Genomic DNA, 144,179 nt, shown 5'->3' with positions numbered 1-144,179 from the left:
CACTGCCGAGATGGAATATACTCTTGGAGCACTTAATGAATTACCAAAAAAAGCCATCTCGCTATCCATTCTATAACGCTCAATGTTATAACCGGAAGCGATTGATTTCTACCACTTCAGGTTTTAGTAGAAAGATTAGAGTCGAGATAGAACATATTCTTAGGACACTTAATTGATTACAGAAAACAGCTTATTTCTAGTTAATTTCTAATCTATAGCAATCAATACTAAAACCGGAAGTAGTTGGGTTTTGCTACTTCCGGTTCGATTAGAAGTTTAATAGAGATGATACCTGTTCCTACAACGCTAAATTACTTTCCAAAAAAAGTTTGTATAACTTATAGTTTTTGCACTATATAGATTAAATTGAAACCGTAAGTTATAGGTAATTTCTGCCACATCTTTTTCACTAAGGTGTTAATTATGAAGAAGAAAGTTATTCTTGAAACTATTTATCGATTGCCGAAAACTACCTCTCACTATCTATTACCCTTTTCTCTCTATAGTGATCAACGTAAAAACCGGAAATGGTTCATTTGTACCAGTTCATGTTTTGCTAGAGTGTTAAGGGTGAAGACGTAGATTAACATTGAAACGCCTTTTCGATTGTCCATTCTCTATGGCTCATTCGTACCTCTTCCGGTTTTATTAGACTATTAAGAATGAAGATGGGAGTTGGCTATGAAACGTGTAATCGATTGGCAAGAACCGCTTTTCCCTATCTATTAGCGTCTTTGTTCTATAATGATCAACATTAAAACCGGAAATGACGTATTTCTACCACTTCCGGTTGTTGAATGTTCTCTATTAAAGAGCTCCCTCGAGATAATCATCGTATCTTTCTATTGCAAAAACAATTTAAAAATTCGCATCCGTCCAAATGTCATCGTACGGAGTAACGGACGGACGTATGTACAAACATTACGATGTTACAAGTTTCACTACGTAGGAATAATCCTAATAATAAAAACAGTAAAACGTAATATTTTCTCAATTGATTTGGACACCAGAAGTTGTAGTATTTTTTTTTTCAATTCCTAGTTGAGTAGAGTGATTACTGTTGAGATGGAAAACACTCTTGGGCACTTAATAAATTTTCCATTCTATTCCCTTCTCGCTATATATTCTATAACACTCAATTCATAAACTGGAAGTGATTGATTTCTGTCACTTCCGGTTTAAGTAGAAAGATTAAAGTCGAATTAGAAAATTCTTGGAACACTTAATTGATTACTGAAAACCGCTTCTCGCTATTTATTACTTTTTTTAATCTATTGTGACCAAAACTAAAACCGGAAGTAGTTGGGTTTTGCCACTCCCTGTTTATTTAGAAGTTTAAGAGAGGAGACGATACGTATTCCCACAACGCTAAACTGATTCCCCAAAACAGCTTCTCCCTATCTCCCTATATAGGTTAATTTGAAGTCGGAAATTATAGTTAATTTCTACTGCTTCCGGTTTTACTAGGATGTTAATGATGAAGATGAAAGTTGTCCTTGACATGCTTTATCGATTACCGAAAATTGCTTCTTACTATCTTTTACCGCTTTTGCTGTATAGTGATCAACAATAAAACCGGAAATGTCTCATTTATACCACTTCCAGTTTTACAATAGTGTTAAGAATGAATATGGGAGTTGTCCTTGAAATGTTTAATCGACTGCCGAAAACCGTTTGTACCTATCTATTACAGTATGTGCTCTACTGTAATCAACGTTGAAACCGGAAATGGCTCATTTGCACCGTAAACGAACTCCCTCGAGATAATTGCATTATTTATCTATTTCAAAAAATGAATTTAAAAATTCGCATTCGTTCAAAAGTTATCGTGCGGAAAGTTACAGTAAGTTACACTAAGTGATCATAATAAATACTTCATACCCCCGACCCCGCCACACACACACACTAACTTATGTACACACGAAAGTATATCTGGTAGTTCCCATATGCCTATGGCGGTAGCTGGAAACAGAAAGAGAGAGGGAGAGAGAGAAAATCTTATTGCACCTTTACACAGAACGCTCAATTACTCAGAACATTAATTAAAAAAAGAAAAAAAGAATAGTTGTAAATGAAACTTTCCAAGATTGGTACCACTGCTGCAACATACACATGCAATTCTTCCATAATGATTGATTCATAAGATGATGTATATGGGTTTCTTAATGACAGTGTAATAAAATGCCTTTCAAATTGACCACAAAATAAAAAGTTAAATTTCTCTCAAATTTTATAAAATCGAAGTCGATGGTCATTATGGGAACAGTCTACAATAACAATATATGCAAACAAATATTAATATACTCCAAGCTTTCCACTGGATGCCAGAAAGCTTCGGATCATATTTGATGTCACAAGCATAAGCAGATGTATATATATATATATATATATATATATATATATATATATATATATATATATGTGTGTGTGTGTGTGTGTGTGTGTATTTTAGGAGACTTCCGGGCTTGATCCCCCGAAATATTATGTTTATTCAAATAAAATATTGTAAAGTGAATGAAATATCATATAATGTTCACATTCCCAAGAATGAAGTTAGCAAAGCCCCTGAAATATATATATATGAATAATTTTCATGTTGGACGTGTGGTTTTAGGTATTCAACTGTGTTCACATTTCTCATTTTGGCGTTTTCGTTTATGAATTATGGACATGGCGGACTAGTAAATGTCACAGGGATTTTAATAGTGACAGTTCGTCGGATAATGAGTTTCCAATCACTTCAAAGGGGAAATTTATATTTTTTAAAAATAAAGTTCTCATATGTTTAAAAACAAGGAAGAAAAACTAACTTTCCGCAAGGATGCTCGAACCGTCGCCCTTCGTTTCAGAAATGTCACTAGTAGTACTAAACCCGCTCGACCTCAGACGCAACTTACAAGAGATTGTATTATATTGATAATAGATAGCAATATTGATTATAGAATCGCTCCAAGCACAGGTTCCTACTTGGACGTTTAAATGTATCCTCGTCGCCATAAGTGCCTTTACATCGCAGTGACGGGTATGTGACCGCGCAGTACTCCAAGGAAGGGATGGTTGTATAAGAATTTTTGATTAATTTTGAAGAGTTTTTATTTTGACTAGGGAATTAACATAGGTATAGGGAGTAAAGACACGGATTTGAAGCATCAGTGCACGAAAAGATTCCTATTCTCAGTTTTTCTATTTATTGCTTTATATGTTAAGTTAAACACCACAATATGTATCACTGATATCGCAGATCGAATTATTTTGTAAAATCGTGTCTGTAACCTATTGTCAAAACATTCATCTCAAGACATGATGTAAAGAAAAGAGAAAGAGATAAGACATCTGTAATATATGTATAATTACTCAATAAGTAATTATAAGTAAATTAGACTCAATAAGTAATTGTAGAAATTAGTTCAAGGACACGTAAGAGAGCGAAAAGGAGGTCTAGAAGTCTGAACTTTTTAGAAACGTCCTAGATAGATGAAAATATAGTTAAAAATTGCAAAAGGTATCATGTAATTTATCTTTCTTTTCTTATATCCTAGTATACTTTTTTCTTTCACATCCAAACATCTCTATTCAGAATTACGAGATAAAGATGAAGAGAGAAACATTTCAATCTCAAGAATTATATCAGAAAAAAATTTTTGACTTAGGCTAGATTCGAACTCGTAACCCTTGAATCCATAAGTCTGCGCTCTACCGATTGAGCTAACAACTGCTGTTGCAAAAGCCTGATTTCTACAATTACCGGTTGCTGAAAGGTGTGTATTAACGAAATTGGCCGAGATAATTGCTTCATATAGCTATTGCAATAATAATAATAATAATAATAATAATAATAATAATAATAATAATAATAATAATAATAATAATAATAATAATAAAGAAGATGATGAACAGAATTTAAAAAGTCGCATTGTTAAAAGTTTGGTGTGCGAAGTTAGTCCTAATATGAGATTTTATTAATTATATATAATAAATGTAAGTGTGGTTTATTCGTGCGTGCTACTCAAACTGCGCAAGTCATAAGGGTTGTACGCGTATGGTACAGTAGCCTTGCGTCCTCCAACCGTGAAGAAAGATTCGGTTTGAACCTATGCGTGTCCTAAGAGGAAGGAGGAGATTCAAAGAAAGAGAAGTGGTTTAGAAATTATGCAAAAATAGAATATCTCACGATTTGAGGTGATATAGAGTTCAGCGTGTCTTTCAGCTGTGACTCTATACAAGATATGAATCTACGACGTAACGTGGAACCCGAACCAGACGACTCCTGCCGGTAATCGAAACCCATATCACCTCTAGCTCTATCATGGGAGACACAGGGACATTAAAAATAATCGAAAATAATCGATATTAATGTTAAATCCATAGCTTTTGAGGTCCTAAAAATTCCTAATTGAAAGATATGAGTGTCTATTCAATAGTTTTCGGGGTCGCTGAAGTGAATAATGACACTCCCGATACCATAAAAGCCCAAGTTTTTATTCTTCGTTAGCGGCAAGTTAATTCATTTGGTCCTGCTGGAAATGGATTCGTACTATTTCATTCCGATTCAAATATGTATTCTACTGGGAAAACTAATCTCAAATATATCTTTGAAATATAAACCTATTCTTCCCGTGCAACGCCGGGTATTTCAATTAGTAAATAAATAATTTAAGAAACAATGAGTTAATTTAATGGAAACAGACATATGTATTTTTGAATGTTGTATATGAATTGCTAATTCATACTTTATCTAGTAGAAAATCGTGCATCCATTATATACTCTGAAGCAATAGGGAGAACTATTGGAGGTGTTTTTTATTTATCTACTGTCGAATTTAGTGTGGAATAGTTTCAAATAATTTATATCGAAACTATCGAGACGAGACTGAGATCGCTATTTGTCGGTTGAAAGGAGACTAATACTGTAAATAGTCTCGTATTGTCTCGTTTTGATAGCAGTCCTACTTCGGGCTTTGTTCTCTAGTAACTGGTTGCGTAGTGCATCTACAGTATATAAGACGTCGTATATTTAAATGTTTGAGAACTTACCCCACATCCACTTGACGGATCGTTCTAACTAAAACTACCAGACCGTTTTTGTAATTTTGTGTTTAAGTACAGGTCCTATCCTTGTCAATTATTTTCTTGCAACAGAGAATGAAAAATGTAACAGTTATAATGTTGATCGCACATAATCCTGTATAGATAAAAGGCACTTTATAGAACGTCCGTGAACTTGGCCCCCCCACTTTGAGCACTAACGATAAAATTAGTGTCAATCGTTAGTGCATCGTTAGTGCTTCTTAGTGCACCAACCCCTAACGTTAGTGCTTAATTAGTGTAGGAGCTACAAGCAAAAAACCTTTGGGGGGGCCAAGTTCACGCTGCCCCCCCCACTTCAAGCACTAACGAAATAACTAGTGCCATTCGTTAGTGCATCGTTAGTGCTTCCTAGTGCACCAACCGTGACGTTAGTGCTTCATTAGTGTAGGCTCTAGAGCCAAAACAATGGTACACGCTGGCCCCCCCACTTCAAGCAATAAGGAAAGGAATAGTGCCGTTCGTTAGTGCATCGTTAGTAATTCAAGAAAATACTAAAAGTTTCGTTAGTGCTTCACTATTAGTGTAGATATAGCCAATTATATGTCACGAAACTCCCATAAGAAATGCACGGGGAATTTTTCATTGCGTCAAATTACCGCCAAATTCCAAAGCACTATTGACCTCTTCTAGTGCAATCGTTAGTGCATCGTTAGCGCTTCTTACTGCAAAAACCGCTAACGTTAGTGCTTCATTAGTGTAGGAGTTATAAAGAAAAAACCTTTGGGGGGGCCAAGTTCACGCTGCCCCCCACTTCAAGCATTAACGATAAAATTAGTACCATTCTTTAGTGCATCGTTAGTGCTTCTAGAAAACACTTATAGTTTCGTTAGTGCTTAAATATTAGTGTGGTTATGACTTATTACATGTCACGAAACTCCCATAAGAAATACATGGGGAATTTTTCATTGCGTCGAATTACCGCCGAATACAAAAGCACTAATGATCTCTTTTAGTGCAATCGTTAGTCCATCGTTAGTACTTCTTAGTGCACCAACCCTAACGTTAGTGCTTCATTAGTGTAGGAACTACAAGTGAAAAACCCTTTGGGCCTAGCGTGAACTTGGCCGCCCCACTTTGAGCACTAACGAAAACATTAGTGCCATTCGTTAGTATATCGTTAGTGCTTCCAGAAAATACTAATAGTTTCGTTAGTGCTTCATTATTAGTGTAGATATAGCCAATTGTAAGTCACGAAACTCCCATAAGAAATGCATGGGGAATTTTTCATTGCGTTAAATTACCGCCGAATACAAAAGCACTAATGAATTCTTGTAGTGCAATCGTTAGTGCATCGTTAGTACTTCTTAGTGCACCAACCCTAACGTTAGTGCTTCATTAGTGTAGGAAACACAAGTGAAAAACCCTTTGGGCCTAGCGTGAACTTGGCCCCCCCACTTTGAGCACTAACGAAAACATTAGTGCCATTCGTTAGTATATCGTTAGTGCTTCCAGAAAATACTAATAGTTTCGTTAGTGCTTCATTATTAGTGTAGATATAGCCAATTGTAAGTCACGAAACTCCCATAAGAAATGCATGGGGAATTTTTCATTGCGTTAAATTACCGCCAAATTCAAAAGCACTAATGATCTCTTTTAGTGCAATCGTTAGGGCATCGTTAGTACTTCTTAGTGCACCAACCCTAACGTTAGTGCTTCATTAGTGTAGGAACTACAAGTGAAAACCCCTTTGGGCCTACCGTGAACTTGAACCCCCCACTTTGAGCACTAACGAAAAGATTGGTGCCATTCGTTAGTATATCGTTAGTGCTTCCAGAAAATACTAATAGTTTCGTTAGTGCTTCACTATTAGTGTAGATATAGCCAATTGTAAGTCACGAAACTCCCAGAGGAATTTTTCATTGCGTTAAATTACCGCCAAATTCGAAAGCACTAATGACTTCTTGTAGTGCAATCGTTAGTGCTTATTAGTGCACCAACAATAACATTAGTGCTTCATTAGTGTAGGAACTTCAAGTAAAAACCCTGTGATCCTAGCGTGAACTTGGCCCCCAGCTTGAGCACTAACGAAAATATTAGTGCTATTCGTTATTACATTGTTAATGCTTATGGAAAATACTAATAGTTTCGTTAGTGCTTCACTATTAGTGTAGATATAGGCAATTGTAAGTCAGGAAACTCTCATAAGAAGAACATGGGGATTTTTTCATTAGGTCAAATTCTCACGAAATTCAAATGCAGTAGTTGTCTCTTCTAGTGGCATCGTTAGTGTTTCATTATTGCTTGCTAGTGCACCAAGACCGAACATTAAAGCTTCTCATCGTGAATGCTTTTATTGGCTAGCGTATAGTTAGCTCCCCTTAAGTTTTATTTTCTACCGTCCATACTGTTGATGCACTAATGTTTGGAGTTCTGGAATAAGAGGTACTAACACTACACTATACTATAACCATTACACTATATGTGGTTATTAGTGCTTTTAAATATGCGGGAAATGTACAAAATGAAAAATGCTGTGTCTAAATTTAGCCCCGCACGATTCTCAAGTGCTAGTAAAACTATTTACATGGTTAGTGCTAAGTAATTTCACATTAGTGCACTAAACAGTAACGATAGCACTATCATACTTTAGTAGTTATTAATGAATAACTCGTTTGGGGCTAACTTTAGATTTTTCAACTTTTACACATTTTTTTTAGTAATTGTGCCACAAAAGTGGGACTAACACCAGTGGGTAGTGCATTAATAGAGCCCTATTAAACACTGATTGCTGTCATAGTTTAGGAGTTATAAGTGAATAACACATTCCGGGCTAAATTTAAATTTATCGAAGTTTACAATAATTGTCTCACAAAGGTGGAATAATCGTCAAAGGTTAGTACTGCGTTAATACTCCAAAAATATCTAACGTTAGTGAAATTGTAGTTTGGGAATTATTAATGAATAACTCGGACGAGACTGAGTTTAAAAGTATCGAAAAACACTAATTTTCTCACAAAGGTAGGACAAACTTTAAAGGATAGCATCCTTAACGCTTCAAAAAATAATAAGTACTAACGTTAGTGCTATCATATTTTTGGACTTATTAATGAAAACTCAACCCGGCCTAACTTTAGGTTTTTCAACTTAAACAGTTTTACACTAATTGTAACAAAAAAGTAGGACAAACACAAGCGCTTACTGCATTGCTAGAGCTATAAAACATTAAGAATTCTCGTTAGTGCTTTCATGAATAGTCCGGATAGGATTGAATTTAAATTTTCGAACTTCACACTAATTGTCCCACAAAGGTAAGATAACCGCCGAAGGTTAGTGACTGTTAGTGCTTCATGAAACACTAATCACTTAACGGCAGTGCCGTCACAGTTTAGGAGTTTTACCAAATAACTCGAGCGGGGCTAACTTCAGGTTTTTCAATTTTTACACAATTATTGTAAAATTCGATAAATTTTAATTGAGTTCCGTCCGAGTGATTCACTGATAACTTTTAAACTGTGATAGCACTATCGTCAATGCTTAGTATTTTTGAAGCACTAAAAAGCACGATCCTTTAGCGATTATCCTACCTTTTGATTGACAATTATTGTAAAATTCGACAAATTTGAATTTAGGTTCGTGCGTGTTATTCGTTAATAACACTTAAATTATGATAACACTAGCATTAGTGCTTATTCAACGGAGGACTAAACGCTGGTTTGGTCCATTTTTGTCAGACAATTAGCGTAAAATTGTACAAAATTTAAAGATCTAAAGTAGCCCTCCACCCCCCGAGTTATTCATTTTTAACCCCTAAACTAAGATAGCAGTAACATTAATGCTTAGTGTCTTTCGGAGCTCTAACGATGTACTCATCTTTGACGTTTATTCAACCTTTGTGAGGCAATTATTGTAAAATTTGCTAAAATTAAATTTAGCACAGAGTGAGTTATTCACTTATAACTCTTAAACTATAATCGCGCTAACACTAATGCTTCGTGTTTCGGGAAGCAATAAGGATGCACTAACTTTTGACGTCTATCTCACCTTTGTAGGACAATAATTGTACAATTAGAAAAATTTCAATTTAGTCTTGCAAATAATGTTCACTAATATAGAATTGAATCAAAGCACTAACGTTAGAGTTTAGTGTACTAATGGATACTAACGATGCACTAAACATGTCAAACGTATCTTTAGTATTTGAGATGCGTGCGGGGTTAAATTTAGACGTAGCATTTTACACTCTCTAAAATTCTTCCACCAAATTTAAAAGCACTAATAACAATAGATTAGTGTAATGATTACTATTACGTTCGGGAATTTAACACAATGAAAAATACCCCATGTATTTCTTAAGGGAGCTTCGTGACTTATAATTGGCTATATCTACACTAATAATGAAGCACTAACGAAACTATAAGTATTTTTTACAAGCACTAACGATGCACTATCGAATGGTAATAACCTTTTCGTTAGTGCTCAAACTGGGGGCCAAGTTCATGTTAGGCTCAAAGGTTTTTTTACTTGTAGTTCCTACACTAATGAAGCACTAACGTTAGGGTTGGTGGACTAAAAAGCACTAACGATGCACTAAGGATTGCACAAAAACAAATCATTAGTGCTTTTGAATTTGGCAGTAATTTAACGCAATGAAAAATTCCCCATGCATTTCTTCTGGGAGTTTCGTGACTTACAATTGGCTATATCTATACTAATAAGGAAGCACTAACAAAACTATTAGTATTTTTTGGAAGCACTAACGATATGCTAACGAATGGCACTAATCTTTTCGTTAGTGCTCAAAGTGGGAGGTTAAGTTCACGCTAGGCTCAAAGGGTGGTTATTTGTAGTTCCTACACTAATGAAGCACTAACGTTAGGGTTGGTGCACTAAGAAGTACTAACGATGCACTAACGATTGCACAAAAACAGATCATTAGTGCTTTTGTATTCGGCGGTAATTTAACGCAATGAAAAATTCCCCATGCATTTCTTATGGGAGTTTCGTGACTTACAATTGGCTATATCTACACTAATAATGAAGCACTAACGAAACTATTAGTATTTTCTGGAAGCACTAACGATATACTAACGAATGGCACTAATCTTTTCGTTAGTGCTCAAAGTGGGGGGGGGCAAGTTCACGCTAGGCCCAAACGGTTTCTCACTTGTAGTTCCTACACTAATGAAGCACTAACGTTAGGGTTGGTGCACTAAGAAGTACTAACGATGCACTAACGATTGCACAAAAACAGATCATTAGTGCTTTTGTATTCGGCGGTAATTTAACGCAATGAAAAATTCCCCATGCATTTCTTATGGGAGTTTCGTGACTTACAATTGGCTATATCTACACTAATAATGAAGCATTAACGAAACTATTAGTATTTTCTGGAAGCACTAACGATATACTAACGAATGGCACTAATGTTTTCGTTAGTGCTCAAAGTGGGGGGGGGGCAAGTTCACGCTAGGCCCAAAGGGTTTTTCACTTGTAGTTCCTACACTAATGATGCACTAACGTTAGGGTTGGTGCACTAAGAAGTACTAACGATGGACTAACGATTGCACTACAAGAATTCATTAGTGCTTTTGAATTTAGCGGTAATTTAATGCAATGAAAAATTCTCCATGCATTTCTTATGGGAGTTTCGTGACTTACAATTGGCTATATCTACACTAATAATGAAGCACTAACGAAACTATTAGTATTTTCTGGAAGCACTAACGATATACTAACGAATGGCACCAATCTTTTCGTTAGTGCTCAAAGTGGGGGGGCCAAGTTCACGCTAGGCCCAAAGGGTTTTTCACTTGTAGTTCCTACACTAATGATGCACTAACGTTAGGGTTGGTGCACTAAGAAGTACTAACGATGCACTAACGATTGCACTAAAAGAGATCATTAGTGCTTTTGAATTTAGTGGTAATTTAACGCAATGAAAAATTCCCCATGCATTTCTTATGGGAGTTTCGTGACTTACAATTGGCTATATCTACACTAATAATGAAGCACTAACGAAACTATTAGTATTTTCTGGAAGCACTAACGATATACTAACGAATGGCACTAATCTTTTCGTTAGTGCCCAAAGTGGGGCGGCCAAGTTCACGCTAGGCCCAAAGTGTTTTTTGCTTGTAGTTCCTGTACTAATGAAGCACTAATGTTAGGGTTGGTGCACTAAGAAGTACTAACGATGCACTAAGGATTACACTACAGGAATTCATTAGTGCTTTTGTATTCGGCGGTAATTCGACGCAATGAAAAATTCCCCATGTATTTCTTATGGGAGTTTCGTGACATGTAATAAGTCATAACCACACTAATATTTAAGCACTAACGAAACTATAAGTGTTTTCTAGAAGCACTAACGATGCACTAACGAATGGTACTAATTTTATTGTTAATGCTTGAAGTGGGGGGGCAGCGTGAACTTTGCCCCCCAAATGTTTTTTCTTTATAACTCCTACACTAATGAAGCACTAACGTTAGCGGTTTTTGCAGTAAGAAGCTCTAACGATGCACTAACGATTGCACTAGAAGAGGTCAATAGTGCTTTGGAATTTGGCGGTAATTTGACGCAATGAAAAATTCCCCATGCATTTCTTATGGGAGTTTCGTGACATATAATTGGCTATATCTACACTAATAGTGAAGCACTAACGAAACTTTTAGTATTTTCTTGAAGCACTAACGATGCACTAACGATCGGCACTATTCCTTTCCTTATTGCTTGAAGTGGGGGGGCCAGCGTGTACCATTGTTTTGGCTCTAGAGCCTACACTAATGGAGCACTAACGTCACGGGTTGGTGCACTAGGAAGCACTAACGATGCACTAACGAATGGCACTAGTTATTTCGTTAGTGCTTGAAGTGGGGGGCAGCGTGAACTTGGCCCCCCCAAAGGTTTTTTGCTTGTAGCTCCTACACTAATTAAGCACTAACGTTAGGGGTTGGTGCACTAAGAAGCACTAACGATGCACTAACCATTGACACTAATTTTATCGTTAGTGCTCAAAGTGGGGGGGCCAAGTTCACGGACCTCTTTATAGAGTGTCGGACTCCGTTGTGTAAATACAGTAGTTACTGGCTTGGTAAGTTCATCACTGAACGTGTTTCCGTCATATCTTGCAATGACGTCACCTTTGAAACATGCTCGGGACAGGACCACAGGAGGAGTAACGCTGTTGTTTGCTTACTCGGTGCTGTTTATTCTCTTTGGAACCTGATGTCAAATTACTGCTTTATCCTTACTTTCAGCTGTTTTTGCTATTTCTAATTTAGATGTCTATTATATTAGTGGAATTTTATTCCATCATGGAAATATATTTTATTTCTTTTTAAATGTAAATAAAAAGAAAAGTCTATTTGGACAAGTTTCCCCACAACTCTAGAGGTATTGTCTTGGGTGCGCTTTTCTTTTCTTTTCCTTTAGGGCCGCGGTGGCTCAATGGCAGAGCTTTCACCTCTAGTGCTTGGGGCCTCGGGTTCGATCCCAACCCCCGCCAGTTGAACTTTGTGGCGGACGAACACCGTGTGCGTCGGTTTCCACGGGGTTCTCCCACTCTCTTCATTTCATTCATTACTCATCATCACCGTCTCCTTTAGCCTAACCGGCACAACCGTGGGACGTAAAACTTAAAGATTTCATTTCATTTCTTCAACACAAATGCAATTAAAACCTGATTCTGAGAGCGCAACAATGTTATCTTGTTCGAAGGGTCAGTGATTTTGTGTCGAAGGTAATGCCACGCGAAGAGACAGGCTGCGCATGGGCTACCTTGTTTTACGTTTGGCAACATTGCTCTTGGTCAAGTGGCCTATTGCTTATGCCTTTAGGTATTTGCCCTAAAGCCATAAAGCGAGCTGTGTGCGTTCTGTTACTCGCTCCCTGCCCCTCGCGGTGTTTGCGAAAATATTATTTGCTTTTCATGCATTAGGATAAGCGGCAAGACATACTTTCGGACAATGGAAGGGAGTAACATATAAAATGATCGAAAACGACAACCGATGTTAATGTAGAGTTCATAGTTTCGAGGTCGCTGAGATGATTAGGCGTAAAGCTATCAGCTATTTTCTGTTAGTGGTTTCTTCATATACGTCTACCAACTTAACGAACCTAGACTTATCCGCGTACAGTAGTTGGTTAGTGTGTCCTCGATGGCTATTTTTACTTTTTCCATCATCATCCCATACCATACAGTATTTTTTTTATGTTTTGAAAAAGCTTGATTTTATCAATTCGTTAAAAAAACAATGTTTCTTTTTTTCTAACCATTTTCTTAGTATTATCCTCTCCATTCTAACTAATTTAAATATTTTCAATAATTCAGAATTTTGACTAAAAAATGTTACAATGATCAAGATTTGTATAAGAAGAGGAGCCTTCATTTCTAATCATTGTCATAAACGGAAGGGAAAACTTATAAAAAGTTGAAATAACTTATTAGACGTAGAAAATCGATAGAAATAATGAACATCAACTATTAGTTGACTGTTAGAAGTATAGTAGATATAGTTCTCAACCCAAGTAGAAGATGCACTCTTTGCTTCATCAAAATAATAAACATTTTTGAAAAATAATTACAGAAAAGTAACTTGAAGACATTTACTGAGCGAACGAAGGTTACTGGTTAGTGTTGACGCTTCGTAATTGAGAGTCTCCCGGTTCAAATTTCCATACGAGGCATCCTGACTAGTGATTTTGCAGTACCACTGGGCGAATACCAGGATACCTTTAATACTTAAGCTTTGGCAAATTTTCTTGAAATCTTTGTTCTTATGTTGTTAGTGTTTCAGTGTGAAATGGCATTTTGCTGCATGGAAAATATTTTTAGTAAACAAAATATAGTAAATGAATGGTTAGTGTAAAGAACTCCTACTTGTATTGCTTAGGTTCAAATCCCGACTGTTCTTATTGATTTTTTCTTTTAGCTACGCTCATATGTTGCACTCCAGAAGTCCAATTTTGAATTAAATGTAGTCGCAGCTAGTTTAAACTGAAATTATTTTCAAAACTATTTGCTATTATATGTTTTTATTTTACTTGCGATGTTTCAACTTTGATATTAGATCTTAGAACCCTAATGTAACTCATTTCCCTACGTCATATCATGATGAATGTTTTCACAACAACGATAGTCGGGCGGTAATACAGAATTTCATTGTTACTGCAGGGCCGGATCTTGAAGCCTGCGAACTACGCGTTCGCAGGAGGCGCCAGGTGAACAGGGAGCCAAATTAGAAAATGAATTTTGTTTTAAATGTAAATATTTATTTTAAAAAAATGTTATGATGAAAACTTTTCCTCATATAGCTTCAAATAAATATTGTACAGACAGAGATACAGATAAAATACATCAAAAGGACAATAAAGTCGAATCTTTGCGTGGTTGGCTGTAAAACACCCTTTAGAAATGATATGGACTCGTACATCAATTGATGCCAATACCACACACACAAGTGATGCTAGTTTGAGGAAAATTTCCACGGAACAGGATAGACCTTTTTAAAGAGGGAAAAGGGATATTTTACGAATATGAGATAAAATGAAGGTAAATTTAGCTTTCCAATAGATGTTGTGTTAAGCACTATGACCGTAGAGCTAAAGATAGTGGTATTCTTTCCACAATCCCACCATATGCACAAAATACAAATATAACAGACTCTTCATTCCTTCCTCAGCAATCCTTCCGACACCTTGCTAGAGAATATCATTGCCAAATACCGTATTTACTCGCGTAATGTTCGCACTTTTTTAGACCAAAAAAGTTGTTTTGAAACAAGGGTGCGTAAATTATGCGGGGAAAAAATTAACCACATCAGTGAACATCATCTAAGTTTTTTCCGCAGTCAAAATAACACGAAAATACCGGTACACATTTTCTTTGTAGCAAGAATTGACAACAAACAACTAATTCTTAGGGTGGCGAGCACCAACCAAGAGTAAGTGAAACTAAAGTAGTAACTTACTAAGAGAGAAGGAAATCGGCGACTTCCAGTCAAGAGTATTGAACTAAGGAGTAAATTACTACAGAAGTAAAATTTTCATTTACTACTGTAGTAAATTTATTTACTCCACAAGTGGTGGAGAGCACCATCAAAGAGTACACTACTACATTAGTAGCTTTAGGAGTAAATAAGGTTCAAATTTACTCCTAAGCAGTAGTAGGATTAAAGTTAGAGAGTAAGATGAGTTCTTTGGTTTCTGCGTGTTAAATATCAAATTCTATTGATTACCTGGTTTACGAAGAATATAAGGAGATGGCAGAAGAGGTACACATCCCAAGAATGAGGCTTTTAATGGAGAGAAGAGATCCATTTGCGATGTATAGCGAAAAGATTTCAAAGAGCGGTTTGGGTTTCGTAAGGAATCTTTCGAGTCGCTGTTTGGTATGCTGGAGCCGTAAATGTAGCATAATTCTGACAGGAACCATGCTTTGTCTCCTAGCTGCAACTTCTTTTGTGGCTTGCAAATATTTCGCACTGGTATATACTTATCAAATATTAGCAGGAAATCTCATTAACTGCTGGAAGAGCTTTTAACAGAGTGATAGACAGTTTTATTGCCTTAAAGCTACTGTATGTATCCATGCCACAGAACCAAAAAAATATATCAATGAACAAAAGGGAATTCTATCGAATTGGTGGATTGCCGAATGTCATAAGGGTCATAGCTTATGTATATATATACCCATACTTTGTCCTTCTGGAGCACAAGCAGAACTATATAGAAATAGCAAAAATTTCTTTTCTATCAATACACAAATCATTTGTGATTCCAATATGAAATTTTTGAACATGGTAAGCCGTTAGCTAGGATCCACATAATGGTTGGCATGATGCACGCATTTGGGACAATAGTAAAGTTGCTGTAGAATTTAATAATGGACAATATGATGGGTTGATTGTTAAGAAGACAATGGACATGCTCTCTCCAAACATTTTATGACTTCTGTATTTCTAGTGTTGGGCACATAAACCGGTTTTTCGGTTTTCAGAAAAACCGAAACAGGTTTTTGAATTTTTAAAAACACCGGTTTCGGTTTTTGGCCGAAACCGGTTATTGGTTTTTCACCGGATCCGGTTTCGGTTTACTTCAAAACCAGTTTCCGCTTTTTCCAAAATTTGTTCTATTTCTGACCAGAATAGTGTTTCGTTATTCTCCAGAAACCGAATCTGTTTCCACAGAAATAGATGTGTGTCTTCCAAAAGTTTTCACCGAAACAGATTTCGGTGAAAACCGAACCAATTTTTAAGAAAACCTAAGTCGGTTTTGGAGAAAACCGAAACTGGTTTTGGTGAAAATCCGAACCGGTTTTTGGAGAAAACCGAAACTTGTTTCGGTGGAAAACGAACCGGTTTTGGAGAAAACCGAAATCGGTTTCCGTGAAAAACCGAGCCGGTTTTGGAAAAAACCAAAATGTCGGTTTTTCGGGTTTCGAATTTTTCTAGAAACCGGTATCCTCTTCTTATAAAAACCGGTTTTGCCTTATTTATATTTTCCCCACATAGAAACCGAAGGGTGCTAGACTAGAGCCCGTATTGCTACAAGATGTGTAATAGAACATAAATTCGGTGTTGAAAGAAACGTTTCCAAATTCTTGCTAAAACAATGCGATATAAACAGAACACGTGTGGGAATGTTATTGTGGCTGCTGCAGTTCTACACTACTTTGGAATAGAACTGAAGGCGTGTTTCACCTTAATGTTATGGATGCGAATGACATCAACCAATATACATTTCATACAGAAGCAGGTACTGCAAGGCAATCTGTCAGAAGGTCTATTATACTTAATTATTTTTAATTAAAATTTTACCTAATTTTCTAGTAAAATAACAAGTTAGTGTAAAGACTTTTCGTTTTTAAATGAATAAATAAGGCACTTCATTTATTTACGTATAACTTTATAGTTACGTTTCTCTCTTTTTCTTTTCTTTTTTTCTTTTTTGCAATTAGGGAATTAATATTTTCATTTTATTTTTTACTTCAGTACACAAAGTTATACAATAAAGGTGTTTTGATAATTTGTAAGAAAAACAAGATGTCTACTTTTATAATTTTGCTAACACAAACTACTATTAGAATGTGGTAATTAGAAAAATTAAATGTACTAATCCTGAAATAATATACAGAAATATTATGTCATGTGGAAAACAAAAAAACATAAACCACTAAAAAATATAAAGCAAATGAAATATGTATTATACATATCAAATATATTTATATTTTGTGAACAGGTCTTCTCGGGCTAACAGCCTGGTAAATATTTACCTGGCTGCTAGCCCGAGAAGACCTGTTCACAATACGTCGCCAGGAAAGCTTCAATAGATATTTATATTTATTTACAAAAGCAAACTTCTCGAACATATTGCCTAAAGAACCGGAACCTGAAGTTTGCTCCGTTTCATTCTTGAACTTTCCATTTTAAGGTTATGCTCCTCTTCCTGTCTTTCAATTAACAACCTTCTTCGTTATATTCCTCTCGTATTAAACGCATTTTTAACGAATGAAGCTCGTTTGCTTCTTCCAACAACTTCCTGCTCTTCACTACAACCCATATTCTCTGCCTTTCTTCATAGGCGCATCTTCCGATAAGCTTCAGCTCCCAATAGGAAACGAAATGCACATGCCAGCAGTGTGCAGAAATGCCTTACTTATTTAGTAAAAAGGCGTTACTACTTTAGTTAGAACTAAAGAAGAAAATAGAAATTGAGCTCTCCAACAGTTACTAAAAGAGTATATTGCTACGGAAGTAATTTACTAAAGTAGTCCAAACTAAAGAAGTAAGAGTTACTACAAGAGTAATTTGCACTAGTTTGGTGCTCGCCACCCTTAATTTGTAGAAAAATAACATTAAAAAATTGATTAAGAAGTCTTTTGGTTTCTTATCTTACAACAATGGCTTTGCTGCGTTGCCAATTGTTCATTAGCTACCGTAATTGATTCCTGGAAAAATGCTGTTTCACAAAAAGTTTCCGCGTGCGCAAATTACGCGAGGAAAATAAAATACACAGAAAATGCCCTTCAAAATTGGGATGCGAAAATTATGCGAGGGCGAAAATTACGGTATGTCTTTACGGTATGTATTTACGGTATGTCTTTAAAATCCGAATCGATCAACAAACGAAAGGAATTCAACCGCAAGTATTGTTTATGGATTGGGTGGCATTACCACAGTAGAAAGAAATGTCTCCAAGGGTGCTCCTCCATCTTGTCTTAAACAGTGTCTTCGCATAGTACTTTGGTTTAATGACCTCAGTTAAGGGTTGAGAAAGATCACCGTAAATGAAATTCACATTATCAAAGTTGAAGCAAGCATGGGCGCCAAAAGGGGACGAGGGGGCCGGGCCCCACCTGGCTTACGACAAGTATAATATATATGTATAATTTCTTAAGATTTTCGTAATATAAATATAAATACCAAACGTAATATACCAACCAGGAAGATGACCCCTCTAAAAAATTTTTCGGGACCCCATGCAAGCAAGTAGCCTTTTCTTGTCCATTCGCCCAGGGAGTGGAGCGAATACTAAGAAAAGACGGGCGGTACAAATGGATTTTTTAAAAATCATTTCTGAGGGAAATTTTAACTTAAGTTCCTAATGACTCAAATCGCTGTCCACTGCTTAATGCTCACTTTGTTTAATATCTATTAGTTCATTTGTCGTTCGTCAAGATTTTCATTTCTATCCTAAGTAATTTCGTTTTTGTTTTATTTTTTAAATTTATAATGATGTGTGCTCTCACTTTTTACTAGTACTTTGTTTTTCATGTAATAATAATGAGCAACGATATAAACCAAAGTGAGCATTTTATCGAAAAAAAAGCTACAAAACATGAAAGAAGATAAGAGGCAACCGAAGGCTCTAGAAGGTTTCTTTCGCGTTCTGGACATAATAATACAAATGTTGAGGTGGGGAGTTGTCAATACCAGTCACTGTTAACGAAGCATTTGCAGGTCGACATTGTTTTGAAACTGTAAGGTTATTTTACCTGATTGCAGTAATTTAATTGTTGAATTAAAATGGGATGATACGGTCATTTCTGTTACGGTTCTGAATTAAATTTCATGTATTTCAAAATATGTTTGATTACAATTAGTTTTCAGGCTGCATATAAGTATATAACTTGAAAGGATATAATCGAAAGCGATGAAAGGTCATTTGGATGACAAGTAGTTTTTTTTTCAGTACTCTCACTTTCAATCACAGCAGCATATACAGATGCTTGTTTTATTATAGCAGTATAACAATAATTATTAATCCATTCTCTGTTATTAAATTTAGATGGAGCGATATTTTAAATTAGTAATAATTCTAATGCAAAGTAGAGTTTTGATTATTAGTTACTTGTATTCAGGGATGCACCGACATAGGTGCTAGGGATGCGCACGAGACGAATCGAGACAGATTTTCCAGACAAAATTCGAGGCGAGACACGGTTCTTCCAATAGAGAAATATACATTTTTCGAGTCGAGACATCACTTTTACAACACATTTTCGAGACGAGACAGCTACACATCTTGTCTCGTGGGCATCCCTAATAGGTGCAGTGTTCCTTTAAGAAAAAAATCTTCCCCGGGGGGTACACTTAGTATTCAGAGGGCCACTGCTGCTACTCTTTTATTTATTATTATATTACAGACGTATTATTTTGATCTCCTCCAGTGGGAAAGTGGCCCCCTAAAAATATGTGTGAACGAAATACTGCACAGGTAGTCTGAGAGTCTGGATCCTTCAATTAGCACAATTTCAGGGGCAGGTACACAAAATTATTTACATTTGTAGGCTATTCCGAAAAATCTTCGAACCCGAAAGAAAAATCTTGAGTGCATCTTTGCTTGTGTTTACACTGTGTTACTGCCTGATTTCGTACGTTTATGTTGGAAAGAAACATGAAAGAATTGAATTGTTCTATAGGCCTAAAGGGCCCTGAAAAGAATTTTTGCGAAGGAACCTGATTTTAAAGTGCTGCCACTGGATCGAGGACAAATTAAATATCAATTAAGACACACACTTTTGTCATTTGTTGTGTATTGAACTAGTTTAACTAAAATTAATAAAAAATTATTTGAAATCAAGTATATCTCAAGAACGATTAAATGGACTAGCTTTGATGGCCATTGCAAATTACATTCTGAATGAAATTGATATTGATGCAATAATAAGAGATTTTGCCAAATTGAAAGCCAGAAAAGTGTCTTTATAACATGAACTTTACAGTAACAAAGAAAACGAGAAATTAAGCTAACTACCATATTTGTATCACTGGAAAACACTACTTAAATATGCTTTTAATGAAGTGTAAGAGCATATCTCTTTGTCAAAATCAAACCTGTGATAATGTTAAACTTAAAACTCATTAGTTTTATTCTGTTTCGACTTTTATGTTTCAACAGTATTTGTCAAAATACATCTTAGGAATACATTTTAGTTGTTTCCTGTGCTTATTTAATAAAAAAAATATATAAATTATTAAAACTGGAACTTTGGTCATGATTCATCCACAGTTAATTAGGTTTAATTTCGCCATTTTCGTTTAATACTCACAGGAAGACTGAATTATTATATATTGAAGAAATTTGTAATTGTAACAATTATCTGAAGAATTTTTGTCCATTACAGCATTCTATTCTTTCATTATCATTTAGGCGGGGGCGACTAAATATTGTTTATTTACACTTACAAAATGTCTACAACCGATCCTGTTACTGTTTTATATATATATATATATATATATATATATATATATATATATATATAAAGAGAGAGAGAGAGAGAGAAAGTTTTGATTCAGAAAAAAAGTACAGTTGAACGTACTATGCAACATGGGCTCCTGGAGGGATTTCAAACAAATTTAGTATACGTATACATTACCATCTGAACAATTTAACCCTAAAACTGCTTTCGATCACTGAAATAAATTCCTGCCTACGCTCCTGTAAAGCAGTAAGAATTTTAGGGACTGATCATGGGGTAATGCCTCCCTGGAGCAACGACAGTTTCCCAGAAATCATACCTCTGATAAGTCCGGATGTGACGCCAGTATTTGTGTATTACCACTCCTCACTCTAAGTGTATTGAAACTTAAGTCAAAGGAACTGTTCTGAAATCTTCACCGGTTCTCTCCTCTGAAACCGCATGCGAATGGGGCCAACCATGGTCATATACCACATCTGGAATATTACCGTTTATGTCAGAGATCCCGAAAAATATATATTCGACACAAATAAAGGATGCATTCGATTTTATTTTATTTTATTTATTTATTTATTTGCCTGTCACCCTCCCACTCTGACCTCCATGCCAACCAAGGCTTAACTTGAACTTAAGCAACATCGCAAGCGTCACTATTCATCTGCGACCACGAAAACTAATACCATAACGATTTCGATATTAATATTGTTCATATTGAGTACTTTTACATGCCACTTGCCCCCTTATTACGGATGGCTTCAGTGTCTCTCCCCCACAACTATGGAGCAATTTCAACAAACTTACGTATAGCTATAAACCACCATCTGTAAAATAAATGTGCGGGTGACCTTTTTCGGGGAGGAATTCATTAGCTACTTTTCCAATATCAATGTGGTGGCTTTTTTCTCTTTCCATGCTAAAGATTGCCGAAGAGCTCAACTGCATTTGCACCACTGTCCTATGAATATAGATTTTAATGGCATTTACTTTACTGAGTGCTTGCTTAGGTGTTACTCTCGTCACAGGAAAAGTGAGATTCTGTTATAAATGAGTAGGGGTATAAACAAATACGGAAAACTATTAGCAATAACACTACTCAAAATGAGTTTTCGCAATATAATGGAACAGTATTTTATTCGAATGTGAAGGAAATCATTGCGTAAATTGTCCCTTCCCCTCCTTAGAAGTCTAAGCTACAATACGTATCTAATAATTTTGAATTAGAAATATATGCATCGAGTTTCATATTCTTAACTTTAAGGTCTCCTGAGTTAAGTAAATGAATAACCTTCCTGCTAACGAAAGAGTAAAGCTTTGGGCTTTAATGGTATCTGGAGTTTAATTATTAATTTCAGCAACCCCGAAAACTATTGAATAGACACTCATATCTTTCAATTAAGAATTATTAAATTTTCACCCCTCCCATTATACCTCCATGCCGATAATGCTAAACTTTGATGTGAACGATATAGAAGGTTTCATAATTCATGTACTCAAAAGCTATGGATTTAACATTAATATCGTTTATTTTCGATTATTTTTGCATGTCCCTGTGTCTCCAGAGGCGCCCATTAAGGGAGTAAGAAGGGGCGATTGCCCCCTCTAGAGGAAATTATACTTTACAAGATCAAAAACCCAAAAATTGTTTGAATATTTACCCCAAAATTTGGAACTATATTTGAAATGTCGCTTATACTTACCCCCTTTGAAAACCACAATATGGGCGCCCTTGTGTGTCTCTCATGATAGAGCTAGAGATGATATGGGTTAATAAAATCTCATATTAGGACTAACTTCGCACACCAAACTTTTAACAATGCGACTTTTTAAATTCTGTTCATCATCTTCTTTATTATTATTATTATTATTATTATTATTATTATTATTATTATTATTATTATTATTATTATTATTATTATTATTATTATTATTATTATTATTATTATTATTATTATTATTATTATTATTATTATTATTGCAATAGCTATATGAAGCAATTATCTCGGCCAATTTCGTTAATACACACCTTTCAGCAACCGGTAGTTGTAGAAATCAGGCTTTTGCAACAGCAGTTGTTAGCTCAATCGGTAGAGCGCAGACTTATGGATTCAAGGGTTACGAGTTCGAATCTAGCCTAAGTCAAAAATTTTTTTCTGATATAATTCTTGAGATTGAAATGTTTCTCTCTTCATCTTTATCTCGTAATTCTGAATAGAGATGTTTGGATGTGAAAGAAAAAAGTATACTAGGATATAAGAAAAGAAAGATAAATTACATGATACCTTTTGCAATTTTTAACTATATTTTCATCTATCTAGGACGTTTCTAAAAAGTTCAGACTTCTAGACCTCCTTTTCGCTCTCTTACGTGTCCTTCAACTAATTTCTACAATTACTTATTGAGTCTAATTTACTTATAATTACTTATTGAGTAATTATACATATATTACAAATGTCTTATCTCTTTCTCTTTTCTTTACATCATGTCTTGAGATGAATGTTTTGACAATAGGTTACAGACACGATTTTACAAAATAATTCGATCTGCGATATCAGTGATACATATTGTGGTGTTTAACTTAACATATAAAGCAATAAATAGAAAAACTGAGAATAGGAATCTTTTCGTGCACTGGTGCTTCAAATCTGTGTCTTTACTCCCTATACCTATGTTAATTCCCTAGTCAAAATAAAAACTCTTCAAAATTAATCAAAAATTCTTATACAACCATCCCTTCCTTGGAGTACTGCGCGGTCACATACCCGTCACTGCGATGTAAAGGCACTTATGGCGACGAGGATACATTTTCTGTCATTTTCAGCAATTTCTACTTAAGATAAGGGTTGATTTTGAATATTGGAACTGTGCATGACGTGTGCAATTAATATTAATCTCAGAAATAATTAGTTTGATTTGGTTTTTACATTTTCACATTGTTCGAATGACAGTACGGTTTGCAGCTAGTGTCTATATAAAGAATGACGGGAACATGCAACTCCCTGTGTATAGACCTGAGGGGATTGTGACGGATCTAGGCTCAATTTTTCGTACTTAGATTCTGAACGAGTTTCCAGCTCTTTGTGAACAAGTGTATACAAGAAATAGAACACCTAAATTTATTATTTTGTTTATTGGAATGGTCCAAAAGGTACATTATTTCTGATATAGTTACAATGGTCCTTTTCCGCTTTTTCTGGTTAGTACAAATATATTTCTTTGTTTTCTTAAATATTACAAAATGCTAAAAAAATACTCAGCTAGCTGAAATGACACTTCTGGTTTTTACTAAATTAAATAAGTCGCTCAAATTTACCCCTTCGTTTGTTTAAATAGTACGAAATGGTTAAAATACGCAGCAATATAAAATCGCATTATTTTGCTTACCCCGTTTGGTACAAAAGTTAATACTACACCCACATTTATTAATTCTTCACTTTTTTGTGCTTGGTACAAAACCGAATAGGTCATAGAAATTTATCCGTAGCTCCGTTTACAAATTATTTACGTTGAAATATTTGAACTTTGACCTCAAGTTTACTACGTTTGGGACATGATGTACTTTATGACTTATTAATAAATGTGGAAAACTTCCTCAATATGTGGCTCCGTTTGCGAGCTAATCGGGTTTAAATAGTTGAACTTGACCTCAATAGTACTACTTTTGGACATATAGTAGTTGACAACCTGTTTCTAAATGTGGAAACAGCTTCTCAATACCTTGCTCCCTTTACGAGTTATTTGAGTTTGATATTAGACTTTTGATCTCGATGGTCAGTACATTTGGGAGATGCAGTACTAGATGAATGCATGTGTAACTTCTTCTGCTACATAGGAGTTGATGAAAGGGGACGAGTAGATTCCTTCTATATGGTTCATATTGGCTGCTTTATTAAATAGGGGTGTTAATCTGTGCTATGTTAAATAGTTTTTAAAAATAGGGGTTGCGAAAATAGGAGTTCGTAGTCTCTGTGGAATTTCTGATTGGATTATGTGTTATAATCTTATGTAATTTCTCCTCTGCTGAAAAAGTGGTTTGGGGTTTAAAAAAGTGGTCATAAAACAGAACGAATACAACTCCATCATTCTCTTTTATCTTAGTAGTCTTTGATCTGCTATATAGAAGTGTTCGTAGTCTCTGTGCTCATAGTCTTAAGTAATTTTTGCTGTGATAAAATAGGGTGAAAAAATAAGTCAAACTCTTTTATTAGGTCTGCTATGCTACATAGTCTAAAGTAATTTCTGCAATGCTACTTTAGGGTTGGAAAATGTGTCCATAGTCGTTTATCAGCTCTGCTATGTTCGTAGTATCTGTGTAATTCATTTTTGTTAAAATAGTCCCGCCCTTATTGCGAAGCGTGGACTTTGATTCTTTTCACTTGTGACGTCATAGGTCAAAGGTCAATGCCCTTGGCCCGGGGTCAATAACCTTGGGTTACTTAGATTCATCTCTTCTACTCTTTTGGCAGAGGTAGACCCCCTTACCTTTTGGCTTACCCCTTAAATTTTGGCACGGCTACTAAGGTCCATCCCCTCAATTTTTGAGAGTTGTCAAATCTAAAAATTGGGCATTGTAGCCTAGGACCAGGTATTACTTCTACTAGTATTGGCGGTCAACCTCGTTCCCCTTCATGGGTAAAAAATTGACAGAAATTTAAATTTCGGATGTTTTGATCTCATTTATCCCCTTTAAAGAGGTCTTATTACCTACATAGTTATATGGGCGTATACAGGGTCCATTACCTTTCATAAAAATCGGGAACATTGATTAACCCCTTTAAAGTTTTGGGAGGGGTACATTGGCACACCCCTTTAGTTTTGGAAATTGCTCAATTTAAACATATGGTATCATAGAACCGCACCTCAATATATATCACTATAAATTTAGGTGGCACACTTTGTTCCCTTTTAGGGGTAAAAATAGAAAAAAATTATAAACATAAGGAATACGTTGTACACTTCGCATCAAAAACATGACAACTAACGCCACCCAATATACACCTTCTTATCCCATAATCGTGTCAGGTAAAGAGACTCCCCTCTCTCTCCTCCTTTCTTCGCTACTATACTAAAATTAGCTAACAACATGAGCGCAATTCTTATTTCAAACTACACACGTATTAGTTTCTATAAAATGAAATAACAAAACAGAGACGAAAGTTGATGTAGGGAGAAACTGAAACACACACAATGAAACATTGTAACCAATGGATATCTATTACACATAGATTCAGAAATGAGGTAGACAGCGAGAAGAAGAGAAGGAAAATGGAGAACAGATAAATCTGTGGAATTTTATGCCTGAGCCTGAGTAGAACGTTTGGTACAATGCAATGTAAAGATTCTCTTCAAAGTTGGGTTGCAATGTTTTTGAAGGTACAGCTTTTCCAATCACGTACAATGTAAAGAAATTATAGTTTAGATGTTGAAATGCAAATGGATTGCTAGTAATAGTTCCACTGTATGCTTCATTCGATTTCAATCCTACAATAATACGATTTGGCAATGTTCCAACAAACAGGTTATCAATAGTTTTGGATTGTATATCTTTAGGTATTTTAAATGATTTCACTTACTTTGCCGGTGTAAATTTTAAAATTTTATTCTGTGGCAATTTGATACTAGGGCTAATGCTCACATTTTTGAATTGCAACGATGCACCTAGAATATTGATTTTTGCACCGACACAACTTTCACTGGCCATGACACAAAAAGTTGGTTTTGCAGGAATAAGTTTCACACGTAATTACGTTTTTAATTCCACTTAATGAATTAAAAATTTGTTGTGATTAAAAATGTCGCAATGAAGATGTCGAATTATATCGAATTTCATACTTTGCCAATTATAGCGTTGTTGAAATTCTTTGTTTTTACTGGTGGTTGCGTTCATATGACCAGCCGTATATTTAAACCAAATTGTTGTTTGTAAATGTGCATTTTAGCTCCATCAATTTTTCCAGGTACGAACGACGTGGATGATTATGTGACGGAAAGGAAATCATTTAATTTTTCAAGTAGATTTAGACTTCACTAAGGATGTCATTTAGAAAAGCATTGACAGGTGCAATTATTGGTTTATCCGTTCCGGTGAAGCAGGAACCATCTGATTTCACAATCTGTGCATCGATGTACAATAAGGTTTGTAGCCCATCAATATATTCATATCTGCTACCACTCAATACAAATTATATTGAGGAATTTTCAGCTTTTAAACTAATTGGTTTGTAGCCAATAATACAATTGCCCAGAACACTAGTTTGCGTGGGTAACGTTGAAAAAATGTCCAATTCACTTTTTGCACATTCACAGGATTGACGATGTAAGAAAGCCATCGTTGTATTATCAAAAATATCTGGTGACAATGTCAATGATGACTTCTTTTTTATGTGATAATTTACGTCTCTTTGTAGGATTAGTGGTGTTGTTGATCGTAGGAAGGTCAACCTCAAACTGCGAGCAGTCATCCCACTTTCGTTTATGATATCCACTTCCAAGTATAGTTTTCAACTTATTTTTAGCTTTTTCTTGCAAATTTGATTTCGTCTCTTGCATCTGTTGATGAAACGATTCTTCCAGCGGTTGATTCGAGATCACAACATCATTAATCATATTGACACCTGATTTTAATAATTTTTTTCCCCACAGTTTTAGCTCCTTGCTTCACAAGTTGTACCACTGAACGAAATAAGCCACCAAGGAAACTTCTAATGCCATCTGCTGCTTGATAGGGACTTCCCACATAGACGATTCCGATACCGGATAATGCTTGTTTTTGGTAGTATTGCAAATACGGATCAGTCATGAAGACGACGACGGAAATGTAGTTTTGTATACACTGTTCCGAAGGTGTATGTCATGCGATGACCTGTAGTTTCCCACATATCGATTTGTATTTGCTCAAAATTCATTTTTTCCATCGGAACATAATGTGCAGGATTAAATTTTTGTACTGCATGACTTCTAAAGGTATAATTCACAGGATACATGTTGACAATTCGTAGCAAAGCTACCATTATATATGTAACAATGACAGATTCAATAATGTAACAGTAGACATACATTTGTAATGGTAAGCCTAATCGTACATCAGGTATATATTGTCCCTTTTGCATATCTTTTAAATCACTCTTCTGTTCAAATCCAAGCATTAAACTAACCCTTGATGAAAATTGTACACACGTATGGATTTCCTTATTAGGATGTCTTGTGAGGCATATATTGTTAGTTGCGTCGTGAAATATAAATAAGTTGGTTTCTTTATAATGGGTATTAATTTGAAGAATAAGATCACGTATATTATTATAATAGCCTACAGAGATCGTTACAACCTTCCACGGTTCCTGGTCACTACTACTTGATGGTTTTTAATATATTTTATTGTTTTCATTGTTCGTGTTCAGAAAAGAATGTTGGTAATGGATCTCTACAATTGCCGGATCCAACATCTGGCGAAACTCTACATGTCGTTATAATTTTGTAATGTGTGAAGTCAATATCTATAAAATAATCCAATGAACTATTACTGGGAAGTGTAACGTAAAAATCTTTATCAGATTCCATTCTTCTTCTTCTTTAATGAACTTGCAGGGATCCACGAATTGAATGAGGTAGGATTTGCGACCTTTTGTTCTTGTACGTAATATTTTGTCGATGAGGAACTTCGAACGGTGCGGTACTGGTTGTAATTCTTCTCTGTAGAAAACACCATCGATGTGTTGATGATTTAAATTTTCTAGTCGATACACTGCAGGATTTATTGGTACAATGGCTTTTACTCTAAATATTTCCCAAGTCCAGTTCTCGAGGTAACCTTTGTCAAAGATACGTTTTGGTTTATTAATACGAACTTTATCACCAACAGATAAATCCGTATCTTGTTTTGAACATTGTAGCCCTTTGTCGAATACGTTATGCCACACCTCCAGTAAATTGTCTTGAGAAACATTTGCATGTGCCATTTTAATACTGGAATATCGAGTTTCATTGTGTGCTTTTACAATTAAAGGTAATACTTTTATATAATAGAACGTTTGACATTTGGTAAAGTATTTCCACATACGATTTTTCAATATCTGATTAAATCTTTCTGCGACGCTGGCTTTAATATCTGGATCATTTGTTATAACATGTTGCAGGTTGTGTTTCCTGAGAAACTTTTGTACTGTCTTGTTGGCAAATTCGGTTCCTTGATCACTACGTAACACAATTGGTTTCCTGCCCTGAAAAATCGTTTGAAATGCATTCACTATATTCTCAGCACTTTTTAATGTTAGTGGTACAGCCCATCCGTACCGACTAAACACTTCAGTCACTGTAAGAATATAAGAGTAGTTGTCATTATAGTTTTGAAGTGATTGTAAATAATTTAAATTACATTCCCATTGATTATCAATATTGTTGGCAAGATAAAAATCTCTACGACGTACAGGACGATATAAGATTTAGGTAGGTTGTTTGTTTAACTAAAGATTTATATTTATAGATTTGGCTTCCCATAATTTCTTTGTAGTAGAAAATGATGCAGGATGTGCTGGATCATAATAAATTGATTTCAACTTCTTGTTCATTGTTTGTACTTTGATCATTGGGGAATGAAACGTTTTCTTTGCGGTCGGTCTTCTAAAACATCATCATCATCTTTTTCTTCTTATTCTTCTTCGGAAGAAAATAATTCTGGTACAGGTTTCGATTTTGCTGATCCCTCAGATGCTGTTGGACTATTATGCTTGAAAATATAGCTCAATCTTCGTGGATTACAAATCAGTTCTTGAATTTTGTTTGACAGTGCAAGGTAGTTGCAAATCAATTCTCGGGTGTTTGTGCAGAGGGTGTTAAGTCAAAAAATACACTTTTTGGGAAAATTGATTTGAAAGTTTAAAAAATCGTGCTAAATCGGGATGACGAGTAAACACTATTTTAATATAAGATTTATGAAGAGACATATGTGTACAAACAGTGTGTATTATATCGCTAATGTCATGTAATACGTTTTATGCTTATAAGAGAACAAAAATGTACCATTTGAAAAATTCTTACTTATCCCGTTTTGCACTTTTGAAAATCAGACTTACCCCTACACCATGTTATACAGACACGCACTTTCTATCTGCCTTACACACATACATTTTTGTATCAAACTAAAAAAAATTGAAGTTACAGTTCTTCAGGCTCTGAAACGTTCCCCATTGTGTCCGGCAAGACATTACGTGCAGTTTTCGCTGTTGTCAGAGATTTGTAAAAAATCGTGAAATACATTTGACACAAATGGCAGAAGATCAAGAAGATCTTTCTTATTTTCGGTGGTTATGGGTACTGGCCCATCATATATAAAAGTTGGAGTCAGAGTAGAGCTCCTTCCTCTTTTCCTGAAACTAACTTGCTTGAAGTCTTCCTCTTCATTTAAGTTAGTTTTATAATACATTATTCCCAAATTCTTCTTTTCGTAATGAAGCACTTCATATCCCGCCACGTTATCTTGCAACCACTTTCATCAACTGTACGGAGTTGGAGGGGGCCCTTAAGAAGAGAAGAGAAGTTCAAAAATTCTTCGTGGGACATTTCTTTCACAACAAACTGCTTACTCTTTCCAGCCTGTCTGATAAGTTGCGCCCAATCATGAGGGTGGTCAGTACTACCGTTGAATTTCTTCTTTTTCTTTTCTATTAAGCTGTGATCCATGTCGCTCTCCATATGAATATGTCCTGGTAGGAGAAACTTATGGTCGATAACTTCTAAATGGGGAGAATTTTGCAAAGCAGTCATGCACATTACTGCTACATGGCTGTTCCTGTTTTGTCCACTGCAGGTGTCGGAATACATTGTGACATGTCTGACATCCGGGTTCAAGTAGTGAAGAAGAAATTGGTACAAGCAGGAACCGACATCATTTGCCCCCTACCAGCTAAACCTTCATGCCATATGAAACAGTAACCTTGGCCATCATCACAATCGTGCACTGTTAGGTTAAAAGTCCATAGTTGCCTCTTATAGAATGCTATTGAATTTTTAACCAAAGGTGTCGGTAGGCATTGTTGCATGTCAAAAGTTACGGTTTTCTTTCCTGGATTGTGTTTGGATAGTTCCTTGTCTCTAGCTTTAGCCTGGTAGGCCAGCTCAGCTTGCCTATGATGTTCATTTAGTTGTGTTTTTGAATCTTCATCACCGGTTGCTTTTATCTGCAATGACAACCTATCGCACAATTGACATGTATCCATATGTGGTTTCTTGATTTTTAAATTCATTTTGCGAAACTCTTTTTCATAAAGGGTCCGACTCACAGGAGATCCCTTGCAGGTTCTTTTGTACTTGTCATAAAGCTCCGAAATGGTGAGATATGATGGCAAGTATCTTCTGTCTGAATCTTTCCGTGAGTAATGGCTCTCATATTTAGGAACAGCTTGTAGATGTTTACGAACTTCCTCCACTTCCTCTTCAGATTTTGCATTAGCAGGCTTGTGGACATCCCTTGCATCCAGAGCAACTATGTCCGAAATACTGGATCGTTTCTTTTGAATTACGGTTTCAATAAACTTCTTTGTTTCGCCAAACATATTCATAAAGCAGCCTTTACAAACCTCTTTTCTTTCTCATTTACATCGACAAGATATGAAACTGTAATTTGACGGAAATGTTGCTTCTCCGTATCCAACTGTCCAATCCTTGTTGTTTTATTATCTCCAATGTCCATTAAACTAGCTAGATAAGCAACTCTTCTATTAAAATATTCCAATATTTCCAATATTCCAGTAGTTTTCAAACAATACTTTGCAGAATTCAAGAGAACAAAAGGAACGACAGTTTTTTCTACAAACACCCAATGGCTCACATTTTCGAGCTGCAATCAGCTTGCCTGCTGATGAAATGTATTCCTTCCTTGTGTTCCTACCAATTTTTCTCTCTTCCCGCAGTTTCCTGGTATCACCTTTCATTCGACGCATTGGTGAATACTCGTGCATTTGTAAACAGTTAAATCTAATAACAATTTACATAAACTTTAGTATAACTTTTATTCTATAATTTCATAGTTTTTAACTAATTAATTCTGAAGATCAGGCTCAAAAAAAAATAATTATGTAGACTGATCAGAAGGTGTGATATAGGTAGTACCATCTGTTGGTCAGCAGCAGCGTCACTATTAAAAAAGGCATAATGTTTACGCCCGTGTGACTTACCCAATTCCGCACACAAAAAGGATTCTGCTTAGGGAAAAGGGGGTTAAGTCAATTTACATGTGACTTAGCCCACTTTGCACACACACATTTGAGACAAACTGTGAGGGTAAAGAGTGCTAAGTCAGTTCAAACTTGACTTACAACTCTTTGCACAACCGTATTCGAAATTTATTGAACTACCTCATAAAACACAAGTTACTAACTTCGGTACATATTCGAATTTGACTTAGCCTCTTATACACATGTGTAGAGAAAAAAATCGCTTTCCAGTGATAGTAAAAACTCAAAAATGGAATTTTGTGACTTAACACCCTCTGCACAAACACCCGAGAATTCTCAGCTTTGGGTATTGATATGTTTCCTTGGTCGAGTCAAATCCCACATTAAATCTCAATATTGGATCCATGTAGTTTATTATCGTTAATGTACACTGTTCCTTTATGATCCCACGTAGTTGCGTCATCTTGTTTTAAACGATGAAATAGTAATTCGGCTTTCTTACGATACATTTGTGGTATTGTGGCTAAAATTTCTTGCTTTGTGATATCATCAACATTCGGAACGTCGCCATCAGGTTTCATTGATGTAATTGTAAGTGGTATTGGTTCTTATTCTGTAATATTGTATTTACTGATTCCAGTTTCCTTCAACACTTGGATACGATGTATTCAATATAGTATGCATTTCACGATCAAGATTTGATTCTCGTTTTTCACTCACACTGGATGATGATGCATGCATTCGTTGAAGCATTTCTGGTGGCACTAAAACCATCGTCTTGCTATGTTCCATGATGTTTATTGTTTATACAAAATACTGGATAACAGTTCCTAGAATAGGTGCAAGTAGTTGAGGTAAGAATCCTCCTTGTTGTACGGCTAAACGTTTCTTACTTTTATCCAGTGATTTTGTATTGTCCACGAGGTAGCCGAGCGTTCTCTTGTAACGCTTTAATCTTGCCTTCTGTGCACTTGTCAGTGGAACATAGCCTTTTAACTCATTATAACAACATTCACAGATACTATGAATTAATGAAGCGTCTGCATTTGCAAAAATCGCTTTACGCAATCTCGGTTTAGCTTTGTGCACAGCACGTAGCAGATCAGCGTGTTTCACTGAAGGGGACATCGTGTTAGACTAAATCACCCTTTCACATGCACAATAATTTAAATGTTTTGTTTGTACGTAAACGTAATGATGTAAATCGTCGGGAAAAATATTTGTAGGGAATCGCATTTCATTATGTGTACCTTGTTCCACATCCATCAGTAAATAGCCATGTGCATTTCTTGTTGCATCTGCATAACTTTCTTGAAGAAACAATGGAAGGTCAGGCACGACTTGATAACTCATATGCTTGATTTCTGAGTTATCACGTGGATTTTTAAACAACACCAAGTAAGAACAGTTTAAGCTCATATCTCTATTTGCTTTACTTTGAGGAAATACATTTTGTTCTATAAGAATCACTAATATTTCGTTGATGTGATCCTTTTGTGAACAAATCGACAATGTTACTATTCACTTCTCGCATATGATCATCAATAATAGTTCATATTGAGGCTGAAAATCTTTCATTCGTGGGAGTCCTTCGTGAAATTCCACCGGAGTCGGCATTGTTGCATACACGTCTTGCCATTCAGCATAATATGAGTATATCTTACGAAATTTCTTGTTGATCATGCTTGGGAGATGTCAGGGTAGTAGCTTCACAAAATATGTTTCGCCACACCCATTAGGTCTTGCGAGAGTACATGTAACTTGATGTTTCCACTGCGCATCCATGATGAACACTGACACCTTGTTTCAAATATGAATCGTATTTGCAGTGACTTAAATTTTTTGGTTAGAAAATTTTGTTTTAGTTTGTAAATTCTTGCCTTTACTGGTAAATGTTGGCGAGAAACATAAAATCGTATATCTGTTAATCATTAGTTGAACACCGTTTACTTGCTAATCGAATAGTAGAAAATCGTTTAATTGTTAATGGAATAATTATAAACCGGATAAATTTTAACTGTTAACCGTGAAATTTTATCACTGCTTGATCTTAAATTCTCTTTATAATTCTATTCGCTTTAAAAATGTTTGTTTGATTTTTCATTTCGAAAAATTTTGCTTCCAAATTTTTTGAAATTTTGTTTCAAAATTTTTATTTTAAATTTTGTTTGAAATTTTTGTTTTAAAAATTTTACTTTGAAATTTCTTTGCAAATTTTTAGGATATTTCTTTCTTTGATTTTTTTATTTCAAATTTTTAGTTTGAAAAATTTTTCGTTTCAAAATCTTTTGATTTTTTTTTGTTTTGAAAATTTTGTGTTGAAATCTTTTTTAGTTTGAAAAAGCCTTTTTAAAAGTTTTAATTTAATTTTCTTTGGTTTGAAAATTTTTATTTGATTTTTTTAAATTTGAAAGTTGCAAATTTTATAAACTCCACTAATCTTTTTCAAAATTTCTACCTAACTCATAGAGAACACTGGCCAGGTATCCGTTGTGGTATCAAAGACTCACGCATCGAAAACCTAATAATCAATCACGAGACCGTACTAACGACTGACACCCTAAGGGTCCTACAAAATTGAAAGTTCCGCAACTTATGACCCTATATGATTTCATCAAAGAGGATAAATTGAGTCAATAACCGAACACATGGTTCTACTAAACTTTGACATTTTTTTACAAATGAAAAGAAACGAGTTGGACCACCCAAATTTATCATGACACATATTGAGGTTCTGTACTAAGATACCGAATGCTTAAATTAGATGATTACCAAAACTGAAGGAGTGGGTCAATGTACCCCTTCCAACATTTTAAAGGTGTTCACCAATGTATGTGTGTCTTATGATAGAAAATGGACCCTATACATTACCATGTAACCATATAAGGTAATACGACCTAATCAAAGGGGATAAATTGGGTCAGAAAACGAAACAGTTGGTACAACGTATTGCTTACTTTTATTGTTTGGCAAGTTTTTACTCCTAAAGGGGAAGGAAGTGGACCACCTAAATTTATAGTGATATGTATTGAGGTAGTGATATATGATACCAAATGGTACCCCTCCGAAAACTTTAAAGGGGTGCATCAATGTACCTGAGTCTTATGAAAAGGAATGGACCCCTGTATACGCGCATATAACTATATAGGGTAATAAGACCTCATCAAAGGGGATACATTTTTTGGCATTTTTTACCCATGAAAGGGAAAGAGGTGGACCCCCAATTCTAATAGAGGCACATACCCTGGTCCTAGGCTACAATGTCCAATTTCTAGATTTTGCAATTTCCAAAATTTAAGGGGGTGGTCCTATATACCCCTACCAAAATCTAGAGGAGGTGGTCCTAAGTACCACTAGGTTATTAACCCCTAGCCAAGGGCATTGACCTTAGAACTATGATGTCAAAAGTGCTCAGGATTCAAACTTCGTCATATGGACGGGATTACTACTGTTAAAATAGGGGTTGGAAAAGTTGTAGTAAAAGAGAACGAATACACCCCATTAGTGTGTGTTATGTTAGTAGCCTTTATTATGTTTCATAGGGTTGGAAAATGTGTTCATAGTCCTTTATTTGATCTGTTATGTTCGTAGTCTCAGTGTAATATCTGATTGGATTATGTGTTCATTGTATTAAATAACCTCTGCTATGTTATATAAGGGTTGACAAAAGTGCTCATAAAATGAATCGAATCCAACCTTAAAACGGGGTCGTAAAAGGATGTATGTGGGTCATGGCGTATCGTACTACACTGGACTCTTGAGTACTTCGGATCAAGCAGGACATGGACTGAGCTAGTATGCGCCTGATCGGTAATTCTTCTCTACTCAATGCAACTGTAAAACTTCTTCTGGCCCCCAGCAAATGGTTACTGAGTTTAAAACTATACAATATTGGGAGCTCCGCCATTCATCTTAGTAACCCCTAAACCCCATCTAAGAATTCGAAACTAATATTGACCATTTTTGATTATATTTTATGGACATATAAACCATTCACATTGATGCCCTGAAATAAATCCATCATGAGTTGTACCATTCATCACAGTGAACCCGCAAACTATGGATTTCACACGAATATTGGTCATTTTAGATTATATTTACAGGTCCATGTCAACCTCAATTTACACGCGCATATAGCTATATAGGGTAATAAACCTCATCAAAGGGGATAAATTAGGTCAAAAACATCCGAAATTTAAATTTTTGGCATTTTATTACTCATGAAAAAGAACGAGGTGAACGCCAAACACTAATAGAAGTACATACCCTAGAACACACAAAATTTCGAGATTTTGCAATTTTCAGAATTTAAGGATGGCGGTCCTATATAACCCTGCCAAAATTTACGGGTGAGGCAAAATACCCCTGCCAATGTCTAGAGAAGGTGGTCCTAAGTACCCCTAGGTTATTGACCCCGGGGTAAAGGCATTGACCTTAGAACTATGACGTCACAAGTGCCAGGGGTCAAACTTAGTCATACGGCGGGAATACTACTGTTAAAATAGGGGTTTGGAAAGTGGTAATAAAAGAGACCGAATACACTCCATTATTGTCTGTTATGTTAGTAGCCTTTACTACGTTACATAGTGTTGGAAAAAGTGTTCATAGTATTTTATTTTCAGTCTTTTATTTGGACGTATAAGTTACGCTCAGTTATGAAAACAAATATAAGCAATCTCGTAGTATTACAGAAGAGTGAATTTTATACAGAAGGAAAACAAAAGGCTACGATATATATATATTAGGCTGTCCTTTATTTTGCGTAATTTCGTGTTGCGATACACACTAACCCCAAATGTAATCTGTGTGACCATAAACATGCATTGGTGAAATAGCAGCTCTCTACGAGAACGTTAACCCGTGCCGACTTAATAACAAAATCATGAAATTACGTTTCCCCATTGTAATATAATTTAGAACTTCCAGCCGTTATAACGGAGAAACTAAAGGAGACAGAGAAACGAAACTTCGTACGAAGCAACTAAAGAAAGGGCGACATCTGTTCGTGTATTGAGAAACGGCATCAGATGAACAGTGTCTACAATTCCAAGAGAAAGTTGTGTTTCTGTAAATGGAATGAAATAAATTGAATATAATCATTGGAAACAGGAATAAAAATAAAGACAAAAGAGATTTTAAAAGCAGATCAGTGTTGCAAACTTCTAGATAAATAACGGGTAATATGTATTGGAGAACACAGTAAGTGAGGTACTAACCTTTTGTACACCTTAAATCAGATATTGACAAGAACCCTTTGCGTTGACTTTAAGTCTAGAAGGATCCGCTGAACAGTGTTGCCATCAAGAGAAGAGAAAATTGAGTTTGGAAACCATACAATAACTCGGAAAGTTACTAATCCTATATGCTTGAAAACCGATAATGGAAAACGATAGTGCATGAGAGGTATAACCGTGGTTATGCCAAATGCCAAGTGCCAATGATTGCAGTAATTAAAATGTTAATACGGATTCCTAATTAAAGCGCTTTACAGTAAGTGATATTCTCACTTTATATCATTTATAATATTACAGGAAGAAACAATTTTGTATTTTCTTGATCATCCAACAGTATGACAAATTGATATGCAATATATAGTTCTTAAAATATAATTTTCGTTATATACTTACATTTCATGCTCGATTTGTGTTCTCGTTTCTCGTTGAGAGACACAGATAATTATGTAAGTTTTATTTCAAAATATTATGTGTATTGTTTCCTAATTAACTCTGCGCAAGGTGGTTTATGTCTATTGAGAATACTTCAAAGCTATTGAAATATGAAAGTATATTTCATAACACATTTTTTTGCCTCTGCAAAGATTTTTACACTCTTACACGAATGTTTTAGATCTGAGAAAGCGAAACATCATATCGAGCTATGGAGGTTGTAATATCAATAGCAAAAAAAGGAAAAGTTTTGTGGATTAAAATGCTAAAGAAACAAAACCATGAAAGTGCATTATTTCAAGAAAATACCTTTTTGTTTTCTCATTACTTTAGCAGTTTCTTACGAGGACCTTGGAAGTCAGTTCACATGACAGCTAGCTGGCTATGTTCTGTATTTCTTTCCGGTAGCTTTCGGGCTGAATATACATGTTATCTGCGTTTTACTTATTTCAAGGAAATGGGGCATTTCACAAAGTTGGACATCTGTAAGAACAGACCCGGAAGAAATTAAGGACATAGAATTAATTCTACATTTTGTGCGGTATATCACATTTCTTCGAGTTACACCTCTTAAGAGGATGTAACTCGGCTTTCAATCTTGGAGCTTCTAAGGCACAGTGGTTGGATCTGTTTCGTTTTGAGAAATCTCAGAATCACCAATTCTTACTTTTTTAATACAACTCTCAGTTAATTTAAGCAACAGAATCTCTGCTCTTATTCGAAGATTTGCTGATAGCCCGTTCAAATCAGCAGAAGGTTCAGCATTACCGTCGTTACACCCAATACTTAGGGCTTTAGTTTTAGGGGGATCTGAGTATGGTTACAATCCAAAATACACCCAAATACTTTCTCTTCATTTAAAATGAATAAAATGTGATCAATAGTTAAACTATCTCAAATTCTATCTCAAATTAATCATAAAAGTGATATATTAAATTTACAATTAAAAGTTAAAGCATTAGTAAAACGAATCGAAGTCAGTAGAGTAATAAAAGATCAAGAGAAGCATATAGAAGTACGTCTATCTCCCGAACTAGCCAGAGTACTAGGCTTTGATCACATACAACAAGAAGATATTGCAGTTGTGCATCATGCTCGTTATCCACCTGATTTTAAAAAAATCGCTACCTACACTTATGTATATTTACAGTGATAATGCAGAACCACAAATGGTGGGTGACACCATAGCTCCATTGTTACGTATTATAAATACAAATATTACAGAGTATGGTATTAATAATGTACATATTTTTGACAATCCTCACTATGTCCCCGTGCAACGTAAAGAATTTGATCAAATTATAATTGATTTAAGAGATAGTACAGGTAATCCACTTCCTTTCCAACATGGCAGTGTATGTGTAAAATTACATTTTCGCAAACGTAATACGGCATTATAAATTTTACCATGTGTGAATATTAATAGTAAGAAAAATGCAGTGTGAGTGTATGAAATCAGAATTAGATTTATTTGCTGGTTTACCCACTCAAACCAGTATTATAGGTAATAAAATAGTTCCATATAAGTCTGTGGCTTCGATAGCTGATAATGCACCAATAGAATTTGTTGTCCCCGGCCATGGGGATGACTTACCGCACACAATGTTTTATATTAAAGGTAAAATTACTAAATCAGATGGTTCTAATTTAACTTCTGCCGATAAGAAAATCGGGCCTGTAAATGATTTTCTCAATGCAATGTTCAGTGAAGTGCAATTATATTTAAATAATCAACTTATTTCCTACTCTTCACATACATATTCATATCGATCGTATATTGAAAAACTACTAAATTATAATGCTGAAGCTAAATCAACGCATCTTCAAACATCAATGTGGTTTAAAGATACTGCAGGGCATATGGACAGTGTGGCAGATAGTAATGTAGGATTTAAACAACGTTTTCTTCTCACTACTTTAAGTCAATCATTTGAATTATTCGGTTATATTCATGCTGATATATTTAATCAGGAGAAATTTTTACTGAATGGTGTACAACTCCGTATTAAACTAATTCCAGCTAAACCTACATTTTGTCTAATGGGTGACGCAGATGCTGATGGAAAAGTTGTAATTACAGATGCAACATTGCTTGTGAAAAAGATTGATGTGTCACAAGACGTTAAAATAGCACAAAATAAAGTATTACAAAATCCTAAATTTAGAATAAAATATCCTATAACAAAAGTGCAGGTGAAGACAGAAACTCTACCACAAGGAATTGTGGATAGTACACTTCCAAATCTGTTTTCAGACATAGTGCCTAAACGTATTATTATCGGATTTGTTAGTAATACTGCTTTTAATGGTACTTATAAGACAAATCCTTTCAATTTGAAAGATTTTAATATGTCATTTTTTACATTGTATGTTGATGGAATGTCTGTGCCATCCAAACCACTACAACCTGATTTTGATAATAATCTATATATATACAAGCATATGCCACGTTATTTACAGGTTCAGGTATTTATTATTCTAATCAAGGTAATAATATTTCACTCGCCGAATATTCTAATGGTTATACTCTACTGGTGTTTGATTTAACTCCCGATTCTAGTGCTAGTGCTGCATTTCATACTAGTCCACAACGGCAAGGAAGTGTACGCCTAGAGGTTCATTTTAAAGAAGCATTGCCATCTCCTGTAACAGCGATTATTTACGGTGAATTCTCCTCAGAATTAGAAATTGATTTCCAGAGAAAAATATATAATAATTAAAAAATGTTAAATACACTTAAACTTTATGATGCGCTACAACAAAATCTGCCTAAAAACCATTTTATTGGAGTATATGCTGCAGATGAGCTACCGCTGTTTATTCATACATTTCCAGCAGCCATAATTATAAATGCACATTCTAGTGATAATTCTGTCGAACATTGGGTTGCTCTTTATATAACTAATATGTGTGTGGGGGAGTATTTCGATAGCTATGGTATTCCACCTTATATACCTCATCATATAAGGTTTTTAAAACGAAACTGTCTGTATTATACATGGAATAATAGACGAATTCAAGGTGATTTCTCTCAATTTTGTGGACATTATTGTTTTTTACATCTAGCATGCCGTGCGTTTGGTTATTCACTACGCAATTTCTTAAACAAATTCTCATTTACCACTATTGATGCTAATGATATTATGCTTTATTCATTTATGAGATGGTCACTGGCGGGAGATTAAGTTCTCCGTAAACCATGTGTGTGTGTGATAGTCCCTGGCGCGAGATCAAGTTCTCCGTAAACCATGGTCACTGGCGCGAGATTAAGTTCTCCGTAAACCGTGCATGTATGATGGTCACTGGCGCGAGATTAAGTTCTCCGTAAACCATGTATGTGTGATGGTGGTTGACATGATATTATATGTTTGTGTATGTGAATAACCAGACGTCGTTATTTTTTTAAACTCTGCTAAAATGTCTACAAAATGAATAACCTAACCTTTTAACTCCGCCATTGCCAGTCCCAAGCCCGGGATGAGAAAGAAGGAGATTTGGGGGTAGCTACCACCGTAAATAAAGGAAAGGTTCTGCTAAATTATATAGGGGTTGAAAAAAGTGCTCATAAAAGAGAACGAATACACCCTTCCTATGTTGCGTATTCTTATGTTCTGCTGTGTGTTCATAGTCTCAGTGTAATTTCTGCTATGTTAAAATAGGGGTTGGAAAATATGCTCATAAAAGAGAATGAATACACCCCTTCTATGTTTCATATTTTTATCTGTTATCTGATCTTCTATGTGTTACGTAGTCTTATGTATTATCTGCTATGCTATGTGTTCGTAATCTTATATGTTAAAATAGGGGTTGAAACGAGTACACCCTTGTTATGTTACGCTCTTATGTGTTATTTGCTCTGCTGTGTGTTACGTAATCTTATGTGTTATCTGCTCTTCTGTGTGATCGTATGGGTTGGAAAATATGCTCATAAAAGGGAACGAGTTCACCCCTTAAAATGTGCTCATAAAAGAGAACGCATACACCCCCTAAAATTGCTCATAAAAGAGAATGAATACACCCCTAACGTGGAGGTCGTAAAAGATCGTGGGTTGACGGTGCGTGGGTCATAGCGTATCGTGAGACACTGAAGAATTGAGTCCTTGCTCTGAGGAGACCCTGGAAAAAAAGGCGATTTGTCAGCTACCGGGTGTCTGGTGCCGCCACTCTACTGAGGTCGGTTGCCTTGAACAAGTATTTTTGCAATAGCTTTTCTAAGGTTTTGACTCCCTCTCTGTACCTAAGATCCAATCTATTTGTGCGCACTGGCTGACTACAATTACTATGTCACGTGATGAATAAATTCAGTAATTTCCTCAATATTCTCTCGTTGTTCTTCTGACTCAGATATCAGTACAATTTTTTGCTATAACGCAGCGCACTCAATTGCCCACCCTTTGTCTTTGTTCTTTAGTAGATTTTTCTCGGAAGGTGCCTTTCCTAATCTCTTGTTTGTTGGGAATATCATACGCATCTTTAAAACCGGAGATAGAAAACAAGTTCCATCCTTCAGAATATCTCTCTTTTCTGTATTGATAGTTTGTGAGAAAATATTTAAAGATAGAGTATACAGCATTGTCAAACCTTCTTAGGTAGTTCTCAGTATGATTTAGCACCTGAATCGTCATGTCTTACAATTTGTGAATGTTAGTAATTCATGCTGCCTAAGCATTCATGAAGTTTCATGTAGTTTATGTTGACATATCAAAAGCTGTTGACACCCTAAACACCAAGTTGCTTCTTTACAAACTCTTTATTAGACATAACATTCATGGCAAGATGTTTTGCTTGCTAGATTTTTATCTCTTTCCGGATCCATGTCACTGTGTAGTCCCACCGTATTTGAAGCGCCTCAAGTGAACGCGTTGGGGAAACTTTTGTTCTTACTGTATCTTTACAACCTAAATAACATCTTCTCGACCTCTTCATCAAATATATTTATTTCTCCTAATACCTGTAAACTCTCCAATGTCCTTTAAACTGTAGACTATGCTTCTTCACTGTAAGCTGAAGTAGATATAGTATGTCATTTGCGCTCTACATGGTATCTCTCTCTAAAGCCTTATATATGTACTAATGTCTCTATTTTCTTAAAACAGAATGTTCTTTGTTATATAAAGGTCAACAATATACCTATCAATGTTCTTATCTCAAGGAGAGTTAGGTGTTGTCTTTCATGAAAAAGTGTCTTTTGCGGATCATAACTGACGAAACTCATCCCGAACTATGAAACTAATTTTTATACTCTTTACATTTCTGGAAATACAAAATTCCCCTCCACTTACAATATTTCATAAGACTGTTATCTTCACTAATATTGAATTATGTTAACTTTTATGAATTATTCAACACCTATTAATATATGTATTTCACATTGACTCTGTATTAAACTTCAATCTTGCACTGTTTGATGCAGAAGTTCGCAATTACGTAAAAACGCGAAACAAGAAGTAATATCTTTAATGAAATTATGTGGTCCCGACAAATGACGCCGCGGAACTGCTTTATTTTACCTGTATAAGATCATCAATGACAGAATTGATTGTGAATTTTCACTATTGCAGATTAACGTTCTTGTTCCTTAACGGCGAACGCGCTATCTTAACTTTCTAACATACGAGACATTTATTTTATCTATTGTAAAGCGTTCTTTCTCGTACAGACTAACACACGATAACAATACATTGTTAGATGTTTCATTTTTACTTTAAGAGAAACATTATAACGCAACTGGTGAGAGCTGTATATATTGATAGGTGAACGTTTTCTTTGTATTTTATATTTTTTTTTCTGTTTTTATGTCGTACAGTTTCAGCTAGTTGGGCTAGTGCTGTGTGGAAGATGGTGAATAAAATAAGTTAAAATGAATGGTTGGTGTTTTTCTTAAAAACGTATATACTTCGCTGACTCCCTACTAGTGTCGGAACAATAATGGAAGTCAAAACTTTTATAAAGGTTTTATTTAATAACAGCAAAATAAGTATTTGCGAATATAAGACCATATATGTGAAAACGTGTTGTTGATTGCCCGTGTTAGATAAATAGCCATAACAGTAATAGTAAAAGAACGCACCTATTTAAAAGTATTATTACTTCCCTTTACAGTCTGAATATTTTCCGAATAACACAAAACCCAAAGCCTAATTCAGAAGTTGTCTTAGGAAATGCTACACAGTAAGTATCGACTCATACCAAAAATATATTGCACACCTCGAAGCATTATTTGTATTTTCCATGGAAGCTTTTGAAATTCACGTCGGCATTTGCCAGTAGTGGGGAGAAATGGATTCAAGTAATAGCATGCTCATTATTATCACGTACTATGTTAGTTAGCACAATATTTTGGGAACGGTTAACAATTGATCTTGGTACATTATATAGTAATCGCCCATTTATTAGATATGGCTACTTCACTAAAGAAAGTGCTTCTTATATCATGCATATCTCATTTTGAGTCTTATTAAATAACATTCTACCATAACTACTTAATGTTCAAAAATGTTATTGCACTTACTAATTTTCTTTTCTGAAAAAGAAAAAATCTCTCAGAAATAAGAATTGCTAAACTAAATTATATGTTGTACAAGTTTTATTTTATTAGATGTTCGAAATATTTATTAGATATTCTGGAAGAAAAGATTAATGCACTGGACAATCAACACTATAAATATATATAACTTACAGAATATGATGCTGTTCCGTTTGTTGATAAGTGCTAGCCTGCGAATATTCACAAATCAATATGAAAATGACAAGAATATTATGCCACATAAGACTATTTTCTATTTTATTGCGCCACTGGTTGTTGTTGCTCAGATATATACCATGTGTCCAAAACGATTTTATTAAATATTCTTATTTCAGAAATATATGGGTAACAACAAATGTTGTCTATAAGTTAACTTTAAGACAAGACTTAGAAATTTTTATCAGAGTAAAATACAATTTATTTTGTTGTATAATTCTAATATGTTTGTATTACCCAACAGGACGGTAGCCAGCGCAAAAATGTAAGAGGGGCTCGGTAGAAGTAAGGGGGCCCGATCCAACCATATTATATTTGATCACCATATTAAAGTTAATTGGAAAGCGTATTGCGAAAGGTTTAAGGAGGTAACAAAAATTTACGGGGGCCATGTCCCCTAGAACCCTCGTGGATACTTGCGTCTTCCCCAATAACGTAAACGTCACCAACATCTATTGGCAGACTTGACGATAAATGTCGATCGTGGATATAGCGATACGTCGAAGGTATTCGTCAAGTACCACTACTACGAGGATCTCGTCGAGTAAAAACAGATATCTATAGTTGGGCTTTTGAAGTTACTACAGTATAAGAGCAAAAATTTTATTTTGGCCCGCGTTACTTCGAGCGCAAAAACGAAAAAGTATCGGCAATCATGTGCATCTGGTTATTATATATATATATATATATATATATATATATATATATATATATATATATATTTCTCTGACGTATTGTTCCTAAATTGAGCTCCGGAATACAAGGGTAACTCCTCTTTCTACATCATGAAGTGAAAAAGCTTTAGATGAACATGTACAGCGGGGGACACTTCTAAATGGTACAGCCATATGGAGATTTACGGCAAGAGTGCTCCACCAGTTGAGTCCAAAGTATTTGCTGAAAGTATTGCAACCGAATTAACTTTAAAAGAAGGCGGGTGGCATAATCGCCAGGCAATGAAAATTCCCGTACACTTGGGTGAAATTCCCACTACCGTCTACAGCATCATTTCTCCAAAATAAAATGAATCTTATACGTGTAGTTCTTATGCCAAATATACTATTTGATATTCGTCCTATTCGTGAAGATAAAGTGCAACAACAAATAAAAGCCCAATCCTGTTGCTGTTGGAATGAACTCTCTTTAAGTCGTTTGATCTGAAATGACTTTACAGAACCTAAATAAATATTCTGTCACTTCAGGAGGGGGGTAGGAAGAGCAAAAGCTCCTCTCCTACAGTATGAAAACATATACTTTTAATCAAATGCTTAGCGAGAGTGAACCCATTGGTATAGCGCTTATGATTTGAAATCTTGCTCCCAAACCATCTTTTGTCATAACTGACAACATAGGAGAACGGGAGATGCAAATATGATGAAGGAGAAATACACTCACATGTGCAAATTCAGAATTGGAGACAAAATGATCGGATAGCATCCATATTTTGTCGAAAATTTTGATTTTGTAAGTAGACATGTAAAAGCTCACCCAAACCTGAGAGCATCCCACTACCAATTGTTGAATTCAAGTGAAGAACTCAGTTGAGAGCATCAGATGATTACGGAGGGGGAGAAACATCTTCAGATATGGGAAACAAATAATGAAAAAAATGGACTGCTCTGAGCAGGACTCGAACCAGGAACCTTCTGATTACTAAGCAACGACTCTACTCACTTATCCACGGAGCCTCACTGAGCGCTGGGCAGTCATACGACAGAAACAGAACGTTTGTTACTTACAAAACGTTTTTGTAAGGGGGAAAGCTAGGTCGACCGCGAGGGTGAATCAGTGGTCGCGATGATGAGCAACCGAGTTTGTTTTTCGAAGTCCGAAAAAGTGAGCCTAGATCCGTCAAAATTCCCGCAGATCTATACACAGGGAATTGCATGTTCCCGCCGTTCTTTATATAGACACTAGCTACAAATCGTACTGTCATCCGAGCGATGTGAAAATGTAAAAACAAAATCAAACTTTTTTTTTAGATTAATATTGATTGCACACCTCATGCACAGTTCCAATATGCAAAATCAACGAGGGATGTAATGGAGGGTATACGCAGGTATACGGCGTATACCCACCTCTAATTTTTAGAAACTATCGTATAGCCACCTAACATTTAGGAAGTACGCGGGGATACGCTACATTTGATCCATAGTATAGCCACTTCATTGGAACAAGCAACAATTGCTTTTCATGTACTGCATTTCAAAACAAAAAAAAAATCTCACTAAACAGCTGGTCGTCAGGTTGTTGCTGCGAATTATGTCTAAATTCTTTTAAAATGTTTTCGTTTTCGGGGATGTAGGAATCGAATTTTCCGAGAATACCTTTATAATGGAAAACAGCATTCTGAATGTGCAATGCTTTTAACTCGAAATGTTACATTGTGTTGTCCCACTTTCTGAAAGCTGACCTCTGGTATTATATTATAATGTTTGTATTGGGAACTCTTTTGTTTCTAAAGATCAGCGACAGATAAAGTTAAGGCCTCTTTCACATTATCCGGCGATTTGCCGGATCCGATTCCGGCTGTTTGCCGGATCCAGTTTCGGCCCCTTTCATATTATCCGGCGTTTTGCCGTGGATGAAAAATATGCGAGCAGGGTTACTGTGCAACTGAAGAAACAAAACTCTGTGACTCTTGTCGTGTTGTGGTGGTTGTAATGGACAGACGCAAAATGTGTTTTCTACACGCCTTGTTAAGACATAGGCAGAAAAATAAAACGTCAGAGACACATATGGGTTCACCCTTTCTTTGAGAAACGGTATCTTGAAGGAGATTTTTCTATACTGTTTCCACAATTAAGGTAAGACGATGGAAAATTCTTTAATTACTTTCGTATGTCTATCGTATCTTTTGATGAGTTGTTGGATCGTGTACGGACCCAGCTGCAGAGGCAGCATTCAAAATTTATGAACTTTATTCAACCTCCAGCAATGTTGGCTGTAACATTAAGGTAAGATAATTTGTACTTTTTATACACATAGATGACGTTAATTTTAATGTAATTGAATAGATGGTTGAAGAAAGGATCTGAGTCAATTTTGTGTAGCCATAAGATATTGAAGAAAAAATATGTTAAAACATTTCACTACAAGATACGAGACGAAACACTCAACACAAGAAGTTAATTCCTTTATCAATAGAACCTTACATATATTCCCAGCTGAATTTCCAAGGTGATGAATCCAGGTCGCTTTTGCAATCAATAGAATAATGTGGCCAGTGGCGGATCTAGCCTGGGGCCAGAGGGGCCTAGGCCCCCAGTTTTTTGAGTGACAAAAATAATTTAACATATTATTTATATATTTTTGTAAGTTTATAGTAAACTCATGAGATATCTATGATAGCCTGGGTTATGACAGCCCCCATGTTTTCCCTTCTAGATCCGCCACTGAATTTAGCCTAAATTAGTAATAAAAATAATAATGTATGGCTAGGCAGAGTATAAGATATCTATAACATTTTTCTCGGGGCCCCTGTTTCCTTGTGATAATTTCAAATTCTAAGGGGGAGGGGAATAATTTCACGCCAAAAAGTTTTTTTTTTCAAAGACCATTGAAAAGGGGACTTTTTTCTTGTCTTACAGCCGTAAACTGACCTTGAATATACTAATTCAAAACTTCGGGATCAATTCATCCAATTTGTTTTAATTCTAAATATAATTTTCTCCCCAATTCGTATTTTTGAGTTAGAAATGTTAGGCTCGGCCATTTTGGATGACTCCTCAGGGCAAAATAAGTTTCAAACGAAAAAAAAGTCCAAACTTGTTGAAAGTAAGCAAATATTACAGGATCCTCAGATTCGACCGTAAATTGACCTGCAAAAGGCAGATTGGAAAGACGGGTAGCAACCTCTTTTTTTAAAAATTTTTGAATATTTTCTTAGAAAGACCTTTTAACACATTTTAGGTCATATTTCCCCCCCTACAATTCGTATTTTTGAGTCAGGACCGATTATCACGACTAAGTTACGATTTTGGTAACTTTCGGTCCACTCGTATGGTCCGGAAGTGTTGAGGAGGGAGGAGTAGGTGTAGGGTCTATATTCAAGTGGTAACATTGAACTTGTTCTGTTTTGACATAACGATGATACACTTTTCACTCCCTCTTTGATCCAAATTCAAAGTTTGCCAGCTGGATACACTTTGAGTGAGGCAATACGGGATCGAGCCAGTTCCTTTCTAATCGCGGAAGGATTTTCCACAACAACAAAAGTAACAAAACACGTGACCTATCGTCGGTTTAATTTGAAGCATTCACCATCGTTCCCAATACCATCAACTACAACAGCGAACCTCGGATTAGTACTGCTCATTTGTAGCCGCAATTGACATCAAAGAAAGCGACGATTGATTTCGATAAATACTCTGCAACCTACTGGGAAAAAAGGGAGAGGGTAACAGTAAACATGTTCCTTTGTTGTTCCGTTTTTCTTCAGATAAAAAATATTCAAAGAAAATTTGTTAATAGATGAGGGTAGAAAAGAAAAGTCAGGAAAGACTTGTAGTGTATAAGAATGTTACAGCAATTTTTGATCATTTCAGTACAGCCGTCACTTCTAAAATATTTGCTTAGTAGTTTGGGTTGACCAATTAAGAGTTGATTCGCAATTTCTAAGATGTCGAAGAAGGTGTTAGAAAATTGGCTAAAAAGGAAAAGAGACAATAGCTGTGTAAATTCCGTTGACGGAAATGTAAAAGCAAAGACATCAAAAAATAGTAAAGAAAAATCCAAAGAACATGTTAATTTGCCAGCTACTACTTTGGACAAAGATGTAAGTTTATTTCATATTATAAAGGTTGTTATGGCATCTCCGGCTTGATGACGCAGATATCAGAGGGATAACGTCCTTCGTTAAAGGCATTGGAAATGAGGATACTTGTGGCCTGTAATTTAGGTGCCATTCCGATATTTGTCTGGTGTGAATGAAGAAACATTTCTCTTAGGACAGCTGATCTGCAAAGGCTTTCTCACATATTTTTGAGTTATTATTATTATTATTATTATTATTATTATTATTATTATTATTATTATTATTATTATTATTATTATTATTATTATTATTATTATTATTATTATTATTAATGGAATTTACATCTGTGTGAACGGCTCTGGGTTTAAATTTCGCTTAAAACAGCTGTTCGGGTAATTCTATTGTTAAACAATCGATAGCCATCCATCCTCACTATTCTTTCCAAGCTTTTCTTTGACGGATTAAGTGAATGCTGGAATAACCAAGGATGTTATAAAATAGAGGATCTACCCATACAACAAAATCGTGAAGCACTACGTCACAGCTTCGCCACACCTACTCTGCCTACTCCGCGCCACTAAGATCGCAACATTTCGAGCCAACAATCATGGCGGAAACGAGAGAAGCCAATCAGACGTGCCGGCTCATACGGTGCTCGATTGTTTTTCGGCTTCACTGAGTTCATATGATGAAGATACATATGAACAGATCCTCTATTTTATAACATCCTTGGGAATAACACAGGGAGTTAATAATAACTTGTAACTCTAGGCAGCGTCCTTTTAAAATCCTTTTGTCTGACAGTGTGCTCAAGATTTAATAATTTAATAAGCAGTCATGAAACACCTTTCAATATCTAAGAAAATGTCTGATCACGGAAGTTGTAATTTACCTAGAGGGTTTTCTTATTTGCTTCCTCGGTTTTAATAAAAAGAACTAACTTGAATATTCAAATTTAATTTTATAAATTAGAAAAACTCCCATTTTTTAGTTTACAACTTTTATTCTTTTAGGAAAGACTTTTAAGAGGACAGCATTTGTTTTCTTTAGCTACTTTCCACTTTTTCCAGGGTGCGTATTTGTTTTATTGTATTTTGTTTCATTTAGCAATCACCACATACCGCTCAGATGCCATTTTATACTGGATATCTAACAACAATAATAACAATGGAAAGGATTTAGGAAGGAAAAAATGAATTCGTCAAGTTTCACGTCCCACGATTATGCCGACTAGGCTACAGGATACGGTGATGATGAGAAATGAATGAAAATGGTAAAATGAAGAAAGTGGGAGAATCCCTAGAAAATCCACGCACATGTCGTTTGTTCACAACAAAGGTCGCTTGGTGCGGGCTGGAATCGAACCAAGGATCTTACGTATCAGAGGTGAACGCTCTACCACTGAGCCACTGCGGCACACAATTTGGTAAGGTGTCGGCTAGCATGTTTAGTAGGTACTATCCGGGCATTTGCCTAGTAGAACTGAGGAAAACTAGTCAGGATGGTCAGCAATAGGAATCGAACCCACGACCTCCCGAACGCGAAGCCAAAATTGTATTACTTGGGATACTTCGCTTGGTAAGATTGTAGTTTGTTATTTTTTTCTTTTTGAGTCGCTGCTGACGGGAAACCTCGAATCGAAATAAATTATTGAACTAAAGTTTTAGATGGGAATACCGATATTACCCGATTCTAACTTGGCACCAGAGATTATTTCAGCAATAAATTTTCCTAAAGCAGAGAGCCAAATAAGGTCTTAAATTAATTTCTAATACTGAAGGTAATCTTTTTCTCTGCCTCTGGTTAATAGGTTGAGTGGTTCGGTTACTATTCTCCGAAATGCAGATTTCTACCAAGGTTTTTCTTCTTGTTACCTTATACACATATCCGGATTGTTAATGCAACCGATACGCGCAGAGCCAGTGTGAGTTGCGTATAAGCAAGGATATTCCATAACTTCTAAGATATAACTATCTGTTAACTATAAGGACCGATTTTTCTTTAGTATTAATTGAGGAAACACTGATTGGCAGTGCAACCATAAAGCTTAAAAAAAAGCATAACAATATTTCACTCATGGTTGGTACCTTATTTCTAGTTTTGACAGTTACTCACATAAGCAAGTTTGATATCTTTAAGAGCATAATAAAGCATAATGTTCCAAAATAAAGCATAAAGTATAATGCTTGATTCCTTCATTTGAGAACTGTGTTCTCAAATTACTTTCTACAAAAGAAAACTTTATTTAAAATGACTTGGTAAAAAAAATGCTTCAAGGGTAGAAACTACCAGTAAACACGGAAACAAGCGAAAAAGTTTATTACACCGAAGTTGAAAACTGCTTCCTTTCAGAGTTATGAAAGCGGGAAAGTGCACAAAATTGAACTCTGAGCATTAACAGCGCAAAGACTGATAGTATTAGAAGAAACAGTATGGTGAATTTCAGAGAAAACACACTTGTCTTGACAGAAAATACCAAGTTCAAAAGAATGGGGAAAGTAGATACATAATTTCACAAATTAAGTTAAGATCTCATAGATGATTGTGGATAGAATGGGACAAGGTTTAATTATATTTTTCGTAATTTCCCGAATATCTTGAATGTGACATTTTTTGAAAATAGAAGTATAGATAGATAGATAGATAGATAGATAGATAGATAGATAGATAGATAGATAGATAGATAGATAGATAGGTAGCTGCAATGGGTCTATTCCGGACGTTTTCGTTACGTTTAGACCCCTTTTGCAATGCACGAAAATACACAAGGGGTCTATACCGGACGAATGGGTCTATTGAGGACCAAAAATGGGTCTAAGCCGGACGATAGGGGTTTAAATGGGACGGAGGGGTCTAAGTAGGACGATCAGTGCTACCAACATACTTTTCTTGAAGTGTTAAATATATTTTACTGAAGCTTTATAAATTATGCTCATCTGATAGTGTTTTGAAGTTTAGTGTTTCTTTTCAGCAGTAAGGCTATTAGACACTTGAATCTAAAGTTTGAGGTGGAATCCGAACTACATTTGTGCGTTCCAATTTCTGTTCTTTTTCAACCGGGAATCAAACTCGGGACCCCACGTACCAAAGTCGTGAGTGCTAGCCACTATAGCAACGAGAATAGCAATAATCATATCATAAGAGCTTTTGGTAGCATTATAGTATCAAACTACATATATCCATTATATTTCTTCCATCTCATTTGGGATTTTTTAAAATGAAAAATATTATACTAGCTTCCAACTCTACCATTATGCCAAGATCACGAAAAGTACAGTCATCCAAGTAAACAAAACACATCTTAATTCAAAGTAATTCGGAATACTTAATAAATAATAAGATAAATACACAGAAACATTAAAATAGAAACGTAAAGCATTAAACACTTGATGTAGCACTTACAATTTGGGACATCTTTTCGGTATAGTTTATAAATATCTTATTGATAAAGTGGTAGACCGCTTATGGTGGCGTTTCCTGGTTCGATGGTGGCTAGTGCCAAGTCAGATTTAGGGTAGAAAAACACCGTGTGCATCGGTTTTCTCTGGGTTCTCCCGTTTCATCTATTATCAAGTGTGGGAGGATTCAGAAGTCTCCGTAGAAAAAATAAACTTTTTGGAAGCTCCACTATTTTCACGAAATGTGGTCAAAGTCCTCTTTCAAGTATGATGTTGCAAACTAAATGTGTTTCAACTTTCATAAAACTCAAACCGGTTACTAGTATGTGGAGGAAAGACTATGAAGATTATTCAAGTTTAGCATCTCTTTTATGCACCAAGGCTATATAAGACGTAGATCTACAGTGAAATATGGAATGTGAACGACCATAATACTTTAAAACTTAGGTACTCTTTCATCAAGAATCGAACCAATGATCTAATGAACCAAGGGCGCGTGTTAATTACTAGATCAGCGAAAAGTTTGGGGAAAAATTGAAAGTGTATATATTACATCTTGAAAATTGATCTACCAGGTTTCACAAGAACTAAAAAAAAAAGTCAGGATACACGGTAGCGAATTAGATTAGTCTCAACTTATGAAACAGTAAAGAGATACCTGTAGTATGCATTTAAAGTTCACTACTCTTACGCTTTTGGTAAGGAAAAAATTTAACATGGGAAAAAGTATTTTAAATCCATCTAGTGGCAAACAGTTTCTAGTCACCGCGCTCCAATCACCGCAGGCTTCTTAGAGGTACACATAATGATTTATTTATACTTTGTCATTTACCCCACACTTCTCTGGCTCAATTCAATTGAGAATTAGATATTTGGAAGCTTCCAGTTGGATGGATGGTAAATTAGGCATAAAGCGTATATCAAATAACGAAGGGGCACTAATATGTTTGGTTTAAGTTAAACATGAAAGATGTACGTCATCTCATTGAACCCGTGCCCTTATGTGTGGAAGCCATGCCATGAATGCGCACTTACGGTCAACCTGTTCCAAAATGAGTGTTTCTTTAATTGACAGTTTAGTGTAATACGAATTTTGATTACACCCTCAATAATCAACATAGCTAATAGGATCATTAATAACAACTAGCTTTTTATTTGTGTTAACATTCTCGGATTTACAGATTTTATAATTCAAAGAGAGAAGGATTACATTCATTAGATTGAATGAGTGGAGAATTGCACTGTGTTATCAGTGGCGTATTTAAGATTTTGTTTCGGGAGGGGCTTTGCTAACTTTCGGGGGGGCTTTGCCTGTAAATGTGAAAATTTTGCAAGATATTTCATTTACTTTACTATAGTAAGTAAGATTTCGGAGGGCTTAAGCCTTGAATACCCTCCTAAATACGCTACTGTGTGTTATTGTTTATATTATTAAAAAATATGATCATTCCAATGCAAAGTAAACATTTTTAATGCACTTAATTTTCCAACTTTAAAAATTTCTAATGTTTCTTAATATGCCAGTATTTACTCTAATTAATCATCTTAATTTATGTTTTGTGCAATTTGTGTTTTGAGTATATTCTTCTATAGTTGTTTTGCGTTTTTTTTTAAATTCAATTATTGTCAAATTACCTTAAGTTTAAGGCCACAGGAAAGTTCTATGAACAACAGGAATTGATATAGCATAATTACATAAAAGTATTGTTAAACCTACCCAGGGATTAGTGGCCGCATTGGCCTAGTGGTAGAGCGTTCACCTTTGGTGCTTGGGGTTCCTGGTTCGATCCGAGCTCGCGCCAAATGAACTTTGTGGTGGACAAACACCGTGCGCGTGGGTTTCCTCAGGAGTTTCCTATTTCCTCCCAATTTCTTCATTTCACCATTTCATTCATTTCTCACCATCACCTCTCCTTTAGTCTATCCGGCATAACGGTGAGACATAAAACTCAAAGATTTCATTTCATTTCCTACCCACGGATCAAGGCCGGATTAAGGAGGGCTTAGGGGGCTGTAGCCCTGAGCCTAAAGGCGGATGGGGCCCCCCAATTTGATTAAAGTCTCAACTGGCTGTCTAAAACGAATCATACAAGATACAATCATCATAAGATAAAATATGACCAAAAATATTATTCTCTTAACTTTCCTATTGCACTTTCACAGAAATGTATTAAGCAAAGTCTACAGGGCTCACTGTTTTTTCTGGCCCCGGGTTTCCAGATGGGTTAATCTAGTCCTGCCAGGGATCTTCTACTAGAAAGTGATGCATCTGTGCATATATGTGTACTTGTAAGGAAGTATTCTGCTGGACACAATCGAGATTAGTAGACTAGTACACAATTAGAGAGAGCAATTCTAACTTGTTCAAAAATGTATGTAAAAACTGCAGAGTATAAAGCTATAGAATTAGAGATTTTACGTATATAGTAACAGAGTAATTACGGCTTCATCATTGAGGTTTACTTGCCCACAAATATGTGTATCAGTAGACGTCAAAGCAGGATGTGTATTTACTGGGCGAGCATCGGTAATCTTTACTGATTTGCAATCGGAAAATCCTGAGACCAAGCATTCTGTTCAAAATAAAAGTTAGCAAATGGTTTTATGTACATACAAATACAAAAGTATTTTAAACTCATGATGAAAATTTTCTATTTCTGATTACTATATTACAATATGTTGATGTTCTTATGTTTAGTATGTTTGGTTACACCAGACCCACCACTCTCTGCTAATACTTTAATATTTAAACAGTACAAAAATATTTCTGTCTTCAACTGCTTTTACATCACGTGACCATTTTTCTATATAAGATTGTTCTGTTTCAGCTTCTAACCTGTAAGTTATCTTCTCGTAATTGATTCTTCGAGATTTCTTTCGTTCACAGTTTCATTTATTATGACTATTACGGTGTTGCTCTCGTGTTTTAAGGCAATTGGAAAACCCTTACATTATGAGCTATCAAATCTTTGTTTCGAAAAAAAAAACAATAAATGCTGTTGGATGTCAACGCGCTGCCCACATACTATTGAGTCAAAGTATGCCATTTGATTCGTTGTAGCCATTTGTTGTAAGTTCAGATAGATAGAAACGCGTCATATTCAATGGGTCTATTCGCGTCGTTTTCGGCGCTTTTAGACCCATCTTGGAATGAACTAAAAAATGCAAGGGGTCTAAAACGGACGACTAGATAAAAGAATACACTGTTCGTTTTATTATTCTCGTTTTAGAAGGCTGAGGTAGCTAGATAACATGAAACAAAAATAGCAGCAACTTGTTACAAATATGGCTTTTGGCTCGCGCCGATTATAAACTATAAATTACATTCTCACTGTGCTGTGGAGAACAATAGTCACTACAATAATACTGTAAATAAACATGATTTAGTTGCACAACAGTGCTTCAATCCAAGTTTTCGCTTACTTTCAGCTGGTGCATGCCGTGTGTCTAGTTACGAGGAGTAACTCAAAGATTATTCTGCACATGTACAAATTTTATCTTTCCTTGAAGATGATACAATGAGAATTTATTGCGTTAGTATTCTAAACTGCACCAGCCGATAGCCTTGAACATTAGTGCTGCCATACAATAGAAGTTATTAGCGAAATACTCAATCGGAGCCAAACAGAGATTTTTCAAATTTTGTCCGACCAAAATATGCAAGCGCCAAAGTGTTTCCCGAAGTGCATTGTTAGTTCTTTCCGAAGTAGAAAACACTGACGTTAGTGCAATCATAGTTTAATAGTTATTTGGGAAATACCTGGGTGATGGGGTAAAACTTTAAATGTTTCAACTTAGTAACTTTCACAGCAGGGTGGATTGATTTAAATTAGCCTGATTTAAATCACGATTTTAATCAAGATTAAAATCACTTGATTTTTTAAATAAAAATCGTTGATTTAAATCAAATTCCGAAATGAATTAATTTAAAGTGAAAGTAAGTAAAATCCCATTTCTGTTCTGTTATTTCGAGTATGAAAGATAATAATCATAATACAATGAGACTCAAATGTATGTAAGCACAGTATGAAAACGAGTATCATGTAGAGAACGATCAGGGAAAATCCCGTTTGAACGGGTAACGGGTGAACCCTGCTTTCTTCTCTTTGTAACACAGGGTTTTAAAATTTCTATTCCAACGGGGAAATCACCATGGAAATTTAAGACGAAAACTCTTTTGTGTCCACGTCTATTTGTTTGTTTACAGTTAATTTAGAGGGGTCCGATCCCCTCTCCAAAACGATAATAATAATAATAATTTTAAAATTTTGGGCGAAATTTATGTACTAAATACATAGAAGTTCCTCGGAATCGTAATACGACAAATTTTGGATGCGTTAAAATATCGAATAACACTTTAGATAAAGTGGATACCTGACCCCATTGCAGAACACGCCGCGATCTGCGATGTGATCGCAGAAACTTTGCCGTGCCTGTGCAGGAAAAATTGTCAGAGGAAATAAAAATAGCCAACAGAAAAGTATAAAAACGTGCCTGCTATGTATAGATGTCTTGAATGCACGGACAACTCGCATTAGAACTGTTTTTCACTTCACATAAAGCATATTTTTAACAATCACAAGTGTTTCTTCTCCTGGAACTGATCATCTTGATTTTTTTTTTATTTTGGAATTCCTGCAGAAAATTTTTTACTTCGCATAAAGACATCGCATAAAGACAAAGAAAGTTCTGCCATCGGCTAATATATAGGATCAGAAAACGATATTCACGAAGAAATTAAATATCGACGAAAAGCAGGGAATTCGTTATTATTCAGTTCAAAAATCTCTTATCGTCGCGAATTCTGTCGAGGAATTTGAAGCTTTAAAATATATAAAACGATAACTATGCCTGTTGTGCTGTATGGTTGTGAAACATGGTCGCTTACACTGAGGGAAGAACGCAGACTGAAAGTATTTGAGAATACAATCCTGAAACGAATATTCGGAACCAAAAGGAACGGAAATGAGGAATGGCGAAAACTTCATGATGAGGAACTGCATAATTTATACCGTTCACCAAACATTGTTAGGGTCATTAAATCTTGGAGGCTCATGTGGACAGGACATGTAGCGAGAATGGAAGAAAGTAGGAACGCTTTCAAAGTTTTAACTGGAAGTCCAATCGGAAAACGACCATTAGGAAGGCCTAGGCGCAGATGGGAGGACAATATTAAGATGGATCTCGCAGAAATAAGAATACAAAATAGAAATTGGATTCAGTTGACTAAGGATAGAAGCCAGGAGAGCTTTTGTGAACATGGCATTGGACCTTCGTGTTCCATAGGTCATAGAGTTAGTTGGTTAATTTTAGGCGAAATGTACTTTATATGTATTTCGTGCCGCTAGCTAGTTCGAAGTGTTTAAAAATATGCCCCTGCCAAATATCAGTAACTTTCGTGAAAAGAAAAGTGTCTTGTTGATATACATTGCTGTACTTTTTTTAATGCTTAAGAAACATTGTTTGGGATTGAAATAGGTTAACAATTGGGAATTAATTCAAAATTAAAACACAATACTTTCACTTAAATGGCATAATTAACATTTAATACTAATTCCTAATGTTTTTTCTTCAGTTCACGACTCGTATTATACGAAGAAAAATATTTGATTTAAATCAAAAAAATCGATTTAAATCAAAAAAATCAACAAAAATGATTTTTTAAAAAAATCATGATTTTTTTCCACCCTGTTTCACAGTAATTATCCGACGATTGTACAAACGCCAAAGGTTAGTGCATCGTAAGTACTTTCCAAAACACTAAGCACTAATGTGAGCACTATCATAATATAAGAGTGACCAACGAAATGCCCAAGTGGAACCAGATTTTTCATATTAGTCCCACGAAGATGGTACAAACGTCAAAGATTAGTGCATCGTTAGTGCTTCCCACAACAGAAAATACCAACGTTAGTGCTATCATAGTTTAGAAGGTATTTTCGAAATACCTGTATGGGGTTAACTTTAGATTTTTCAACTTTAGTAACTTTTTCATTAAGTTTCATGAAGATGGGACAAATGCAAGAGGTTAGTGATCATAAGTACTTTCCATAACACTAAGCACTAACGGCAGTGCTATCATAGTATAGGAGTTACCAGCGAAATATCCACCCAAGTAGAACCAAACATAATTTTTCATATTTGTCCCACAAAGATGGTACAAACGTCAAAGGTTAGTGCATCGTTAGTGCTTCCCGAAACAGAAAACACTAACGTTAGTGCTATAATAGTTTAGAAGTTATTTGTGAAGGTAATTCTCATTTTAGAAACTGATTATTCTTTCTCTTATTTAAAGTTGGTCATTAATGGGTTATCCACCTTCCAGTTCATAGCCAGTTAATGAAAAGTTACTAAAAGTCTAAAGTTAATATCTATCTAAAGTTATCCTCGCTCATCTAGGTATTTTACTAATTGCTGCTAAACTATGATAGGACTGAAGTTAGTGTTTAGTATTTTGGAAAGTATTAACGATGCACTAACTATTGATATTTGCCCCATCTTAGTTGGATAATTAATATTAAAAATGAATAATTAATGTAACATTAATGTTAATAATTAATGCTACTAAAACTGAATAATCTAAAGTTAGCCCCTCCACCCAGGTATTTTTGCAAAAAAAAAACTTATGAACTGTGATAGCACTAACCTCAGTGTTCGGTGCACTAACCATGTGGAAAGTTTGAGTAGTTTCCGAGAAGTAGGCGAAGTTAACTTTAGAAACATGTATTTTAATCATAATCAAAATATTTCTGAGTAATGTTATCATTATAAGTTCTAAGCATTGTTATCTTGTTTTGTTAAATATTTCTTTTTTATTTTTATTTTTTTAGATAAATGAAAATTTCTATTGTTATATTTGAAAATGTAATATCACAATTACCTATAGCTATTGATGACACTATAAGTAACATCTGAGGAAAATCAGTATTAGCCATAATTATTTACTATAGAATGTTTTCTCTGTTAGTGAGAAGTTAGAGATTTAATTTCTAAATATTAATTTACAGTGCAAAGTGCGGACGTGCAAATGTCCTAATACATCGGCAACAATTGAACAATAATGGGTTTTATTTTTGTTTTAGTTACAAATATTAATCTATTTAATCTATGTTAATATTACTTTAGGTACTTGATGAAATAGTCATGCTTTCGTTAAACGTCTTACCTCAACATATGTCATATCTCATAGTGCATTGGTTCGACCAGTAGCGTAGCCAGATATGTCAACGGTGGGCACGCAAATCTATGGAATCACGGTCACCGATCCCGGTGGCAAAAGATCCCGTACACTCTTTCGATTTTTTCCCTGCATACAGCTAGATATAAAAGACTGTCAAGAAGAGATAAATTGAAAGAAGATCTGCACCGAAAACAATGTTGGTACAACAGTACAGCTGAGTTCTCTCGTCATGACGCCATTTGCTGTAGAAGAAAGAGGCAATTACTTATTGGGTGCCAGAGCAATACATGCGTTTGGTTCCATATGCCGCGCCCTGTTGTTGGTGGCTCAATGTAAGAGGACGCAGCCGTATTGTATAGAACTATCATGTTGTTAATTCCCATTGCTGCTTTGTGATAGTTTGGGGGTGAACTACAGTTTTGTCGGGTTAAATAGAAAACTTCTGGGAAGTTAGTTTTTTGAACATGACTTCATAATACTTGTTTTTCTTCTTTGTGATAAATTATATTTAACAGGTGCGAGCGGTTCCTGTTCGATTCCCGGTGGGGACACGGTCGAAAAACTGTAAAACGCTTTTCAGTCGTCACTCTGAATGCGGTTTTTCCTCATTCATACCAGGCAAATGCCGGGGTGGTACCTAACTTATAGGTCCCAGGCTGCTTCCTTCCTTCCCCAATCCTTTCTTCCTTCCCTTTCCCCGGATTGTGTGCTCGCTGAGGGACGTCATCCCCTCAAATCGTGAGGGGTTAAATGGCCTTACATGCCGAAAGCCCAGAAATTTAAATCCTAAAACCTAAAGTTGTATTTAAAACGTCAGAGCAGTGGGATCATAATTAGAGCATTGTATGTAAGGGAAATCATTATTTATATCTCAACCTTCAGAAGGGTTAGCCTCCCTGGCTACGCCACTATGTAGGATCAAGAGCTGAATCAGTCATTTCGAAAAGGCCATATATACATCAAAGTAAATTGTTGAGGAGAAAGAAAAAATGGATTGCAAACTCGACATGCACAATGGCATCGATGATATTGAGGCAATAGTGTAGGATATGTAGCATAACGTTGGCACACAATTGGTCTTTTCACAGGGGGTGCGCGTTTCTTCGCACACGTCTCGACTTTGCACTAAAGTAAAAATGTGGTGGGGATGGACATATGGCGTTTTCGAAATGACTGATTCAACTGTTCGTTAGACGAATTGTTTGTTTGAAATATACCGCAAGTAACTAAAAATTTCGTAAATGAATTATCGTTTTTTTTAAGTTGATTGATAGGCGCCCCAATTGGTACAGAAGCTCAGCAAAATAACGCACTATATACCTTTATTTCTCGTTCTTAGACCATAAGTTAACTGTAGACATCCTACAAGTGATAGTTTAGAGAGGTCTGGTCACGAGCGTGTAAAATGGAGTCATGGTACTGAAAACAAAGGAAAATGAGCTATACTCGGAGAAGAAACTCTAAACTTGTGGCACTCACTTCTGCGTTGATGTTTGATTAGCGATATTTGGAATTCAAATACTATAATTCAGATTTTTTTTTTAATTCTGTAGTTTCGAAATTTCTTAAGTGTAATGATTTCGGAATTCTGTAAGTATCATATTCCTATACTCTGAGATTCCACAATGTTAAAGTTCCCTACCTAGGAAAAGAAATTCCGAAATTACTACACCGGAATTTCAGAAATGGCATTATATAATCCGATCTCGGATTAAACATATTTATTTCGAAACATTCCGTAATCTGAACACCTCTACATCTCTGAAAGACCATCCTACGGCCTGCACTGCTAACGATGAAAGCATACCATACTAGGAAAGTCCCTAACAACAATGAAAAAGATATTATCTATAGGCCTAAATGTTCTCTGAACACACCTCAGAGGGTGCTGTATTCCACGACACGATTTTAAGTTGGCCGATGTCTGATGATCCAAAGTAGAAAGAAGAGGGGACTCTGACTAACAAGCATAGGCTTACTAACAAGTGTTCCCTAAATTTTGACTTTGACAACGCTTTTTGAAACTTTATTAGAGGAAAGAATTTTGGAGGGATATAGTAAAAAATGGGAGGAGCACTGAATGCATTGTGTTCGATTAGACTATAATTTGAATACTAATGGTCATACATAATTTCTTAACTATTTCAGTGGTGGGACCCCGGTTACTGAGTGAACGAGCGCTCCTCTCCGGTGTGTGGGGTCCATAATTGGATCTCACCTCGCACCAAGCGAGCTTTATAGTAGACGAACACTGTGTTCCGGTCGTTTTTTAAGGATCTCCCTTTTCCTCCTATTTTCTTCATGCCACCATTCCATCCATTTGTCATCATTGTCTTCTTTAGCCCCGGTGCATAACCGTGGAAAGTTAAACAGGAAATTTTATTTCATTTCATTTACTTGCTTCGTATCCGAAGAAAATGTTCACAATGGTTTTCGAGGTCACCTTGTTTTTGAAAGTTATTATTTACAGTAAGGGGCTGTTCGCCTCACGCCAAACGCACAACCTAGGAGGCCACTCACTGTTGGTTGTCCGTGACTGCTCATTCGCATATTTGCAGCTAACTCCTCCATATTTGGGGGACTTTTCCTCGATTTCAACATGAGAACGCGCCATGCTTTGCTGACAACAATTCACGTTAGTCTCAAAACTGATTATCTACAAACTAAAACTAAAATATTTTAGTAAATGTGGATAATTTGCGAGTATCAGATCAAGTATTAAAAGTGATACGGTAAAAATAACATGAGCAATTTTCCTCCCTGTCATTTTCCCACTTGTCTTTTGCCTGCCAATTTTTCCGCTCTAAAAAAACTATATTACGATTTTTTCGCCTGGCATTTTTAACGCGAATCATTATAAATACCATTAATTGGAATTTCGGTTTATATTAATTGAACAACTCATCAGGTAGAGGAAATGAGGCCAATTTAGTCTGTAATAATTAAGGACAAATCAACAGAAATTGGAAATAAAACCAAATCATATTTAGAGCTATCACCCCGGCATTCATTGGCTAAATTGAGGAAAAACCCTGAAGAATCCTCCAAAAGGCCGTTCCCGAACTCAAACACGGGACCTCCTGATTGGAAAGCAAGAACACTAACCCCTAGCCTACTCTCGATCAAGGTCATATATTTGAGTTCAACATTTCAAATAACTCGGAATTAAGGGAGAGTTTGATATTACTTCTGATGTACAATATGATTTTTTTCCTCAAAATTATAACGAGTAAGCTTCTTACATACATAATGAAGAAGAGCGAAATGCAGTGTTTCTTAATACAGGGAATAAGCACTGTTATTACCCCTAGACGGTGATACCTACTCCTCCCCCACCCCCAACGTTCTTCTAGGCTAGATATTAATAGTAATCATCCTTCCATAAATACAAAAGTACCATTATCGGAAAGCTATCGTCATTAATTGATGAGATCCTTTAACAGAAAGATTCTAGAAAATGTTTGTTGTGAGCATGACATAATCAGTTAATTGAGAAATTGATCTAGCTAATTTTCCACTAAAACGGAAAGCTTATAATTTAAATTGTAGATTTTTTTATGTCATTGCAAGTGTTTTGAATGTATAACCTCAAATGATCTGTTTATTACCTGTCACACTCCAAACTATCATTTTTTTTCCTTGCTAAAGAAAGGAAAGAAAGAGAGAAAGAAAAGGGGAGAACAAAAACCCACTGTCGAACTTTGAATCTGTCGCGTGTCAAAAGCCTCATCTAGGGTAACATTGACTCTTTTGTTTTATTTTATTTTATTTTTATTTTTATTTATTTATTTTTTACAATTTTCGTAACTAGTTCCAGGAAATGAAGCTGATCACTTTGATTGATTTATGATGGGTTCAATAGCTTCACCGTGTGTGTAGTTAAAGCCCGGCAGAAATAAGGAAAAAAGCTTTCCTTCCTATTTTCTGTTAACAACAACAATAATAATAATAATAATAAAAAGGATTTCAATTAGGAAAAAGGAAAGGAATGGTGACAACATTGGTTTTCAGCCAGAAGGGATCATATATCTCTACCACGTGTCGCGAAGACTAGTAGGGGAAGGTTTAGAGGGATGTACAGGGTTTTTAGAATTCTATGTAAGTCCCAAGTGATAATAATAAGTTTACAAGTGATAGTAATAATAATAATAATAATAATAATAATGAAAATTTATATTATTATTATTATTATTATTATTATTATTATCATTATTATTATTATTATTATTATTATTGCTTTTTAATGTTACAAATTAACTAAGTTTGAACGCCGAATTATTCTATTATATGTGGACTGGTCGATACAGCTTACCTACAAAGTTTGCCCACCATAATAATTTATGATAGTAGTTTCAGCAGCAGCAAACAAATATTTTTTAAGTCACTTAAAATAATTGTTTGTCTCTGAATGTATTAATTATATGATATTAATAACCAGATTTTGTAGTAGTTAAATCCCTTATCGATTGTTTTCTAATCTTACTTGTCAGGCTGTCTACTCCGGATAATATCTTAGTATTTTTCTGTTTTGTGAGCAAAAATAAAACCTAATTTTTATTAAAACCATAGATTCATTTTCCCTTTTTCTGCTAGACTATTTTTTGAATTGGCTGGAATTTTTTCATATCTGAAAAAAGTTTAGGATCAAAGGCATTTAAAACAAACAAAAAAAAATTAAATAATCTGCCAGTATATTTTCAAAATGTCTGCATTAATCTTTTAATTTTTAGGACTACTGCACTCTCTGTTATACTTTCTTCCTTCATAAAGGGTCAAATATTGGTTATAATCACTATCTGCATTTTTTCACAGAAAAAACAAGGCATTTGAAACTTTAATAGAAAGAAGACTTCTCGCTAACCTCTTGTTTACAAGAACCATGTAAATTTTATGACATATTTTCCACCTCAATTATTACACCATCTTTTACGTTTAACAGACATTTGTTATCTTATTAAAGCAATATTATCTTACACACACACACACACACACACACACATATATATATATATATATATATATATATATATATATATATATATATATATAGTGGCATATTTACGATTTTGTTACGGGGGAGGCTTTGCTAACTTTCGGAGAGGGCTTTGCCTGACAATGTGAAAATTCTGCAAAATATTTCATAAACTTTACTATAGTAAGTAAGATTTGAGGGGCTTAAGCCCGGAAGCCCCCCTAAATACGCCACTGTATATATATATGAATACAGTGAGTCATGGGTCGTGATTCAACAGTATGTGACCCACTGCGACTCACCACCCACCGTTACCCACTGTGACCCACCATCCACCATGACTCACTCTGACCCACCAACTCACTCTGACCTACCGACCCACTCTGTTCATTGCATTGTAGGCAGCATCTCCTGCACGCTGGCGAATCTGTCTTCGTTTTACTTTAAAGGCCTCCATTTCCATCTTTTTTCAATTGTTTCTGTTTGTGCGTACTTACCTGAGATGAGTAATATCTAAGTGAAAAAACGAACTTCAGACAATTTTGGATATTGATATCTCTAATTATAATAATAGCAATAGGACTTATACTACTACTTGGCTTCCGAGACACAGCGTGTGAGTTTTACTACTACTGGAAACTACTGAAAAAAAATACATTTTTAAATCACTATAATATACAAAATATTATATAAAAAATTAAATGTGTGCCTGATCATCACGGCCAAATTGCAAAGTCAAATGAAATGACTTTTGGTATATGGTTAGGCCGTAATGCAAACTGTGGTGTTATCATATCGATTTCATTATAATACATATTCTAAGGTGGTAGTGGGGATTCAATTTTTATGGGGGAAAATGAGTTTCTCGCAAGCCGTTAAACTTATGGAACTGAAATTCAGTATATTAACTCTTTATTGAAAATTAACAAACGTGTCCTAGCGTTTTTTTTTAATTCTCCTTTATGGAGGCGGCACTTTTCTTGTATATGGAAAATTGGTAGTGAGTTGGTTTGTAAAAATAAGCGAAAACGATCGATGTTAGTTGAGAAACAAATTCTGGAACAATTATTGAGAAACAAAAAATACAGTGCTTAGCTTGATATATCCATTGTTTTGTATCATAATAATTCCTGAAGCTTAAGTTTATTATATGAAATGCTTAGGGCACAGGGCAATCAACCAATCAAATTGCGAGAAAAATACACATAAAATTTGTACTGTAAGCTTAATTACACGGACATTTTAACTATGGACTGTACGCATGATTTTCCATTTTTTGTCCTTCCGTTAGTCTACTTATCTTGATTTGGAACTTTCAAATTTAATCCTGTCTCCCATTGAAAAGTATCGATCATTCAACAAGCAAGTAATAATACCATGATAATTTAATTGAAATTCATCGTAATTTGGCCCATGACAAACACTTTACAATTTTATATCGTAAAGGTCAGATCCACCGGTATTGTAACAGAGCTGTGATTCAGCAATTGACGCTAGAAATTCGAGACCCGATTACTTAGAATTTTACAACCTGGTTTCATTACAAGTGTAAACTCTTTAGTCAGTAGAGAAGATGACGTGGATAATGCGTCAGAGTTGATGGCGATGTGTTTAATGGGTCAGAGTGGGTCACATTGATGAAAATGTTTCATGGTAAGTGGTGGATCGGTGTGGATCAGGGTGAGTCGGGGATCAGTGGGACGTGGGTCACGATGAGTACTGGGTCAAATTTTCATTGACCCACGTGACGCTGGCCCAGACGAAGAGAAGAAACGCATGCTAACAATTTGGCTAAAAAGAACTTTTACACGATCTAACTATGAGATCCATGTCCCCAGTTCCCAATCTTACAAATTGACAGTCTTTTCTACACCAAAGTTTTGTGCATCGATTTGGTGAAATATGTTTTATTTTCACCCTTCAGTAAACTACCCTTACTTAGGGGTATAGTAAAAAAAATTCTAACACCTCTCCGTGGGAAAATTTATAAAAACATCTAAAATCTTATCTCCTATCGTTCTTAGAAAGAAGAAGAAAAAAAAAGATTGCGAGTTTGCCCTTGCTACCCGAACGCCTCATATCTGTATAAACAGTGGTAGAGCGTTCACCTCTGGTGCTAGGGGACCCGGGTTCTATCCCAGCCCCCGCCAAGTGAACTTTGTGGTGGACAAACACCGTGTGCGTGGGTTTTCTCGGGGTTCTCCCGTTTCCTCCCACTTCCTTCATTCCACCATTTCATTCATTACTCATCTTCACCGTCTCCTTTAGCCTAACCGGCATAACCGTGGGACGTAAAACTCAAAGATTTCATTTCATATCTGTATAAAGTAGTTTTGTTATCCAAACTTGTTTTTTTAAAAAAATGGAGTGTTTACAATTTCAGTTTGAAGCCTGGATCATGCTATATGAATTTTGTAGTGAACAGCACTGAACATGTAGGTTTTCTCTGCTTTTCTTCCCTCCGGCCGCGTTTTAAGTCCCAAGAATTATTTTTACATCATCCCATTTTATTTAACGTGGTTTCTTTAGTCTCAAGAGCTCTCATTCGTGGCTAAGCGGTTAGCGGACGCACATTTGGCGTGGGAGATCCGGGTTCGATTCCCGGCGGGAGCTCATGTGGTTCGGATTCCACGTTAATCAGTAGGTACATGTCTCATATAGCATCCCTGCTGAACAGAACGTTAAACTCAAAATCAACTCAACTTTAGTCTCAAGAACATGTCGACGATATTAAAACTACTAATACATGTACAAGTTTTCTTTTAATACACGTTGAATAGTCTAGTGCTGTCATCGCGGTTGGTAATTGTGTAAGTAATATCTACTGCTTTTATTTCCTCTACAAAGTAAAGAGTGGAACAGATAAGCCCCTCTTAGCGGTCTCTGTGTAAAAGTAGTCTTGAAACTTTTATCCCCATAACAGAATGCCCGCTATTCGCACGGGTAGAATAAGTTTTATGGAAAATATTTCAAAACATTGCAACAATGAAAAACTCGATCAACGGATTTTAGACATAGAATTAAACATAGAACTTACTCGTTACTCGTAAGTTGTGTTTAACACTACGGGTTAAGTACACTGCTTTTAAAAATAAAACTCATAATTGAAGAAAACTCGACATGAAATGAAAGCTTAACCTATTTTTGTTTTTGGTTTGTTTGAGTTTAACGTCCCACTCTTACGCCGTGGTCGCTGAAGGAGACGTGAACCGACTTATTATTGTGGAATCAGAACCACTTTTTAGTATCAGACTGGGAATCGAACCTAGGGCTACGCGCGCCGAACACAAGCGTTCTAAACTCTAAACCAAGCATGGGTCCTCAACATCTTCGTTTTACTCCCATTGAGATGAAGAACAACAATGATGTACAGTGAATTATAATGGAGAAACCCAGGTAATGAAAACGCCAAAGAAAGGTAGAATAAAGCACAAACACCGAGTTGTACACTATAAAATTCACATGAAACTTCCTGCAATTGAACAAAGGACGAATATCACCAGATGTTATACCTTTAGCACTTAATCACTGCGGTACCCTTTAGGGATCATTAACCCGATGACCCTTTCCCCCTTTTTCACATTTGTCTCTTTTCAAAGTGTTTGTGATCCATGTGACCTCTGTAAACTGCAACTCAAGTATCCAGTTGTGTGAAGAAATCGGTAGTGGATAGTCGGAAAACGGAAAAAGCTAAATCACAGCAAAAGGTTTCATAATGCGGAAGAGGGGGAACTCCTTCCATGTGGCAAGATGTTGGTTCAATACATGAAAATAGAACAAAAATTTTACACACCTACAGTTTTGTTACTGACGGGAGTGAAATAGATGTTCTACCATCAAGTTAAATGTTTCCTTTGTGGTTTTAGATTCTTTGAATTTCTCTTTACGATGAATGTTTCAAGAAAACTACGTCAGTTGTTTTTTCATTCTTTTTCTTTTCTTTTTTCTTATTATAAAAAAGCAACACTCTCTTGTCACTTGCTCAAGTGTTACGAATGAGCTAGTGCATTTAGAGTAGATAATATTTGCTTTCATTGTTTGTAGGCTCTACTGTTTGTGTACCCTAGAAAACTTTAAAGATATGGTTGTCTTTAATTTTTAACTGGCACATAGAAATAAGCTTAATAAAACATGATACCATTCTTATCATTCACGGCATCAGCCATTCAAATTTTACATATAGTTGTATCTGATACCGCCTGTGTGAACAACAGTCCTGGTGATGATTTATGGTGACTTATTGATTACTCTCAATACCTATATGAATGATTCGCTAATAATGATCGCAAATTGATATGAAATTGATCATAAAAATCATTAAAAATTTCTAAATTATATATATATATATATATATATATATATATATATATATATATATATATATATATATATATATATATATAGAGAGAGAGAGAGAGAGAGAGAGAGACTAAAGCTCTTTTAAAGAATCGTAGAATTTGAAGGAGTCCGGGTAGGGATGGTACATAAACAAGGCTGCAGTTCCGGTTTCGTCTCGTTTGACGAAAGTGGTCTCAGTCCCGATCTCGTCTCAAAGTAAATAGTATAAAATAAAATAAAAAAAATATGTAAGTAGTATAATTTTTTGCTTTTATTATTCAATTTGAATTGTTTTGTGGCATATCCATTAGTACCTAGGTGACCAACACTCGTGCCTTTTATGCGTGTTCGCGGGTTCAATCTTTAGGGTGTATATCAAGCATTGGATAAAACTCGAATAGTGATCCTCATTTCACTTTAAACAACAGATCTTATCATATAACCTCAGTACTTGCTTTGCAGAGAAACTCTTCACAGTCAACTTCAATACCATAGTTAATTTCGTTCTTTCTGAATCAGAGTTATTCAATATCTACCAGATAACACAGTAGATAGCTGTAAGAATGTATTTAAATGATAGGAAATTTAAATTTGACAATTTCTCATTTATTGTTCGCTACCAGAATGCCTTTGCACGGGGAGAATAACTTTCATTTTGGACATAAGGACAAAAATACTGTCACCAATCAACTATGAATTCGACACTAATATCGATCATTTTCAGTTATTTTTAAGTCACCATCCCCTTTAAGAGTACTAATGGGAGCTGGACTTAGAAGATTTAAACAGCATCGGAAGTGTCACTGTTCATCTCAGCGACCCAGAAAACTATGGATTCGACACTACTATCGGTTATTTTTTATATATACATATAAATATATATATCGGATGTCCTAAAAACTGGCGCTCACAAACTACAGAACACTATTCTGCAGGTCAAAATAAAGGGAAAATGTTATATGATGGAATGCCCTCCGAGGCCTCCCTCAGCTTTTATGGGAATTAAAATTTCACTATGTGGCAACATCGCATATTAATTTGGAACATTAGCATCGCTCTATAAATCCATCAAACAGTTACAAGAGCTCCTCCGTGGCTAAGCGGTTAGCGTACGCGCCTTTGGCGTGGGAGACCCGGGTTCGATTCCCGGCGGGAGCTAATGTGGTTCGGATACCACGTTAATCAGTAGGTCCTCGTCTCATATAGCCTCGCTGCTGAACGGGACGTTAAAATCGAAATCAACTTAACTCAAAGAGTTATATCGATTGTTAAGGTAATAATGGGTGCTAGTGTCAACGTCTATTGACTTCACGGGCGTCTCTGGCGGTCTAAAGAGCGGACGCGTCCCCCAAATATTTTGAGTACGAGATAAATGGATCAATGCTGAAAGTATTTAGATCTATGTGGAAGAAGTAAAAATATAGGGAGAACAAATTAAAATTATGCCTGTTCTTAAAAATTAGGTTAACGTGAATAGAATATCCGCCTGACGTATGTTACTTTGAAAGAAGGCTTTTATTTATTTATTTATTTTTAAAGTTACGCTTCTTGGTTAGTCAAAATAGTATCTGCTACAGGCACATAAGTTTTTCATTGCTTAACCAGCAACAATTGGGTTCCATGACGAAGGGAGACTGGATAAGGGGAGGAAAGGGTGTATAGAAAGTTTTCTGGGAATTAACAAGGGAAATCTACAAGGACGGAAATATACAATAGAAGCGAAGGTGACCAAAAAGAATTTAAAAAGATAGAGAAATTTGAATATTATATATGAGAGTAAACTTCATGTGAATACTGTAGAAGGGCAGCAAGGGACAACTACTAGGATAATACATCAACTAAAGATAGAAATGAGTGTTTAATGAGTGAATTGAGTTTGAAGAAAATGGAAAGAATACATTGAGGAGTCGGATGACACCAAGAATAAACAGTACATTTTAGACATTAAAACGGAAAATGAAGTAAACGAGGATGGTTAATTGGACAAGTTCAAAAACATACAGCGAAATGAAGAACAAAAAGGTAGATAATATACCTTTTGAGTTCATTCAGAATGCAGAAGAAGAAAAATTAAAAAAAAAAATCGAAATTCACAAGCAAATCAAACATCATCATAAGACTTCTTTCAGAGAGTTAAGATTTTGTTAGCTAAACAATTAAAATATATGAGGACTATGAAACTACACTGCTGCAAATGCGTTTAAGAAAACTGAGCAGGAATTCAACGGTAGGAATGTCAAGGTGAAGAAATTACCTAATAACCATATTATATACAAACATAATTTTTTTCGGCAAGTAGTCTAAAAGTCATGGAAGAAAATTATGATGAACTGTGTTGCTAAGGCTAGAAAGAGCGGATGTCATTAGTAAAGTAGATTTCAGTTTACTCATAATTTTCACATAACTTTAGTTGAGGTCTACTAGCATTCTAGTCGTCCCCGCCCCCCAATTTTAACATGCTAGAGACGCCCATGATTGACTTTAACTGTTACCTGGCAAGAATCGATGTAATTATTTGATGCATTGGTAGATCTAATCAATGGTTGCTTATCTGCGACGTTGCCACAAAGTGCAATTCGCTTTTGAAGACAAGGACCCGAAAGGTATACATATGTACACACACACACACACACACATATATATATATATATATATATATATATATATATATATATATATATATATATATACCCATTCCTTCCTCCAATTTGCAGAGCTGTATTTGGATTTAAACGGCATCGGAAGTGTCACTGTTCATCTCAAGACACTAAAAACTATGGATTCGACATTAATATCGGTAATTTTCGATCATTTTTAAATTACCCCCTCCCCCTCCATTACATTGTACCGTTAAAATGAAATAATAAAAACCATCCCAGGCTGGAACTCATCTATGTTGAAAATTTGATTGTGATCGATGGGTGGTTCAAAATTTATTAAGTCACAAAAGTAGTCACTTTTATTTTGTATATAGCCTATAGAAACCACTACACTGCAGTGCTAGTGTATATAGCCTATAGTCACTTTTATTTGGGTGAATAAATACACACTAATTTTACTTTATAATACTGATGCATTAAATAATACAATAAAACAATTAATATAAACAATGAAATGTGCAAATTGTACATAAGTATAACAGAAAAGACAATCCCTTTATAAACATCCAAGCGTATGTCGTTACACTTAGTGAGCAACTTTGTAACTTACAGGATGCTACATAGATTTGCTGTGATGATTACTAAATTAATCCTTCATATTAATTTAGTATGATGATTAGTAAATTTAGTATGAGGGATTAATTCCGCTCTTTCCAAATAGTTTCTCTCAGGCTCGTGACAGTCAGCTCACCGTCGTGGCAGTCAGCACCTTGATATTTGCAATCAGCGCCAGTCGTGGCAATCAGCACCTTGATATTTGCAATCAGCGCCAGTCGTGGCAATCAGCACCAATAATTGGCTGTGGCAGTCAGCACACTTGGCAATCAGCACCAAACCTTCAGAACGAAGCGATAGCGCAAAATATCACATCTTAAAAAGAAAGAACAAGAAATGGCTACCTGCATTTTCGAAGGTCGAAATTTTCTGAGCAAGAACGCCAATGCAAGTAATTTCTTGCGATGTATTGCTTCATTAAACTTCTACAACGTTAAAAAAAAAAAAAAATCTTTGGATCTACCCTTATGTGTAACAAAATAATATTGGACGGTTGAAATCTTATGTGCTTGTTTTACAAAATTAGGTTTCGGAATTTGTTGAAAACATGCTCTTTGACTAAAGATGACTTGAAAGGGAATAGCTCTACAGTATATTCTGTCACAACTCAAAATTTGAGTTGTTTTAAACACTTTCGATATACCTTGTGAATCACCTCAGAGGTGGAATTCCTCTTTCTCCCGTGTATATCCCTTTGAACAAGGTCACCCAAGGGTAATTGTTTACTATCAGAAATGTAACTTAACAATGCGTGCATTTTGAGTAAAGACAATGGTATATATATGCATTTTTTTTTGTCGACATTCGAAACGAGAGACCGAGATTTTCGAGAGTGAGCTAGATTTTTTTTTTTTTTTTACGAGCTACTTTCCCTCACGAAGTTATTCCCCAGTATTTCCAGGTGGCATGTTGTTTGCCACGACTCGATTTTCGTGTTGATTGCCACGATTTGCATTCCGATCTTACCATATCTCATTATCGTGAAAGTTCACACACACCTGGAGTAAAAGGAAGGGTTGCAAGGCACCTCTGTTTTTGATTCTCTGGAACAAGTGGTAAATGTTCTCGCCTTTGAACACAAAACATCATTAATATCACAATAGCTTAGTAAACTGATATAATTGCATTTTCTCTTTTAACTGAGTTTTTAATATGGGCTGTTACAAAATGTTACGTTTTTCGTTATGCTACGCGACTAAAGAACTGGGTTTTATATACTTTAGAAAAATGAAATGAAATATTTCAGTTTTACTTCCCATGGCTATGACGTGTAAGCTAAAGGATATGTTAATGATCAGAATGAATGAAACATAGTGTAATGAAGAAAGTGGTAGGAAACAGAAGAACCCACTGCATCACTGTCATCTAAAGTGTTTACTCTGAGACTTGCTTGAAAAATTAAGCTAATATTTCTCATTTCTGCACCCCGAGAATCCACCTGAGATACTCTCTTGTGTACGATTACATCACAAAAACAATATTTTAAATTGTTCTTATTTTTTCTGGGGGTGGTTCAGTATCGAATGATTTATCTTTCGATTGCGGAATTCAACTTCTTACATTTATACAGTCTAAATTTTACCTTCAAACGTCCGAGAGAATTAATGGTTCAAACTTAGGGAAATGTAATCTGCTAGTTTACTTCTACCATAGGTTTTATTGTATCAAATCGTACACAGTGCTCCCTCTGGAGCAAGTCTCAGGGTAAACACTTTAGATGACAGTGATGCAGTGGGTTCTTCTGTTTCCTACCACTTTCTTCATATGTGGATAGCGTACGCACCTTTGGGGTGGGAGACCTGGGTTAGATTACCGGCGGAAACTTATTTGGATCAGATTCCATGTTAAGCTGTAGGTTCATGTCTCAGTCTGCTGCTGAATGGGATGTTTAACTCAAATCTACTCCAATTCATGCACATTCCATCTTGTTTCAAAAAATCTATGAAGGGATTGCCAACCCATGTATTTTAATAATCTCTGTTGAATTGATTTGATTTGATTTTTAGTGGCCCGCTCAGCATCGAGGCTATATGAAATGTGGACTTACAGTTTTAACGTGGAATCCGATCCACATGAGCTCCCGCTGGAATCGAACCCGCGTCTTCCAAGTCAGAGACGCGTATGCTAACCGCTTAGCCACAAAGGAGCTCTCTGAGTGGGCTTGAAAATAGCCAACTAACAATACAAAAGTAACTAAATTTTTGTATTACCAATAGAAGTTTCCTTCCTCTCACCAAAAATTTTAAAAGATTGCTAAATCCATATATTTAAATCTAATTTTGTTTAATTTAATCTCTAGGAAAGCTATAAAAGATAAAAGAGAAAGAAAAAACATGCCCTCTTGATGGTCCGGGTTCACATTTTTCGGGATGGTTACCTCCTACTTATGAGTGTTCCTGATGAAATGCCTACATTCAACGTTGGCTACACATTCGAACACACATAAATTGTACGTCATATATATATTGAAAATGCATTTGGGGAAATTTTAAGCACACAAATGATTACCTCCTGTACTTGAACTCAACTTGAATAAATTTAACAGCGGCGTTAGCAGCTGATAGCGTAGTAACCCAATAACGTGCTTGGGACAGTTTGTGTTGTATGTATTATATTTATAAATATAATAGATTTGATTTTTATGATATGGTCATCTGGCAACCCTCAGCTTATGAGTCCATTATCTATAAATCTTCACGATTGTGATATAAGATAAGCCAGAGATAATACCGTGACAAACAACACCAAAATGAAGTCGTGGCAAACAACACGTAAACTATTTCCAGCCCTTAAAAAAAAAAAAAAAAAAAAAAAATTGAAGTTTGGAACTTCACTCCTAAGTCCTCGCAAACAACTCCTAAACGATTGATATTCACGAAGAGTTTGACTAATGGCAGACCTCACTATTTTGTTGTACTGTATATCCAGAACTTTTAACTCATAAACTTAACAATTTCACCCCTAAATCCTTCGAAACAAATCCAAAACAATTAACGTAGGTTTCATTATTCGTGACGAATGGGCCCACCTTTATTTTACTGTCTGTATCTTGAGAAGTGTAAACTTCTAAACTTTAGGATTTCAGTTTTAAATCCTCTCAGACAATTTTAAAACAATTGATGTAGGTTTTAAAATTATATGTGAGGTATGGGGTGCTAACTTCACGAAGTTGACCCGCAATTTGCGGTAATGTATCTTTAAAATAGTAAACTTCTAACTTTGGGACTTCACTCGTATATCTTCCCAAACAAATCATAAACGATTGGTGTACGTTCTAAAAATATCCGCGAGAAGTTGGACTAGATGCATAAAACTTTCGCATACAAAGAACTTTCAATCTTTAAAATGGGGGCTAGAGATATGCATTTTCCACATTTAAAATGGGGGTAAGTCGAAAGCTGTGAAAACACAAAACTCGGGGTTTTCAGCAAAAAACGGCACCAAACTTTAGCATAGAAAACACTTCCTATTTCTAAAGTGGGTTGTTGTATGTCTCCAGCCCCCTCAAATTTATTGTTGCTTTAACTTGAGAAATGTGAGCACGGAACTGGGGATATAAACTGACATAGAAAATACTTTTAATTTCTAAAGTGGGAGGTTGCATGTCTCTACTCCGCACCTCCAAATTTATTCTTGTTATAACTTGAGAACAAGAGCACAAAACTTGGGGTTTTCAGAGTAAAAGGGTTAAAAAAAAAAAAACTTTGGCATAGAAAAGATTTTCAATTTCTAAAGTAGCGGCTGAAGAGATGGGTACCCCATATTTAATAGAGAGAGAACTCTAAAACGGCAAGAGAACAAAACTAGGAGTTTTCAGAACAAAACTAGTACAAAATTTTTGCACAGAATGAACTTTCAATTTCCGAAGTCTCCAGCCCTCCCAAATTATTCTTGCTATAACTTGAGAACGGCGAGAGCACAAAACTTGGGGTTTCCGGTACAAAAGGTAAGAAAATACCACAAGACTTTGCCGTACAAAAGACTTCGAATTTCAAAATTGTGTGTGTGTAGGGGGAGGGAGGATTGAGACCTGGACCCCTAATTACGGGACCGAGGTGGGTCAGTGGTATAGTATTCACCTCTGGTACTGAATCCCTGATTCAATCCATCACATGCTTTCTCACATCCTTCTCGTTTAAATCTATTCATGTTTATTATAATACTGACAACCTGAAAAATTTCATCGTGAGTTTGGAATGAAAACTAGAAAGAAACGGAACGCTGTGGTAGGGTCCAATCAAACTGGTATCGAAAATAACTTTCAGATTAATTATTTAACTTGCACTTATGAAAAATACATCACGGAAACAGTGACTGGGATAACAAGTCCGCAGTCGCTGCCGTGCAAGACGGCCGTGACGTTTAGTATCCCTTCCTCAAAGTTGTAAAACCAGATTCGTACAGGGTTAGCTTTTTTTTTTTTTTTTTTTCTTCGGGGTTATACTGACACTGCATAGAAAACTTAATATCAAACTAAAGTGAAAAAAATACATTTCATAGTCAATTCGTGCTACTTGGCTCTGAATGTTTCAATAGAACTAGAGTGCCTATCGAGCCCGGTCCTGTTATTCTTGAATAATTATTTCGCCATAGCATATACAACAGGGTTTAATACCATAGATAGTTATAGGACCTCCATGTGTTGGAATTAGAAAGTATAATAGATGCGATAAATTGTTTGGAAGCTGGATTATCTGTGTAAATTTATTCAAGTTATTACGAAAATTTCCTTATGTTCTTTAAATAATATTATTCGAACATTGTTTTGAAAATTTTCACAAAAATAAAAAAAAAAAATAAAATAAATGAATAAATCTCATGAACTTTGAACTTTCGTTTATCCCATCCTAAAAATTGATCATGTACACCAAAGAAACAAAAAGCAAGGCTTGTAAAACTTGGTATGGTTTAAATACAATCTTTTCTTTTTTCCTTTCTTTCTTTTTTTTTTAAGCAAAATTGCAAGTAACGTTTTAGAGGTTATTAATATATATATATTTCTTTTTTCAGCTTCTCACACATGCAGCAATCCTTTCTTTTGTAATCACTAGAGACCGGATGTTAGGCAAAATACCTATTCTTTAATATTAAAGATATGATCAAAAATAACGTTTTTAATTTTTTGTGGGGGGTTATAGTTTCGATTTAAGGCAATTTTATTTTGCCTAGTTTGCCTATTTCGACCTTTACTGCCTAAATAATTGCTTTAGTGCCTAATGTTGCCTATTCTATGCATTTTCTTTAAAATAAGCCTTCATTGGGAAAATATATAATTTATACAACATAAATAATATACACAAGTGTTTGTAAATACAAGCACGTGCTACGTTAGAATGTACATACAGGGTGAACTTTAAAGATGTGCACATACTTTGGGAGGTGATTAATGATTTCAAAATAAGACAAAAAGTCCTGTTGTATTTTGTCGAATTCTGTGTCGTGTACGAGTGACAGTGGTGCCAACTTGGAATCGAAAATTGAATCTTGACAATTGGAACGGAACAGATAGATGTGCACAAACTGCACATACGTTGGGAAGTGATTCGTGACATGAAAAGAAGACAAAAAGTCCTGTTGCATGTTGTCGAATTTCTCGTCGTGTACAAGTGACATGGGTGCCAACTTGGAATCGAAAATCGTGCACATACTTCGACAGATGATTCGTGACATGTAAAGAAGACAAAAAGTCCTCTTGAATGTCAGGAGACACCTCCCGAAGTATGTGCGCACTTTTATGTCTCGTTCGAATTGTCAGGATTCGATTTTCAATTCAAAGATGGCACCCCTGTCACTCGTACACGATGCGGAATTCCACAACATGCAACAGGACTTTTTGTCTTCTTTTGATATGCATCATGCAACAGGTCTTCTTTTGATATCACGAATCACCTCGCGAAGTATGTGCAGATCTTTTAGGTTCACCCAGTATGTACGGAATGCATAACAAACTTCGTTTTTATATGTACAATAAAAGAAGATATTAACAAAGTATGTTTCTATATTCTTTGAACATTATCTATGATCTGAATCTATTTTTTATTGGTATTGAGTATTTATCTTCATTATTTCGAGTTATATTTTAGTGCCTATTTTACTGCCTATTTTTTTAACATTTTAGTGCCTATTTGCCTGTCTATTTTACAGGTTTTTAGTGCCTAAACATCCGGTCTCTAGTAATCACTCACGCCGTCGGTCGACAGGTGAGCGTGGCGCTCACAAATTACGCATAGTCACATTTATAAAGCCAGTACTACTCCAACAGAAGAGAATGAAAAGGTTACACTTGACTCTCACACACAAGACACATCAAGAGACAGCTAGACAGCGTCTCAGGTCTGTGACCCCACTAGGGCGGCTTTGAAACGAAAATATAAACCAGGGTGAGCGCTGCGCTCACCTGTCGACCGTTCCCGGGTTAAACAAAATAAAAAATCACAATAATAATAATAATAATAATAATAATAATAATAATAATAATAATAATAATAATAATAATAATAATAATGTTTATTCGCATTTCTCTTTCAAACAGTTTTTCGCGCAAAAACTTCAGTAAAAAGACTTTTTATAAAATGTTTAACTTTAGAAGAAAATTGAATAGGAGATCCGCAGCAACACGAAGAACTAATTGTTATATGAATAATTTGCGGTCACTAGCACCCATATGCAGTAATATTTTTCAAGAGGTGGTCCAAGGTATTGCTCCCGGAAATACGAAATTTCCCCCAGGGCATACTTCATATCGAGCTCAATGGGGATTCCCAGTATTTTGCAGTAGTACTTTTTACATACAATGTATTGAAATCAATGAGTAACAAATCTGAAATCATTACTGCCCATATGAGATATCGCCAAAGGATCGACTTTAATCCCCAAAGTAACGACATATACGAAGTGTTTCTAAAGAACAAGTAACAACTCCGTGAACATATAGTACTCACAAGGGAACATTCCGATTTGGTGAATTAAATTGCTGAAACTGATTACTAGCACTGGATTCAGCACCAAAAGAAACAGAGAAAAAGAGAGTGTTTAGTGGCAGACCGTATACTGGGTGGGAGATAAGTGAGGGCAAAGTGCGAAGATAGAACGTAGAAAATGTCTAGAAATGCCACGTTAATTTTGAAACGAGTACAGGGATTGAAACGAGTTCATGCAGACATGCTTAATTTTACACACCTCCTTTTTTGTTAAGGTTATTGATCAGAACGAAATAATTATTCTACCATCCAGTAAAATGTTTTCTTTGTTTTGAACTTTCTTTTATGATCAATATTGCAGGTAAATTATGTCAGTTGTCTTTTTTCGTTCCTATTTTCTTTCTTTTTTTTATCGCTCACTTGTCGCACTCTCCCATGTTTGAAATGAGCAAGTTGATTTAAAGCAGATAAAATTTCTGCTTTCATTGTTTCCGCTTGTCTTTCCTTTTGTTTGGCACATAGAAATAAACTTCACAAAACATGGTACTATTTCTTATCATTCACGGCATCAGCCATCCAAAATTTTACACATAGTTATATTTGTCACCGCCTATGGGAACAGTTCCAGTGGTGATTTCTTGAATATTCTCAGGACCTGTGTGAATAGTTCCCTAATAATGTTGGTAAATTGGTATAAAGTTCATCATCAAAAAATCATGAACATTTTCTAAACTATGTTACAAATGGTTGTTGAGCCTATAATTCTTTCAACTTCTTTTAGAGAATCGTCCAATTTAGAGGAGTTCGGATTAGGGGTGGTAAAGAGACGAGACCGCAGTGTAGAGCTTGACTCGTTTGACAAATAATGGCCTCGATCCTGATCTCGTCTCGATAAACACACTGTACGCTTGTCTCGATCTAGAATGTCAAGTCTCGATTTCGTCTCGGAATAAGTAGTGTGAAATAAAAAAAATGTGAAAGTAGTATCACCGTACAGACTGTCGTTTCATCTTTCTTATTTTCAGCCTTCATTCTTGAATTAGAATTATTGAATGGCGTGTCCATTCGTAGCTAAGTTGCAATGCTCGTGCTTCCTATGCGTGTTTGGGGATTCAATCATTAGTGCGTATATCAAGCCTTGGATAAAACTCGAATAGTGATCCACATTTCACTTTAAACAACATATCTTGTATCATATAACTCAATATTTGTTATATAGTGAAACTCTAATCAATCAACTTCAACACTATAGCTTATTTTCTTTTTGCTGAATCAGGGTTATTCAACATTCCTACCAGATAATGCCGTCGATAGTAGCAAGAATGTATTTAAACGATAGGAAATATAAATTTTACAATTTCGTATTTATTATCCATTAATTCTTCTTTGACTGCCATGTTAATCAAAGAAAATCACATTCATTATCTTAACAAATAGATATTTTATTAATACAATATTTGTTTTAAATGGATGAAATCCTTAATTACCTTTCACAACACCAACTTTAATTGACACTTTATAACACGAGGTTATTGCAACCTTACGATGCGCTTATTCTCCATAATATTATAGTTACACATTAAACTGTAGGTCCGCGTCTCATATAGCCTTGGTGCAGAACGGGACACTAAACTCGAATCCAACAATCATCTTTTATTATCTATGGTCTCGGGTTGTGTCACCAAACACGAGATTCAAACTCAGATATCTCTCCTGGTTCAGATTTCACTTTCTGTTTCTTATACAATCTCATAAGACTGTGATGTATTATATAGGTATACAACCTTTTTTTTCCACCTAACAGTATGAATAGTTCCAAATTATCGTACACTTCCGTGTTTGTAGTCGAGCAAATCGAAACTGCTAGAATGTTTTATATCTATATAATAACGAGAAAAAAACATAATTATGCAAAATGGAAAAAGAAAAATAATAAATCTCAGAATACTACCTACCATCACTGAATTAAACTTTAAAAAAACACTGGCGTAACAGCCTTTAGCGGACCATGGCTTAAAAGCTGGTTTACGGCACTTATGCCTTTGGAGTGATGTGTGGTCAGCACATCGCTCCCCTCGCCGTTAATGCTGGATTACTAGACGGGAGTTCACCGGGCTTCAAGTTTTGCCTATTCAAGATTCGCCCAATACTTCCTAGCTATGCAAACGTCAATCAAAGCGATGACACAGTTAATTTTCTTACTAGGCGAAAGTTGATTTTTTAAAGCACTTCGTTTAGCTCGCATACGTTGGTAATCCTGCATTTTATTAATAGTTATCATTTTTTCTTGAAAGTATTTTCACGTTCTTATTAAATAGTCCAGTATGTAGCGGAAAATTTTGACAAACCCAGCGCAAATTGGTAGCCTAACGAAACTTGCAGGATAGTTTCCTTTTATCAAGTATAGTAATATCCTGAAAGTCCCCGAACATTCCTCTTGAGCTACATTCAATGTGGCTGCCATATTCAATTTGGCTGACACTGTGTATAGAAAAATAATGATGTCCTTTATTTCTTAGCTTAGGTTCAATTATACGGTCTTGGTACTTGTAACAAAATATTTTTTGTGAATAAAATTTAGTTTCGTTTCGTATATTCATCTCTGTAGGTCAGGTAGATATAAATCTAGAAATGAAGGAGTAGGCCTGTATCGCTTAATGTTATGCCTGTGTTTCTGTCAAGCGTATTTTTCTGATTTCTTTGTTTGTTTATACAAATAATATTTATATGAGTAAAAAAAAAAAAAAAATAGAGAAAAAAATTTGTGAACATGCTAGAATTACACTTAACATATACAAAATATGATGCATTTGAGAACAATAGGTAATTATACGGAAGTTTCTGTAATCTTATTTAGCAAAATAATCTATAGAGAAAACGTTATTTAAGCAAAATTCAGTTTTTTATAAGCGATAGAAATAATTTATGGTACATAAAAGACAAAAAAAAGTCCATTCCTGGCACGGTACACTGTTGGGACATAAACGATACGGTTGGGTGTAAATAAAGACTCCGCAGACCCCGCATTGCGGGGGGGGGGGGGGAGGAGGCAAAGTCATCACGGGGCCCCAAATCGTGATGTAGGACAGAGAAGAGGCCCCATCCCACGTTGTCTGCTGGGTGGCCCCCAAGCCCTTACTTACGCCACTGCATGTCTGAGTGAAACAATCTCGAACATAAACAATAGGCCCAAGTACGTGAGAGTTTTACATTTGCAATACACGAGCTTTAAAAAAAAAAAAAAAATGGTGCTGCTATGTCCAAACAACGAACTAGGTAGCGTTCCCACTTTCTCTTCCGATCCCCAATACTTGAATATGTTGCTCCCCCATATTAATTACTTGAATATGTTGCTCCAGCAAAGTTAGCTCCTTATGGTACACTTTCTATACGTGCCGTCTGCTCACACTTGCTCTTAAGAGTAAAACTGAGAGGTAAATAACTGGTGTGAAATAAGTCTTCTGTATGTGAAATATCGACAGAAAGCCAGTGTGTCACCCCATGGGATGCATAAAAGTATAATTGGAAACGTTATCCCACTTTTACTAGTTCTTCAGGATTCGTGGTAGAATTATTGAATATACTCACAACCTATTACAATTAACTGTATATCTCTTGAGTAGTTTCAAAGGTTTTCTTCCCTTTTTGCAACAGAGACAAAGCCATGTTACTTCCTGAAAATTCATGTAAAAATATCATCACATCATCCATGTTTCCTCCTGTATTTTCATGTATTTAAACATTTTGACTGATTGATGAAATCTGCTTTCTTTATGAAAAATCAGAAAAATACGCTTGAAAAAAAAAAAATACAAGATTAAACGACACAACCCTCTCCTTCATTTGTAACTTTATATCTACCTAACCTACAGAGATTGTACTTTATATCAAACGAGAAGAAATTTGTTTACAAAATATTTTGTTATAAGTTTCATAATCGTATAATTGAACGAAAGGTAAGAAATCAAGGAAACATGGATATTCTATAGACTGCGGCGATCACATGAGATATGGCAGCCATATTGGGTGAAGCTTAAGTGAATATCTGGTCACTTTTAGGATATGCCTATATTTGATTGGAAGAAGCTGTCCCATAAGTTTTATTGTTACTATTCTTTTTTTCTTTTCGGTTCAGACCCCTGCATACTCACTAGCGGATCTAGAAGGATCGTTTGAGAGGGGCGGTCCGCTTCCTGGAAGATGAGTGTAGCTTCAAGGTGATCAGAATTTTAATTTGCAAGAATGGGATGCATATGAATCCGGGACTGAAGCGGAGTGGGTGTAAACCTGATTCCACTTTAGGACCCGAATTTGTAACTTTTTTTTTTTTAATGGGAGTACATTCTTTCTGTACATTTAAATGAAATACGTACTTCCGTTTCGGAGGCGTGGCGGTGTCATGACTCACTTCACACACAATCACCGCAACATATCAAATGCACTGTCGTTGACAGTACCGGTATTTACACAAAAGAAAATACTGTATTGACGATAATATTAATTTTAACGAAAGAGTGTACAATTTGCTCTAATCATTTATATTTTGAATAACAATTGCGGGACAACAGTTAGAACCTGCCGTTCTTTCAGAAAAAGTGTTCCGGGCGGGCAAACGTAGTATTCCGGGGGGCACTGCTGGTACTATTTTATTTATTATTATATTATACACGTATAATTTTGGTCTCGTCCGGGGGGCACTGTCAGAGGTCCGGAGTGCAGTGCCCCCAAAAAACATGTCTGGAAGAAACACTGGAGGCTCGAGCTACGCAAAAATAGATAACAAAAGTATATGTGTATAAAGAATAATACAAAATCTCTATATTTGTGTGCGGTCCACGAAACATAGTATAATTATATTAATAGCTATGCTTACAACAATAAAATTATATTATGCTAGCCTTAGTCTAGGTTGGACTTCGTTCCAGATCCCCAATTTGCTCGGCATACGGCCTTGCACAATATAGCAAATGCTCTTACGTGCTACTGGGGCACAATATTTTGCGTTCCTCCTTCTGCCTTTCATATAGAATTGGATTGAGCTAAAACTCTGTCACGAAATTCAAACATCCCGTAAGGTACTTTAATGAACCACCCCCATTCTTTTCCTTCTTTTCTACGTTAAGTGAAAGAAAACCGCTCAGATAGAAAAATCAAACTACTAACTTTCATGTTTCTAATCGCAAGGGATCCCGAGATATGGGCATGTTATAATAATAATAATAATAATAATAATAATAATAATAATAATAATAATAATAATAATAATATAATCCACCCCTTTTCTTCCTTCTAAGTAAAATATCAAATACGCTGGAACAAGTATTGAATTATTTTAACTGAAAAGTCCATATACTAAATTCCATGTTTCTAACCTTTAACGATTCTTAGATATTGATATCTTATTATAATGTTTGCAATTCCCGCCCCTTTTTCTTTCCATCTCTTTTCTCCGTTTTACTAAAATATCAAAAAACGTTGAAAAGCGTGTCAAATTATTTTAAATGAGAAATTCAAATGCCAAATTTCAAGTCTCTCGTCTTAACTGATTCGAAGAGATGGCCATCTTATTAAAATAATTTCCACCCAATTCTCCCTTCCTTTCTTCGAATTTCCAAAAATTCTTCCTTAGTGATACTCTACGTAAAAAATCTTACCTAGTTTCCGATTTTAAAGTTTTTAGCTTAAGCGGTTTGGCCTGTGCGAAGTTTTTCACTCAGGATTTCGTCTTTTATATATGAATTACAATAACGGCTTGTGTTATTTCTCAATAAAAGATGAAATGCCATTAGAAGTCACAATGAATGACTGGTCCTTCCTAATGTTTCCATGTTGAACCCCAAAAGTCACGGGTCTCTTTATTGGTCTAGTAGCTAGCGAACGTACTTTTGATCTTTGATGCATGAGGTCCTGTGGTTTGATTCCCGGTGAGCGAGCATGGAACGCACTACGGTGGTTCAGATCCAAATTTAAACTCTAGTTTTCGTTCTGTAAAGCATCGATTTTGACAAACGACGTAAGTACACTCATGTCTAAAATGATTGTCGCATATCTATAACTGTCTTCTTGTAAGAATATAATTTGATAATAGCTTTGCAGGATACTTTTAATACTGATACTATGGGTATAATCGGGAAACGTATATTTGTGGTAAATTTCACAGGAAAAGAATTATAAATACGAAAATTAGAATGAGTAAAACAAAATGTTGCTAAATGAACAAGAAAGTTTTATTTTCGTTTTATTGTTCTTATTTACTGCTCTTTTGACATGAAATTTGCCACATACATGTCTTCGCCGATTATACACATACTAACATTATAAGAAATACCGGGCGAATTCGTTATCAAATCATATTCCTACAACAACATATTTATAGATATGCGACAATAATTTTGGACATGAGTGTACATATTAATCAATCAACCAACAGAAAATTTTCCTTGCAGATTCAGAGAGCTATTCGGTAAGAAGCGCTGTAGATTCTATATTTCTTTTTATTCAAGGTCGCAAAGGTAATTGAGGTTATAATCCGGAATTCCGAAATCCATTTCATATCCTTTTTCTAGGACACAATAACACATTTTTAGTTCAAAGAGTGAGTCGTCTTACCCCCTTCCTACAGTTGTTCGTCCAACGTCCAATGAATAGTATTCACGCTCCTTTGGAGCTTATGATGACCGTCCAAAAGAACTAGGGAGAGAAGTATTCACAATTCAAATATATCTGTATTAAGTACAATTAAGTACCACACATTTTGATTAGACTCTGCTAGGCTTGTCACAGATTGGATCGGTCGGGAAAAGACCATATTAGTATTTCCCAATAATAAATGCTGAAAGTTCAAAAAACTCTTTGGAGGGGGCAGTCGCCCCCTCCGCCCTCCCGTGGATCCGCCAGTGTGCATACTGCACTAAAACAGTTTGCACTTAATTAAAAATTTACACTTTTAATGGTGATGCTCGATGTCAAGTGTATACTATCTATACCGTAATTGTGCTTATACTGATCTTTGGTGCTTTGTTTAATTTTATTTTATGAATTATGCAAACTCTCGTCGAATTTGTGACTTCACTTTATATTTTCTGTAATGCATCTTGTAACATCACGTAATATTTTCATATCTTGGTGTCAAACATATAATATCTATTCATATAGCGTAATTGCGCTTATACTGTTTTGATGTGTACGTTTTTTGTTTTTTTTTTTTTTTTTAAATTTAGAAACTACAAATTTCTTAAAATTTGTCATTTCTTGTCAGTACTACCAACATTAGGCAATCTTGAATTCAAGATTCGCTTACACTTTTTCTTGAGTTAACATCTGCAAATTTCATTGCCTGAGGTTATTAGACGAATCTTGAATAGCCGAAAGTTGAAGTCACCGAGTTCAATACTTTCTTTCAAGTAGTTCCCCAATTGTCCTCACGACGCTGGGTGGATACCGAAATGCCGATACCATGTAATGAGTACGCATGGTCAACCGGTACTATTTAACTTTGCTGATCTCACTAGAACATTGCCGACTAAATTAAACATTAACAACTTTGCTTTCCAGTTAACATTAATTAGCTTTACATTGGTATCTACGTAAAATAGAAATTTCGTTTTATTCCACGCATGCAAGCGCTTGTAATAAACAACAAAAAATTTTAAATGAATCTTTCTGTGGATAATTCCTTAATTGTGTAACTAGAGGCGGATCCAAGTTGAATATTGGGCGGGGGGGGGGGGCAGTCGTTCGAGCTCAAAACAAGGTAATAATATATTGCAAAAAAGAAAGAAGAAAGAAAAAACGAAAAGTCAAACAATTTTAGAAAAGGGAATGGACTCTTCTGTAGAATTAATATGAACAAAAACACCAGAGGTACAAAAAGTGCAGCCAAGTTCGTCAGTCTCAAAAAGTGTTGAGATGAGGATGGATGAGCCAAGCTCCTTACCACTGCATCTGCGAGATGTCTAACATATTCGAATACATTAAGATGTCTGTTTCTAGTTTCACGGCGGGACATTTCAGCCATAAGGCTAATGGTGACCCCCAAATCCACCACGCTCACAAACACCATCCCTAAGGCTCGTTAACATCATTTACCTTGACACTTCGTGAAGGAATATAAGTTTTCCCTGTCTGGGTTTCGAACCACCAATCTTACTGCAGTATACTGTATATGTGCCTTAGCGCCTTAGCGAAGTTGATATTCCTAAGGTTGGTGGTGGTTCCAAACCCACCACGCCCACCACCACTATCCCGCGCCAAGTTCCAGTGTTCGTTTCAGATGCAGGGCCAAGGAACTTGGTTCATCCATTCTCATCTCAACACTTTTTGAGGCTGACGAACTTGGCTGCATTTTTTGTACCTCTGGTATTTTTGTTCATATTTCACTTCTTTTTGTAGTTCACCATGTCAATATCGTATATCTTAATTGTAGCATATTGGATCATTGGGGAGTACCTTATCAATTTGATGAGTGAGTGAGTGAAACGATTTCTTGCTTAACTAAGGACAGTTTTTTGCCCATGAAAAATTTCCCATAGCACATTCATCAGATTTTGGACTTTTTCTATACTCAGGTCATTATAAAGTACCTTTGTGCTAAGTTTCACGTCTCTGTCTCATTGGGAAGTACCTAATCAATTTGATGAGTGAGTCAGTGAGTCAATGAGCCTGAAAACTGCATATTTTAGGGGTCCAGTACTCGAATATGGTTGAAGGTAGGAATGTGAGATTTGGTATATGAGCACATCTCTCGGATATCTCCTTAAATTCTAAATTTCATGTTTCTTCGCGTCACTAGAATCGGTTTTACAGAGCCTCGAAATCGGTGATTTTACCCAAAACTCTTGTTCGTGTATAATATGCTTACGGCAGGTGCAGGCCAGTTTTCATTTTCTTCGCGGAACTTGGCTGTCATGCACTGCCGTACATGTTGACTTGTTTAAATGTTGATACTGATGGATTACTACTACTACTACTACTACTACTACTACTACTACTACTACTACTACTAATAATAATAATAATAATAATAATAATAATAATAATAATAATAATAATAATAATAAATAACAGTAGTAGCAGTAGAATAAGAATAATAATAAGAATACAAATTCTTCTTGAATCATTAACTTTAATTTCTATTCATACGCTAGTTATATTGCTTCCTTCTTTGTATTTTCAATTGCACTTGCATGTAAAATGCCAGAACCATTACGTTTATTGACTTTCTGTACTGTCAAACTGGACTTTCTAAAACAGGAATATTGGAAAAAAAATTGCGGACAAATGGGTTTATAGCTTACTGTTTACTAATTGTTAACAAGAAGCAGAAATCAGTTTTGAGAAGGAACGGATAGCTCAAAATATTGCATCTTGAAAAGAAAGAGGAGAAGCGGCCACCTACATTTTCGAAAGTGGGCATTTTCTGAGCAAGAACTCCAATGCAAGTAATTTATTGAGATGTATTGATTCATTTAACTCCTGCAATTGAAGACTTACTTATTTTAGGTTTTATTCTACAATTATAATACAAAGTTTAAAAAAAAATCAAGAGCTACAACTTTGTCATGGGTTTTATTTTTTTTAAAATCCTATTCTTGGGGTTGCGATCGCTATCCTGGATCCACCCCTGTGTTTGTTTTACAAAATTAGATTTCGAGATTTTTAGGGAACATGCTGTTTGAGTACTAAAAATGACTTAAAAGGAATAAAGTATAATATTTGGAATACATATTTGTGATGAGAGGGGAGCTAACTTCAGGAAGTTACAATTAATAGGGATCAGGTCCCTGTATTTCACCCCCTACAGTCCCCGCTCTGTTCTAGTGGTTAGCGAGCATGATGTAAGAGGCTCCAAGTTCGATTCTTGATCAGCTTTAAAATTTGAACTCATTAGCGTAGATCTGATTCGATCTTAAGGTATGGATTCACTTATACGAAAACCTCGGTGGCTCAGTGATAGAGCACCAACCTACTTCTTAGGATATGTGGCCCCAGCTTCGGTCCTGGTTCTCGCCAAGCCGGTTTCATTGAGAATGAAAACTATGTGCACGGGTTTTCTCGAAGATCTTCCATTACCACCCGCTTTTTATATCGCCAAGATTTTACCATCATTTGTTTGTTTCATTCGCTACCATATCCTTCAGCCTTGAAGCATAATTTTGTGGCACTAAACTCAGAGATTTCATTTTCAAGCAGTGATTATTTCAGAGAGTGACAGGGAGCCCCTTGGAGCTATTGAATTCCTCCTGGGCATATTAAATGTGGATTTCCTACCATTTCCACAATATTACTTTTCACACCTAGTGTATTAAAATCCTCACCCCTGAGGGAAAATCTAAAACCATTACTGTTTTCAAGCAACGTATAACTTCGGTACTAGAAAGAGGTCATATATAAACTCATTTATTCATTGGTAAATCCTTTGGTAAAGATGATGCTGAAATTATAACAAAGCAAAGTTTTTATAAAATGCATTGCAAAGAAGAAACTATTTTTGAGAAGGTAAAATGAAGAAATTAAAAACATTGAGTGCGGTTTTCTCGAATATCAGGGAAGTAGTTTAGTTTATAGAAACATTTAATCTCGCAAATGCTTTTAGTGTTAATTTCATTTCTTCAATTTACCACCACAAAAACTATTTTCTCCCAAAATTATTGTTTTCAAAATTTCTTGATGTTATTAACTATATTATTTGAATACCACTCATTCTAGATTTGGAACTTCTTGTATAAATTAAAAGAGACATTCTGGCCAAAGCATATATTGACTAATAAATAATAGCGTTACAGTTTCGGAAAACTAATTTGCCGAAACTGTAATACTATTATTTATTAGTTAATATATGCTTTGGTCAGAATTTGTCTTTTAATTTAAACTATATTATTATTATTATTATTATTATTATTATTATTATTATTATTATTATTATTATTATTATTATTATTATTATTATGAGTATCTACATACCTAAGCGATTAGCGTACGCGTCTTTGGCGTGGGATACCTGGGTTCGATTCCCAGTAGGAGCTCATGTGTTTCGGATTCTACGTTAATCAGTACGTCCACTTCTCATACAGCTTAGTTGCTGAAACGGACGTAAAACTCAAAATCAACTCAACTCACAAATAATGTAATAATAATAATAATAATAATAATAATAATAATAATAATAATAATAATAATAATAATGATAAACGACACAATGTAAGGAGTGAAAGGCAAGAAACCATATAAAAAACTGCATGCGATCAGATGAAGTCGGAACCTCTCCTTTCAGTGTAATTACCAGTGAGACACTAAACCATAAATAAAACTAATATAACGGTCTTATTGATGGTGTTCCTGAAAATATGGGATATATTGTAGAGTGGTGTTACATTGGATTATTTAATTATCATTGAGTAACATGTATTTCTTATTCTATATACATGTATTGTAGTTATATATTATAATATTTCAAATGGTGTGCGTCTTTTAGTCTAGGGCTTCTACATATTTTCTCAGCTTTAAATATGTTTGTGTAGAGCACAGCCTATACAATTGTTATTGAAATCTGTAACCAGTCTTTCTTGTTCGCTTTACTGCTTTATAACCAGCGGAAGAAAACAGCTATAAAGGAACTTCAGGTGTCAATCAACTATTGAGCTGCCCTGCGTGGCGCACGTGGGGAGGCCTCCTCCTCTACATACTTCCCCCTTCTCAATAGCGTTTGTTTTGAGCGAACGGTGATGCGACTTTCTCCGAAGCAATTGTGTATGGAGATGATGTTCTATCTGAAATGTTGGTAGACACTGTTTTTGTCAATTTTCCATCCTAATTTCTGTGAACTGTTTAAACAGAATAGTTTATGAAATGAAAAATGCTTGAGAAGAGACGTTTTAAAGAATACGCTCACAGTTGCCGACATTTTCTTACACATTCTGTTGAGAGTTGGATACCTGGAAATAACCAAAAATCGTCCCGAAAAAACCCCTTGACCATAAAAAATATCGTCATATCAATCAACGTTATTTCTATCTAATTACTGACACATCTCGGGAAAACGTTTCTTATGCTACTTAGATTGAATTATGTCAGATTCATTGCAATAAGATGTAAAATATTGATGTTATTTAAAAAAAATCCAAATTATTGGAAACATTTCGTCCCGTTTAAACCCCTCAAAATTATAGATATGTATAAATATGTTATTTATTAAAACTAATTAACGAAACTTTCTATAACGATGTTTCTCACAGTCCTTTACCACTCTCAACAAAATTTATTGGAAAATATAAACTTTTTTGTCCTTCGACTTTTTCGCCTCACAGAAAGATGCCTTGGTGGTATGTAATGAACAAAATACATTTTGTTTCTTAAAAAACAACAAAATATTTATTTGTGAATAGATAATAGGGTCGATAAAGGTTTTTATACGTATTTCTTTGCAAAACGGTGACATCAAAAGTCATTTCTGCAAAAATAGTGATATTTTAGGAAATATATCATGACATTCCGAAAACTAAATTAGAACAAAACGTGTTGATGGCAATAGCATATTCATAGTTTTATTGTTTCACGCATTTCTTCAGATCAAGATTTAGTCAATATAGTATAGAGAAGAGCAAATAAATCAAAGTTAGAAAATTTAGAATATATCTATTGTTTCGTCCTTTTTAGACCCCTAGCAGCTAAAGATAGATAGATAGATAGATAGATAGATAGATAGATAGATAGATATATGTATGTGTGTGTGTGTAACAAGGAATGGAGCGTATACCTACCTAAGAAAATTAACATTACATCAGTGAATCAACCATAATCTTAAGCAGAAATTGCTGAAAACGACAGAAAATGGATATTTAAACATTCCAGTAGAAACCTGTGCTCGAGCGATGCTATTATCAATATTATAATACAAGCTCTTGCAAGTTGCGTCTGTGGTCAAGCGGGTTTAGTACTGCTATTCAAAATTCTGAAGCGAAGGGCGACGTTTTGAACCTCCGTGCGGAACGTTAAAGTTATTCTTCCCTTTTTTTTAAATATATGATAACTTTTTATAAATATAAATTTCCACTGTGAAGTGGTTGGAAACACATTATCCGACAAACTCTCACTTTTCAAATCCATGTCCCATTTACTAGCCCGCCATGTCCATAATTCATATACGAAAACGCTAAAAATGAGAAATGTGAACACAGTTGAATACTTAAAACCACACGTCCAAAATGAAAATTATTCATATATATATTTCGGGGAGCTTTGCTAACTTCATTCTTGAAAATAAAAACATTCTACAAGATATTTCATTCACTTTACAATATTTTATTTGAATAAACATAAAATTTGGGGGCGGATCAAGCCCGGAAGTCCCCTAAAATATACGTATATGCATGTTTTTTTTTTTTTTTTTGCATTACAAAATCTTAGGGTACCTCATAATCTGGATTCTTATAAAGCAATTTGAACAATTATTTAGAAAATATGTACTGCTTAAAATGGGATTAAATCACAATGCTAGTAATCCAATGTCTGTAATATCTTACATTTTTATTTATTTACATTGAATGTGTATTTGTTTTATACTGTATAGCATGAATATTATCTGCTACATAAGAAACAATTATCTATAATTGAATTTAAGTAGGAAATCGATATAGTTATTATAAAAAGAAGCTTGTGAAATGAAGTGTATAATAATGGTTGTATCTGAAATAGATGTTGCGTAATGGTGTAGTTGGAATACTTACCCCACCAGCTTTGGAATACTGGGCTCTTCACCTCAATGCTCGTAGTAATTAACAAATTGGTTGCTGTTTATTTAAAATTAACTCTCTTGAAATCTAAATAATCATTATTAGAAAGAAAGCAAGAGAACCATTTGTTAATTTGGAAATATTATAAGAGATTGAGGAATAAGTATGTAATCGAACAGAATATATGAAACTAAATGGAATGGCATGTGGAACTAAACTTGAAAGAGGATACGATGTGTAAATGAAAAATTAAAGAAACCAATGTTAACAGCAGTAGTCACTACGTACAGCAGATGAGTGAAATCTCGCCCCCCCCCCAAAAAAAAAGGGTTCAACAATTCTCAAACATAAGGGCGTCACATTTTATTCGTTTCCTGACAAAATTGAAAAATAGATTTTGCATATTGTTCGTCTATACCCCTTCAATATAGTTAGCTAACAAACCAAGTACGATCGACTGACTAGACGTCACGTGAGTGAAATTTATATAGGAAGTTTCGATACAGCGTTCACCGAAGTGACGCAGACGTGTTGTTGAAGCTTCTGGTAGGTCCCATTTCGTAATGGATTTTAGTTCAGTGAGATTTCTTTATACGTATCAGAAAGCTTTTAACTCCATACTAAAGGCGTGTCGTATGATTTATTCAAACCGTTAGATATTCGGACAACCATGAGCCCAATTCGTTTTGCTTCACTGCTCACAAGTTTAACTTGAAATAAATTCTTACTTTTCCACGGAAACACAAACTGTTTGAATGCTCATTTTATTATGGGTGAAATGTATAATTCTGCAAGTAATAAAAAAATTTTCATGTCCTTCTCCGAGATTCGATCCCTCGTCCTTTGGCTTAGCAGTTCGACACGTAGATAACTAGACTAATTGTCGTTGTGTAACAGCATGGAGGAAAATCGGTTTCAACTGCACGAAGGAAATTGAGGGCATTGGTTATAGCTGGATGGAGGCAAATACCATGTGCTCCCAAGTTCGTAGTGCCACTTGCTGTTTTTGGAAGATGAAGACAGCCTTAGGGAAATCCGTGTACTGATTGCAAGCACCTGGAAGATTTTGTCGTAGATTTGGCAACTCCAAATCAATACATTCAGTGAGTGAACTAGGAGTGCAATGATACCGGTACTCTATTTTACTTTGATTGGTGTTGTTTTTATAAAGATGGAGAATGAAAATATTTTACCGTTCGAACATTTGAAAGAACACTTTTTTCTTAAGAGCTGAGGATGATAGAGGACAAAATTTAAAAGTAACCAGTCTGAACTGCCCCGGCGGAAAATATTTAACAACAACTACGGTGCCATAATTAACGATTTATAGTAAGGGGTTAATATGAATAAACTGTGTTCTGATGAGCAGGCCTACTTTATTACTAGAAAATAGTTTGCTGATGTATGTAATATTGGGGTATTTTCAGATCAGTTTGCTTATCCTAGAGTCCCGTTTATTATAGAGTTTGAAATTAGCTTTAAAAAGAATGTATCGATTTTAGAGTTACTGGCAAGTCCTGATTCACTCCCAATTTATGTTTTCTCATTTTATTAGTTGTAATGTAATGTTTCTCTATATTCTGTATTTTTAATTTTATATAACAACATTGTTATTATTATATAATTAGTTTAGCAGAATAATAATAAGCAACATTTTTTTCTAACGCATAGGGATGAGCACGAGTCAAGCTAAAACTCTACTCGACTCGAATTCAAATTGAGTTTCGAGTCAAGTCAAAGGTAATAATCTCGATTCGAGTTCCGAGCCGATTCAGTTTTTCGCGTCGAGTTCAGTCGAGTTTGATAAATGGTTCGTTCGTTTTAACTCGTCTTGAAATCATGGCCTGATTACACTGGAAACGAAAGCCATGAGAAATGTAAGCTAAACAGTAATATGGAATACTTATAGTGTTGCTCACGAGAGGGGACACTGCTCGCATCTCGTCTCGTCTCGATAGCTAAACCACAAGAGACTTTTCATAACAAACTCAGCTCGGCTTGGCTCAACTGAGAGGATGGCTCGAGCCGGCTCACTTGGGGTGAACCATCGGCTCGAGCTGGCTTGGTAGGGATGAGCCATCTGCTCGGTTCGGCTCCACTGAGCCGAGGGCTCTAGCCGAGTCGTTGGGTGAGTTGTTAACTCGGCTCACTTCTCGGTTCGGGTCGATAGTGAATGAGCTGTGAGCCGAGCTGCTCGAGTCGTTGACAATTCTAAACCCGGATCGAGCAGTTTTGAAGATATTTGGCCAGTGCCCTATAACTTTTAACAGTGTTTGGCTCGAACCCGAATACTCAACCTAGATCCTCAACCCAAATTCAGAAGCTAGTGAGCAATGTCCTTGACTCCTAGACTTCACGACTACCGAGGTTCTCATTCAACTAGTTTTTTAGTATTCAAATACAAGCCGCCTTACTTTCACGTTTACATACAGAGTTGTTACAATTATTATTAATAATAATAATAATAATAATAATAATAATAATAATAATAATAATAAAAGTTATAGTAGTAGTAGTGTCATTGATAATAATTATACTGTCTATGTAATATACTTGAAGAATATACCAAATTTCACAATAGTAAATCCGCACGTTAAGCAGGCTTCCATATCGAGGCTTCTAACTATGAAAACATTTACGATCACTCCCCTAATCATTCCACAGATTCAACTTGTTTCATATAAGTTATTAGGACGTAAAATTGAATATAGATTATACGAAAAAGACCTTTGTGCATTGCAAGACCTGTAACGCCCAAATATTCACCACAAACTTATAGTGGTATCGATATAAACAAAAAAGAAAAAAAAAAAGTGTGGAGCAGGAAACTACTTTACACAAAAGTCTAAAGAAACGCCATGAAGATTATGTATTGGTCGAGCGGTTTGGGTCAATAGTCTATCAGTCTTAAGTTTATGTGTTCAAATCCTGTAGGAAGTATTCGTTTTTTTTTCTTAAAATTGTTCCTTATTTTCATCAGAGGACTGAAAATATTTCTTTGAATAAATCTTTGGCAACTACTTTTCTCTCAATCGATTAGAAGTGAACATTATATGAATTGCAAATTTAAAATCCAAAACTGAAAACAAAATATTAAGTATGTTCAATATTTCATTATTATCTTTTGCTTTGTAATGAAAAACTAATTATAAGCATTGATGATTTCAGAAGATTCTCCTCGTGTAATGGTCAATATATGAATGAGAGGAAATTGATAGATCTTTATTAGTCCACTTTGAGCATGATAGAAGATATGGCCACGAATTTATGTCGACAGGGTCTCATATTCTCCCACAGGTCATGCCCTGAAATCATCACTGTTTTAAAGGTTTCCTTAACAAATATCTAGGTAGAATATTACATTTATTTCTCGTTCTACGTTTTGAAATGACAAAATCATAATTTTAAACATAATTATAATACGATAAGCAAAAACGTTTATAGAACTAATGAAGTAAATAGTATTGTGTAAATTATAGCTTTCTAATCGGATTAAAACTAGAATATTCATTTGCATCGCATTTTAAAGTAAATCCTCTCTATATATAATTCTTACTGCAAAGCATGTTTAACTTCCAACACTGGGAATCGGACCGGGGACCCCGTACACCAAAGGCACACGTGCCAGCCACTAGATCAGCGATAACAACGAACGAAATCTGTTTTGAAGTGTCTGAAATTTATGCCTATTTCGCCGTGATGTAATGTTTACTGATATTTTTATGTTTACCCTATTCGTTACTTTGAGCAACGATATATGTTATTTATATAGGTTCTATTACGTATTTGTCCATAAATACTATATAAATTATCAGAATTATTCATGATCTTTCATGGAAATTCGCTCGTGCATGCACAGTAGACGGACAGTGTAATTGGAAGGTGAGTTCAACAGAGATTATGTATTTCGCCGACATTATTTAATTGCTATATAGAAGAGGTAGCGAAAACGAGTCTACCTAATGAAGATGGAATTTCGGTAGGAGATGAAATGATGGGGTGTATACGGTTTGGGGTTGATAGAGTTGTTGTTGCAGAATCTAAAAAGAAAATTAATAAGATGTAGAAAACTTGAGAAAGGCTTCTGAAGAATATGGGATGAAAATAAATGTTAGAAAGACAAAATCCATGGTGATTGAAACGAAGCGATCGGTGTCAAATATAGAAGTAGGAGCGGAAGAAAAGAACAAATGACTAGTTTTCGATATCTGAGTAGTATTATTAGTGATGATATGATATGCGAACGTGAAATAAAAGCAATGATAGAAATGGCGAAAGAAGCCTTTAGGATGAAGAAATTACTATTTTGTGGGACCTTGAATAGAGTTGAAAAAGACTCCTAAAATGCTTCGTGTACTGTATTTTACTGTATTTATAAGGCAGAATCATGGACATTATGCAAAAATGATGAGAAACAATTGATGGCTTTCAAAATATGTGCGTGGAGAAGAATGGAGAGAAATAGCTGGGTCTAAAGAAAAACGAAGGAGAGGGCGTTAGAAATGGAAGGAGAAAAATATTATTAAGAAGAGGAAGGAAAATTGGTTGGAATATTGGTTAAGAAGGAACTGTATCATGAGGGATGTGCTAGATAGTATGGTGGCAGGAAAGAGACGGAGAGGATTAATTAGACTATATAGAAACAGAATTAGGCTATTGGTGATATCAAAACAGAAAAATCGTATGTGAAGATGGAAAGGTTAATAGAAGATCGCTGAGCATGCCAATTTCTCAGTCGCGGTAAGTGACCCGCTGGTAATGGCGGAATACTTCTGATGTAATGATGCCAATGATGCACAGTAGAAACAGAAAAATCCACTTTACTCTCATTACTAATACGAATCACAATGCAAATTTCTACAGGCTGTCAAACGGAAGCAATGGTTCCCAACCTGAGGACGCGTAGCTTCCTCCTGGTTAAGCATGAAGAGGGAGTAAGGGGGCGAAAGCTACTGACAGAAATGAATTGTGAAATAAATAAATAAAGCACCACTTGTAATGACTCTTTAAAATTTATCTTGACAATTTTATAATGACCGTTTAAAAAATAATACTGTACTACGAGGGTATGCTAAAGACTTGCTTTAAATAAATATAAATACCTGACATTACTATTATTATTATTATTATTATTATTATTATTATTATTATTATTATTATTATTATTATTATTATTATTATTATTATTATTATTATTACTGGTCTCCCACTTCTTGGCCGAAATGTGAAATATTCACCACCTTCTTCATATCATTACATCAATTTCTTCACTGTTTTCTTGTCACAGCCCATACCCCTAGCTATGTGAATGGCAGTTTGTCCCATAGTTACTCGACCTATGATTTCCCCTCTCATAGTAACAGATAGTTTTCTATAGCCTTTAGAGCAAGGCATTTTGACAGCCTGTAGAAATTTGCATTGTGATTCGTATTAGCAATGACAGTAAAGTGGATTTTTCTGTTTCTACTGTGCATCATCGGCAAAATTATGTCAGAAGTATTCCGCCAATACCAGCGGGTCACTTACCGCGGATGAGAAACTGCCATGCTCCACGATCTTGTAGTAACCTTTCCATCTTCACATACGATTTTTCTGTTTTGATATCGCCAATAACCTAATTAGTCTAATTAATCCCCTCCCTCTCTTTCCTGCCACCATACCATCTAGCACATCCCTCATGATACAGTTCCTTCTTAACCAATATCCCAACCAATTTTTCTTCCTCTTCTTAATAAAATTTTTCTCCTTCCATTTCTAACGCCCTCTCATTCGTTTTCCTTTCGACCCAGCTATTTCTCTCCATTCTTCTCCACGCACATATTTCGAAAGCCATCAATTGTTTCTCATCATTTTTGCATAGTGTCCATGATTCTGCCTTATAAATACAGTAAAATACAGTACACGAAGCATTTTAGGAGTCTTTTTCAACTCTATTCAAGGTCCCACAAAATAGTATTTTCTTCATCCTAAAGGCTTCTTTCGCCATTTCTATCATTGCTTTTATTTGACGTTCGCATATCATATCATCACTAATAATACTACTCAGATATCGAAAACTAGTCATTTGTTTTTTTCTCCCGCTCCTACTTCTATATTTGACACCGATCGCTTCGTTTTAATCACCATGGATTTTGTCTTTCTAACATTTATTTTCATCCCATATTCTTCAGAAGCCTTTCTCAAGTTTTCTACATCTTATTAATTTTCTTTTTAGATTCTGCAGCAACAACTATATCAACCCCAAACCGTATACACCTCATCATTTCATCAATAGACATACTACATCAGGGCGAAATAGGCATAAATTTCAGACACTTCGAAACAGTTTTCGTTCGTTTTTACCGCTGGTCTGGTGGTTAGCACGTGTGCCTTTGGTGTACGGGGTCCCCGGAGGGGAAATTTTAATTTACCTAAATATTTTTGCATTCGTGTTCCTGTCGTTCAAGCTTAAAAGAAATTATTGTAAAACGTGTATAACCGAGTAGAAAATAAAGACAACTTACTCAGATACGTTCAGTGTATCAGTTAACTTAAAGACAAGAAACAAAGTGTCTAAGGCATTTTTATCTGATTCGAATAAATAGAACTTCGAATAGAGACCACGTTGAATTCATTTATTGAGTAAGCCAGAAATTCTTATAAGATATGGCTATGATTTATTATTATTATTATTATTATTATTATTATTATTATTATTATTATTATTAGTAGTAGTAGTAGTAGTAGTAGTAGTAGTAGTAGTAGTAGTAGTAGTAGTAGTAGTAGTAGCAGTAGTAGTAGTTGTTGTTGTTGTTGTTAAAGTACGAAGTTTCAAATCAGGCGATGCAGTATTTACGTAAACTAAATGATAATTTATTTGATAATATTCACTAGCCCACAATACATTTGTGAGGTTTTGCTTTGGGAAATGAAGTGTATACGACATTGAATAGTAAAAATATTATAATAAAAATATATTATTAAATATATTGATTAAGTAATTGAAGTTAAACATGCTTTCCAGTAAGAATTATATATAGAGAGGATTTACTTTAAAATGCGATGCAAATGAATATTCTAGTTTTAATCCGATTAGAAAGCTATAACTTACACAATACTATTTGCTTCATTAGTTCTATAAACGTTTATGCTTATCGTATTATAATTATGTTTAAAATTATGATTTTGTCATTTCAAAACGTAGAACGAGAAATAAATGTAATATTCTACCTAGATATTTGTTAAGGAAACCTTTAAAACAGTGATGATTTCAGGGCATGACCTGTGGGAGAATATGAGACCCTGTCGACATAAATTCGTGGCCATATCTTCTATCATGCTGAAAGTGGACTAATAAAGATCTATCAATTTCCTCTCATTCATATATTGACCATTACACGAGGAGAATCTTCTGAAATCATCAATGCTTATAATTAGTTTTTCATTACAAAGCAAAAGATAATAATGAAATATTGAACATACTTAATATTTTGTTTTCAGTTTTGGATTTTAAATTTGCAATTCATATAATGTTCACTTCTAATCGAATTTGAGAGAAAACTAGTTGCCAAAGATTTATTCAAAGAAATATTTTCAGTCCTCTGATGAAAATAAGGAACACACTTTTAAGAAAAAAAACGAATACTTCATACATGATTTGAACACATAAATTTAAGACTGATAGACTATTGACCCAAACCGCTCGACCAGTTCGTCGTCTTCATGGAGTTTCTTTAGATTTTGTGTATCTAAGCGTGTTTCCTGCTGCACACTTTTTTTTTGTTTGTTTGTTTATGTCGATACCACTATAAGTTTGTGGTGAATATTTGCGCGTTACAGGTCTTGCAATGCACAAAGGTCTTTTCCGTATAAACTATATTCAATTTTACGTCCTAATAACTTATATTCAACAAGTTGAATCTGTGGAATAATTAGGGGAGTGATCGTAAATGTTTTCATAGTTAGAAGCCTGGATATGGAAACACACTTAACGTGCGGATGTACTATTGTGAAATTTAGTATATTCTTCAAGTATATTACATAGACAGTATAATTATTATCAATGACACTACTACTACTACAACTTTTATTATTATTATTGTTATTATTATTATTATTATTATTATTATTATTATTATTATTATTATTATTATTATTATTATTATTATTATTATTAATTGTAACCACTCTGTACGTAAACGTGAAAGTAAGGCGGCTTGTATTTGAATACTAAAAAACTAGTTGAATGAGAACCTCGGTAGTCGTGAAGTCTAGGATTCAAGGACATTGCTCACTAGCTTCTGAATTTGGGTTGAGGGTCTGGGTTGAGTATTCGGGCTCGAGCCAAACACTGTTAAAAGTTATAGAGCACTGGCCAAATATCTTCAAAACTGCTCGATCCGGGTTTAGAATTGTCAACGACTCGAGCAGCTAGGCTCACAGCTCATTCACTATCGACCCGAACCGAGAAGTGAGCCGAGCCAACAACTCACCCAACGACTCGGCTAAAGCCCTCGGCTCAGTGGAGCCGAACCGAGCAGATGGCTCATCCCTACCAAGCCAGCTCGAGCCGATGGTTCACCCCAAGTGAGCCGGCTCGAGCCATCCTCTCAGTTGAGCCAAGCCGAGCTGAGTTTGTTATGAAAAGTCTCTTGTGGTTTAGCTATCGAGACGAGACGAGATGCGAGCAGTGTCCCCTCTCGTGAGCAACACTATAAGTATTCCATATTACTGTTTAGCTTACATTTCTCATGGCTTTCGTTTCCAGTGTAATCAGGCCATGATTTCAAGACGAGTTAAAACGAACGAACCATTTATCAAACTCGACTGAACTCGACGCGAAAAACTGAATCGGCTCGGAACTCGAATCGAGATTATTACCTTTGACTTGACTCGAAACTCAATTTGAATTCGAGTCGAGTAGAGTTTTAGCTTGACTCGTGCTCATCCCTATGCGTTAGAAAAAAATGTTGCTTATTATTATTCTGCTAAACTAATTATATAATAATAACAATGTTGTTATATAAAATTAAAAATACAGAATATAGAGAAACATTACATTACAACTAATAAAATGAGAACGCATAAACTGGGAGTGAATCAGGACTTGCCAGTAACTCTAAAATCGATACATTCTTTTTAAAGCTAATTTCAAACTCTATAGTAAACGGGACTCTAGGATAAGCAAACTGATCTGAAAATACCCCAATATTACATACCATCAGCAAACTATTTTCTAGTAATAAAGTAGACCTGCTCATCAGAACACAGTTTATTCATATTAACCCCTTACTATAAATCGTTAATTATGGCACCGTAGTTGTTGATAAATATTTTCCGCCGGGGCAGTTCAGACTGGTTACTTCTAAATTTTGTCCTCTATCATCCTCAGCTCTTAAGAAAAAAGTGTTCTTTCAAATGTTCGAACGGTAAAATATTTTCATTCTCCATCTTTATAAAAAACAACAACAATCAAAGTAAAATAGAGTACCGGTATCATTGCACTCCTAGTTCACTCACTGAATGTATTGATTTGGAGTTGCCAAATTTACGACAAAATCTTCCAGGTGCTTGCAATCAGTACAGGTGATTTCCCTAAGACTGCCTTCATCTTCCAAAAACAGCAAGTGGCACTACGAACTTGGGAGCACATGGTATTTGCCTCCATCCAGCTATAACCAATGCCCTCAATTTCCTTCGTGCAGTTGAAACCGATTTTCCTCCGTGCTGTTACACAACGACAATTAGTCTGGTTGTCTACGTGTCGAACTGCTAAGCCAAAGGACGAGGGATCGAATCTCGGAGAAGGACATGAAAAATTTTATTACTTGCAGAATTATACATTTCACCCATAATAAAATGAGCATTCAAACAGTTTGTGTTTCCGTGGAAAAGTAAGAATTTATTTCAAGTTAAACTTGTGAGCAGTGAAGCAAAACGAATTGGGCTCATGGTTGTCCGAATATCTGACGGTTTGAATAAATCATACGATATAACGAAATATTGGATAGGTTAATAATTACCTGTACCTTGGGTAGAAAGTGCTCATACATAAGCACTATACCTTATAGAATGTTAATTTAATAATAACAAAAGAAGAAGGTTTTTGATATCTGTAAGATATAGAGATTATTATAGAGTTCGTTGCTATGTAATTGTTTATGGATACCTAATCGTCATGTATGTGTGCACTACAGTGTGAAGGAAAAATACATTAAAAGTGTATCAACTAATAAACCATTTAAAACCGTTCATCTACTTTATAATCCTGATAGAGTAGGTAAGAATAATATTATATATAATTATTAAAGATATTTTTACATGAAAACAGTTACTACCACTCAAGTTCTTGATATCATCGATCGAACCAGGTTGCCGACTACCTTTTGGTAAGTTCGTTATAAAAATTTTGGTTTACCTCACCCGGGAATACTTGTAAATTCACTACCCGAAGCAAAGTAAGGGTGAATTTACTTTTATAGTAAGGTTAATGAATACAAATTTGACGAAACTGAGAAGTGGTAGAATAATAATAAGAAAAATGAACGGTAACGATATGGAGAATGAACCCAATGATAGTGACAACGGTGAACGGAGTGTAGCACCAGGAATGACACTGGAAGACCGAATCTTGTTAGCCTTACAGCGGCAAGAACAATGCCGTAAAGACGATTCGGAAGCCATGAAGCGATTGGAACAAAATTTGGTTCATATGTCCAATGAATTGAAGCAGACGATAGAACAGAAGATAGAACAGAAGTTCGAAGAATCCAACAAGCGATATGAGGAATTAAGTAAACGAATGGAACAGAAGTCAGATGAAACGAAACAATCAATTATCCAGGCGATGGATGACATCACCTCGCAGTTCGAGGAAAAGTTAAAAAGAATATCTGAGGATTGTCAGGATAATCACGACCACATTATCCAAGAAATCAGTGGTGTAAAAAAGGATTTAGAAGTAATGGAATCTTCTGTTCGTCAGCAAAAGGTTCAGGTCACCAATAATTCAAACAACATACGTGCAAATACGCAACTGATAGCTACTCTACAGGAGGAAATGAGGAAGCTACAGGTCAAGGACAACGCACACCATAATAATACGGTTAGTGATCGTTTCGAGTTTCCCCATTCACAAGAGATGACCTCGCCTCCACCCACATCTGATGAAGACATTATTTTGGAAGAAATTCATCCGAAGAGTACAGATGGGCGGAAAAGAGACGGTGCAACAACACATCACGTTATGGATAGGAATTGTCACCCAAGAAGTACACGGAATGATAAAAGGAAGATAAAGTTAAGCGTTAAGATGAGTGAAATACGGGCCATGAGTAAATTCAGTGGTAAATGTAATGAGGATGCTACTTCTTTCCTGGAAAAATGTCAAGACGAATGCAATATAATGTGTATAGATAGATCACAATATATGAAGCTAATCCCTCATTTATTACTCCCACCATGTTCCTTATGGTTTAAGGCAATACGTGATCACATCAATACATATGAGGAATTCAAGGCAGCACTGATCGCGAATTATGAAAATGAATTTTTGCTTGCAAATAGAGATGCCACGATTAGAAATCAGCATTTCAATCCCCGTTTACACAAATCTGTTGTCGAGTTTGTTGTAAATACCTACAACGAATTAAAAGTTGTTAATCCATTGCAGTCGGAATCTAGAATAATAGCATCCATTCGAAATTTGCTCCCATTTAAGTTACAACAGATCTTGTTTTCTACACAATGTATGAGTTTCAATCATTTGTTAATGCTCGTCCAATGCTATGAAACTCAATACCATGCTTTGAATCAACAAACAGGAATCAGTAAAAATAAGAATAATTCAGATCATTTTGTACCTGTTAGGAATCTAGATATCCGTAGTATGAACGATACGGAATACAACCGAAGCCGAGTAAATTCTAGTAATCCAAACGAGCAAAATAGGCAAAGCTATGTAGGAAATCAACCTAACCTAACCAATCACAACAATAATTATGTCAGATCACCCAATCGAAGTAGACATAAAAACAATCGAAAGATATGGCGAAATTCCATGAATACGACAAATTACGTGGATAGACATAATCGCTGTTCAAGAGATGGCACTTCGTATCAAAATCAGAATCACGATGCAATACATGTACAACATATTGTGGAACCTAATCAAGATTGTGCCGTACAATGTACTTTATTAGAATCCTATGCTAGTACAAATTTAAACTGACTCTAGTATTTGAAGTTAGGGTTAAACCCATATCAGTTATATATTCTTGTGAATTTTATTTTTAAGTTTATGTGTTAATATCAATAATGAAAACAATTCTTATAGCTTCGATATACAGACAATATGAGGAATTATAATTCGGTTCATAATTGATTAAAAGCAAAGATTATTTATATTAGATTGATTTGTGTTGAAAACTTAATTGTCAAAGATTATGTTAAGTATAAGATTCATTCTTTTAAGCTAATTATTCAACGACTGTCTTGAATAAGATTCTTCATTATTCTGATGCCTTATAAATCCAATGTTTATTTTGAAATATCATCTAGAATAATTAATATATATAATGCGCCCTGCATCACGGTGACTTATGTATTAAAACGTAATTGATTCTTACGATTTTGACTTCGTACCCTTCAAAAAGTATATAATAAGCGACGACGTTTAATAATAAAATGTAATAATGTAATAAATCATAATGAAATGAATATAATTAATGTAATAAAAGATAAGTATTAATGAAATGAAAGATTTGTTATAAATATATATATATATATGAAATGTAATGAAGATATACGAGGGGCAATCAAAATGTAAAGGACATATGTAATGTAAGATCACTATTGTAAACGGACCAGTGATTCTTGAAGATAAAAGCCAAGCTTGTTTATTACTTTTATATTCAGTCCCATCGTCGGGAGACATTTTATATAACTAAATATTGGATAGGTTAATAATTACCTGTACCTTGGGTAGAAAGTGCTCATACATAAGCACTATACCTTATAGAATGTTAATTTAATAATAACAAAAGAAGAAGGTTTTTGATATCTGTAAGATATAGAGATTATTATAGAGTTCGTTGCTATGTAATTGTTTATGGATACCTAATCGTCATGTATGTGTGCACTACAGTGTGAAGGAAAAATACATTAAAAGTGTATCAACTAATAAACCATTTAAAACCGTTCATCTACTTTATAATTCTGATAGAGTAGGTAAGAATAATATTATATATAATTATTAAAGATATTTTTACATGAAAACAGTTACTACCACTCAAGTTCTTGATATCATCGATCGAACCAGGTTGACGACTACCTTTTGGTAAGTTCGTTATAACGACACGCCTTTAGTACGGAGTTAAAAGCTTTCTGATACGTATAAAGAAATCTCACTGAACTAAAATCCATTACGAAATAGGACCTACTAGAAGCTTCAACACCACGTCTGCGTCACTTCGGTGAACGCTGTATCGAAACTTCCTATATAAATTTCATTCACGTGACGTCTAGTCAGTCGATCGTACTTGGTTTGTTAGGTAACTATATTGAAGGGGTATAGACGAACAATATGCAAAATCCATTTTTCAATTTTGTCAGGAAACGAATAAAATGTGACGCCCTTATGTTTAAGAATTGTTGAACTTTTTGGGGGGGGCGAGATTTCACTCATCTGCTGTACGTAGTGACTACTGCTGTTAACATTGGTTTCTTTAATTTTTCATTTACACATCGTATCCTCCTTCAAGTTTAGTTCCACATGCCATTCCATTTAGTTTCATATATTCTGTTCGATTACATACTTATTCCTCAATCTCTTATAATATGTCCAAATTAACAAAACGGTTCTCTTGCTTTCTTTCTAATAATGATTATTTAGATTTCAAGAGAGTTAATTTTAAATAAACATGCAACAAATTTGTTAATTACTACTAATTAATTGAGTTCTTCCTCATTGTGTATTAATATATATTCTTCAGTGTTTACATTCTAATAATAATAAATATTTATGCCAAACTTTGATATAATTGCAGTATACGAAGGTTAAGTGGGTAATAAAGCACTTCAAGCCAATATCTTACTTCAATCTGTATCGTAGATTACAATTATTGTTAAAAGAAATTGAATATTCGTATCCAAAATTGATTTTATGTAGGTAGGATGGTAGGGATGGGCGAGACAAGATTTGAGGTCGTCTTGTCTCAACAATATGGTGTAAAAGTGATGTCTCGACTCGAAACATGTATATTTTTCTATTGGAAGAGCTGTGCCTCGACTTGAATTTTGTCAGGAAAATTCTGTCTCGACACCACTCTGCGCATCCCTAAGGATGGACAGTTTGAAGAGCCCAGTATTCCAAAGCTGGCGGCTTAAGTATTCCAACTACACCATTACGCAACATCTATTTCAGATACAACCATTATTATCCACTTCATTTTCACAAGCTTCTTACAATAACTATATCGATTTCCTACTTAAATTCAATTATAGATAATTGTTTCTTATGTAGCAGATAATATTCATGCTATACAGTATAAAACAAATACACATTCAATGTAAATAAATAAAAATGTAAGATATTACAGATTACTGGCATTGCGATTTAATCCCATTTTAAGCCGTACATATTTTCTAAATAATTGTTCAAATTGCTTTATAAGAATCCAGATTATGAGGTACCCTAAGGTTTTGTAATGCAAAAAAAAAAACATGCATATACGTATATTTTAGGGGACTTCCGGGCTTGATCCGCCCCCAAATTTTATGTTTATTCAAATAAAATATTGTAAAGTGAATGAAATATCTTGTAGAATGTTTACATTTTCAAGAATGAAGTTAGCAAAGCTCCCCGAAATATATATATGAATAATTTTCATTTTGGACGTGTGGTTTTAAGTATTCAACTGTGTTCACATTTCTCATTTTTAGCGTTTTCGTATATGAATTATGGACATGACGGGCTAGTAAATGGGACATGGATTTGAAAAGTGACAGTTTGTCGGATAATGTGTTTCCAACCACTTCACAGTGGAAATTTATATTTATAAAAAGTTATCATATATTTAAAAAAAAGGGAAGAATAACTTTAACGTTCCGCACGGAGGTTCGAACCGTCGCCCTTCGCTTCAGAAATGTGAATAGCAATACTAAACCCGCTTGACCACAGACGCAACTTGCAAGAGCTTGTATTATAACATTGATAATAGCATCGCTCGAGCACAGATTTCTACTTGGATGTTTAAATATCCATTTTCTGTCGTTTTCAGCAATTTCTGCTTAAGATAATGGTTGATTTTGCATATTGGAACTGTGCATGAGGTATGCAATCAATATTAATTTTAAAAAAAAGTAGTTTGATTTTGTTTTTCATTTTCACATCGCTCGGATGACAGTACGATTTGTAGCTAGTGGTTATATAAACAATGGCGGGAACATGCAATTCCCTGTGTATAGATATCAGGCCCGTAGCTAGGAAGGGGCGAGGGGGGCTGAGCCCCCCCTGTGGCTACCTTCAGCTCCCCCTGAAACTTTCACCAGTGTTTCAAATGCTTCTATATAAAGAAACGAGCAATGCATGGAAACATTGTTTTTGTTTTATCGTATTCAGACTTTGGCCACAAACTAAAGTTATGAGAAATACTTTGTCGGAAGCAACATTTCATTTATTTTGCCAACTACACTCCTTCAGTATTTTTATGAAAATAAACCAGAATAAACCAGATGGTTTTGTCTTCTTATTCTGTTTGAACCCGATTGCAGTTGGTATACAAAGAACGCCGTTGTCAGGCCTGGTGGCTTGGGCCATAAATAAGTCATCTTCGAATTCAAGGAGGAAAGTTAGGGATGGAGAGTTCCTGTTGTGAAATGAGTTGGGGGGGGAAGCCACCAAACGAAAAGAGAATGGAAGGAAATGTTTTGTCTTTTTCCCCATCTCGCCAATTTTCATCGGTGTACAACAGAGGTTTGAAAATATAGATTTTTCATGGCAGTACAGTAAATCTTCTTCTGCGATCCACAAGTACTTTCGTATATAAGGTCAGTATAGTAGGCGGAGTGGCTGTTTTATTGCCCCTTCTACTGCCTCTCTTGGTGCCAGTCGGTAGCCATCAGATTTTCTTCGACATCAATGGATAACATTTGTTCATACGCGTAGTTCGTGAGCGTGCGTTAGAGAAGTCAATGTTCCGCAGTGGTGGGTGTTTGTGCTTTAGTGCCGCTCGGAGATACGTATAAGTTTGTGTCTTGGTGGAAGCTGTTTGAGTTTTCAGTGCATTAATGACTAATGACTTTTATAGTAATTAAGCGTCTGTTTTAACTGATTGCGTGCGCATCGTGATGTGTTTTGCGTTCTTTCTGCAAGCACAGTGAGTTTTTTTTAATTAAGATTTCAGTGTAAAAATGGATAAATCTATAATACGTACGAAAGTCACTAGTGACCCCTTGTTTCCGTTCCATCATCAGCGAATGACAAAAACAAGAATATCAGTACTATACCACAAGATATTTCAAAACCGAGGGAAAATATTAAACAAATAAAACTGGAATCTTATCCTCGGAATAAAGACGGACGATGCTTTCAAACGGAATGGTTTCAGAGATTTACGTGGTTGGAATATTCGCAATCCTTGGATGCTGCGTTTTGTTACGCATGCAGACAGTTTCAACCTTATGGATGTAAAGAAGTAGCCTTTACATCTAAAGGTTTTAGTAACTGGAAGGCCGCTCTTGATAAATCAAAAGCAGGTTTAATAAAACATGCCGCAACAACCACAGATATCGTTGCGATGAATATGTGGGCAGAGAAACAAAAGCGCACAGCTGTAAGGAAACCAGTGTCACGTTTAGTAAATCAAAGTGTACTTGAAAAAATCAGTATTATGTAAAGAGCACCGCAGAAATTATTCAGTTCCTAGCTGTGAATGAATTACCAATGAGAGGGACTTATAATGTTGAAGAACACAAGGAACAGAGCCTCTTCCGAAATATGTTTGAATATACACTAAGAAAGGACGAGAAACTGGCCAATTGTTACAAACAAATACCTCAAAATGCTTCTATATATCTCCAGAAATCCAGAATGATATAATTCAAGTGATGACAGATACTGTTCGAGAAAATATTGTTGATGACATTAACAGTGCAGATGTGCCATGGTTCACTCTATTGGAGGATGGAACACGTGACAAAACAATCGAGAAAATGTGGGTATCGGTATTCGATATGTGAAGGACGGAAAAGTTCGTGAGTCTATTTTAAGCATAGAAACTCTGCCATCTCTTAGTGCCGATTCCTTTGCCGATCTCACACTTAATGTTCTTCGGGACTATGGTTTAGATTGCACAAGACTGTTGAGCCAGTGTTACGATGGGGCTTCTGTGATGAGCGGGAAGAAGGGTGGAGTGCAAACAATAATACAGCAACGACTAGGACGTGATATTCCTTACATACATTGTTTCAATCACAGATTGCATTTAGTAGTAATTAAATGTGTGAACGATATTCCTCTTGTCAAACAACATTTTGATCAGTGTGTCATGGTTTATACTTTCCTTAAAAGAAGTAGAATTGCTACTTTGTATGAAAGTCGGAATCTTGCTAGTCTTTTAGAACACCGTGGTCAGGACATTTACGGGTAATACAAATAATTCGCGACAATTATATGGAAATATTGGAGGTGCTAAAGTTGGTTAAGAGCGGGAATTTTAATGGGGATGAATTAGTAGAAAGTACTGGACTTATTCTGACTGTTGGGAAATTGCAGTTCCCATTTTGTTTATTATTGATGAAAAAAATACTTGAAATTCTTCATCCTGTTGATAAAATTCTCCAGTCGCATGAAGCAAGTTTAAGTACTGCATGAAATCTGGTTGATGCTGCTGTGGAAACATTGAACAATATTTGAAATGATGAAACGTTTCGAGATATTGTAGGTGAAACAAATCGCATGTTAGAAGATACCCACATTGAAGAAGCTTGTCAACGCCCTTCAAGGAAAAGAAAAATAAGTACGTCACCACAGGATTTTGTTGTAGCAGAAACAACTGGTGTAGGGAATACAGAAGTTGAGTGTTTGCGACAGGTGTTCTACGAGTCGACTGATTTAGTTCTTATAGAAATTAACAGACGATTCCACAGTAACAATGCTTTGTTGGACGCAGTTACTACAGCAGAAAATCTCAAGCTTCCGAAAACAGACTACTTATCTTCATTAGGAATTACCATATCGTCTAAAGAAGAACTTGCTGTTGCAAAGGCGTATGTTAGCAAATGTAATTCTTCTGACGCCTTCAGTGAAATCTATAAGGTTAAAATGGCTTATGAAGATACTTATGCTCTACTTGCTTCTATCCGAACATCTGCATGCAGTACCGCGTTATGTGAATCTTCGTTTTCTGTGTTGACCCGCATAAATAGCCCAGAAAGACTTTCCATGAGTCAGAAACGATTGGCAAACCTGGTGTTTCTTGCGTTTGAAAAGAAACGAACTGCAAACATAGACATCATGAAAGTTCTGTAGAAGTTCAACGCAATGAAGAATAGGCGATTGGAGCTTTTTAAAGTCAAAATGAAATGAAAAGAAATCTTTGAGTTTTACGTCCCACGGTTATGCCGGTTAGGCTAAAGGAGACGATGATGATGAATAATGAATGAAATGGTGGAAAGAAGAAAATGAGAAGAAACGGGAGAATCTCGAAAGAACCCACGAGCACGGTGTTTGTCCACCACAAAGTTCACTTGGCGGGGGCTGGGATCGAACCCGGGACCCCAAGCACCAGAGGTGAACGCTCTACCACTGAGCCAGCGCGCCCCCTTTTTAAAGTCAAGTAAGTAGACGCATTTTCTTTTCTTTTCTTATTTTTAGAGAATCTTTGAGTTTTACGGGCCACGGTTATGCCGAATAGGCTAAAGGGGACGGTGATGATAAGAATAAATGAATGAGCTAGTGGAATGAAGAAAGTGGAAGGAAACGGGAGAACCCGAGAAAACCACGCACACGGTGTTTGTCCACCACAAACTTCACTTGGCGTGAGCAGTACCATCATTTCAGATTTTGCTTGGGGGGGGGCAAGACCTCTTGATATATGTAAAATTTTGCGTTTTTCACTGATTACTACTAGTCCATTGATAAAATCTATATAAATCTCAAACTCAGGGGGAGGGCAATTGCCCCTCCCTGCCCTCCCCAAATAACGCCCCTGGGCGTGATCTGGGATCGAACCAGCGTGAACGCTCTAACACTGAGCCACTGTTGTCTCCCTCCCTATTGTTTTATTCACAAGAAAAATAAATTGATGAATCAGCTATACATTCATTATTTGTTATTGGCTTTGATCATTTAACTAAAATTTTAAACTTTTACACACACAGTACAGAATTATAGAGGAGTACGGATTGTCCAAATTGTAACTATAGTATAGCTTATTCATCTATTTTTTTTCTGTATTAATTCCTTCATATGAATGCTTTATATCTTACTTCAAACAATTATATATCATTGTTTAGTAAGTTTTCAATGTAATTCAATTTATACAAACTCTTAGAGTTACTTTTTCTCCAAATTTGTCTTAGAAAAAAAATGCATTTAATATGTAGTGAAAAGATTCTGAGATACGCAGTGTGCAAATTACTAGGGGAATGATGGAGAAATTCCTCTCTGTTAAGCTGGATGTCTCATATAAATTTTGAATTTCCTCATGATAATTTTCAAATGTTCACTTTATTCCCCTTGTAAAATGTTCTTTAATTCACACATTGGAAATACGGATCTATAAATGTAAAATAGATGGGAGTATGGGGATATTTTTAAATAGCAAGCTGGTCATCTGATATACAGTACATAATGCATTATACAGTATGTTTCACATTACTGACCCTTAATTATTTTCTGTGTAGTTTTCGATTATTTCTACTCTGAATTCTTGTTTGGGAATACAATGATCGTAATTTAACCTTTAAACGCCAAAGGACGCATCTGCTGCGTTGAACTTTAAACCTTAATAACTCAGCCCCTAATTAAGCTAGGAAGATAATTTTGGTATCAAAGTCTTCGTGAAAGACGAAGCTTGTCGCCGATATGCATTGTATGTATGTGGGGAGTACCACGAGACGAGAAAGGTAAATTTTGTGTTTTTTTTTTTTTGTTAATTTTTTGGGGGGCATTCTCCATTGGGGGTACTGTCATAAAAAGTGCACGCTAATACCCTGCAAAAGTACTTGTTACTTATATGAGGGAAGTAGGAAAGGGACAAGGTTGGCCAAGGTTTTAAGTATCATTTTTTTTTACGTAAATTACATTTATTTTCTGGACTTCCATATAAGACGAGATATTTTTTCACTGAATTGGTCTAGAAGCATAACTCTTGTTGCCTCGTTGCAATCTGTGTTCCATAACATATCCAACGGTGTTTCAATCATGATTAGAGGGTTCACCAGGGCAGCCAACGCGAATTTCTGTAACAGTCCTTCGAAAATTATATACAGGGCGCCTTATAGATTTTTTTCTGAATTTTTCTCTCGCTTTAAAAAATGGTAGCAATTGCTGCAATGCAAAGTACTATTATAATAAGTGTATTGCATATACATTATCATCGTTTTGTCAGCATTGGGTGTCTGTATGGGTTGCAAGGGCCCCCCAAGTTCTAATTTTTTCGTATTTTAAAAAAGTTTTATGAACTTTCTTCTTCTACGATTAGGGTGGGAATTCCACAAGTGATACCTCGTTGGAATCAGGTTTCGTAAGCTTTCCAACGAGCTATACATGAGGGGGAATTTGTAATTAGGGGGTCCCCTAGGTCCCCAGCCTGAGAGCCTACGATTTCGTTCAAATTCTTGCCAAGTGTATAAAGGTTAAATAGCAACAATAGATATGAAAACGTGGAGTCAGGTTGGGCCCCCCAGAAGTGCTCTCGCCCCCCCCCCTGCTTTCGAGTTCTGGCTACGGTCCTGATATATCTGCGGGAATTTTGGCGGACCTAGGCTCACTTTTTCGGACTTCGAAAAACAAACTCGGTTGTTTATCATCGCGACCACTGATTCACCCTAGCGGTCGACCTAGCTTTCCCTCTTACAAAAACGTTTGTGACGTATGACTGCATAGCTTTCAGTGTTGCTCCGTGGATGAGTGAGTAGAGTCGTTGCTTAGTAATCATAAGGTTCCTGGTTCGAGTCCTGCTCAGAGCAGTCCATTTTTTTCATTATTTGTTTCCCATATCTGAAGATGTTTCTCCTCCTCCGTAATCATCTGATGCTCTCAACTGAGTTCTTCACTTGAATTCAACAATTGGTAGTGGGATGCTCTCAGATTTGGGTGAGCTTTTACATGTCTACTTACCAAATCAAAATTTTCGACAAAATATGGATGCTATCCGATCATTTTGTCTCAAATTCTAAATTTGCGCATGTGACTGTATCTGTGTTTCATCATATTTGCATCTCTCGTTTTCCAAGGTCATCAGCTATGACATAAGATGGCTTGGGAGCAAAGATTGAAATCATAAAAGTGCTATACCAATGGGCTCACTCTCACTAAGCATTTGATTAAATGTATGTGTTTTCATACTGCTGGAGGGGGGGGGGGTATCCGCTCTTCCTACGCTCCTGAAGTGACAGAATATTTATTCAGACTTTGCAAAGTAATTTCAGATCAAACGACAGAAAGAGTGTTGATTCCAACAGCAGCAGGATTGGACTTCAATTTTTTGTTTCAATTTATCTCCACAAATAGAACAAATATCAAGTAATATGTTTGCCATAAGAAGTAGATTCATTTCATTTGGAGAAATGATGCTGTAGACGATAGTGGGAATTTCGCCCAAGTGTACGGGAATTTTCATTGCCTGGCGATTATGCCACCCGCCTTCTTTTAAAGTTAATTCGGTTGCAATACTTCCAGCAAATACTTTGGACTCAACTGGTGGAGCACTCTTGCCGTAAATCTCCATATGGCTGTACCATTTAGAAGTGTCCCCCGCTGTACAATCGTATGAATTTAGGTGTCAACTGTTGCCGATCATTAGAATTAGAGTATGAGAGAGATATGAAATAAATAAACGAACGAGTGTTATTTCGTTATATTATTACATTTTAATTGCATTTTACTTTATCCCAATCGTTATCTTAGAATAAATTATTAAAGGAGCTCTCTATTTAGCCAAATTAAAACAACTTCAACGATTTACCTTTCTAAAAGCGATCTTTTTTCCCACTGCACCGTGGAGAAGTTGGAATAATACCTGATTACTAATCATAAGGTTGGTGGTTCTGTCGCCTGGGAATTTTCTTACTTTTTTAAAAGCGTTTTCACACTCACCTTGATGTACTGGGCTGGGACACATAGGCGATGTAATGTATTCTGGGATATTAATTTTGTGGTTCATTGACGTTCCCTTGTGTCTCTGGTGCTCCTTTGCCGCTGGTGGTATAATTTTCAAAACGGAGTCGGACCACCAGGGATCGTCGCTGAGCGGCCGCCAATTTTTGGCTAGATATCGCTAGTTTCACATCGGTGGTAAATCAACTCTTACAACATGGAGTCTAATAGGTTAATAAAATACATAAATAATCTTTAAACAGGTGATCGCCATTATATAATTATAATCATATTTGAAATATGTAAGAAACATAGACTGGTTGGCACTGGTGGACTGGGAGATGTCTGACTTAAATAAGGGTACAAATTATTGTATAAGGGAAGAATAACAACAGGGATAATGCACTATGACCACAGAAGACAGAAGCGTAATAGCACGCTACTACCACACCTTTGAATATCGAGCATTTCTAAAACGAGTCTAAAACGAGTTTCTCATGTTGAAGCGTGAACAAATGCATCGTTGTACAGCCACTTGCAATAGTATCTTTCCGCTGTGTGCTCTAATTCCCTTTCTTGGAGTCCACATCATTTGTGAGAACGAAAGAACACATGCAACCTAACTTACACTGTACTTTTCTGGACATGGTAGACCTGAGCCATATGTTTGTGCGGATCTAATTGTAAAGTAGGTGACTTACGAAAAAATTCTTCATTCTAACATCTCTATGGATCTCTATGGTTTTGATCGTGTTGTCCAATGAACACAATATATTAATCTCAATATTGCTGTGTATGTAATGTACAGTTTCATTATATACTGGATGTTTAGAGAAATAGTAATACTGAAAACGCATGGAAATGTTTGGAAATTGACGAAAATATCAAATCTAGAATAACTGCTGGAATTAACTTTGTAAATCTTTGCCTCCATTCACAGACCTTCTGCAATTCACCTCATTACAACAACTCTTTCTATCTGGAGAGAAAAGGATCTTGCTTGTCACTGAGTATACATTGAAATTGAAAATGAATCTTTTAAGAGAAGGTTCGAGAATGGCGGGGACTTAAACAGGGCTCTGGACAATCGAAGTTAAATACGGTAACCACTTAACTACCGCGTCACTTCATCTACCACTCAAATTATTACTTAGTTAAAATCATTGCATGAAAGAGTATGCAGAAGATAGTAATATCCTCTAAGGATAGTTTCGTTATGTGAATGTCAGAATAACTTACTCAAGATTTCCCTTTTTAACTAAAAATAAGTTATATTGACCTTCGTCAATGAGGAAAATATCACGAATCATTCTTAAAGTTCATACTGCAAAGCTACGTCATCACTTTCAGCGATGGTCCCAATTTACATTCTCACCTTCAGTTATAATTTCGAAATAAGAAAAGACGGCAAAAATTATGTTCATATATGTTTCTCAAGTTTGTAAACTCGTGTAGAAATGGAAAATTCTATATTTATTTTCCGTGACTATTAGTTTATTTTCTTATTTTCGTAAGAATAATATATAGCAAGGTGTGGGGATATCTCTACGAAATGTATTTACTACATCAATACTCAACATTATTAACGGATGCACGTAATAAGAAGTTTGTAAGTTTTATAGCCAACTTGTTGTTCTCTTAACTAACACAATATTCATAGACCTATAAATTTTTGTTAAAAAATATTTTTTTTAAAATTTTAACTTATTGTGACAAAGCTTCATAAATACTTCGTTGTAATTTCCTCTTGAGTAAAATAAATGATTCACAAAAAAGAGTGAAAGCAGGAGACTTTTAATGAAGAGGCCCGGGTTCGAATCCTTAATGACAACTATTTTCCATTATTAAAAGATATTGTTTATGTAATTGGTATTGTATTTCAATTATTCCTTTATAATAATAATAATAATAATAATAATAATAATAATAATAATAATAATAATAATAATAATAATAATAATAGTAATAATAATAAATAATAATAATACTGCAAACTCATGACTTGATTACATATTTTACTTTTATGAAGTTTCTGATTGGATTTCAAGTATCTTTGTTGAATAATCAACACATCCATTGGAAGATGTGAGGGGAGGGAATTATCATCATGTTGTTTTTTATTTGTTTGTTTCTTGCACTCTACACCAAGCCTGGATATTACATTTCACATTTCCATGGGAAATACCCTAAAGGTGTTGTTGATAATAAGAAAGTATATAAATAAGTGACGATGTCAATGAACTTCCCGTATTAACAACATCTAAAGTATGGGGTTGTCGAAAACTCATGACATGTTTTAGTAAAAGATTACAAATGATGACTTGTGGATATACTACAGTTATTCAGATCCATGGAATTTTTATGTCGTGTGTAGCTAAGAGGTTACTCGTCTTGCGTATTAATATTGCTCTTTATTTGGTTTGGTTTTACATATAAGATGTAAGCCAAAAATTGCATTTTCATCATATGTTAATGTCTTACTTCAGGAAGTTAAATACCGCGAGAAGAATCTTTGTGAATTAAACTGTCCTTATTGTTTCTGTGTTCTTGTTCCTGTTCTTAAGGAGTTACTGGGAAAACCTGTAAACGTAGTGAAACAAGTGAAATTAAGTACAAGGGGTGAAAATAGAAAACAAAGTTCTAAGGATAGTTCGTTAAACTAATCAAATTTAAAAATGATAACCTAGTGCTCTTAAACACCAGATTGGAGTCAAGACGAGTGCCTGTTAGGGGTTCGAAGCCATCTGAAAACAGATTCTCCTTCAAGTCATTGCTTGTTTGCCTTTTTGTTTTTCAATTTAAAGTTGAACTCGCTATCTCTCGCTTCGGGCTCTGCCTCCAGATATCTGATCATGTATTTGCCAAGAAATGGGTTATGTTGTAAAAAAATGGCTAGGCAAATTTATTTTTGTTTACAACAGACACCTGTTACAAAACACATTTTAATTCAAACGGCGTTATTTCCTGCATATCATCTTCAATGGAAAAAAAAACAATTTATTCGAAATCTATCATAACTTGTAACAACCATTTAACGCGAATGAGGAACTAAGAACTGCAACATGTTTTACAAACCTTGTATATAGACAATAAGTAGGTATAAAACTTGAATTGATTTATAATAGTATTGAAGTGGCCTCTTTGTTATTTTCATTGATGGTTATTATTTTTTAGAGCTGAACCATCAGTGTAACCTAAAGTAACATTAATACTTAAAACGTTTTTCGATACACATCTACGCATCAAAATGGTAACATAGCAACAGACAAACGAAGACAGTCAAAATGTACAAACTCAAGAATGAAATACTCCAGTGCCTCTTCTGGTTACTAAATTCAACAACAACAACAACAACAATAATAATAATAATAATAATAATAATAATAATAATAATAATAATAATAATAATAATAATAATAATAATAATAATAATAATAATAACAATAATACATCCATAACATGTAACTCAAAATGGTAAATCATCTCGACACTATCTCAACAGTTTCCATAGAAATGGCAACCTTCTCTCTACGTATGTAATAACAAAAGTATGTGCTTCGCGCAATAAAAACACGTCATTCAATACAAGACAATCGTGGTAAAAAATACAAGATAAAACAGGTTATTTCCTGGAATGGAACCCCGACCTCGCACTTATTATGGAGACACGTTACATATCATGTTGAATAATGACCGTTCTATCACTCTTCAGATAGCACATAACAAGGCAGATCAAGCTAATTTAAGAACGTCGTAACTTTGCATAAAGATGGTGATTTTCCAATAATTTGCTTTTTTTACTCAAAGTACCCTACATCTTTAATGATATACTTAAATTTCACTGTCCTACTTTCACGATTACATTTTCACGATTACAAACTTTCGAACCGCCACATTGGATCGATGATGACGTCTTTTTCAAGATGTTTTAGTTTACATCACTTACGGGCCAATCTACATATTTGAACGACATTTCTTGTTTCCACTATATTTGAAGTAGGCTAGAATTAGAACCCCTTTAGTCGCTTAGTGGACAATATTACATCCAAGATGGCTCTGTTTTAAACTTTCAGCAGAGTTTCGCAAACTACGTATCACAATAAACATGAGTACAAAATTTAGACTTTCTAGGAACAGCCGTTTAAAATTTCACAGTTTTTATCCCGTTAAGGCAAACGAAAAGGAACTTGAATGCTTTTCTTTTTAGCGTAGATTACGTTTCTTCTTAAGGGGCTTAGAAAAAATATTTAATACGTTTCTATGATTATGAAAATTATGAAAAATTTCGACACTATGTTTGCATGGAAAATGGAGCCTTTGTCACGATATTGAAATTCTATTGTTACCCAAATTACATGTTAAAAACGTGTGCAAAATTTGGCGTCTGTATGCTTTCGAAAATTATGCGAACAATTAAGTGTGATTAAGAACTTACAATTATATCATTCTTTGCACTATTTCATCTACATAACATTTAACTATGTTATCGTAACTGAAATCAGAGTGTTTCGTTTTATTACCACATTGAATTGGTAAAATTGTGTAATTTCCTGAAATCTCCCTAGACCATGTTTTTCTTAGTTCCTGAGCGGTGATGTCTTAGAGGTGGCTTAAGCGTCAGTTTTGAATAATGAAGTCGTCGGTTCAATTCCCGCTGAGGCAATTAAGAGAATTTTTATCATTTGCATCATTGATATGTCTGATGTATACTAAAATGACAAATGTTCAATTTCTCTCTATATTAGAATTTATACGACTTTCTTCACAGGTCAAAATTATGTCATCCGTATTCGGAATAGTACAGTTTGAACGAAGTCATCGTCCAGAAACGTCCAGAACTCGTTAACTCTAAAGGAGTGTAATCACATACTTCTAGAGATTGTATGAGATGTGCTGCCGCATCCATCATATTCGACTAATCTTTCTACGACAGACTAGCGCTTGTTTCGCTGCCTTTAACAGTAAATGTGTTTTGTAACATTCAATACCGATGAGGCTGTAGATCAGCAACTTCTTCAGTATTCGCGGATCAGCAACTTCTTCAGTGTTCTGCTATTAACGATAAATTCTGAAACTTGCTGAACGATCACACAACATTATTGAAGAAACTAGGCAACATACCATTATTTGAAATGTATTTTAGTGTTACGAAATACATGTTATAAAATATAGACAAAATGATCATAGCTTTCCCGACAATCTGATGACAGAACAATGAGAATATCGTTTGCTACTTTCTCGAAGCATGGTGACAATCTGATCCTGAAAACGAAAGTAGTATCCAGAATGAAACGGTCAAGAATATAACGAATCGCTTCGAGAAAAAATTTAAATGGCCTTTTGAGCTCAAATTGGGAAAGAACGATGCTGCGACCCAGATATTGAGATGTATGTTTGTAATACAAAGCAATACATTGCAGTGCATGTCCGATATACAGATTTATGAATCAACCATTATTTATGTATATAACAAGTGAAATGAATGCAAGTGTAGGACTATATCTACTGATATAATGGGCATAAATTACGTACCTACACACACACACACACACAAATTCTGTGCATCAAACACCAGGGTATGGATTCGATGTATTATATTACACGGAATCCAAATTTCAAAGCCTCAGGACGATTGTCAGTGTCAATTTCCTTTATCGGTGAAAGAGTTCAGCGAATTTGGACTGTTCATCGGACCCCAGGGTGTGAATTCGATGTACAAGATGTGTCCGGGAAGTGACGCGCCTTACTGACTGTGAAGCGACTGTATAGCGCACAGTGTTGCTACCGGTGAAAAGGAATTTGAGAGATCTTAAGCTTTCCAGGTGTGACTGTGTTAGTTGACTTCGTGCTCTCGGCAATTGAGGGAGTACTTCGGTGTAAACCACTGTGCAGTGACCTCATCGTACTTACGATGGAGAAAACATTACAGTAATCTTCCGCGTTGAAATTTTGTATGAAGCCAACCAAGACACCAAAGGAATCTTGCGACGTGCTGAAAGAAGTGTTTGGTGATGAATGCATGTCCTATTCACAGGCAAAGAAGTAGGACAAAACTTAAGAAGTAGGTCTGGGAAACGTAAACGACAAGTCCCGTTGCGAACGCCCCACAACATCACGAACGAAAGAAAATGATCAAAACGACTTCTTTTTGTTCCATCGAATAAAACTGGATCTTCAAGGACATCATCTGGGCTCTATGGACAACATCCAAGCTACCACGGCGGCTCTTCTAAAGGACGTCCCGGCTGAGGACTTTCAAAAGGCACATACAGCCGAGGGGCTGGCAAAAGTGTATTGATGCAAAAGGAATGTACTTTGAGAAATATTACGTTTTTGTATGTGTGAACTCAATAAATTGTCAGAGAAAATGAGGCTGCTTACTTTCCTGACAAACAATATATTTTCTTAAACGGAATCCAAACTTCAAAACCCGAGGACGATTAACGTTATCAATTCTTTTTTATGAGCAAAAACTTGATGAAATTTGGATGAGGAGTATAAGCGTTACACAGTTATACAAAAAAAAACAGACTTTCTGTTCAGCAGATTCCAGGCTATGGAATCGAGGTATTTTGTTAAACAAAATCAAAATTTCAAAACCCCTGAAAGATCGATCTTGTCAATGTTTTGTTAAAGGCGAAAAACGTAAGCGTCTTTTGATACTTAACATACACGTCATTTGGGATACTGAAGATACACGTGATCTTGCAGTTCCACCCACAAAGCAGAATTGACACGTTCAATCGTCATAGTATTTCGAAATTTGGATTATCTGTATCAAAATACATTGAATACACACTCTGTGTTCGCTGCATACAACTTTTTCTTGCACAGTTGTGTATCCTCTCTATCCAAAATGACTAAAGGTTTTCCCAGATAACAAGAAATTGACACAAAATATATTCCTCGACTTTCGAGAATTAGGATTCTATAGAACAATTCATCAAAACCATACCGTAAATTCCGGTACCCGTAACATTCATATTATTATTATTATTATTATTATTATTATTATTATTATTATTATTATTATTATTATTATTATTATTATTATTATTATTATTATTATTATTATTATTATTATTATTATTGTTTGTGTTTGTGTGTGTGTGTGTGGCCTGTTATCATAGGTCGTAAAATTTAACTACTTCACTGTTCCGTAACAATCAAGTCATGAAATTTTCTTACACTAAGTTGTAGATACTCGTGCTCTTCTTAGAACCAAAGTATTAGAGTTCCTACCGAGGGAATAGACTTGACTGTACATGAGATAACTTTTTAAGAGTGGACAATGTTCGAGGACGAGCAATTAGTTTACAAGAGAAATTTTTGATAAGATGAATTATTTTTAATAGAAACGTATAAGAACAATAATAATAATAAACGAATAACTTAATTACAATACTGATTAGGTAACCAATATGTTCCAATAAAGGAAAGAAATTGTTACTATCACAGGATTCGAATCCGGGTTGCTGAATTAAGCTGCTTCTTTGGCACTTTACCATACATTCCTCCTAAAATGATAAAGAAAAACTAGTAGTTACTGAAGATATCAAAGAACTATCTATTTCTACACGTTTTCATAGAATTCAAAAAATGTAAACGTAATTTTTGCTGTATTTTCTTATTCGTAAATTATAGGTTAAGGTGAGAATGTAAGTCGGGACCATCGTTAAACACGATGGCGTAGCAACAACTTGAAGAACGTTTCTGATATTTTCCCCATGGACGAAGGTCTATATAAATTGTTTTTTGTTAAGGAAGGAAATATCGATTAAGTCTTTGTGACATTCACATAAATAACGTCTGCTGATAGATCATCAATATCTTGTGTAGAGTCTTACATGCAACGACTGCAACTAGTTAATAGTTATGATTCAACAAATATTTTAAAACCAATGTTTACTAATTATTTATTTAATACTGCATAATAATTATTGCTGTGCCAAAATGGAATATATTACAAATATTTATTGTATGTCTAGTAACAAATATTTCCACCAAAAATATTGTATGAATATTTCGTGTTTATGATTCAGCAAATATTTAAAAACGAATGTTTACTAAATATTTATGTATTATTACATAACAATGCTTTCTGCTATGCCAAAATGGAATCTACTAAAAATATTTACTATATATATTTAATAGGAAATATTTACACGAAAAATGCTGTATGATTATTTTGTGCTTACATACATACATTCAAAAGCAATTTCATTCCCATCCGTAGATGGGCGGGCCGCAGAAGGTTATGCCTTCTCTCTGGCCAGAGATCGAAGAGAAAAGATGGATGGAAATCAGATGTGAGAAAAGATGGATGGAAATCAGAATTTTTAAGAGTTAGGAGGAGTATAAGATTCAGCCTTAATGGGCTGTATGGTCATTAATTATCGGAGCATAGCGAAGGGCGAAAACGTGTAGGGGGCGAGTGAGCTGCCAAGAAAACGAGGTTTAAGGAGGGTATATTAGCGGATAGTCTTGATATATGCGGCAAGCTGGATTATAGTCTGCTGTTTGTGCCTCTCTTTCATCGATTGCCAGCAGATGATCCACAGGTGGGAAGATGCGATGAGGAAAGGTAGGAGTCTGATCTAAAAGGTCTGCAACGATCGGATGAGCATTTGTAAGGTGGTGTAGGATATATCGGGTTCGGAGACGATAAATGTGAGTAAGGAGAAACGGCATTGTCGTTTGTTTATAGACTAGTGCGGTTGGTGTTCGGGGTGGCAGTGAAAAGGCTATTCGGATGGCTCGGCGTTCTAAGATCTGTAGGCGGTCATTGTAATATTGATTGGCTGAGAGCCAGGCGAGATGTACGTACGTGATTGCGGGGCGAAAAAATACTTCATACGTATAAAGTAGAAGGTTGGAATTTAAGCCCCAGGCAGCCTTTAAACGGCTCAGTAAATACAATCGCTTACGAATGTTTTGCTCAATAAGTCGTAATTGGCATCGTCAGGTTAAGTGGCTATCAAAATGCACGCCGAAGTATTTAATACTATTGCTAACAGGTATGGGTGAGCCCATGACGGTGATATGTAAACGGACCGGATTTCTAGAATGACAGTATTTATGTTTTTTTAGGCCCGAAGAGCGTCATTTGCGTTTTAGTTGGATTTATCTTTAGTTTCCATTTTAAGCACCAGGCGAGCAGATCGTCTATTGCAATTTGTAGCTGTGTTGATATGCGATCCACGGACGATCCCAGGGCAAGATAGGCCGTTTCATCAGTATATTGAAAGGCATGCATCGGTGAAGTTGGGAGAGGCATGTCTGAAATATATAGGATATATAAGAGGAGGAATAAAACTGACCCCTGTGGTACTCCAGCCTTTAAGGGAAAGGCAGTTGATTGTGCGTCAATGATCTGGAAGAAAGCTCGCCTATGAGATAAAAAATTGGAAATGAGGTGGACATATGGAAGAAGTAGAACCTTTTGAAGTTTATAAACCAATCCTTCATGCCATACCGTATCAAAAGCCCGTTCAATGTCAAAGGATATCAGCAACGGTGGAAGATGTTTATTATAGTGATTGGCGATCAGAGAAGAGAGTTTGAGGAGCTGATCTAAGGTGGCAAAAAATTGTCTAAAGCCGGCCTGAGTGACTGGAAGAATGTTGTGTCGTTCTATAAATGTATGAAGCCGTTTCACTATGATCCGCTCGAATGTCTTACTGAGTACTGTAGTCAGGCTGGTGGGTCTGTAGGAAGTGACCTCCGTGGGATTCTTCCCCGGTTTGAGAAATACAATGATTTTCGCTAATTTCCAGGCGGAAGGAAAAAAGCCCGTGATGAGAATGGCAGTGTAGAGGAGTGCCAGCAATCTATGAAAGAGAGGTGGCGCGCGTGACAACTGACGGTAGGTTATTGAGTCCACCCCTGGTGATGTGTTGCGCCTGTTAGAGAGAACGGAATGAATGTCTTCAGCAGTGATGGGTTGTAGGAGATGAGTGCGGACCGGAGGCTGAGGTGCGAAATTTGGTTCCAAAAGAGGCTGATGTGGAGTACCTGCTGCGGTGATTCGTTGGTGACTAGGATGAGCGAAAACTGGATCCATATGTGGTGTAAATACTGTTTGAAAATGGTCGGCGAAGGTTGGGGCAATATCTGCATCACACGCTGGAGCTGTATTATTGATGAGAAGTGAATATTTCGGTCTATTCGATTGAAAAGTAAGTGGTTTGAAGAGGGCCCAGAATTTTGTAGGGTTTTGTTCGTTGAGGAGGTTATTGCAGGAGGCGCGCCACAGGAGACGTCTTTTGGCTATGATATAAGAGTGGACCATACGTTGTAATTGTTTATGTAAATGGAAAAAATGGAGGTCCTTGGTGCGTCTGTATTCTGTAAGGTATCCCTGGGAGCGGACTAAAAGCGTACGGGCATATGGAGGGAGAGGGGGCCTGGACTGATGTGTTGTTTCTTTAGGAACTGAAAGGTCTGTGCCGTGAATAATAGCGTCGGTGAGCGTTTCAGTGAGTTGGGTGATGGCGTCTGAAGTAGTAAGATCTGTGGATGTACCAGCGAGTTTCTCCGTTATAAAGGTTTTATATTTTTGCCAGTCCGCCCTATGGAAATTGTATTGAGTAGTCGGTATAAAGGGAACGGCACCACGGCTAGGGCGATGAATGGTTAGTAGGACCGGCAGATGGTCGCCCCCGATGGCCCCCAGGACGTCGACAGTAGATATTGTGACCAGATTGTGAGAGACAAAGACTACATCGGGCGTAGTGTCTGTAAGCGGTCGAGTGGCTTGCGGTATGGGCATGAAGGATGCTTTAGTTGTCAGGAGAAAGTGTTCAAAACGTTGCTTTTGTTCTGCGTTGCGTGATGAATAATTAAGATCTGCCAGGACGACGTATGTATTAAAATGTGTATCCATGTATGTAAGAAAACGGTAGGGTAGCGGTTGAGTGGAGCGGCTGTAAATGGTGGCAACAGTGATAATTTTGTTGGCAGAGTAGACGGTGGTAATGACGCTCTCTGGGTATAAGGCAGGATGAATAGATGTGACATGTCGATATGGTAAGAAAGATCGAACGGCCAGTGCAGCGGCACCCCGTGCAACAGATTGCGGAAAATATGAGCGTAACAGATGATAGTGGGGAAAATAGTAAGGTTCTGTGAGTTTGAGAACGTTTTCGTTTAGTAGTATACAGTCCGCTTGACGAGCTGTTGCCAGTGTCTCCAGTAGAACCCGATTCTTTGGTAGTGAGCGGATGTTGCAATAGAGCAAGCGGATCTGTCGTCTGTCTTTCATTCCTTGATTAATGATGGCAGATCTGAATGAAAGTGGAAGTATGTTGATAAGCCAGAGTAAGTAGCAGCCATGTGAAGATGAAAAATATCCATGGCTGCTTTAGTGGCGTGGTTGAGTATGGCTTCTCTGGTATGGGAAGGTATTTTGGAGTACCAATGTAACAAATTGAAGTATATTCTCTACCGTTGGAGGCGGTAAGAGAGATGTTTGGGTGTCAGTGGATATTTGAGTGGCCGGATGAAGTCGGAGAGGTACGACTGTTTCCAGGTTATCAGGGAGCGGTTGTGGATTCTTCGGGCATCGGTATGAATACGTAGGGTGGGGATCATCTCATGTGTTAAAGGTTGCCGGCTGTTGTAGGTTTGGGCAGCTCTTCATTTTGTCGGACCCCTTGCAATGTGGGCACACCGTAGGTAATGTACATTTATTAGTGGAATGAGTGTTGTAGGAGAGACAATTCTCACACCGCAACGGAACTGGTGGTGGAGTGCGGGATGGTTCCACGCGGTGGTGGTAACGATAGATATATACTCCGTTGCGGAGGATATTGTCAATTAGATTCTGGTCGTCAGTGAGGATGCGTACCATGTATGTTGGCCCATTTGCGTTTTTGATTCTGATTGTCCGCTTTGGATGGAGACCTTCCTCCTTCAGTTCCTTCAAGATGTCCTGCTCAGTAAAAGTGGGATCAACAGCACGAATCACGGCCGATTGGAGAGCAGTGCGTCTGGGTGGTGGTGGTGTCTTCGAAGTGGTAGGCGTTAGTAGCTGGATTTTCGCGTCTGGCCCAAACATCGCCAGTCCTACTTTATTGATAAGTTGTTGATACAGTTTATCATTAGTAGTTTTGAAAATAATGCCGTTCTGGGTTTTGATAAGTTGTTTCAAATCTAGTCTAGTGCGGTAGCGCATTAGCTGTTGGTAAAACGATTTAATAGTTGCGTAAGCTGGGCTGACATTGGTGAACAGGATGTTGAAGATGGTGGGAGTGATAGGATTTGTGACACCAATGTCCATAACATTTTCGAGAAAGGTAGCTGGCGTAACTTGAGGAGAGTTGGTAATAGACGCACCGGGAGTAGGTTTAGGAGGAATCAATAAGGCTTCAGTGTAGGATAATCTGGCAGGAGAGCGGGAACGATCTCTATCACGAGGGGGCGAGCCCTCGGAGGATTGAGAACTATTAGGAGCTTTTGTACGCTTTTGCGACCGTGGAGCATCTCGCCGAGGTTCTCGCGGGGGTCCCATGAAAGTAGACGGAAATCCTTGGTGTTTAGCTTTAGTAGATGAAAAGTCCGGTATCTTTGGCATGGCGTCGGTGTAACAATGACGTCAGAAAGGCAAAGCCTTTCTTCGGTCAGGAGCCGTCGGAACAGAGGAGATAAAAGGATGAAACTTTTAAGTAGGAAGTCAGAGATTCAGAGAAAGGAAAGAATTTGGTGTATCGCAAACACCGGAGTGTTGTGCGTACCCGGCTAGGATTAGTAAGGTGCCTGATGTTTCGCAAACACTAAAAGTGCAGCGCCCCGTATAGGTTATGAGCGGACTGTGCAACCAAAGTTACTAGTTAGCAACAAGCCCTATCTAAGAAATTGTGCGGCTCGGACCGTGAGACCGATGTCGATTCTTGAAGAGAATCCTCCGCACGTTCTAAGATCAAACTAATCGAACAACAAGTAGCCTAGATAATATTCTCACGACAGATAGACCGATAGATGTCTATAGTAGCAGGGTCAGTATCCCTTGTGTTTACGATTCAGCAAATATTTGAATGCCAATGTTTACTAAATATTTATATGCTATTACATATCAATATTTACTGCTATGCCAAAATGGAATATACTAAAAATATTTCTTATATATTTAATAGGAAATATTTACACGAAAAATGTTCTATGAATAATTTGTATTTACGATTCAACAAATATTTGAAAACCAATGTTTACTAAATATTTATGTAATATTACATAAAAATATTTACTGCTATGCAAAAATGGAATATACTAAAAATATTTATTATATGTTTAGTAACAAACATTTTCACCAAAATGTTGTATAAATATTTCGTATTTATGATTCAGCAAATATTTGAAAACCAATGTTTACCAAATATTTACGTAATGTTGCATAACAATATTTACTGCTATGCCAAAATGAAATATACTAAATATATTTACTATATATTTAACAGGAAATATTTACAGGAAAAATGTTGTAAGAATATTTCGTGTTTATGATTCAGCAAGTATTTGAAAACCAATGTTTGCTAAATATTTATGTGCTATTACATAACAATATTTACTGCTATGTCAAAATGGAATATATTAAAAATTGTATTATATATTTAGTAGGAAATATTTACACGGAAAATGTGGTATGAATATTTGGTGTTAGTGATTCATTGAATAAATGAAAGAAAATGCCCAATAAATATTTTTGTTACATTATATGTAATATATATTATATGTAATATATTATATTGCTAATACAAAATTGAATATCCAATAAATCCAGTATTTATCATATATTTCACATAAAATATTTATACTAAAATTGTATGAATATTTCATGTTAGTGGTTCATTGAATATTTGATAGACAATGTTTAGCAAGTATTTGTCGTATTACATCATAATATTTTGTGCAATGCAGTAACTGAATATGCAAAAACTGTTTATTACATATTTAGTAGGAAATATTTATAAGAGAAATCTGTGAATATTCTATGTTAGTGATTCATTGAATATTTGAAAGATAATGTCCAGAATATATATATATATATATATATATATATATATATATATATATATATATATATATATATATATATATATATATATATATATATATTGTATTGCATTACAATAGGTACTTGTCTTCCATAATAGAAATTCCAAAAGCATTAATTATATATTCCGTTGGAAATAATTACACAAACAATAATGTACCCGCAATTGTTCATGGAACGTTTGAAAGATAATGTCTAGTAAATACATATGTTGAATTACGTTACAATATTTACTGCTATGCATAATTGAATGTACAGAAATAGTTATTATATATTGAGCTAAAATATTTACAAGAGAATTTTTTATGAATATTTCATGTTAGTGATTCATTGAATATTTGAAAGATAATGTCTAGTAAATATATATGTTATATTACGTTAAACTATTTATAGCTATGCTGTAACTGAATATGCAAATAATGTTTATATGTAGGAGAAAAATTAAACGTAAAATGTTGCATTAATATATCACGTTAGTGATTTTTTGAATATTGCAAAGATAATGTCAAGTTAATATTTGTTTTTGTTACATTAGAATATTTACTCCGTTGCTGCAACTGAGTACACAAAAGCCTTTATTATATATTTGGTATTAAATATTTATAAGAAATATTTTTGAATATTTCATGTTAGTGAGTCACTGAATATTTGAAGACAATGTATTTACATTACATTACAATATTTATTGCTATGCTATAAATGAATATAGAAATTATTTTTTATGTATTTAGTAGAAAACTTTCCCCAAAATATTTTGCATAAATTTTTCATGTTAGTAATTCAGTAAATATTTGTACTTAGATGTTTGGCATATATTTATGTTGTTACATTATAATTTATTCTCTAACTGAATATAAAAACAGTGTTTATTATATGTTTATTAGAAGATATATATGTGCAAGTGTTGTAGAGTATATTATGAGTAAACCATGTTTAGCAAAATTTATGTTTTACAACATTACAATATTTACAAGCCTGCCTAAATTAAGTATGCTAATATATTTGGATGTTTTATGAGATATATTTCATCGCAAATTAATATGAGTAATACATGTTACTGATTTCATGAATACTTCAAATGGAGTGTTTAATAAATATTTATGTACTATTGCATTACAATATTCACTCCAATGCCAAAATTGAAAATCTTGGAGATATTTCTTACTGATTAGTGGAAAATACTCGTACTCGAAAAATGTTTTATGATTATTTGACGTTGGTGATTCACTAAATATTTAAAAGATAATGTCTAGTAAATATTTAAGTCATTTTACATTACAATATTCACTGTTAGGCGGAAATTGAATATCCAAAAAATGTTAGTTATATGTTACGTAGGAAATGTTCACACGAAAAATATTATTTGAGTATTTAATGTTAGACATTCAATGAATATGTGAAGAGCAATGTTTATCAAATATTCCTTTTATAATAAATATTCACTGCTATGTTTTAATTTAACATCCAAAATATTTCTATAATTCGTAGAAAATTTTTTCACGAAAAACATTGTATGAGTATTTAATGTTAGTGATTCAGTGAACTTTGAAAGGCAATATGGATAATATAAATTAGTTACATTAAATTGTTTATTGAGAAATTCATTGAAACATTGTATTTTTCGAACTTCTGTTTTACATACAGAAGAGTACAGATCAGGGTCTCTGCAAGGAAACATTTGAGTTATAACGCTTTTGCTAAAGCCCAAGCCGATTTTACTTTGAGCTGTATCTATATCAACTCCTAATTTTAGATCGACCATTGGAAGCTTTGCGATTTGTGTTGTGTGGATGCCGCTTCAACGTAAATATAGTATAAGTTGCTTTACATTCAATTGCTTCAGATTTACAAGTTTGGATATCAATTTTTACAATATGTCACAATACAGTTGATAAAGATTCTTAGGAAATTCTTCCATCTTATCTTCCGGAAACCAATTTGATGGCAATGTTTAATTTGGACGAAACTCGGTTCGAAGTCGCAAATTGGAGCGTGTAAGCTCATTGTTTTATGTTTTATCTACTGCAATCAGAAGCATAAACGTAAGTTGAATTTTTAGTAAGATCAGATCACTATTTTATTTTTCTCCCTTTAAACCTTACGCACTTTGTTACAGGGAAATCAGATTCAGTATTACACAAGTTAGTTATTAAATGGACAGAAAAAGGACAATAGTACAAAACAAGACTTATGTCCTAGCGTTTTAATATAATCTTCCAAAGTCCTGATACTCTTGCGAATAAGGCGTCACTCGGATCTATCAAGAAATTAAGATACAAATTTTCAAGTATAAAATTTCACATAATCGTTAAAAGAGACAATTTCATGTAATTCTCATTCGGAAATTGGTACAACGATTTGTCGTCAGAAATGTTCATTTTTCGATAAAATGACTTAGCACATAAAGGAGGGATATGTAATATATTAGCTCCTACCGCCGCTATTCCTAAACACAAAGTAACACAAGGTTAGAGTTACTAACATGGAATCATTTCAAAATACCAAGGTAAAAGAACCAGCTATGGAGATCCTTAAATTTTGCTCCAATAAAGGATATGTTGTGGGAAATATGTCAAAATAGGAATTTGAATAAACCACTTAAGTTTCTCTTGCATTGAAGATTTAGTAGCTGATAAACTGCTACTACTGTGTGAAATTCGTTTGTTGCCTACTGCAATTTTAGTGATGTTTGTTGCATGCCGGGGCGTCATTAAGGGGGGACTAGGAGGGACAATTTCCCCCCTGAGTTTGAGATTTGTATAGTTTTTATCCATAAAATAGTAGTATATCAGTGAAAAACGTGAAATTTTACTTATATCAAGGGGTCTTGCCCCCCCAAGCAAAAACTGAAATGACGCTCCATGCATTTTTCTTCACACTTCCTTAAGAAATTGAATAAGGTGATGCATGTCTTTGGCCTTGCGGCAAAGAGTTAATCCTGTACTTTATAGTTTAGATCACGATATCTTGTAAAACGGAAATTGTAAATTTTCTGATCCAGTGGATGCATTTAAGTTACCATTCGCAATCAAATCCTATGGATTTCATGTAAACCAGAAATTCTTTACATTAGATAATTTTGGACGAAGAATCCTATATTGGGATAGGTCGCATTTGTATCTGTTTATCGGTTTTGGTAATTTACAAATATAAACTAGTGAAGGCAATGCAATTTATTTACACTTAATAGTAAATTAATATTCGAATTCAGAGATTGGATCCATAAAGCGTTATTTGAAACGGGATTTCATTCCATTTCGTCGTTTGGAAATTCTCGAATAGCGACTCAAGGTAAACCATGGAAAAGACAATTTTAATTGAATCCTGAAAAATTGCAAGCTAAACGCAAATTTTGCGAAGCGTCGCACACAGATACGAAATGAGGTTCACGACATATTGTAACGGTATTCACTGACTTCATACTCTGGACTCTATGAAGTATTTAAGGAATTCACTGACCAGAGAGAATGTAAAGCTTTGAAAAGGCGATAAATTGCCTAATTCCGTGTCGGCTTCCGTAAACACAACTTAGAATTTTTATTTTAGTTTCCAATATTCGATATCACAAACGAATTTTGCAATATAAAGATTAATGACGCAAATTTTGCTATTTGGTGATTATAATCCCCAAATTTTTTATGGTTCTACGTCTAATGGTTCTTTGATTTACGAAAATTAGTACAGCCGATGTCCGATGTAGGTGCGGAAATATTAAACATAACATAAAAGCTACTTTCGAAGAACATAAATGTGTTGGAAAAATTTTGATTTTCCCTAAAAGTATGTTTGAAAGTAACTCAAGAATCAATAATACCTTTGACTTAAGATATGGGTTTTCCAGATGATTTCTAACGATTAATAATTTTTCTCAGCGGTTCTAAAGGAGGCGTAGTTGCAAGGTGCCGCAATTACACAGAACCAAACTCAATCGCTTCATATACTGACAAAGAGGACGTTATATTAAGGGATGATGAATAAACTGAATCATTTTGACTGTAACTTCAACAGTATTGGTGAATAATAATTAGTTATTCTCACTTTTCAAGTAGTGTTTGGAATATTTATTGTTTCTTTGTATATTAGTAGCAACAATTGATGTTAGAGTTTTGCAGCGGATTTTTAGCTCTGTTTCAGCGGAAAAGGAAAAATCGATCTGGCACTAGTGTTTGCAGTTCCGAATAGTAGTGGTGCCACTCGATAGCGTTGAGGATATGAATGATTAGGAAGCGGAGTTGGCCGAAAGTTCGAATTTGGTGAGATTATGGTAAGTAATTCATACGTTTAATGGTTCTTTGATTTACGAAAATTAGTACAGTAGAAAGAATTCAAATACTCATAAGAAGATATACTAAAAACGGGAGAATTCGTCACTTTACCAAACACATGCGTGTATTTGAGGCCTAAATGGTTGGTTCTCACTTATGAGAGAGATTTGTGTTGTATTACCGGCAGCAACGCAAGTACCTGAATCCATTATGTGTTAAACTGTAGGTCGATATGAGATATTCTCATGATGATCACCGATGGTTACACTAAAGGGTCAACTTTACAACGCCCGCTCCAGCTGGTATACTCACTCAGAAACGAGAAATAACACTAATAATTTTATGAAAATGGATCAAAATTTACTTAACCTTAAGCCAACCCGGTCGTAACCCCACCCTACTTATTTCTACCTTACTCTACTCTACCATACCGTACTTTACTATACTTTTTAAAAGGGCCCTATTTATCGTTGCGCAGCAGGAGCGTGTCTAGTAAAGGTTACCCAAACTGAATAACATTTCAACAATAACTAATGGTGTTCATATTAGTTTTATACTTTTTTCATGGCTGTTTATTCTTCATCTAATTGAAGAAATGAATAAAATTTGCATTGATAAAATAATAATACAGAAATATTCTTATCCTTAAACAGTATTCGATCTGTGTGGAAAATGTACAGAGCTTGATTACGCTAGCCAGGATCAGAATACTATGCGTTCCTTATACTAGGTACAGAATATAAACCCTTGCTGAGTTTAGCAAATATAATGGTTCCGTATGACAACATTTCCAGTCCTTCGCCTAAAAGTTTTCTGACAAATATCTTTTTGGAATATTTTCTACATATATATTTAGTAAACATCAATTAGAGTGATTATGAATTACGTTGGGAGACAAATGGCTCACATGCTTACTTTCTTAATTCAGGATTCGATTACCAGTTTAATTTTAGATTTCTATGATAATCCTGCATCGTGAGATAATTGGGATGCTATTTAAATTAAGGGGTAGCAGATTCAAGTCGTGTAAATCATAAATATTAAAACTTGGAAGCCCCAACCTCGTCTCTTCTGTTCAAAGAATTTTAACTTAAAAAGTAGTAGAAAATTAATCGATCTGGCTCACATTAAAACATATGAGGCCAACTTAGGATCCCCTGTGAAATCGAGCACTTTGAACCTTCGACCCACGGTCTTTTATGACCTCCATTTTAGGGGTGTATTTGTTCCCTTTTATGAGCACTTTTAGGGGATGTACTCGTTCTCTTTTATGAGCACTTTTTAGGGGTGAATTCGTTCTCTTTTATGAGCATATTTTCCAACCCCTATTTGAACATAGCAGAAATTACACTGAGACTATGAACACACAGCAGAGCAGATAATACATAAGACTCGTTCTCTTTTATGATCACTTTTTCAACCCCTTATTTTACCATAGCAGAGAATACGAACAAATACTAGAGCAGATAATCTTTAAGGGGAAGACTCGTTCCCTTTTATGAGCATATTTTCCAACCCCTATTTTAACATAGCAGAAATTACACAGACTACGAACACATAGCATAGCATAAGACTACGTAACATAGCAGAGGTGTATTCGTTTTCAACCCCTTAGCATAAGACTATGTAACATAGCAGAGCTAATACAAGAGTATGGCTTATTTTCCAACCCTTATTTTAACATAGCAGAAATTACACTGAGACTACGAACATATAGCAGAGACAACGTAACAAAGCAGGGATGTACTCGTTCTTTTTTATGAGTACATTTTAAGGGGTGGACTCGTTCTCTTTTATGAGCATATTTTCCAAACCTTATTTTAACATAGCAGAAATTACACTGAGACTACGAACACACAGCAGAGCGGAGAATACATAAGATTCGTTCCACCCGTATTTGAACATAGCACAGCAAATAACAGAGCATGGCTCATTTTTCAAACCTTATTTTACCATAACAGAAATCATACAGAGACTACGAAACATAGCGAAGATTAAACATAGTCCACTTAAGGTGTGTATTCGTTCTCTCTTATGAGCACATTTTAGGGGTGGATTCGTTCTCTTTTATGAGCATATTTTCCAGCCCTTATTTTAACATAGCAGAAATTACACTGAGACTACGAACACACAGCAGAGCGGAGAATACATAAGATTCGTTCCACCCCTATTTGAACATAGCACAGATAATAACAGAGCATGGCTCATTTTTCAACCCTTATTTTACCATAACAGAAATCATACAGAGACTACGAAACATAGCGAAGATTAAACATAGTCCATTTTAGGGGTGTATTCGCTGTCTTTTATGAGCACATTTTAAGGGGTGTACTCGTTCTCTTTTATGAGCACTTTTTAGGGGTGAATTCGTTCTCTTTTATGAGCATATTTTCCATCCCCTATTTTAACATAACGAACATAGCATCGTTTCCAACCCCTATTCGAACTTAGCAGAGAATACACAAAACTACTCCAACACTTATTTTAACATAGCAGAACTAACAAAAGACTATGACTTTTTCTAACTCCTATTTTAACAGCAGAAATTACATAAGACTACGAAACATAGCAGGGGTGTATTCTTTCCCTTTTATTAGCATTTTTTCAACACAGCAAACAATGAACATAGCAAAGGGGTACGAACACACAACAATTTAACATAGCAGGGGTGCATTCGTTCCACCCCTATTTAAACCTGTTACATAGGCTACTAACACAATAATGAGGGTGTACTCGTTACCTTTTGTGATCCTATGTTGTATTCATTCCACCCCTATTTTAACGTAGCACTGATTTCGTTCCCAATCCCTAATTTAACATAGCAGAAATGACATAAGCATGTCCCCAAACTACTGACCATCGAGAACAGAGGTCAAACTCAAAAACGGAGTCACATTTAGTAATAGGTCATCAAAGACCACATGTCCCAAAAATTTTGACCATCGAGGTCAAAGGTCAAAATACTTAAAACCTAATAACTCGAAAACGGAGCCACATATTGAGGTGCTGTTTCCACATTTAGTAATAGGCCATTAAAGACCACAAGTCCCAAAAGCACTGACCTTCAAGGTTTAAGGTCAAAATACTTAAAACCTAATAACTAGAAAATGGAGCCACATATTGAAGTGCGGTTTCCATATTTAGTAATTGGTCATCAACTACTACAAGTTCCAAAAATACCGACCATCGAGGTCAAAGGTCAAAACTCGAACACGAAGCAAAATATTAAGGTGCTGTTTCCGACTACTACATGATCAAAAATACCGACCATCGAGGTCAAAGGTCAAATTTTTAAGCCTTAATAACTCAAACAAAGCCTTGTGACCTATTCAGTTTTGTACCGCAGAGAGAAGTAAAGAATGAATAAATATGACTGGCTTACTTCGAGAAAGAAAGCAGAGATTTGCAATTTTAACTAGCTGAGAATTTTAAATCATCTTGTACTATTTTAAGATACGAAAGGATAAATTTGAATGACCTATTCAATTTTATACCAACGAGAAATACCATTTTTATCTAGGTCAGAATTTTATATCATTTTGTACTACTGAAATCAACAAAAAACCAAAGAAGGATAATTTTAACTAACTCAGACTTTTATACCATTTTGTACTACCCCAATAAACGAAGGAATACCAGAAAAAAGTGATGAATGAATAAAATTTAGGTGGATTATTTTTTGTATCAACTGGAAAAGAGAAGAAGAGCTACTTTAACTAGCTCATTATGTACTGTTTAAACAAACGAAAATTGACCATTATGTAACTTTTGAACTACTGAAATGTTCTATTTTTTGAATCAATCAGAAAAAAACGAAGAAGGGTCATTTTAACAAGTTCGTAATATCTGTAACGAAAGAATAATTTCGATGTTTTATTTTTTATACCAACGAGAAAAAAATTAACAAGTTAAATATACGAAAGAATAAATTTAAGTGACCTATTCAATTTTGTACCAATGAGAAATGCCATTTTAACTGGCTCAGAATTATATATCTGGGATAAATTTGAGTGGTCTAAAAAATGCGAAGGACTATTTTATATAATAATACTACTACTGAAATAAACAATTGAGTATTTAGTTTTATACCACGGAGAAAAAGAAAGAAATGCCATTTTGGAGTATTCAAATAAACAAAGGAATAAATTTGAGTGATTTATTATTTGTGTCAACTCTAAAAAGGACCATTGTAACTAACTCAAAATCTATTAAAAAAGTAATGTATTTGAGTGAGCTATTTAATTTGAAAAAACAAAGGAGGATCATCTTAAGTAGCTCAGTATTTTATACCATTTTGTATTCTTTCAACAAACAAAAGAATATATTTATATTGACCAGAATTATAAGCAAAAAGGACAATTTTAACTAGTCCGAATTTTATAACATTTTAAACTAGTCTAATAAACGAAGGCATAAATATGAGTGAGCTATTTAATTTTGTAGCAGCCAAAGGAATATTTTAACTACTCAAATAAACGAAACAAAATTGTACTAACCAGAAAAAGCGAAGAAGGCCCAATTTATGTACCTTTTTGTACTACTTAAAGAAACGATGAGATAAATTGGAGTGGCTTTTTTTTCGTACTAGCCAGGAAAACCGAAGAAGGCCCAATTTCGCTAATTCAGAATTTATGTACTTTTGGTACTATCCCATGAACGAAAGAACAAATTTGGGTGTTCTACTTTTTATACCAAACATAGAAGACCCATTTTATACTACTCAAATAAACGAAAAATAAGATTGTGCTAACAAGAAAAAGCGAAAAAAGACCATTTTAACTAGCTCAGAACTTATATACGTTTTGCTTAGGTGTCCACCGAGAAAAAACAAGAAATACAATTTTATCCCGTTCAAATAAATGAATATTTAGTTGTACCAAGCAAAATAAGAAAAAGAAGTGAAGAAGGAATAAAATTTCGATGGACTATTTTCTTATGTACCAACAAAAATGGAGCAAATTTGAGTGGAATACATACTTTTGTACGAAAGATAAAAAAGAAACCGAAGGAGGAATAAATTTGGGGGGACTATTCAGTTTTGTACTAAGCAGAAAAAACTGAAGAAAGAATAAAATTTGCACTAAAAAGCGAAGAAGGTAGAATTTAAATAGCTCAGTAATTATGTACATTTTGTACTACTAATATAAACGAAGGAATAAATTTGGATGTTCTTTTTATACTAATCAGAAGAAAACGGAGAATGGTCGTTTTATTTAATTTTGTAGCACTCAAATATACAAAGGTATAAATCTGTGTGACCCCTTCAGTTTTGTACTAAGCAGAAAATTTGTTGGCTTTTTAGAAAGACCATTTTATCTTTTGTATTACTCAAATAAAGAAACCTATTCAGATTTGTCGGCTTATTAAAAAGCGAATAAATTTCTATGTTGTACTTTTTGCGCTATCATTTTTTGTGCTCTACAAATAAACGAAGGAAAAGCAAAGAGAGACTATTTTTAACTAGCTTAGAATTATGTGCCTTTTGTAACGAAGGAACAAATGTGAGTGGTCTATTTGTGTGTTAATAAGAAGGAAGATCATCTTAACTAATCCTTCTCCTAGTAGATCAACAGTATGGCATTAACGTTAAACGAAAGAAACGAATTGCGACTTTCATTTTCGAATACATACGGATTAGAGCAGACTTAAGAGGACCAAGCATTATTTTAAACTCGTATTCTAGCCAACAATTAGAAACTCACTAGTAGAGCATCGATTTATCGTTTGCAGTAAATCTGTTATGCTTTAGAAAACAAAATCCATATTGCAGTATAACTTTAAAAACATACTCTTATGACCAGTTTTTATACAACAATCGGAGAATCTGTAAAATATTCTTTGTTGTGTAAAATTAGATCTAAACAGTCTTGTATTGGATCCACTCATCAATATAGTAGTTAAAAGATAATTGCTTCCAATCTCGTAATACCCTGTAAACATTTATCTGAACAATAAACAAATTCAATTAGATAGTTAGCAAAAAAATTGGCAAATAAATTAGTTGTGAGTTTTTGATTGTACACCTCTTTCTCTTTTAATTTAACCTTAAATCTGAGAAATTGGATGGTATAAATGTGTTAAAAGATCTAAAAGCTTCCTTCTTAACTCTTTGCCCTTCACAACATAATCCCTAAGTACATTGTCGCACAATGGTGGTGTAATTGGTTCAGCACTAGCTAATTGTTATCGGGTAAGTTTTATATTTACCTAATAACTCTCTCAGAGATCATTATTGCTGGTAGATTAGAAAATGTACACTACAATACACCTTTAAAACTCTTGTGCAGTGTAACCTATTTAAAAAGTTTTTGTTCTTGTAAAACCTACTCTCATTCGAAAAATAAACTGCACTGTTACATACTATTATTATTTTATAACTACAGTCCAATACCGCTATTAATTGGAAATTCTTACACAATGTATCATTCTTGTAAAACCTCCTATTAATCGGGGAATTCTTGTTATCGAAGTATAATGTAATACCACCTAAATTCTCTTAAGTCTACTCCAAATAAGCATAAGGAGAAAGTAGTATTTATTGGTGTTTAATATAGCCCTTTTATGTCACTTTTTTGCCAAGATGGATTATTCTGTATGTATAGCTTTATTGTGAGAAAAACATTTTTTATTCTTTTTCACCAAGTTTCCAAATACTGCCAGGTCAAACAGAAGGGTATCAGGAGATACCGCAAAAGGCCAGTTTTACCACATCGTGTAAAGCAACCAAGTAAATCTGCAATCTGGATACTTGGCCTGAACTCGCACCCATGATTCCAAAACTGTAGTAGCTCATCCAAGGTGTCCTGCGTTCCCCCATAGCAAAAGAAAGTTGTCACAGTATAACTACTACCCTTAGTTTTCATGTCAAAAACGGTAGCTGATTGGAAAAGAGAACGGTGTGCAGTTAAACGAGTAACCAACGACAGAAAATCTATCTTCATATCTACCTGCGATAAATGCTTAACAAATTCTACCATATGCCATTTGTTATAGCGACTATTAAACAAATATCTATCCATCGAATAATTGTAACCACATCGTTATAGTGGGCATTGTGCTCAACAAAACATAGCTGTATACCATTATTCAACGGAAAATATCTAAATGTAGACCTAGAATAAGCGAAGCGACAATTACGTTGTACCACAGGGAAATGAAAAACATCGGCCATGGTAAAACACATAAGAAAGCAAAATAATACCAAACAATTTGTACTTATACTCTAAAATTCAAAACAGTAATTCACACAACCAAGTATGTGTTAAAGCTTTTAGTCGTTAATATAAAAGTAAAGAAGCGAACAAATTTCTGCTTGGTACAAAACTAAATATTCTATCCCAATTTATACCTTCAGGTATTTGAATGTTTTTCTCGGTGGTACCAAATAGTACAAAATCGTATAAAATACTCAGTTTCTTACAATGGTTTATTTGAGTAGTACAAAATGATATGAAATTCTGAGTTAGCTAAAATGGTCTTTCTTTGCTTTTTTTCCTGCATTTATTTAATATACAGAAGTCATACAATAGTAATACAGACGGTACATAAATTCTGAGCTAGTTAAAATGGACTTTCTTCTCTTTTTTCTCTTTAATACAAAAGCAAAGAAACCAGAGAAATTTATTCATTCTCCATCCTTTTCGCCGCTTGGTAGAAAAGGAAATAGGGCACTAAAATGCATCTTTTTCTGCTTGATACAGAAAAACAGAACATCAAAATTTGTTCTTTTCTTTATTTGAGTAGCACAAAAGGGACATTTTCGTTTGTTTAAAAATCCTAAGCTAGTTAAAGTGGCTCTTCCTCACTTTTCCAAGCTGGTATAAAAGAATATATTCCATCTAAATTTTATTAATTCTTCACTCCTTTTTTGCCCGGTACAAAACTAAATTCCTTCGTTTATTTGAGTAGTGCATTTCCCTACATTTGTTTAAACAGCACACGATAATATAATAATAAAAAAGTTTATTAAAATGGCATACCTTGTTCGTACATATGCCACTCAAATTCATTTATTCTTCCCTTTGACCTCTAAAATAATAATAATAATGAATTAAATGTTAATTATCCATTTTTAACACAGTCTCTCTTTATCTTTACTTAATTAAAAACTAGCGCTTTTACTAATACTGTATTTACCCACATGGAACTGTCTCAAAATTATCGATTCGTTTTCCTTTACTAGCTGTAACCTGATAAATTCTAAGATGTGGATAAAGTTATCATGCTTATTGGGGGGTGGGGTAATTTCCAAGTAAAGTTGCCGGATAAAACAGAAGATCGAGAGAATTGAATTTCTATCCAGCAGAAGTGTTATTTAAAGCAGGGAAATACAAATATTAATCTTGCTGCTCTTGGTCTAAAATGCAAGAAATGTATGCCGAAGACCGTAGAAGAAAGAATTTGTTTTCTAATTTCTGGAGTGAGGCTAAGAAGCTTGTTTGTTGTATAAAAGGTGGTCATAAGAGTATGTTTTTAAAGTTATACTCCAATATGGATTTTGTTTTCTAAAGCATAACAGATTTACTGCAAACGATAAATCGATGCCCTACTAGTGGGTTTGTAATTGTTGGCTACAATACGAGTTTAAAATAATGCTTGGTCCTCTTAAGTCTGCTCAAATCCGTACGTATTCGAAAATGAAAGTCGCAATTCGTTTTTTTCGTTTTACGTTAATGCCATACTGTTTTACGTTAATGCCATAATACCATACCGTTGCCATCTACTCGCAGAAGGATTAGTTAAAATGATCTTCTGATTGATACACAAATAGACCACTCAAATTTGTTCCTTCGTTACAAAAGGCACATAAATTCTAATTTAGTTAAAAATGGTCTCTCTTTGCTTTTCCTTTGTTTATTTGTAGAGCGCAAAAAATGATAGCGCAAAAAGTACAACATAGAAATTTATTCGCTTTTTAATAAGCCGACAAATCTGAATAGGTTTCTTTATTTGAGTAATACAAAAGATAAAATGGTCTTTCTAAAAAGCCAACAAATTTTCTGCTTAGTACAAACCTGAAGGGGTCACACAGATTTATACCTTTGTATATTTGAGTGCTACAAAAATAAGTAAAATGACCCTTCTTCGTTTTCTTCTGATTAGTATAAAAAGTAGAACATCCAAATGTATTCCTTCGTTCATTTTAGTAGTACAAAATGTACATAATTACTGAGCTATTTAAATTCTACCTTCTTCGCTTTTTAGTGCAAATTTTATTCATTCTTCAGTTTTTTCTGCTTAGTAAAAAACTGAATAGTCCCCCCAAATTTATTCCTCATTCGGTTTCTTTTTTGTCTTTGGTACAAAAGTATGTATGCTACTCAAATTTGCTCCATTTTTGTTGGTGCAAAGAAAATAGTCCATCGAAATTTTATTCCTTCTTCACTTCTTTTTCTTATTTTGCTTGGTACAAAACTAAATATTTATTTATTTGAACGGGATAAAATGGCATTTCTTGTTTTTTTCTCGCTTGATACCTAAACAAAACGTATATAAATTCTGAGCTAGTTAAAATGGTCTTTTTTCGCTTTTTCTGGTTAGTCGAAAGGTATATACATTCTGAGTTAGCTAAATTGGACCTTCTTCGATTTTTCTGCTTAGTACGAAAAACAGGACACTCAAATTTATCCCTTCATTTGTTTAAATAGTACAAAAAGTACATGAATTGGGCTTTCTTGGCTTCTTCTGGTTAGTACAATTTTCTTCTTCGTTTATTTGAGTAGTTAAAATGATCCCTTGGTTGCTTCAAAATTAAATAGCTAACTCATATTTATGACTTTGTTTATTAGACTAGTTTAAAATGATACAAAATTCGGACTAGTTACAATGGTCCTTTTTGCTTTTTTCTGCTCAATATAAATATATTCTTTTTTTTGTTGAAATAATACAAAATGGTATATAATACTGAGCTACTTAAGATGATCCTCCTTTGTTTTTTTTCAAATTAAATAGCTCACTCAAATTAATACTCAAATTAATCATTACTTCGTTTAATAGATTTTGAATTAGTTAAAATGTTTTTTTTTAGATTTGACACAAATTATAAGTCACTCAAATTTACTCCTTTGTTTATTTGAATACTCCAAAATGGCATTTCTTTCTTTTTCTCCGTGGTATAAAACTAAATACTCCATTCTTTATTTGAGTATTAGCATTATATAAAATAGTCCCCCTTCTCATTTTTTAGACACTCAAATTTATCCCTCCGTTAGTTTAAAGAGTACCAAAGGTATAAAATTCTGAGCCAGTTAGAATGGCATTTCTCATTGGTACAAAGTTGAATTGGTCACTTAAACTTATTATTTCGTATATTGAGCTAGTTCATTTTTTCTCGTTGGTATAAAACGTTGAACATCGAAATTATTCTTTAGTTACAGAAATTATGAGCTTCTTAAAATGACCCTTCTTCGTTTTTTTTCTGATTCATAAAAAAATAGAAAATTTCAGTAGTTCAAAAGTTACATAATGATCAATTTTCGTTTTTTTAAACAGTACATAATGAGCTAGTTAAAGTAGCTCTTCTTCTCTTTTCCAGTTGGTACAAAAGACAATAATCCACTTAAATTTTATTCATTCTTTGCTTCTTTTTTTCTGGTTGTTACAAAACAAAATACTCTATTTCTTCGTTTATTACAAAAATTCTATTCCTTCGTAGTTTATTAATATACTACGTTTATTTCGTAGTATTACAAAATGGTATTAAGTCTGAGTTAGTTAAAATGATCCTTCTTCGTTTTTGTTTATTTCAGTAGTA

The sequence above is a fragment of the Thermobia domestica genome, chromosome 9 (assembly GCF_964235325.1).
Source record: "Thermobia domestica chromosome 9, izTheDome1.hap1.1, whole genome shotgun sequence".
Classification (NCBI taxonomy): domain Eukaryota; kingdom Metazoa; phylum Arthropoda; class Insecta; order Zygentoma; family Lepismatidae; genus Thermobia; species Thermobia domestica.
This window is presented reverse-complemented; position numbering follows the sequence as displayed.